This window comes from Meles meles, chromosome 10 (assembly GCF_922984935.1).
Source record: "Meles meles chromosome 10, mMelMel3.1 paternal haplotype, whole genome shotgun sequence".
Classification (NCBI taxonomy): Eukaryota; Metazoa; Chordata; class Mammalia; order Carnivora; family Mustelidae; genus Meles; species Meles meles.
Genome location: NC_060075.1, coordinates 31,044,421 through 31,188,599, shown reverse-complemented (window position 1 = coordinate 31,188,599; position 144,179 = coordinate 31,044,421). Strand labels below are relative to the sequence as shown.

General features: G+C 35.0%; 1 pseudogene; it reads right to left on the bottom strand.

Moving 5' to 3' along the window:
* Positions 1-119,668: 119,668 nt before the first annotated feature.
* LOC123952114 lies at positions 119,669-120,246 on the bottom strand (annotated as a pseudogene).
* Between the last annotated feature and the right edge of the window lie 23,933 nt (positions 120,247-144,179).

Genomic DNA, 144,179 nt, shown 5'->3' with positions numbered 1-144,179 from the left:
TTATATTTAATCCTTCTAGTATATTTCATTTTTTTTTCTTGGAATACCAGTTCCTGTAAGAAAGTTATAATTTTACTTAATTCCATAATAAACCATGTTTTCTAAATTAAAGTGGTAATGTCAATATGCTACTCAAATCTTAAGTATCGCTTTTTCTAGTACAGAAATAGCTGTGTTTAGTTAAAAAAAAATCTTCACAAAATGAAATAATGGGGGAACCCATTCTTGGAGACTACATTCTTGGAGACTCACCAAGGTTTAAGTGTCTGAGAAATATGGGAAAACACACACATGTCTATGAATTTGTCTTTTCTAGGTAATTTTGTGACCCTAGCTTGTATTTTTTGCACTGATTAGGGCATTGGATTTTTAGACATAATGCAACCATAAAGAAAAATGTATAGGCAGTGTGCAAATATGGAGCCAAGTGGGACAGAGTATTAAATCTATCTGTTAAATGAAGGAAAGATATTTTAGTAAAACCTATTCTGTTCTGAGAACATGGAAAATGAGGAGATGGCAAAAGTTTGGTTCTTAAAAGTCTAGTGTATGGAACCCCAAGTAAGCTGTCTCTCATTGCTATGTCCAGTCTAGTCAAGACAAGGTGATAGAGTCCATTATCAAGACAGAATACAGAGAAAATTTGATGAAACTGAAATTGTTTATCAGCTCTCAAACATAAAGGAAAGAGGAAGCTGATTCAGATGAGAAATTGCTCCAAATGAAAGCCATCACATGCAGAGTGCCTAAATCCTACCACAAAGCACCTTGAGGGATAGGTCAATGTGCTCTGACACTTTCACCTGTGCAAAACAGAAACTCTTTGAAGTTGAGAGTAGACAGACTTTTATATATTAATTAGGGAAAGTGCTGGATATTCCATATCACCTCTCTACCTTTCTTCACTCTGAGTATCAGGAGTTTGACTTCCTTGGTTTGTTTCAACTAAGCTATTTTTCCCTCTCCCTCCCACTTTAGTAAAGTCTATGCTAGCAAAAAATCATAATGAGAAGGAGAAGAAGTGAGGGTATTTAGGTATTTATTTTCATACTGTCCTCTCTGGGACCTCAGGTAGGTAGTGGTTCCATGCCTTTACCTCAGGCCATATCTCCTGTCCAAGAGTCTAATTCTGTATCTACAATTCTTATAACCATGCCCTCTCTTTGTTTTTGCAAAGAACTTTTAAAACTTTAATCTGAACACTAAGTAACTGTCATAAAATATACTTACATGGATGCTGAGGGAAATAAAGAGATAATTGAAAATTTATCTCTTTATCAGTCATACAAACTGGTAAGAATAATTCAGCTAAAATAATTAATACATTGCTCAGAACTGAACATGGAATAACCTGAGAGTATAGGAATCCTGGACCATAAGAAACAATCTATGCCCAACTATAAGATCTTAACATTGATCACAGAGTAAAAGCCAATGAAGTCCTCCCACACAATGCAGACTGAGTAGTGTCAAGGAACAGTTGCTGCTGATGACCTAAAATTCCACCTAGATTCTTCTTCCCTATAGTTCCTATAAAACAAATGCCTTAAACCCCTAGGACCAGCATGGTAAACACTGCCATACTCAGGGCATAGTGAAACACATCATAATAGGAGGAAAATAACAGAAAAGAAGAACTTCTCCGTTGGGATATAGATCCCCTGCCACTGGCAGAGGTGAGATTCCTGAGTCATCCTCATCCCCGACACTGAAGGATGTATCACATGACCAAGACTAAATCTGAACCAGCAAAATAAAATGTCAAATAACAAGAAACAAACAAACAAATAAACTGCACTTGTCTACTGGGGAAGGGAGAGGAGCATGAAGAGAGAACATCTCTGAGGTGCAAGATTACAGAGAACACTTAAAACTGCTGTGGAAAGAAACATTGAGAAAATGGGTCATAGCAACCCAGCCTTCATCCAAACACAAGGTAACATTAGAAGAACTTGAAGGCTATGGTGGCACAACAATATTGAAAACAAGCTCATCCCTTCCCACTGAGGGCCAATCAAAAGAAGGAAGTCAATCACAGAATACATTAAGACCACCTAGACATAATGTGTTAAAGGCTCATGGATAATATACATGAACACAGGGAGGGAGTTTGCACTGCATCCCAAAACCAGTGGATTGGATTGAATGGAACAAAAGATCTATATGAATGCTATCCAATAAAACTTGTGATGGAGCCTCTGGGTGGCTTATTCGGTTAAGCATCTGCCTTCGGCTCAGGTCATGATCCAGGTCCTGGGATCAAGCCCTATATAAGGCTCCCTGCTCAGAGGGGAGCCTGTTTCTTCCTCTCTCTCTGCCCTTCTTTTATTTATTTATTTTTTAAGATTTTATTTATTTATTTGACAGATAGAGAAACAGCAAGAAAAGGAACAGGGGGAGTGAGAGAGGAAGAAGCAGGCCATCTGCTGAGCAGGGAGCTGGATGTGGGGCTTGATCCCAGGACCCTGGGATCATGACCTGAGCCGAAGGCAGACACTTAACAACTGAGCCACCAGGCGCCCCTCCCTCTACCCTTCTATCTATTCATGCTCTCTGCCTTTCTCTCTCTCAAATAAAAAAGAAATAAAATCTTTCAAAAAAAAACTTCTTGTGTTAATAAAAATAATCTATAAACCTTCCATGTCCCATATAGTGGCCACTAGACATAAAGGACTATTGAAAACTTTGAATATGTAGCAATGTCCACAATCACCAAATGTGGAAAGAGCCAAGAGCCCTTCAACAGACCAATGGATAAAAAAGATATGGTCCATATATATAATGGAATATTACTCAGCCATCAGAAATGATGAATACCTAACTTTTGTATCAACATGGATGGGACTGGAGGAGATTATGCTGAGTAAATAAGTGAAGCAGAGAAAGTCAATTCTCATATGGTTTCACTTACTTGTGGAGCATAAGGAATAACATGGAGGACATTAGGAGAAGGAAAAGAAAAGTGAATTGGGGGAAATTGGAAGGGGAGATGAACCATGTGATACTGTGGACTCTCAGAAACAAACTGAGGGATTTAGAAAGGGGAGGGGGAGTGGGCAGATGGGTGAGCCTGGTGGTGAGTATTACGGGGACACATATTACATGGAGCACTGGGTGTGGTACATAAACAACAAATCATGGAACACTGAAAAAAAATTAATTAAAAAAAAAACTTCGAATATGGCTAATGTTATTGAGTAACCGAAATTCTAATTTTAGTTAACTCAGAGAGTCGCATATGTTCTAGTAGCTACTATATTGGACAAGTCAAGATGCCCTTTCCTTATGAAAAATCACTCCCCTCATTAAACATCCCTAAAGGATCTAGGAACCAGTTGTTTCCAATTAGATTGTTCTTGGAAGTTAAAAAAAAAACAACCTAAAAATTGACCTTTATTACCGTAGGTTGTAAGATGTATGTATTCTTTGTACTTTGTATTGGCAATCATTCTCCTATTACACATGAATTCAAATAGGAGTTTGCAGAATAGATTGTAGAACATTTGGAATATTCGCTAGTTCTTTAAAATCAGTAGAAACTCAATTAGCTAAAAAAATGACATTTTTATCTCTCCCCACCCCCATGAAATAAACATAATCCTAGATCACTGACACAGCAATATATCTGCTTTTTATTCTGAAGGCTTCTTGTCATAGTTTTATTCTTCTGCTTCATCCCCACTTTCTTTCTTTATTTAATTTATTTCATTAGTTTCTTTGTTTATCTTAGATAGCTAAGTGCTGTTATATTAAAAACAATACAAAACTTGTGTTTTCCTTCACTTTTTGAATAAAATTTACATAATTAGTATTCAGAACAAATGCAAAAAGAAACAAACTCTTCTTGGAGGAAAGGATTAATTTTTTTGTAAGAAATCATGTCTATTTCATCTAGAAAACATTATTTTATTTTTAATTATATATGTTTTTTGAGTAGAAAAGTAAAAGAATGGTTTTACTAAAGAATTATATTAGCATATATAAAGACATTAGGGAAAATCTTGATTTTCCTAAGAGCAAGGAACATTATTTTTTCCTTTTTAATTATTCAGTGCTGTTTTACCTTTCACTACCAATACATTTTACGTATTTTATCAGAGCTGTGTGTATGTATACATGTGTGTGTATGTGGGGGGGGTGGTATGGAAAGGTCAAGGAGTATGTGCATAGATATATCTGGAGCTACATTCTTAAACAAGTGATACTTCTATGCCCGTAATGAATATTGGATGTGTGTACATTCCTGATACTGCCTTCTTGATGATATTTATAATTTAATTATGGTTGAAGTTGTATTTTCAAATGTATAAAACACTTCTTTTTCTTTGACCTTAAAGTTTTTTGATGATATGAAATAACTTGCAATGTCTCATTCATGTTTCTCTTTCCTCTTATGTAGAGTGCTATCTCAGCCTTAAATTTAATGCCTGTAGAACAGCCAATGTTGAGAGAGTAGTTTGCAAAATTTTGTCTTGAAAAAGGCTTTGGAGACAATCTTGTTCATATGTCTGTCATCAGCATAAACTACTTCTTTTTTTGGTAGATGATTTGTACTTTTTTTTGGTAGATGATTTGAGCTTATATATATGCCTAATCAAAAAAATCAGTATCCCGTATTTACCTCAACTTGTCCCTTTTCACCCCTATTTTCCATATATAAGTCATACATGGGTAACTTTTCACTTCCTATGAATAAATCAAATAAATATGGAAGAGTGATGTTCAAAATATTTAACAACAATAAAGGTACAGGCACAATCTTATCGAAGGTTCTAAATAACCGTAGTGCCGGGCATAAATATACTGCATATACTATTATATCGCTGTATTCCAGCTAGATATCAGCCCTGAAAACATAAGTTAATCAGAAAAAATGGGAAGTAGATGTCTAAAATGTGTCCAGTGTTTTGCAAAATTGTATTTGTTTTTCAAAAAAGTATTTGATTTTCACAATATACTATAAAGTAAATTTTACTCTTTCTGTTATCTGTATTAGGACACTTAGGGTTGGCGAAATCCATTTACTTTCAAGAGAGTAACGTTAGGAGATAGAATTATAAGTAAATTCTGAATTCAAACTCGGTCTGTCACATCCAGCACATGAACTGGACAAGAACTAAAAGAATTAAACTAATCTCATAATAGTTAAAAGACACACATCATACTTCTTTTCCTTTTTCTTCTTCCCATTGTGATTTTAGTTCAAGAACGTTTGGAACTGATGATGAATTAAGAAAATTTGTCATAAACATATGTGTACACTTTTTCGTTTCTTGGAGCAGAGTGTCTAGTGGTAAAGGAACATCATTCATGCAAATGAATGATCAATGATTGCATATGAAAGTGCAGATGAAGCCAATGCAAATGTTGGTGGGTAAGAGAACAGTTCTGCAGATCTGGAAATGTCACAAGGCACCTGGCCGGTCTCTGCATTCACACTTCTCTTTGTTCTTCTTAGCCAAGATTCTTGGTAATCCCCGCCCTAGTAAGGTGTCTGCTTTCAGCCTAGACAACTCTTATCTAATTGCACTTCCAGAGTCCTCATGGTGCCTCTCACCAAAATGTTCACAGTTACCTAGCTTGTTATTCCCAATCCCTTCTTTTTTTCTTTTTAAAGATTTTATTTATTTATTTTGACAGACAGAGATCACAAGTAGGCAGAGAGGCAGGCAGAGAGAAAGGGGAAGCAGGCTCCCTGCTGAGCAGAGAGCCCAATGTGGGGCTTGATCCCAGGACCATGGGACCATGACCTGAGCCGAAGGCAGAGGCTTTAATCCACTGAGCCACCCAGGCGCCCCCCCCCAATCCCTTCTTAACATATATTTTATATCTTACCAAAGTTACTCAGTGTTTCCACCAACTGTCTGCGTTCTTCATACTTTTTAACTTTTTAGAATTTTGATCAAAATATATTGCTATGTTTATGTATGTATAATTGTACTTTAGACATTAAAATCCAATCACCTTTCTAAAATAAACACTAATAGCCTTAAGACATTTGCATTAATGTTAAAACATAAAAAAAATTAAGAATTTATAAGATTAGCAGTATTTAGGGGCGCCTGGGTGGATTAGTGGGTTAAAGCCTCTGTCTTCGGCTCAGGTCATGATCCCAGGGTCCTGAGATCGAGCCCCACATCAGGCTCTCTGTTCGGCAGGGAGCCTGCTTCCCCCTGTCTCTCTCTACCTGCCTCTCTGTCTACTTGTGATCTCTGTCTGTCAAATAAATAAATAAAATTAAAAAAAAAAGATTAGCAGTATTTAAATAAGCTTTTAAAATAAGCCTAAACTTATTAAAAGTGCAATTTTTATAATAAAATTATGATGTACACAGGTTTCCAAGTTATTGATTTGATTCATCTGTAGAAACCATATTTACTTTATATAAACAACTTCAGAACTCACTGAAACTTTGGTTCATTTGAACTCTCTAGATATTGTTAAGGAGCTGTGTAGGTCATTTGTTGTATATATTTTGGAAGACCCAGATTGGAAAAAATATCACAAATAATTTCAAAACTTGCCTTCATATTAATCTTACATGCAGTAGCTAACAAGATATCTTCTATAAATAGTCTAAAAATCTGAATGAGTGGCAAAAAAAAAAAGGTAGAAATTTGTTGATAAATGTTACAGGAGAACACGTTTATAAATAAAACTACAAAGTAGAAAATTTGGGTAAGTAGTTACAATTCAAGTACAATACAATTATATGGAAAGGAACTTAATTTGAAATAATTAAATCATTGGTGATTTGACACCAGAAATGGGGCTGGCTGAAGCTACTTGGAGGTACTGGCTAAGCTCTAAGATTACAGCTATATGACCACAGACTCACTCACTCAAACTCACTCACTCTCTCAAACTGGAGCAAGTCATTTCAGCACCATTAAATTCAACAGAGCAACCTAAATGAATCAATCAGTGTTCAGAAACATGAGCCAACTCAATGGCTTTCACAAGGCAGAAGGACTAGGCTAGGAAATAACATTTTGTATCAGAATCAGTCGAAGGAAAAACAACCCATCAGGTGGGAGATATCCCAACTCTATTACAAAGTCTCCACCTGGCCAACTCAATAATCATTTTAAAAACAATAAAAAATATTGACATTACCCCTTGTTGGTTAATGATTCTGTAATAGCTGGGAGGCTGAAATTTCTTTATTGAATGTTATAACATCAAAGTCATATATTTGCATGCAAATTGTGACTTGCACTAAATGAATATTATAGCTGTCAACTGTCTTTTTTTCCCTATAGTTGGCAGTGAGTTTTTTCTGAGTTGGCATAGACTTTATTTTGTTTTTAGCATTATAACCTAGTGCTATTTATAGCAAATTGATATATTTGCTTTATGTTGCCTAATAGAAAGAAGTTTTTGAAAATACAAATAAATGTCATATCTCTGAAACAAAACACCATGCAAAAAACAAATACAAATGGTCATTATCATTAAAGGAAAAATAAAAAAGATAAATCATTTTATCAAAATTTTAAAATTTTATCAATATCCCACTATAATTAAGCTGCTAGATAAAGCCATTCTAAATTATATTCATCCTTCTTAATATCCCTTTGTCCCTCTAAATTTATTTTTTCTAGAGCAGAACTTGAACATATGACCTAATATTGAATAACAAAAGGACAAAACATCAATTTCTGGGACACCTGCTACTTATACCTTTAAAAAAAATGAGAGCAGATACAGTGTCTATTCTGATTCGTTAAAGTTTGGATGGAAAATATTCCAAATCATATATCCAGCCTACCTTGAGAAAATTAACTTTGTAATAGGCTTTCATGTTCTCTTTGGTAAAGGACTTCATTTTATTTTCACACATTTTGACACAATCTTAGTCAATTAATTATTACACGGGAAGTCCTTCCCTGACATATACAAGTAGAAAGAAGAAATGAGTACCGAGCTTATTGCATCATACTTTATGAATCTCATGAATTTGATTTGTCAAGTTTATGTAAAGTGTGTTTTTGTATGAGGTGACCATTCAGATAGTTGTTTTCTAATCCCCCCTGTCAAATGCTTATCAGGGTGACTGCTTCCTCTCTTTCTACTCTGTCTTGCTTAAGATGTTAGCAGAAGAAAAATAAGTGAGAAGAGTTCATGGATATAGAGATCTGTCTCAGGTTTAGGCAACAATGAAATAGTGAATATCAAACTTCCAGTTTTCCAAAGACTGTTAATAAAGAAATGAACAAACAAGCAAAGAGTAAAAACAGTGCAGGGTGAGATGGGATATTTAGGGACATTAAGAAGAGGAATTATATCACCTTTGCCACTCTACCAGTGTCGGAGGGGCTGAGGTGGGAGAATGAGACACTCACTCTGCAAAACTGTGATGAAGTTTCATGGTTCCATCACCTTATTTTCCTGGAATATAAAGGATGGATTTGATTCACTAACATTAGCCCTTTTACATTCAATAGCCCCACACACAGAAAAATGGACTCTGAATAACAACTCCTAGCTGATTTTAAGGATTATAAATTGATACCCAAGACTGTTTATAATTCTAAAACATTTAAGATTAATGTTCTAAAACATTAAAGAAAACAATGTTTTCTTTAAAAGTTATGTAAGCTATGTGTTAATATTTAAACCAGCATCTTTTGGCAGGATAATTTAATAATGAAATATGTAAGGTTGTCAGCATACTTTTAGTATTTAAAAAGGATTGCCTGATTTTAGAATACTTTGAGGCAAAAGTCTCAATATCACTTAGAATGGTTTCACATGCCTAAATGTGAATAAAAATGAAATGAGTAGGGACGATTGTCAACTTTTTTTTTTTTTTTACTATGCAACCCACTATGCCAAATGTGACATCAAAATTTCACAAATCAAAAAGCACATTAGATCTTCCTGACAAGATGATGCACTTCCAAACTCCTAGGCAACGATCCTTTTAGAAATCATCACGACAGCCTCTTCATGAAGGCTTACATCATTCTGGTGACATGTCCTGTAGTCTAAACACTCTCCTTGCAGAGCAGTTCTGAATATAGCCTGAAGTACCGCAGTGAGGAAGGACGTTTGCAAGGCCTCTGCTGTGTTCAGGGAGAATGAGGTTAATATTTTCCCTCAGCAGTGAGGGTCTGCGGGCCAGTGTCATTGATACAGAAATTGCTAGGGAGAGGGAAGCAGAGCTGGGAATTACTTTCTCCGTTTTCCCTCTGTGGTTGATATGAAGAATATGTCTAAAAGGGTAAGATGATTTAGCTTGGAAACAGGGTGTAAGATTAAATTTCTTACTCTCTTTCTTCTCTTTGCAGATTAAAACTCATCTAGTACCTGTAAGGCAGCAACTTGTCTTGGAGATTCAATTCTCTATTTTCCCTGGGGAAATACAAACACAAACTTGATCTTTATTTAGCAGTAATCTCTAAAATGTGCCAGATGTACACAATTACAGTGACTTTGTAGCTGCTTTCAGAGTTTCCGCAGCCCCTACAGAGAATAACATACGGGTTGATATTGAACTAGTCAGGTTATGATCATACCCACTGATCTGTTCACGTAGTAGCCTAGTCAGTAGTTCAGTCAGGCTTTACGATTTTCTTTCAGCAAGAATCAACTCTCTGTCACACATGTCAATATCTGTGAAAAACGCATAGATAATATATGGTCCATATCTTCGAGGAAAGGTAAACATGTGAGCAAGTAATCATAATATGACTCACAAATATAATGTTTGGAGTGTTAAGAAATAGAGCCCGAAGCACAGATTTCTACATCCTTAAATTCTAGCCGTCGTAGACCACTTATTCTATAAATGTTTATGTATATAATTTTGTGTATCTTATCACATATATATATAAATGACAAGATCAAGAAAGAGTTTCTACTTGAATTTTTTGACTAACATTCTTTTAAATATTTAATTAATTTATTTATTTGAGAGAGAGAGGGAGGGAGCATGAGCAGGGGTGGGGGCAGAAGGAGAATCAGACTCCCTGCTGAGTGGAGTCTGAGTTGGGGCTCATCCTGGACCCTCCCTGAGATCATTGTCTGAGCCAAAGGCAGATGTTTAACTGCTTAACTGACAGAGCCACCATGCGCCCCTAACATCTTTTTTGATTACAATCTTAAGATAGACTTTGATTGACACTGGACATATGGAGAATGTCTCTCTCTGTGGATAATGGCCACACTGGGGCCAAGAAACAAGCCGGCCAGATAGTCTCTTTTTTCTTACTTTTGTAAACATACAATTGGACTTTAGTCCTTCATATGCTAGCATAATAATAGTGAGAAAAGCAAATCTGCCATGGAAGAATACACCTATGCAGAAGGAAAATGCAAACACACAAGAGAGCCTGGAGGCTTTACCTCTTGCCTTGCACAGTGCTGATCTCGGGTTGCTGCCCTGCATCATGAGGGCAGGAGCCCAGCCCCAGCCATTTGCACTTCTGGTTTCTCATGGAAGAGGGGAGGGTGTCCTACAAGTTAGAGAGACACAAGAGCAAGGGAAAGGGGCTGGTAATAAGTGAGAGAGGGAAGGAGAGAAACTGAGACTTTTTAGCTGAGAACAGCCGAAAACCTTCTCATTTCACTGGTGTTCTAGGCAGGTTTGAAGACCAAGAGGAAGGGGGAATCATTCCAGAGACCATTTGAAAGACTAACTGTGGTACTTGTATAATTCAGAGTTTTATTTCTACTTACTTTGGAGTGGAATGAGGTAAGAATGGGGGAAAGGAGAGAGATGATCCCACAAAAGCCTACAAGTTGTAACAGAGGTATTGGCAAAGTGCTGTTGTAGTTTGGAATAGAAAGGGATTATAAATTAACGTTGTGTAGGGGGATCAGAAAAGGCTCCAGCAATAGGTTATCATTCACAATAGGCATCCCTAATCCTTTCAAAGATATCCTGGAATAGCTCTAATCATCTCGGAAATCAGAGTCTGCTAACTAGAAACCTTTCTCTGAATCTGTTTAGTAGTTTACTTGTACTGTAGTGTATTATAACTTTTCCATTACTTTAAGATACGCCAATGCTGAAAAGAAGGTTACTAAATAATAAAAGCCACAGCAATTTGATCTAGAAAGCAGTGAATGGTGTTACACAACTGTAATGTGCTGTCTTTTCCTTTCATCTTTTTTTATTTGCATTTTAATGAAAATTTCCCCACTGTTGCTTGAGAGTAGTTGTATGTACTGCTATATAGACTCCTAGCAGCTAACACAGAAAGACTTTGGCAGTATACACACACACACACACACACACACACACACACACACACGCTATGATGGAACCACTAGATGCCCTTTCCTTTGTTCTGTGTTCTGATCCTGCCACTTGGACACTTCTGTACGTGATGACGAAATATGGTAGACAGGAGCTACACTTGGAATTAGAAAATCTCAGTTTCGGCCTCAATTTTTCTAGGTTTGGAAATTGGGTAAGTCATGTAATTTCACAAAGTTGTTGTGGTCATTAAATCAAAGAAAACAAGATATGACTTTTTATGCTCATAGACTAGTATTATTGTTAATAGGAAAAATCGGAGTATTCACACTTTCTGAACTATAAGAAATTATGGAGTTTTAAGAAACTCTGTGGAAGGATGGTATTAAGCAAAGGTATTTGTAAATAGATGCAATTATAAATACACTGTTTTCAATCCTGTCAATATATTTGTTCAACTTCTATTTCCATTATTCACATTTCTTTTATTAAGTTACTATAGTCTTATATTCTAGTTGTAAATAATTAAAAGGAAGAAAAGCATAGAGAAATATCCATATTATTGCAATTTTTTAAAATAAATTCTAACGAGGGGCGCCTGGGTGGCTCAGTGGTTTAAGCTGCTGCCTTCGGCTCAGGTCATGATCTCAGGGTCCTGGGATCGAGTCCCACATCGGGCTCTCTGCTCAGCGGGGAGACTGCTTCCCTCTCACTCTTTCTGTCTGCCTCTCTGCCTACTTATGATCTCTCTCTGTCAAATAAATAAATAAAAAAATCTTTAAAAAAAAAATTCTAACGATACACACAATTCCACATACTGTCATGTTGATTTTCGTTGTATTTTAATTGGCAATTTTTATTATATTTGATCACATGTTTTTAATCTAATCATTATTTTTAAAGAGGAGAAATATGTTTAAATAACTAGGGATATTATATAAAAATGGGCAAAAGGTAATGAATTAAAAACAATTATAAGATCATAATTCTGCCTTAATGAATTTATGATTTTCAGCCAAAATTTTTAAAAATTTTTAATAAATCATTTATAATTAATTTTTATGAAGCTGACATGTATTCTAAAATTGGAGTTATGGGCACCTGCCTGGTTCAGTCAGTAGAACATGCCACTCTTGATCTCTGGGTTGTAGGTTCATGATGGTGTAGAGATTACTTACAAAAAATCAGAGGTTACTTAAAAAAATCAGATATTAAAAAGTGAGATGTGGCTATGTCATCCATAATTTTAAGAGGAACACAGGCTTCTCATTTCATAAGAAGATTAGAAATATTTAAAATCCAAATAAATGGACTTCTGGCTTCTGATTCCACATATAAGGAATTGAAAGTTGCCACTAAATCCTAACAGCAAGTAAACAAAACAAAACAAACAGGATGAAAAATTAACAATTCTTGGATTTATAAGAAAGGGGAGGGAGTGCCTGGCTGGCTTAGTCAGTAAGCATGCAACTCAGCCAGAGGGTCATGAGTTTTAGTCCCATGCTGGAATGCAGAGCTTACTTAAAAAAAAGAAAAGAAAAGAACTGAAAGAAAAGGAGAGAAAAGAAAAAAGAAAAGGCAAAAATAACAACAAAATAAAAATAATAAAAAGGGGCGGCCACAGGGCAAACCACTGTGGTTAGAGAGAATTGGGTGAATAGAGCGGATGCCTGCTTACTGGGGATGAATATAAATTTCTGCAGGAATCAGTGGCTTGGTAGGAAAACCTGTACTCTAATTGACAAATTGCTGAAAGCTTGGCGTGGATGCCAATGAGAGTTAAAAACTCCAGGGGAACCCAGGCATCGATGGGCTCCCACAGTTTTGTGAGATTTAATTCCAAGAGCTTGACCAGGTTCTTAACAATAAATATGAAAGAAAAATCCCCTGATGCCAGAGCATTTTGTCCTTATCAAGGCCTGCTTTCAGAAGAGACTAGTTAACCAAAGCCTCAACTGGTGCTGGGGTGTTTATTATCACAGCCTAGCTGACCTAGTGCAAGGAAAATACCAATTCAAGTCTATTTTAGCCTTCCGTGAGTGAGAAAGGAAGTACCCATCTTCAATCCACTTTAGCCATCCTGTCCCAATTAAGGGAGAGAGGGAAAAAAAACTGAGAAACACTTGTGAAGTTCACAGTCCAAAAGCATATAGGCTCACTGAAATAGGGAGACCTGATAAAAACTATAGACCCCTGTCCCCCGCACCCATCTCACCACCACATTGCTAAAGGCCTACTGAAACAGTTGACACATTATATCCTTCTATCAAGAAAAATTAGAACGTGTACTAAGAATTAAAATTAAAACAACAACTGTAATTTGAAGAGAGAGAGCAAACTTATTAGGTGACGATTCCAATTAGCACTCACAGAAGATTGATGTGCATCTCACACCAGTGCATGTATGTGGTCAAGTTAATCGTACCCCGATTATTTTTCAGTTACTGTCTGTTAAACTAAGGTACTTAGAGCCCAACTCAGCTGAAGTCTCCATTAACCATTTATAATACATATAAAACAACATAGGTATGTGGTCATTGTATTAATTTGCTCTGGCTGCTGTAACAATGTATCACAAACTAGTTGGCTTAAACAATAGACATTTATTGACTCAAAGTTCTGAAGACTGGAAGTCTGAGATGAGGATGTTGGTAGGGTTCCTTCTTTTTGAGGGCTGTAAGGCAAAATCTGTTCCATCCCTCTCTCTTAGCTTCTGGAAGTTTGCTGGCAACCTGTGTTATTTTGAACTTGTAAATGGTGTTCTCACCAGATCTTCACATTATCTTCTTTCTGTATGTCAATCTCTCTCTTTTTCATATGACATTCTTTCTATAAGGACACCAGTCATAGTGATTTAGGGACCCACCCTATTCCAGTATGACCTTATCTCAACTGATTACATTTACAGAAACTCTATTTCAAAATAAGGTCATATTCTAAGAAGCTAAGGTCTTGAACTTTCATATATGAAATTTAAGGAATGCAGTTCAACTCAACAATCATCTTCACCATTGACTTGTCAATGGACATATCTTAAAAGTGAACAAAATATGCCTCAATTTACTTACATGTTCCAAGTCTAAATTAATATTTAAAAGATTACTTTTGCCTTACTCTCACGGATGAGTGTATACACACACACACACACACACACACACACACACAGTGTATATTATATGCAAGTATAATAGAATATAGAATTGAATCTGTTTCTCTTCTGACTTTGATAAAACTTTTAGTGTGCCCTTTCAGCATTGTTTTATTTACTAGAGGAAACAGATACCATCATGTAAATAAACAAAAAAAAACAAATAAATAAAAATTTGAAAATTGAAATATCTACCTCATGCAATGCCCTATTTAGTCACTACTAATGGACATTCATGTAATTCTAAAATTTTAATATGATGTATATAGTTTTTACATTAATATCTAAGATTGATTTGCTGTGTAACTAATAAAATCTATTATCTCACATATAGAAGAGCTCAATAATTAGCATGTGACTTACTGTCTTTCCAGATCTAATCACCCTGGAGCTTTTAAATACCTTAGTTATGAGAATTAGAACATAGTAAGCTAATAATTTATTCCTGGGCTCATAAAGTCATTTGATGCCTTGACCTTCAGAACATATTTATTAGTAATGAAGAATATACCAAATACCAACTGCTTGTTATCTATAATACCAGAGTAAATTATTCATAGATAAGACAAATGTTTAATCTACTAGTGACACAGTTACATTGTGGTGGATATTTCATTCACAGTTACAGAGATGTAAATACAAATGAGGGGAGAATGTGCATTTCTAAACTTTGAAATTGGGTGTTGTTTTTTTTTTAATGTTAAAAGAGCTTAAATGTCCTACAGAATTCACTTCAAGGTTCATCTGTTTACTCAGTCTATTGCCTGAGGGAGTGTAGAAGGAGAAAATTTATTTGAGGAGAAAATTAGATAATCACTGGGGGGAGTTGATTGAATGCTGACAAAGTGTCAGCAAGTTGCTTCTTTAATTTATGGTTTTAATCATAGAAAGTTGGCTAGAGCTGGGAAATGTGCACATACTTTAAACCAATATGCCAACTTTCACAGGGCTTAACATTAAACTTTGCTCAACTAGAATTTTAATACTATATTCAAAGTTCTGTTCATTCATTTGTCCATTAAATAATTACTGAATATTTGCTATGTACAGTGGTTTGGAGATCTGATTGCCCCACAGGTTAATAAGGCAGTAGGAATGTATGGCATCAGCTTTCATTCTGAAGTGCTTTAAGGAAGGAGGCTTCCCAGAGAAAATTACGTTTATGCTAAATCTAAAGGATGATTAGGATTAGCCAGGTAAAATCAGCTGGGATAGGGGAGAAAATGTTGGATGAGATAGAGAAATGGATATTTCAGGCAGAGAAAATAACATACATAAAGATCTGAAGCAAGAATATGGCACATTGTGGGGCGCCTGGGTAACTCAGTGGGTTAAGCCTATGTCATCGGTTCAGGTCATGATCTCAGGGTCCTGGGATTGAGCCCCCCATGGGGCTCTCTGCTCAGCAGGGAGCCTGCTTCCCCTTCTCTTTCTGCCTGCCTCTCTGCCTACCTGTGATCTCTCTCTCTGTCAAATAAATAAATAAAATCTTAAAAAAAAGAATATGGCACATTGTGGTTTCTGCTTGTTAGCATATAGGTTATGAGGTGGAACTTTATGCAAGTAGGCATATATAGCATTTCAGCCATAATGAAAGAAAATTAGACTGTATTGTGATTGAAATGGGAAATCACAGAGGAGCTTTTACTTGTGAAGTGCGTAAGTAGATTAGCACGTTACAAAGATTACTCCAGCTATAGACTGGAGAATGTATTGAATGGGCAAAGAACTAGAGGCCAGAAGGCTATGAAGTTGTTGTAAAATACTAATGTGTGCCTGGCAAGGAGGCTATGAATAACAAAGGCAAAGGGAGTAATAGTTGTAGAAATGCATATTGGGTATTGAATTTTTGTGCTTTGCTATGAATGAGGAAAGAGAGTTGAAGTCAAGAAAGATGAGATTCCAGCTTGTGATTTTTAAAGGAAGTGATAATTCCATCCAAAATAAGAATGACAATTTAATTCTGCTTAATAGGTCATTGCAACCTGTAGACTCAGCTAAGGATTTTTGCTTATCTGCTCCTGTGTCTCAGTCTAGTTCGGTCTGCTATTATAAAGTACCCCTAAGACTAAGTGGCTTATAAACAATAGAAATTTATTTTTCAAGAGTAAATGTTTCTCATATTATTTGTGAGTGTTGGGTTGATGTCCAGAGTGCTGACATGGTGGTGGTGGTGATGTTTGTTTGGGGGGCTTGGTAAATATTGTCCATCTGTATGATTGTTTTTGTAAAAAGGATTTGCTGACCTCCTCACTCAGACATAGTGTAAAAATCCCTCGCCAGTACTTTCAGATCATAACTTATAAGATCTTCAGTAATTCAGAGTGACTGAGGTAAATGTTTGTATTATGCTAAGAGTTAAAGGAGATACAGCTTTTCCAAAGGCAGAATATACAAGACAGTTCAATGAGATAGAGTTGCCTTTTTTGTTTACAGCAGCTTGGAAAGGAAACATCAAATCTACCTTTGGATGAATCAGGTTTTGAAAATACTCCAGATTTAGTCGCCTACATTTCTACAACTCTCTCAGTCATGGTACGAGTATTATGTCATTATGAATGACTAGAAATGCTAAAGAGACATTTAACTTTGTCATGTATTTGGTTGTTAGTTTTTGACACTTTCTTATTTAGTGAATGGCTAATATGATCGGGATGGTAGCTGAAAAAAGCACCACTTCCTTTCTCCAAATCCACACGTAGACTTAAGTGATCATTGGTTTGTTCTCTGCCAGAAAGTAACAAAACCAGTTGAGGAGGAGAAATGAAGTTCAAACCTGAGTAGATAATCCATTGATTTATGCAGCTTATCTTTATACAGGTTTAAAAAATATATATATATGATACATCCATCTACAGATAAAGGATAAATGTATGGACAAGGACATCTTGTTCAGTTTAGTTCTGAAAGTGAAGATGAATATTTTCTGGGAAGATATATTTAATTCATCTATTTATGTTAATAATTATTTACTGGTCCCTCTAATTTATCAGGCATTATGAAAGTGTTAAATGTCTTAAAAAGAACAGGAAATGATCCCCCTCCTCATAGACTTTACAGAAGAAAAAAGGACCACATATATTTGTTATTATAATGTGTGTGTGCGTGTGTGTGTGTGTGTGTATTTATAGCTATAATAGAGATCTTCCAGAGTCTTACTAAGTAATGAAAGGAGAATGACCATGTATACCTGGGGCAGGTAAAGATGATCAGCAAGGACTCACAAAGTCATGTACTGTTAGAAGATTCCTTGTGCTCATGTGGATCAAGGGAGTAAGATTTTCTTCACATAGTCAAATCACAGACAATGTGGCCATTGCTGACATCATTCATAAAGTGTACACCCATGTATATTGTATATGGAATATGGTTAGTATTTTATATAAATTTATTTATCACTCAATTACTTAAAATTTCCTGAATGGTGACACACCATCTTTCCATTGATTAAAAGTTCCAGTGGGAAAGTAATTTAGGTACCAGAAAGGCTATATTTAACTATTAATTTTTAAGGAAATATTATACTTTATTCCTTTAGCAGCACCCTTTGATTGAAAATACATAAGCTATTTTTGCACTCATTTTCTTTCATCTTTCAATTCTGCCTATCCATATTTTATTTCTTCAATTAAAAGAACTTTTTTCCCCAATTTGATTCTTTAGTTCAGCTTCAATGTGTTCTTCCCATAAATCTTGTCACTTACATTGATTAGCTTAATATTCAATCAAGGATTCAGGAATGAGATTCCACTTATAAGCCAAATATCAATAAATTTCAAAGATGTTTCACAACAATCAAACTCATGTGAAAATTATCAAAAATACTTTTATTATTCTGATATATTATATCTGATGTTGAACATCCTCTTCCTAAAAGGCAATACTATTTCAACCTGTGAAGTCTATATTCCATTCAACTCAGCATTGTTCTCAATACATTTTCATTAAGTTGTTTAAAATCATCTGTCACACCTTCTGAAGATATGAGTCATCAGTTACCAAAGATGATGAAAATTATTCTACTTTAAACATTATAGTAGATGATACAAACCATTTAAAAACTTTTTAGCGAATTTTGTCTTAAAAGTTTGTGTACATTTTGGATTTCAAGCAACCATGTACTGCTCTATTTGATTCCAAGTAATCATTATCAGTAAAGCTGACTAAACCCAGTAAAATTAGAAATGTGTTAATATTTCAAAGAAAGGCAGACATAGTAAGATTAAAATATTTACACTTCAAATATAAATTACAGTTGGGGCGCCTGGGTGGCTCAGTGGGTTAAGCCACTGCCTTCGGCCCAGGTCATGATCTCAGGGTCCTGGGATCGAGCCCCACATCGGGCTCTCTGCTCAGCAGGGAGCCTGCTTCCCCCCTCTCTCTCTCTGCCTGCCTCTCTGCCTACTTGTGATCTCTCTCTGTCAAAAAAAAAAAAAAAAAAAAAAAAAAATTAAAAAAAATATATAAATTACAGTTAACACTGTGGTACAAACTATGCTTCAAGTGGCGATACAGACCATTCAAGTGCAAACAATCACTGCAAAAAACAAGGTGACATTTAGCAGGTGAACATGACTCAATGAGCTGTGAAAATCAATTAACCAAAAATAGCTTGTTCCAAAGAAACTAAAGAGATCAAATGAATCCTACTTTAACCTTTAACCCGTGTTTGTCCTGAATTGTACCCGCTGAACAATACTCAATTTTTTTTGTATCTTTTCCCCAAAGGCCATTTCTTGAGAGCTGTGTGTAAACACCATTCCCATACACACACACACACACACACACACGCACGCACGCACGCACATTCGCTCACACACACAGTACTCACATTCAACTACATGCACCTGTGTTTGAATATTCTTTGCCCAGCGATGCAAAAATATCTTCAACTATGAGATTTTTATTTACATTTGGTAAGATTCTTGCTCTAAGACTTTATTTAACAAAATGGGCAATTGACCATTTTTGTACTTTTAAAGTTACTGCAAATAGTGTTTCTGAATAAGATATTCTCTATCTAGCTCCATGCTCATTTTACAGAAAATATAAAACAGACAAAAACATGCGCCAAGGGGCACCTGGGTGGCTCAGTGGGTTAAGCCTCTGCCTTTGGCTCAGATCATGGTCTCAGGGTCCTAGGATCAAGCCCTGCATCAGGCTCTCTGCTCTGCAGGGAGCCTGCTTCCCCCCTCTCCCTCTGCCTGCCTCTCTGTTTACTTGTGATCTCTCTCTGTCAAATAAATAATGATCTTAAAAAAAAAAATGCCCCAAGTCACCGTACTTTCTCCCTCACCTCCTCTTTTCATCCTTCCTCCCTCATATTCTACATTTTTTTTCTTCTTTCTTGCTTTTCTCTTCCTGTCTCCTTCATTCTTATAATACAGTGATTATAAGGATACATAAATTCTCAATGGGGAGGTACTTTAAATGGAGATTTCATTGCTAGTTATTATATGGGTAATATTCTATAAACAAAAATATTGTGGCCAGAACTGAATAAATGATTGAAATTATCCTGGTGAAAAGAGTTTACATTTTGCTATTAGCAACTGATAAATGAAAATAGTAACAATGAGTTTTAAATTATATGGATAGCTATTTTTAGGATTGCTTTATATCAATTGTAAATTTTCAAAAAGTCTTTAATTTCAAGCCCAAAGAATAGTTTAAGAAACAGTCATTATCATATAGAAGTTAAGATTAAATTGTAGGAAAGTCCTCAATCATGTATAAACCTATAATTCAGGGACTATATAAGGACTCAGTGTTACAGTTACTAATGACCTGCTAGAACATCTTGCTAGAAAATGTATGTCCAGACTCTTCCATTTAGAAAAGTTATTTCCCTTGAGGTATTTTACTGTTATTTATAATCTCTTTATAATGAGCATTAGTTTCAACTAGACTGCCTTAACTGCAAGGCAGAGAATATACATGTAAAGGGCGTTTACTATCCAGGCTAGTTTCTCCCATCACACTAGAAGTTGCAGGGTTGGTCGATCACTTCAGGTTGTCAGTGATGTCATATAAGGCCCAAGCTCTTCCTGGGTTTTTGCCGTTGTTGGTATATCAACTTTCTTGCTCTGGCTGGCTCACATGATTATAAAATGTCTACTGCAGCTCCAAACATGATTCACCTAAAAATACATCTAAAAACAGACAAACAGAGAGAGAGAAAGAGACTGAGAAGTTTTTCTCCTTATTTTTCCTCTTCTTTCTTGTTTTTTTTTCTTCGCATTCTTATTAATTTTCGTGTTTAATTAGGGATATAAAACTTTCCAAGAAGTTTCACAGCACATAAGACCTGTTTATTTTTATTTATTTTTCTTTGTCAGTGTCCGGCGCACTGTTTATTCAGATGATAAAACTTAAATTCTACTAAAACATAAGGAGGGAAAAGATAAAGTTTGGTAAATAGTGCCTGCCATTTTATATTCAAACACACTTGCTTTTAAAACATTTTTGTAGCAATAAAGAACATGGTGGGTGTATTCTGGTTCTTAATAGGTATTCCACTGGTAAGCTGAAAGATGATTTTCTCATCTATAAATGGGGATAGGAAGATGGTATGCATGAAATTGGAAAGAAAGTGGATATGGGTGAAGACTATTAGAAGAAATGTAGAGGGAGATTAAAGGGATTATTTTCTAATGCAGCATTTGGGAATTTTGAACAGATAGGGAAAAATATGTGTGTGTGTATATATATATATATATATATATATATATATATATATCAAGATATATGTATATATCTTGAATGAGCTGCCATGGACTAGAGACTCTTGAGTGAGTACTCTACAGTGAATTGCTGAGAAACATGCTCTGCAATCCCTAGGACTTTTCAGGACAGGATGGTGAAAGTTTTACATTCAGCTCTAGGAGTTACTGTTGCTTTGTATAAAAATGCCTTTCAGCAAGAACCAGGGCTGGTGTAAATAGCAAATCCAAACTAACTTAGCAACCACTATCACCAGCAGGAGGGACAAGGGGCCACTGGGTTGTTACCAAGAGTAGCAGCAGGGATTGCTTGATGGAAATAGTAGTGGCAGTCCCAGGGTGGGGCTAAGTTAAGCCTCACTACTCTTTTAAAAAAAAATACTCTGAACATGTTACCTTGAGAATTAATCAGCTTGAATCACATTTTGGGGGTGGAGGGGATTGGAAAGAAAAGATGGCTGATATTTCATTGTTAACCTCAGTGAGAATTTAAAATTACAAATGCTTAGCAGGAATACTAGTGGGATAAGAAATCCGGAAACATCTATTGAGGGTTTAAATTATCAATATAACCATAAAATCTGTTTCAGATTGCTGGATGGAAGCATGTGTCCTGGGAAAGGGACTGATGTACATCTGAATAAATAGCTTAGTATTATCATAATTAGTTTTCACAATTAGGCTTATGGTAATATTGAAATATTTTAATGATTTAGTCCATATTTACATGGACGCTATATGGTTTTCTTGTCTTATAAAAAGTATTCTCGGGGCGCCTGGGTGGCTCAGTGGATTAAGCCGCTGCCTTCGGCTCAGGTCATGATCTCGGGGTCCTGGGATCGAGCCCCGCATCCGGCTCTCTGCTCCGCAGGGAGCCTGCTTCCTCCTCTCTCTCTGCCTGCCTCTCTGCCTACTTGTGATCTCTCTCTGTCAAATAAATAAAAATCTTTAAAAAAAAAAATAAAAAATAAAAAGTATTCTCACCAGGAGGCAAACTTTTAATTTTTTTTTGAATTTAATTAATTTATTTTTTTCAGCGTTACAGTATTCATTGTTTTTGCACAACACCCAGTGCTCCATGCAAAACGTGCCCTCCCTATTACCCACCACCTGTTCCCCCAACCTCCCACCCCTGACCCTTCAAAACCCTCAGGTTGTTTTTCAGAGTCCATAGTCTCTTATGGTTTGCCTCCCCTTCCAATTTTTTTTTTTTATAAACATATAATGTATTTTTATCCCCAGGGGTACAGGTCTGTGAATCGCCAGGTTTACACACTTCACAGCACTCACGATAGCACTTACCTTCCCCAATGTCCATAACCCCCTCCCCCTCTCCCAACCCCATCTCCCCCCAGCAACCCCCAGTTTGTTTTGTGAGATTAAGAGTCATTTATGGGGGGCACCTGGGTGGCTCAGTGGGTTAAAGCCTCTGCCATTGGCTCGGGTCATGATCCCAGAGTCCTGGGATAGAGCCCCGCGTCGGGCTCTCTGCTCGGCGGGGAGCCTGCTTCCCTTCCTCTCTCTGCCTCTCTGTCTACTTGTAATCTCTGTCTGTCAAATAAATAAATAAAATCTTAAAAAAAAAAAAAGAGTCATTTATGGTTTGTCTCCCTCCTAATCCCATCTTGTTTCATTTATTCTTCTCCTATTCCCCAAACCCCCATGTTGCTTCTCCATGTCCTCATATCAGGGAGATTTTTGATTAAAAAATTGAATAAATTAGATCATGTTCAAAATGCTATTTTGATGAAGTGCAAGAGTAGAGGCACAACTATTAATAATATATGTAAGATACATAACAGAATTAAAAACATACTTGGGGGGTGCCTGGTTGGCTCAGTGGGTTAAAGCCTCTGCCTTTGGCTCAGGTCATGATCCCAGGGTCCTGGGATCGAGCCCCGCATCGGGCTCTCTGCTCTGCAGGGAGCCTGCTTACTCCTCTCTCTCTGCCTGCCTCTCTGCCTAGTTGTGATTTCTCTCTGTCAAATAAATAAAATATTAAAAAAAAACCCATACTTGGCGATTTAACAAAATTTACCCTTTTGACAGCAAACACTAACAATGTGAAAATACTTACTTTATAAAGAGCTGTTATTTTTTTATTTTGGAAAAAAATTATGATCATAAATATATGTCATATTGAAAGTACACAGTTCGATTTCAAGCAATACAGACTTGATAAGATTCTAATCATTGTTCAATGCTAACATTTCCATTTTTTAGAGTTTAAGTAAACAGGCATAGCTAGAAGCTGCCCTACCTTTCTAATGTCTTGCTGCCCTGAAGACTTCTCATTAGAACTCAGAAATAAGATATAACATCATGAGTAAGCAATATATGCTCACGCTGTGTAACTGTCAAGAGAACATTCACTTTGTTTGAAATGTCTTTCCTTTTCTAGTACACAGATTAGAACTGAAGAACTTTCATATACCTTCATCAGGTGAATTTTAGATGCAGATCTTGTAAATGTAATAATGCGGTGTACTTATGAGGAGATGCATAATTTACATTCTAGTAATTCAAGTACTAAAATACCTGAGGGTAAAAAGAAAAAAAAAGACATGCAATTTGTCTCTTTGAATGTGTAATTGTTGATAGTAATGAAAAGTCAAGTCTACTCAGCTTTGTCTAATACAAGATTCCTCTCTTTTTTAAGCTGTTCCATATACATTATATCATTGCTGTCATTGTCAACAGCATCAATATTGACCGATATCAATGAAAGCAAAATGTCCACCATTGGAATTTGATCAGAAAGAAGCATAACAATATTATATAAGTGTGCTTATATACATATATTTTATACACACAAGGAGTTATAGACTGTTAGGAACATGCTCATTTGTTCGTAATTTAGATTAGTGGTTTTTTATTTGTGACTGGCTGAATGTGATCTAGTAAACCCCTATCATAGTCTTTAATGACTTACCAGTTTTCCTAATGACCAGTAATCTATAGCATTCAGGCATTAAGTCCATTATTTTGTTTTTGAACAGAGTAGTTTTATATGACAAGAAATCTTATTATCCCAATATTCTTCCACTATTGATGCTACTGCTCCTCTTCCATCTCTGTTCCCTCTCTTTTATCATTCTTTCTAAATTCAATTGAGTTGTTTGAGTTTTCAGGGCACAATCATGTGAGCTGAGGAGACTTGGGGTAACTTTAAAACCTATTAAAGTTAAAGACACTCCCCTTCCATCTATCTACCTACCTATCTAGATACATAAGCTGTTAAAAAGATGTAAATTCATCAACATTTAATACATGTAATTGTGTTTAATACATGTAATGGTATTTAAACCTGTTAAAGACACTCCCCTTCTATATATATATATATATATATATATATATATATATATATATATATATAAAATCTCCATCTCCTAGGTAATTTCCACAGGCTGTAATATTTTCCAGATTTGTCCCTGTTTTTTGGTTGTTTTGTTTTGCCATGAGCCTAGATCCAAACACTTAATCCCAGCACTTCCTCACCCTGATCTTCAGTGTTCTCTAGCTGGTCAGCCACTAATAATGATTGTCTTTGATTCTATTGCAATTTCTCTCAGTTATTTATTTGTCCTGATCTGTTTTTAATCTCCAGCCTGTTAACTTAGCAGTGATTCCCAGTAGCTCCACAAGGGCAATTTACTTTCACTTTCTTGACTATAATTGCTTATTTATATAAGCACTAATCAACTGAGAACCATTCCCTTATATTATTCAAACAAACTGTAATAAACTCAAATCTATCAAGTCTATTGATATTACCATAGTCCGTCATTTAAAACTGCCTGCTTATGATTTAAACTGGAACAGGGAAGATTTCATGTGGACTTTAGGGACCCTCATGATTTCTGGAAAAATACAATTCAAAGTTTTTAAAACTAAAAATATATTTAGTGGCTGGCATTTAACTTTTTCAGTTTTGCCAGATAACTATGCAACTTACTTATAGGGTGATAGAATGATACAGCAGATTTGGGAAGGAACTGGCATTTATTCATCTTCTAGAGCTTTGTTGGAATGAGAAGAGAGCAGCAGGGCAATATGATAGTCAAAGTGTAGTTGACTGAGTAAGGCAAGTGTCTGCTCTCAGGATAAAGGAAATCACAAAAACTAGGTAGTGTAATGATCTTAGATGCCTAATAAAATAGGTCACTTACTAGATCCCACAAAGGACACCAGTATTTAAGTCAAAGTTATGGTTTTACATACTGAGGCAAATGATGAAAATCTGTTCAGGCAACACCTTATAAGAACAAGGATATTAGTCTTTGATACAGGGAATAATGTAGGAGTTCAGTGATTAAAACCAAAGAATTGTATCCTTGGATAGAATTAGAGGAAGAATAAATAATTGGCTTCTGAATTGAAGTTTTAAAAAACTCCTGCCTTACATGCAAATGAGCCAGTCTGACAACTGTAATTTAGCTGAGGCCATGGCTGTGTTTAATAGCTATGCAGAAACTAGGAAAGGCAGATTCTTGGGTAGTGATATGACAGGCTGCTAATAGGTCATTTTGAATTTACGTCTCTTTACCAGTAGGGTTAGAACTTTTCTACAGCTCCAGAACAGTAGAGATAGACACATACTTCAAAGAGTTTTCTAACTATACTTTCTTGTGATGCCTGATGCCACTAATCCTTTCCTCTTCATTTGGCAGTATCTACATTATTAGGTCACCTGTGATAATCAAATCTAGATACCTGTGGACCTGTGGCCATGGATATTTTATGTGCTTCTTTTTAAATCTTGATTTCCAAATGTGTTCAGCAGAGATCTTTAGAGCTCCCATGAATAGGAATTGTGTTAAATATAAATGAGAAGGTACTTAATGCTTGACACACAGTTAGCCCTATATAAATATTAACTATAACTAATAGTTTGAATATATGCCACATATATTAAAAATAAGTTATATTAACATAATGTTAAGTTGGCAGGACAGAAAATTAGGATATCTTAAGATATGCTTTTCTATGTCCTCTGTGTAGAACTAAATGTACTATTTTAACAAGAAGAACATGATATTAAAACATCACAGATCTCACATAAAGATATTTATCTACTGGGGGGCACCTGGGTGGCTCAGTGGGTTAAAGCCTCTGCTTTCGGCTCAGGTCATGATCCCAGGGTCCTTGGATCGAGCCCCGCATCTGGCTCTCTGCTCAGCGGGGAGCCTGCTTCCCTTCCTCTCTCTCTGGCTGCCTCTCTGCCTACCTGTGATCTCTGTCTGTCAAATAAATAAATAAAATCTTTAAAAAAAAGGTATTTATCTACTGGAAGCTTTAAGAGAATTTTATTAAATGATGGTTTTGACTTTTTCTTAGGATGATATAACATCACATAGGAGCTTTTAAAAATGAGCTTTCATGTATACTGAAAAAGTAAAAGAAAAACTAATTACATTTTTGGTAGTTTAAAAAAGAGACTACTAGAGGGTGGCTCAATCAGTTAAGCATCTGCCTCCAGTTCAGGTCATGATCCCAGGACGCTGGGATCAAGCCCCGCATCAGGCTCCCTGCTCAGCAGGAAGCTTGCATCTCCCTCTCCCACTCCCCTTGCTTGTGTTCCCTCTCTCGCTGTGTCTCTCTGTCAAATAAATAAAAATCTTTAAAAATAAAAATAAAAAAGAGACTACTAGAAAAATACTTTTATAAAATAAAATTTAATCTCTTTGAAAATCAGAAACTCTTCTAAGTTTTATACATTCTTACTCTTACAATTATACAGGAGTTGTTATCTTAATTATTTGGAATCCATTATATATCTGTGCTTGCAATGACACAAAAAACCACATTTTATATTTCATGTTATAAATAATGTTATGATGAATTATTTAAATATGAAATTCATTTTGGTTAGAGGAAAGAGTCTTAAACAAACAAAAAGTTGTTATCCAAAGAAACTAAGAGGTCTTAAAATGCCAGATATTAATAAATGTTTCAGCCTGGTTGGCTAAGGCACTAGAGCACACAACTCTTGATTTTGGGATTCTAAGTTCAAGCCCCACAGTGGGCGTAGAGATTACTTTAAAAAAAAAATTTCAATAATTAAGGTAACTGCTTTTAAATGTCTATAAAAATACATAAAATAAAACTTTCATTACAGTAATATCTAAATGTTCTCTAGGATTTACTTACCTGAGAAGAAATTAAATTATTTCATGGTAAAGAATGATTAAGTAAACAATGTGAGGACAAAGTTTCTTTCCACTTTAAGTTCTACTGCAGATCTAAGCCCATAACTGACAGTGTTAACTCACAATTTTCACTCTGAATATAGACAAGTGAATAAGTATTCAACTGAGGATTTTTTGCAGGATTTCTTCTGCCTTTTCTTGAACAGAACTAATTATAGTATTTGTTTTATACTCTTAAGTAGGAAAGAATTAATGAAAATAAGTTCTTCAGTTACCATATTAATATTTATTTTAAAGCAAATATATCAGCTCTCAATGATTTTTATTTTGTTACTAAGAGTCTGAGTTTGATTCAGTTGTTCCGACAATATCTGCATGTTAGTATCCATGTATTAAATAATTTTACTCAAACCACTCCAAAAATAGTTGCATAAATAATGTGTTTCATCTTTACTAAACTGTTCTATCTTTAATTAAAGAACATATGGTTGACAAATGGAATATTAACCTATATTAGCATATTAAAAACTTGACTCCACATTATAAATTTTCCCTTATAAAATCCCCATAAAACCAACAAAAAAGCCATCCAATATCTAGCTGAAGTGAATAAGTTTATCACTAACATTTTAGAAATATGCCAGCTGTTGCATATATTAGCTAAAATCCAACCAGATGACATACTTTAAAATTTTTCTTCTCTAGATATTTTTTATTAACTTCATGAGTGCCATGTAATTTGAACTAAGCTGTAATTAACATAAAATTGATAAATGTATGTTGAGCATTTACAGTAATTTATGTCATCCTATACAGGATTGAGTTGCCTGGTGAATGTCAAGACAATCTTTAGGGATGAAGTATTGAAGAAGCCCAAGTAGCTTTCTGATATTGTTTTTGATATTACTGATATTGATATTTCATGATAGTTGCTAATACAAAAAAGAGCAAAAATAGGAAAACAAATTCAAGTTATAGTGTGTGAACATGTGTTGAAATAGAGGGAATACAAGAATAACATATTTTAGGTAAGGGTGTTAGAGATGAGCTATCAGTGTTGTTATCATGAAACTGAGACTTGTGTCATACAGAGGGAAAAACAGCATTGTAGATAGAAGAAAACTATGTACAGAAATTGACATAGGAAAGAAGATTACTGTTTGGGAAACTGAAAGTTAGATATTGTGATGAAGATGTAATTATCAAGTCAGGAAGTGTGAAAGCATCTGAGATTTTAGCTTATTTGCAAGCTAACAAGTTAGTCTGCCAGAGTTGTATAAGTACTGATAAAAGACAAAAGACTCTTGGGTCAGAGACAAAAGTCACTTTTATTACTCACAGCAATAGTGGGAGCCAGAATAACATAGTATCAGTTCCACAGAGCAGTGTGATGAGGGTCAGATGTTCCACGTAACTGAGTGGGGTGTGCTGCAGAAAAGGAATATTGATATTAGAAACTTCAACATCATATAAGGGACTGCTGGCGAAAACATCCATCCCCACCCTCTGCAGGGAACATTATTTGTATTACTCTAGAATATCATGCAGATTTACTCCAGGGAAGGAAGCACCTCCATGTTTGCTATCCAAAGCCGTCTGCTATGCAAACATTCTTGAAAAGAAAGTACACGGTAAATTAGCTATTAATATCTTGAGATTTACAGTAATGAAGTGGCACAAAATAGAAGGAAAATGCTTGGATGGGGACAAATTATTCAGTAATTAGTAGGTCATGAAAATGACTTGGAATTTTTTTTTTCTGATTGCATTAAGAAGCCACTGAAGGGATTTACATTAAAAAGGGTCAGATATGGGCGCCTGGGTGGCTCAGTGGGTTAAGCCGCTGCCTTCAGCTCAGGTCATGATCTCAGGGTCCTAGGATCGAGTCCCACATCAGGCTCTCCGCTCAGTGGAGAGCCTGCTTCCCTTCCTCTCTCTCTGCCTGCCTCTCTTGTGATTTCTCTCTGTCAAATAAATAAATAAAATCTTTAAAAAAAAAAAGGGTCAGATATATTCCAATTTATATTGATAGTAACTTCTGCCATTGTGAAGATGCAATTAATTTATCCACAGGAGAAATGATTGTAACAGAACTAAAATGATAGATATATAACAAAAAGGGTATATTTTAGAAATCAAATTTGGGTGAGAGAGGGGACATAACATTTCTAATGGATTGGACACAGTGAGTGGGGAAAGGATAGAGAAAGTGAGGGAAAAAAGAGGGGGAAGTCTTATATGAAACACATGAAAAGCTGGATAGGTGGATAATTCTTCTATTTGATGACATGGTTCAGAATGGAAATTTAAAACTATATTTGGGAGGAAAGAAGTTCTTTAGTCGTGTAAATGCTGACATTTTCATTAGACATCAAAGTGGAGACATCCAAGTACAATTGCATATTTAAATGCAGAGATCATAATTTGTTATTAGCTTAAAAGTCATCAACCATAAGAATATATAAGTCTGCAAGTAAATGACCTAATATGGAGGGAAAGAAGGAAGGAGTGAGAGAGTGGGAGGGGGAGAGAAAGAAAGAGCAAGAATGAGCAGAGAAAAAATAAGATGGAGTTCTGCACAGTTAAAACAATTAAGTATTGTGCAGATAAAAATAATGAGCCAGACAGTGAAGGGAAAAAAAGAAAATAAAAAGAAAAACTATTTCCGGTAAAGACAAGAAATAATAGTGCCAAAAGAATCAGTATTTCTCTTACTATAGTAGTTGCCCCTGAAGGATTAAATAAAGGGATGACAAAGAAGAGAGACCTCTGATTGGTTACTTTAACAAGAGCTGTTGCTGTGAAATGGTGGTTCAAGGAGTTCCCTCTAGAAGTTCACAGCTAAGAGAGAAAAGAGAAGCCAAGGTAATTTTATAGTACAACAAAGTGTAATGGTCATATGAGGGAAAGAGAAATATATTCCAACTGAAAAGGTCTTTGTAGGCTTCAGATAAATAACAGATTTTTTAATTTTATTGAATATCCTTTCCTGTCATTGTGTGTATACATACATATGTCCATAATATACAGATGCATGTATACATACATATATAATGGAATGGGTTAAAAATAATACTTCTAATTACAGATTTCTCAGATACACTTTGTATTTTGCTGTTCCTACTGATGATCCCTAAAATTATCCCCTGAAACAATACCTGTGTAATTCAGAATGAAGTATATACAATATCTATAAGCTTGCTACTTTTAGAAAAATCTGTGTAATATTTCAGGGGATTACTGAAGTTCATGAAAAGCTGTTTGATTCCTAATTAGACTCAGGACATAGTCCATTAAACAAAAAATTTTAATATGATAAAAATTGTTATATTTCAGTTTTATATTTTCATAGATACCCTCTTAATGAACTGTAAGATCTTACAGAGCAAGAGTATGACTTTCCAAATGGAATACACAGTGTCAGTCACAGGATAACCATTTGGGCAGTAGAGAAAAAATAGATGGATGGATGAGTGGCCAGCAGAGACAGTTGCATTTTATATGGAGACTGAAAAAAGGGAACAAGTATAAATGGAAGCTATAGAGGTAAAGAAAAAGGAGAGTTTTCCACTTAGAAGAAACACTTTGAGGAAAAGTTCACTAGTAGAAGACTTCAGACCATGTTACCAAAAATGGCAGCATCTGGTAGTAAAAGTACATGATAAAAAGAAAGTGTGGTTGTAGTTAAGCTAAGACAAACTGGAGAAGCCAAATGAACATTTTTAGGCAGTGGAATGGAGTACACAAATTTAGTTTGTAGGCAGACTTAAGCAGTAGTGGTAAAACTCTATAGTCAGGCTATAGTCAATGGCGGGTACAGTGACTGGATTAACACTAGGACCCTGATGAATACAGTATATCTGGGGGTGGGGAGAGTAGCATGTTTTAGATAATTTAAGTTTGAAGTTCAACTGGGGCATTCATGTAATGGCCATTAGCAATTCCAAGATATGAATATGGACCTTGGAAAAGATATTGTGAGGCCAATTTAATTAAAATGGTCATATATTATTTCCTCTAGTTCTGCTGAGTATTCTAGAAATTGGTGTACATTATAAACTTAAATATTAATGTATTCATTGGAAAATCACTTAAACAAACTACTAGATGTCAGTCACTCTCATAGACACTGAAGATGCAAATATGAGTATGATTAGGAACCTTTTAATAAAAAACTTGAAAACAACCTTCAAGCTTAAAGACCCACATATGCACATGTTATATGCACACATGCACACAGACTACAATACTATACCTATTCCAAATCTTACATGTAGGAGTGAGAATTTAATAGGGTATTTCTATTTGGAGCAGTAATTAAAATTACAAAAATGAAACATACAAAGGAAGAATAAGTGGAGAAAAACTATGAAAAGAGAGAGAAAATGTAAGAATTTCACAAGTGAGATGTCTACTGACTACGGAATTAGAATTTGCTCCCCAGGGTTGTATTTTTTTTTTTTTAATTTTCCTTCTTATCCTGGGAGACTGGGCTAGCCTACATTGTCATTATGTATGTCACACAATTTCTAATGGCTTCAGTATGCTTTCTAGGGTAAATTGTGCCTGAGAGAGCTTCCAGACCTGAATTTTTTTTTTATTGGCTTTTGCACCTGGAACAGATCAGCAGATTGCTGCTGTCATTGGCTAAGGGTTGCTCCTCAATCATATCAAATGATTGGAAGCATGTCTGAATCTCATTGCAACATAACATCTCATGTGCATAACATGGTTCTTTAAGCGGTCCAAGAACACTTAATCTTTAAAATAAATTAATCTTTTAAATCTTCATTTCTAATAGATCTAAAATCATTATAATTAATGTAACCACATTAGTTGAGTTGAACTATAAAGAAAAGAACCTTTGGCTTATGTCTAATGTTTTGAGACTAGCATTGCATATTTGTTTTCTGAATTGATGATAGGGCAATTCAATTAACCTTTTGTACATGGTATTTGTTGGTATAAGTGATTTATTTTTGCCATCTGTTTCACTTTACAGGATCAAATTCAATGATGATATTACCATCAAATGGAATGGATTTGAATGTTAGCTGCTTAGTTTACTTATTTTTTTCTAGTATTTGAAATATTTTTCATGTTAAGTGTATATACTCTTTGGTAGGTACATCATTTAATGAAAGCATAATTTCAGCATATGTATTGGAATACACATTTTAAATATCACAAGACCAATATCCTCTTAAAATCTACTAAATTACTACTCTAGAGATTCTGTTGAAACTGATTTGCACATTTTAATGTTTTTTATGAAGACAGTCTCTAGTTGAAGAATAAAAGATGGTATCAATGTGATGGGTATGTAGGCGTGTGTGGGGGGAGGAGTCATAGGCGAAAGAAGCCCACTGAAATCTAAAAGTATCTTCATTATATGAAAAGTTAAGCCATTTTTGTTAGTATGCTTGTTTTACCATAATTAACCTTATTACATTAAGTTTTAGATAAATTTTAGTTTTTGTATTGGCAGATATGATATTAGAATTCCCATGAGTTTGTCCAGAGAAAACAAAAAAATAAAAGGCCATTTTTGGCACAGTGCTTATGAGACATATGGTATTCATTGTGTCACTCTCTCCCATTTTAGGAAAAACCTGACCTCCCTAGCATTTTACCATTCCAACTTCTGACTCCCCTGTTCCAGCACAGGTTCCATCCCCTCTTCCCCACCTTACCCCCCAATTACTAAAAGTTTTTAGGAATTACAAGTGCAGCTTTCTCATAGACACCCAGAGTTCAGCCTCAGACTTTATTTAGTAATATGTTATTTATTTTAACAGCAGGTATCTCAAGTGTTGCAGTAGATATTTGAGGAAATGCAGATATCTCAATAACCCTCAAATCATTCTGGTCTCATTCCCTCTATGGCTATATTTAGTGTTTCTAATTTCACTATCCATCCTTCTAAGTATGTTTATTTGATGTCATAACTATCTTAAATGTTCTTTCTCCATGTACATGATAATTTTAAGCAGAAAAACTTTCAAATAATAACTAACTAAATCTCTAAATTAATTACATTAAGATTTACCAGGTGGTATTAAAAAACATTGTATCTGGGAATTTATGTAGAAAAACACTATTAAAATATCTTTAGTCTCTTGAAAATGTAGGTATTTGAGGTCTCATTTGATCACCTAATTATGGTAAGAGTAGTCTAAATACATTCCAACAAATGTTTCATTTATTCTTTTTTTCCTGACCTGATATCATTTTCCTTTCACTTGTCTCCTCATTAGTTTATCTTCTTTCTTTGGCTGATGTGGATCAATTTAGCAGTCTGCCAGAATGCATAAGGAAGATTTCATAGAACTATTGATAATGATTCCACTATTAAATGCTCTCATTTTTTAAAAATTGTGAACTGCAGACATCTTTTTAGTATTTTATCTCTAGCCTATTTTTATTCAGTGAACATTGTTATATGAGTAAATATTTATTACTCTATGCTAATGTAGAAATATACCCTTATATAGAAGAAATGGACTGTTCTGAATTTTTCACAAACATTCAAACAGACTGCTGCTTTTATCTTGTTACCTACATGCAGCCAGGGTAAATTTATTTTCAAATATTTCTCTTTGCTCCAAAATCCTTACGCCTACAGATTAGGAGCCCAAAATAAGGTAGTGTACTTTTTCATTCTCCAGGGATAAATAACAATTTAGCATTCTTTAATTATTCCATTATAGATATGTTTGCAAGCTGTGTCTCTTTGAAATGATTTCTTAAAGGATTAAATTAAATTCAGATAATTTTATATGAAATTTATTTTTAATTCTAAGTTTACAAAATATAAATAACTTAGAAATCCATGCAGAAAGAAATCATTGATCATCTTTAGTGTTCTGAAATCTTAATCATTAAAAAGTCTTAAATGACTAGCCAGTATTAGGTCATTTTAGAAAAATTTAAAAATCACACAAAAAGTACTGACCAGAACTAAGTAAAATCAATTTAAGATATAACTGTGAGGCTAAAGGTAACAAGCTCACCCATGCTGTAGCTTCCTTGTAGTTGTTCATTCCTTTTGCAAGTTCGTGATTTTAACTCTTTGAAATAGTAAAAATAATTATTTCATAGGATATTTAAGAGAATTACATGAGAAATAAAATAGAAAACTAACTGTAAGTATTTTCAGAATTTCTTGGGTTTGTTGTCTGGTGTCTGTCATTGATTTTGCAAAAATTTCAGCTGTTATTACATCAAATATTTATATTCCTTTCTCTCTTCTCTTCCTGGTATTATCATTACAAATATATTATACATTTTGGAATTCCTCCCCTGTTCTTAGGTATTCTGTTTCATCTTGTACATTCTTTTTTCTCTTTCTGTTTCAGTTTTGGACATTTCTATTGATATATCTTCTAACTCACAGATTCCTTCCTTGGTCCTATCCAGTCTACTAGCCAGCTCATCAAATTATTTTTCATTTCTGTTACAGCATTTTGACTTCCGGCATTTCTGATTCCTTCATATATGTCATATGTCTACTTATTTCTAAGTAGAAATATTTCTACTTATATTATGTCATATTTCTACTTATATTATGCATGTTGTCAACTTCTGCATTAGACTCTTAGCATATGAATTGTAACTTTTAAATGCTTTGATAATTCCAAGTTTTCTGCCATGTCTGATTCTGGATCTGATGTTTGCTTTGTCTTTTTAAAAATATATTTATTTATTTATTTATTTGAGAGAGAGAGAGAGATAGCAAGAGGGAGTGTGAGCAAAGGCAGAGAGGAGGGAGAGGGAGAAGCAGGCTTCCCACTGAGCAGGCAGCCAGATGTGGGACTCAATCCCAGGACCCTGGGATCATGACCTGAGCTGAAGGCAAACCCTCAACCAACTGAGCCACTCAGGCATGCCTTGCTTTGTCTTTTTTAGATTCTGTTCTTTGTCTTTTAGCATTCCTTATAATTCAGCTTCCCTTGAAAGCTAGAAATGATGTATCCCATAAAAGGAACTGAGGAACTGAGATATATTAGTCTTTGATATAACATTATATCTTTATATGGCCAGGAGTTAAACTTTTTTTGTTTTTACCATTTTTTGTATCTATGGTATTAGAAGCTGGAAACATTTCTCTATTGCACGTGCTTATGTCACACCTATTGTCATTGAACTCATTAAATAGGGTCTGAGTCTTGTAATTTTTTAGCTGTAATCCCTTGTTAACATAGAGCACTCCATTGATGTGGTGATAAGGTGTGTGTGGGGGGGAGTGGGGGTTCTATAGTCCTATGATAACATTTCAAGCTAATCTACACTAAGCCTCCAGTCATTTGTCAATTATAAAGTCTTCTTGCCAATATTGAGGCATCTGGGTGGCTTAGTTGGTGAAGCATCCAACTCTTGATTTTGACTCAGGTCATGATCTCAGGGTCATGAGATGGAGCCCCACATCAGGCTCCATGCTGGTAATGATGCCTGCTTGGGATTCTGTCTCTCCCTTTACTTCTGCCCCTCTCCACCTCTCTGCTCTCTCTATCTAAAACAAACTTAAAAATTAAATTAAATTAAAAAATAAAAATAAAAAAGTCTTCTTGCCAGTATTATTTCCAGCTGTGGGCTTCTGCTCCTGGGATTCTACTCTTGGTAAGTTGTGGACAAATATTTGTCCTTCTCTCTTCTGTTTTGAGGGCAGAAGTTTGCCCTGTGACCTCAATTCTAAAAGTCAACAACCCTTTTAGTTTGTTCAGTTCTTATTGTTGCTGTCATAAGGATGAAAGTGATGATTTCCATGCTCATTATATATCACAAAAGGAAACACTAGATTTTTTCTTTTAATATTCTAAATTTTAAAACAAATTGTAAAATCCATATAATGATTTACTGAAGTAGAAATTTTATACATTTATATTATCTGTTTCAACATTTTAAAACTTAAAAGGCTGGAACGTTAAATCTATTAAGACATTATTATAGGCATTTTTCTTTATTTTAAGCAAATAATTTCTCAATTATAATCCATCATCTATAGAAGCCAGAATTCACAAGAGTGTTTCATGCTTATTATCAAAGGAATTTCATATTAATCTAGATTCAAATTTTGACATTAACATTTAACTTTAACATTAATATAAATTTTGGAATGATTTAACCAGATGGTTGGAGGATTTTAGTTTGCTTTAGAGAACAAAAGAATGTCTTATCGACTCTAGAAACTTATTTTACAATAAAATTAAAATGTTTAAGTCCTAGACTTCAGGAGATTTTTAAGAGCTTAAAATAAATAGGCAAATACGTTTTAAATGCTATCATGACACAGCTGATCTATTTCTTGCACCTACAACTTGCATTTTTTCAAATGGTCCACAGGTCTGGTGCCTGTGGCAGTAAATGATTTAACCATTAGATCGTAAATGACTTTGGAAATTAGTTGGAGGTTAATTCTCTGCTTCATTGGCCCCCCAAAATGGACAAACAGTAATTGATTTTGATGGCATTCACAAAGTACCTTCCCCTATTGAATAATGGAATGGCACTCATAGAGACATCCCCAGGATACAGGAACAATTAAGTGAGCATCAATGAGATGTCATTAAGAGTTCATGCTTGTGCACTTAATCAATTTTTGCTTACCTTTAGCAGTTGTATTGCTTTAGGGAACTACAAATTCAGAAAAATGTAAAAATGGTATATATGTTATACCAAATATTCTACACTTAAATAAAATATCCTGAATAGATACTAGTAACTACTTAATATACACCAAAATAGGTGTCATGATTATTGTATTGAAGTAATGAACTTAATATGTCTCATCACTGGGGCTCCTGGGTGACTCAGTCTGTTAAGTGTCGGCCTTTGGTTCAGATCATAACGCAAGGGTCCTGGGATCCAGTGCTTTGGGGGGCTCCCTGCTCAGCAGAAAGCCTGCTTCTTCCTCTCCTCCCCACTCTTACTCTCTCTTGCTATCTCTTCTTCTCTCAAATGAAGTTTTAAAAATCTTTAAAAATATATGTCTCATCAGTACAGATGTATATGTACCATACTGAGTTTAATGGAAGGGATAAAATCAATATTGAATGCACCAAGGCACTATGGTATAATCACCTCCTTGCCCCAAAGATACTCACTTTTAAATCCCCCAAACATTTGACTTTGTTACTTTCCTGGCAACAGGGTCTTTGTAGGTGTCATTAAGAATCCTGAAATAGAAAGATAATCTTGGGTTATCAAAATGAATCCAATATAGTCACTTGACTATGTTATGAGTGAGTGATTGAGGGAAGCAGGAGGGTAAGAATCTGAGAGACAAAGTTGAAGATGCTAAGTTTTTGACTTTGATGATGGAGGAAAGGACCATGAGTCAAAGCATGTGGAGGCCTCTAGAAGCTAGAAAAAAGAAGAGAACAGATTCTCTCTATTCACCTCTATTCACAATTTGATTTAAGCTCAGTGAAACCTGCTTCATACTTCTGACCTCTAAGGCCATGTAATAATAAATTTATATTGTCTTAAGCTACTTAATTTATGATAATTTGTCATAACAGTAATGGGAAATATTAGGCACATTGAGTTGAAAATTTCTAGGGTACTCTTGATGACTGAGGGCAACATAATATGAACCTAATTTATTACTATGTGCTGAGAAGTATATCATATAAATTATATGTATAAATTTACAATCACATTATCTATATGTAAATATGGTTATCATCCCCATTTTGTAGATGCCAAAACATCTACACTGAGAGTGCATATAATTTGCCTAGACAGATTTAGTATGGCTAGAACTACAATGTTAACAAAGGTATGGAAGACAGTTTTCTGGGTCCCTGAAATATACTCTTTCTACTTCTCTATAAAATGTTTAAATAGAAAGGAGAGCACTGAGCTAATATATTCATTCTGATGGCTCCCCCAAAGGTACTTGTCAGAATCAAGCCTAACTCCTTTCTTTGGGACTACAAAATCAGTACAGAACAATAATTTAAAGAAATCAACTAGGGTCTTCTTCCAATGATACTAGAATGGGGATTATGAAGCTTACACATTTAAAACAAATTAATATTCCTGTCTGCAGGATTTTTACACTCTATTTAAAAATAGTATAATTTAGAATATTCACATGAACTTTCACATCTTTAATTACTTTAAAATACTAGCCTTTAGCCAACTATTTCTATATTTTAATTAAATAATTGGCAAATGGATGATACCATGTTTTCAAAGTAGCCAAACAATGAGGGAAAATATTGAAACTAAAGTCCACCATCAGCCCTCAAGTATCCCCTATTTAGGAGTCTTATTGTCATGTGTTCTCATTTATTTCAATTCCATTTAAATGTCCATCTTCTGAATCTTTCATATGATGAAAGATTGTGTTTATGAAGTGGGGGTAACTGTTGAAGCCAAATGTGTCTATGAATATTTCAAGCTATAGAGCATTTCAGAGCATCAGTTTACTCACTGGTAAAAATGGAGGTAAAAATGCTTACTTTTACTTACTTTTTAGTATGTGCTTTCAATGAAGTAATAGTCATAATGCACCTAGGACAGGGCCAGAAACTAAATAAATAGAGTTACTATTATTCTGTATTGCATATTTTTAGAAGTAGCCATTAATATAAGCTTCAATTTCATCTCAGTTTATAGGGTTTGTTAGATATGATTAGGTCCTATATTTGAAAGTCTAACCAACCAAGTCTGGGTGATGAGACCCGATGTCCTTCTGCCACTTTGAAAGTATCTGTGGGAATGCAGAGGGAGGGTCTTCCTTCCTTTGTGCTCCTGATTCATTGAACTATATTTGACCTAGGAGCTGAGGGTTTTAGAGTCCAGGGAGACCTGTCGCTGGTTTAGCTGGCATAGTGGCTGGACTGTAACTGTTCCTCAATTCTGTCACTCTGCTAGGAGACTATCGTTGTTCTCTTAGAACTATCCCAGAGCTGGGTGTTTAAACAATGGTATTGTCTCAAAACTCTCCTTTACTGATAACTTTCTCCTTTATAATTGGAGATACTCCTTCCACGAACTCAGTTTATTTTCTTCTTTTAGGTGGTTGGAGTTCTTTCAGAGATGTTGCAAAGTATTGAGCAGGGTGTTCTTCCTTCCTTGACTATCTCGTAATAGGAGTAGTTGGTTTTCAGAGATGAAATATTACAGGAAATGGGTTTTGATTTAATAAAATTTATAATACTATATACCCTTTTACACTTCATCCTTGAGAATTTTGGAAGGGAATTTTCCTTTTATATGTCTTTTTGCTTTATAATTTTAGCCAAAATTCTAACTGCTGTATTTTATTTCAACTTTGCTACCTTGTGGTATTTTTTCTTGTGATTCACAGACTAAACTTAATGATAATTTAATAAATATTTTAATCGCTAAATGAGTGAATCAAATCATAGTTAAAACATCTAGAACAGGCTTAAAAATGTTTCCAGAATCTGATACATCTTGTACTTCATCTGAAGAACAAAATAAAATTCTATGTTCTATTTTCCCAATTGCAGTAACAATGTATCTTTTTTATTTGACTCAGCTGTATTGACTGTGATACCTTCTCTATAGGTCTGGCTCTCAAATAATGGAAAGGATCACCCCTATTAACTGTTTTTATATTTCTAGGGTGGTGTAATGGTAAGGGCAGATACCATCTGCCCTTTATTATCACAATGGTATTTGTTGGTACTCTATACAAAATGTTATTGTGTATTTAACTTTAATTTATTAGATTTAATAGAATAATTAATTAATTAATAATTAATTTAGATTTAATAGAATATACCACAAGTCAATGCTCTCTTAGTGTAAGAAAGGATGTTTTTGATCATGTATGGTTGTCAAGCAATTCATAATTATTAAGGAGTGAGCTAATGAATGAATGATGTAAATTTACATCAAATTGTGAAAGAAATATTATAAAAGTAGTCTATAAGAGTTAAATTGATAGATTCACAAAATAATCTTTCTCCAGTGTGCTTAGAAGCAATATTGCCATATTTTACATAGTTTTTAATCATATTAATGGCATAAATTGGAGTCAATATGATCATATTTACTTTATAGTTGTGCAAAAAGAGTAAAGACACAATAGGTATCTTTAGGTGGCAAAAATGTTAGGTGGCCAAAATGAGGTATTTCCCATTACTGTGAGTGCATTTAGTATCTTACCTGGACTAAGCATGACTAAGGAAGAAGGCACTTTGATTATTTAAATATTTTCTAATAAGTATAATTTTAATTTCTTATATGATCTCTTGTTTTCTATGTATAGGTATAAATTAGATCACATTAAGAATAACCAGACAAATTTCACTAAACCATTTCCCTATCTTCATAAGGTAAAACATCAGATTCCTTTCATGTCCTCATTTCACAGAATTTTTTTGGTGTCTCAAGGGTATGTAAGACACATGATCTTGTGTCTTTCTGCTCCAGTTTTCCTCATTGACTTCTCCTGTCTCAGAAGCCACTTGCTACTTCTGCCATAATTCCTCCATTTCAACAAAGAATTCTGATAGAGTCCTTCTGTTTCCTGATATGTCAAAGTTGCCAAGCCATGTCCTGTTTCACATAGAAGTGGGAGGTACTCTTTTTTCTCTACCTCTCTCTCATGCTGTTACCTGGGCAAGGAAAGAAAGGAAAGAAAGAAATAGAGAGAGGGGGAGGGAGAGAGAGAGAAAGAAAGAGAGAGAAAGAAAGTAAGTTTACAGAGTCCATCATGAAACATTTGCTTTACTTTCTTTATACACACTATTTTTATAGGTTTTCTCCAGAGGATATAGCCATGAGGCTGTGGTGACTAATGAAGTTTTACTACTTGAGACAAACCACGCAATGACCTCCAGGGCTTCATAGAAGTCCCCCTACAACACCTCTGCTTCAACAATAAATTCTGCATCACATACCTTTAGGGTGGCTCCATTTTCCACATCATCACATTGGACCCATATTTCAGAATCAGAGAGGACAGGCAAATTAGGCTGTATTTACACTGAAACATCATAAATGATTTGTAAAGTTGTCCTGTTTAGAATATGTGCAAAGGCTAATGCCAGAATTAACAAAAGAAGAAATTCTTACACAGAATTTTTTGTATCTTGTGCTTGGAATTTAGTATTTTTCTGAATTTAAGCTTTCAACTAAAAAAGAAACCTGTGGGCTTTAGGGCCATTTCTGTAATAGGCTGACTTTCTTTATCTAGTCTTTTACTCAGTTCTTTCAATAAGAAGATAATTTTGTTTACCCTGACAGCAATAAACTCTCTAAGTTCAAGATCAAAATTATGTTTGTCTTTTTATTTACTCTATTTTTTATGTAAGTTGAATTTATAGCAAATATTTCCCAAAAAAGCAAAATTATTCTCAATTTTGCTTTGATATTTTTCTCTAATAGTTTAAGATATGCCCATGAATTTAATGAAAATGTGAAAAACGTTAGTCTTATTATTTTTAAAATTTTTGTATCATTTATCTCTAAAGCATTTCAGCATTCATATTAATTGACTGTTGAAAGATGTGAGTAATTTATATATAGATGCATAATAACTGGATGATATCTTTATTGCTTTTAACACATGACACAAAATATTAGTGCATCTTTTTCTTCAATTTTGAGATGCTAAAAGGATCTTCCTAAGAGGCAACTGTAAATACAGTTCATAGTTGATACATGTATATATGGATTCTCTTTATCTGTCTGTATTTTTTCCTATCTCTCTATCTACCAATGTCTATCAATGGAAATCATAAAATAGTGGATATGTGTAGAGTAAGAGGAGGATGGGTACTCATTTCTGAGTAAAACCATCATAGAAACAAAATCACTGAAATCATTGAAAAAAGAAGCCATGTATGTTACTAAATAGTAATAGTCAAAAAGGTAAGAGAAATTAAAAAGTGTGAGCAATGTTCCACATTGCAGTATACAACATTCATTCCCTCAAAACATTTATGTGTACTGTTGTTACCAGGTCCCCTGGTTCCTGTCCCAGATACACCAAAGAATTGAACCCCCAAGACCAGAATGGGGAGGTAAGAGCTTATAGAATAGATAAGTATAGTTACCTTTCAAGAGAGGAAGCGGGCCATGGGCCACTGGTGGAACAAGAGTGTCAATGACTCCAAGAAGCTCTAACTGCATCCTTTTAAGCCTGCTTTCTGCAGGCAGAAGATGCAAATTAGGCTTTGATTGGCATTTCTGACTGACAGCGGTTGTTATATAACATTTTGGCTTCTGTGCATGTGCCTACCCATGATGCATTCTGTTATAATTGTATTTATTTGTCAATTTTAAATTATTATGATTCAGATACATTCAATCATTACATAATACAAGGAATCTATATGAGTAAGTAAAACAACGGGAAAAAAATATTTCAATTTCACCTTTTTCTTTTAATGGAGTCCAATCTGGTGATCATGGGAATACAGAATTTCCTGATTTGGGATGTTAAATATATGGACTTAAAAATATAAACATTCCTCTTCTCTCAAATAGTGGCTGACACTGTCTTGAGAGCTAGTGGAACTAGTACAGTGAGGGGCACCTTTTTTTTTTTTTAAGATTTTATTTATTTATCTGACAGAAAGAGACAGAGAGAGAGGGAACACAAGCAGGAGAGCAAGAGAGAGAGGGAGAAGCAAACTCCCCGCTCCCCTCCCCCTCCAGTACGGAGCCCTACATAGGGAGCCAGATGCTGGGAGTCAGATGTGGGGCTCCATCCCAGAATCCTGGGATCATGACCTGAGCGGAAGGCAAACGCTTAACGACCAAGCCACCCAGGCGCCCATTTTTTTGTTTTTTTTTGTTTTTTAATTTCTAATGAGCTTTTGCTGTGATGTTAGGGCACATTGCACCTTTTGTGCGTCTCCTCAGATCTTGGAAGTCCCCTTATAGCAATTGAGACAGCTTTGTGCCTGGCCTTTTCTGTTCTGTTAGTCTGTGGAGGTGGCTCTGAGGGTGTGGCTGTTATCCTTGGGGCTGGTTCCTGGGGTGTGGCCAGCATCTACTTTGTCTCTCCCCAGCCCGCGCTGCCCCCTCATGCATAATTAACTGCCTAACATTACCTATTGGACATAATACAGGTTTTACTTACTTTTTCATTCGAAACCATTACTACAGTTCCCACTCAAACTGTACTATTTTCCTGCAAATATGTAAACATTCTTATTAAAGAAAAACAGCCAAATCATGTTTGTCTCTGCTTATTTTTTAATGTAAACAATATAGTATTAATGTGACCCTTTTTATGAGTAATATAATGTTTGATGTGTTTACATTTAATTTAATTGGATGAGACACAATGATTCCAATAGAACAATTTGCTGGAGTTTCACTTGCATTATTTTCAGAAGTGTAAGCAAAGACTTATCAGCCTGTCTTGTTTCAGGAAAATATAAGGTTTTCATATATGTTGACATCGAGTACTTTGCAGGAATTGCTCTTGGAAAGGAATCTTAACTAAGAAAGCTACATTGTATGCCATTTATTAGTCTTTGTTATAATAAATTCATTCTCATTGAAATTGCATTTTTTATAGAAAAGAAGGAATTTGATGAATACTGGCTAGACATCTGCATCTTCTATGTGACATTTTGACATGTGTGGTCTTTTTTTTTTTTTAAGACTTTTTATTTATTTATTTGACAGACAGAGATCACAAGCAGGCATAGAGGCAGGCAGAGAGAGAGGAAGGGAAGCAGGCTCCCTGCTGAGCAGAGAGCCCTATGGGGGGCTTGATCCCAGGACCCTGAGATCATGACCTGAGCCGAAGGCAGAGGCTTTAACCCACTGAGCCACCCAGGCACCCCGACATGTGTGGTCTTAAGATCATTCAGACTACTATGTCATCCATTGTGAAACTTTATATTTTGCTTTTTATTTAGGTGTGAAGTAAAGTTTTTAGGAAAAAAAAGTTTTTCTTTAAATATATAAACCAATAATATGTTTGTCCATGGCACTTTATATGTTGCCAAGCATGATTCAAGATTTATTAAGAAAAATAATAACAGTACAGATGTTTTATGCAGACATTAGTTCTAAAAAGATGTTGCAGAAATCCCAAATCTTTTTGAATAAGTGTAATTGTCTCTGCTTTCTTTCTTCCCATTAATCAACAGTGACTAAGTAATAGCTATTCATTTTCTTTAGGTCAATCTTGAAAACTCCTTGAGCTCAAAATGACCAGTTAGTGGCAAAACATTGAAATCACTTCAGGTATCTCCCTTCTGAATCTGAGCTAAATTTTCACTTGTGACTCTTAACAGCCTGAAATATACATTTTTTAGACTGAATTCTGTCAAAAATACTGGAGTTTTATAAACAGACTTTCTATTTTTCTAACATTTAAAATTAATTTTCTTGTGTTTTTGTCCCTATTTCTACAGTATGTAGTTTTTTGTAAAAAAGGAAGTTTCTGCTGTGAAAATATGTTTAAAGTGACTAAAATATACTTCTGCTTTGTCAAACTTTCTTTTTATTATTATGTTCAATAGCCAACATATCATTAGTTTTTGATGTAGTGTTTCAAACTTTTAGATATCGTTTATAAACTTAATATATATATCAATACTAATCAATGAAATCATAAATAAAGGTAAATTGTGTATCTAGTTACCTATCTCTTTATTTATTATGTTTTATTAAGAGAGTAATCAATATCCATCAATCAGAGATAATCAATAATCCATCATCAACCTCTACCCCTACTCAGCAATTATCTTACTTAATGAGGCAGTGAAAGGGCTATTCCTTCCAGAGGGCTAGACTTCATCCCCTGGTATCAGTAGATTCCAGTAGGAACTAAGTCTACATGAGAGCATCAACAGAACAGAGCAGATGGTCAGAAGTGGGGTTTTTTTGGCATTCCACTTGTCTCCCTCATCTTCTCTGGTTTTAGCAGTGCCCAATGGGTTGCTGAGTTTACACCTGTATGAAAAGATAAAGAAGAACTATAGCGTGGCACCCTACTATCATGAGGCCAACATAAACCTATTACTGAAATCTGAGATAGGTGTTTTTGAAGAAAAAAAAATTCTATTTCATTATCAATAATTCAAAATCTTAAAAGAGCAAATTGAAATCAGAGATATGTAAAAATTGTAATATATTACAACTTGGTTTTAGTTCAGGGATAGAGTGGTAGTTTAATATTTGGAAATCATTCAAAGATACAGGAAGAAAAACATTCATTTACTAAGTAAATTTATTAAATATCCCAGATTGGCCCAAAAATGTCAGTCTTCACAAATTAAGATAAATTCAGTGTAATTCCAATCAAAGTTTCTTAAAGTTATTCTTATGGGAGTTGAAGAGGTATTTCTAAAATTCATAAAAAATATGACTTCAAAGGCAGTGCTGAAGAAAAACTAAGTTGAATCATTCCAGACTAATACTCATTTCAAAGTTATAATGAATAAGACCGTGTAATACTGATCCAAGAGTAAATAAAAGGACAAAAATAACAGAACAGCAAACTTACTTTTACTGAGTATACTGTTAAGAGAATTAAAGACAATGCAAAAAATCAAAGTTATTCTTAGTTCATATAGTCATTATCTCCATTATATAAGAAAATATACAATGAAAATCAGTAAGAAGTAAACATGCAACCTAGTAAATAATGGTAAAACTTTGAACAAGCACTGCAGAAGAAATTTTTGAAATGGTTGATAAATGTGAAAATTTAATCCCATTATGTTTTATATTACTGTTTCTTTTGCTAAAGTGGCAAAAATGCTTTGGAATTTAAGCCAATTCAACAGATTATCCTATTAATTCCAGATTATGTTTTGGACATCAGCAATAGGGAGTTGATACCAGAACATATTGACTACATACAATCCTATGTTGACAGGATTTTTTTTAGCACTTTAAAATGATCATTTTATTACTTTTTACTTGCATACTTTTGATAAATTCTATTGGTTATTCTTGTGTTTATATGTAATGTTATCATTTATTTTCCCAGCTACATTTGAGATTTTTTTCTATCCTTGATTTTTGATCATTTTATTTCATTGCGTTTTGTGTGTACTTCCTGGGTTTATCTTGCTATTGGTCACTAAACTTATTTGACCTATGGGTTGATTTTCTTCATTAAGTCAGAAAAGTGTTTTGAAAATTATTTATTCAAATGTTCTTTCTGCCCCTCCTCTTCCACTTGCAAGATTCATATTACAGGTGTATTAGGTTCTGTTTTTCCATGGGTAACTGAATGCCTCTTTAGTCGTTTTGTTGTTTCAGCCTTCCCCACCTCCACTGATACTTAAATTTGGAGAGTTTTATTACCATTTTGTTCAAGTCAAAGAGAAGATATTTGCAAATGACATATCAGATAAAGGGCTAGTATCCAAAATCTATAAGGAACTTAGCAAACTCAACACCCAAAGAACAAACAATCCAATCAAGAAATGGGCAGAGGACATGAACAGACATTTCTGCAAAGAAGACATCCAGATGGCCAACAGACACATGAAAAAGTGCTCCACGTCACTCGGCATCAGGGAAATACAAATCAAAACCACAATGAGATATCACCTCACACCAGTCAGAATGGCTAAAATTAACAAGTCAGGAAATGACAGATGCTGGAGAGGATGTGGAGAAAGGGGAACCCTCCTCCACTGTTGGTGGGAATGCAAGCTGGTGCAACCACTCTGGAAAACAGCATGGAGGTTCCTCAAAATGTTGAAAATAGAACTACCCTATGACCCAGCAATTGCACTACTGGGTATTTACCCTAAAGATACAAACATAGTGATCCAAAGGGGCACGTGTACCCGAATGTTTATAGCAGCAATGTCTACAATAGCCAGACTATGGAAAGAACCTAGATGTCCATCAACAGATGAATGGATAAAGAAGAGGTGGTATATATACACAATGGAATACTATGCAGCCATCAAAAGAAATGAAATCTTGCCATTTGCGACGACGTGGATGGAGCTAGAGCGTATCATGCTTAGTGAAATAAGTCAATCGGAGAAAGACAACTATCATATGATCTCCCTGATATGAGGACATGGAGAAGCAACATGGGGGGTTAGGGGGATAGGAGAAGAATAAATGAAACAAGATGGGATTGGGAGGGAGACAAACCATAAATGACTCTTAATCTCACAAAACAAACTGGGGGTTGCTGGGGGGAGGTGGGATTGGGAGAGGGGGAGCGGGCTATGGACATTGGGGAGGCGAGGCGAACCATAAGAGACTATGGACTCTGAAAAACAACCTGAGGGTTTTGAAGGGTCAGGGGTGGGAGGTTGGGGCAACCTGAGGGTTTTGAAGGGTCAGGGGTGGGAGGTTGGGGGAACAGGTGGTGGGTAATGGGGAGGGCACGTTTTGCATGGAGCACTGGGTGTTGTGCAAAAAGAATGAATACTGTTACGCTGAAAAAATAAATAAAATGGAAAAAAAAAGATCTTTTGTGTTTTCCAATTTTATATTAAACCCGTTGAAGATATTTTTTCAACTGTTGTTTTTTGAGGTCCATATATGCCATGTTTCATTGTGTTATTGCTGTTTTTATATCTAGCATTTCTGTAACTCATAATGTCCTTTATCCTTTAAATTCTTGAACACATTCATAATACACGTTTTAAATTCCGTGACTGGTAATTCTGTTATTTTTTTAGTTTTGGTTCTGTTTCTAATGTGTTTTTGTTTTTTCACAGTTGTGTGTTATGCTCTCTGTTTCTTTGAATATCTATTAATTTGTTTTGCATCCTGGATGTTTTGGCATGTGTGCTTGTGTATGTGTACATGTGAGTGCATATGTGTGTTTTTATGTAGTCCTCTTTCAAAAGGTATTTTGCAGGGGCATCTGGCTGGCTCAGTTGGAGGAGCATGTGACTATTGATCCTGGAGTTCTGAGTTCAAGCTCCACATTAGGTTTAGAGATTACTTAAAGAAATAAACTTAAAAAAATTAAAAGGTATTTTGCAGGCAGTTGATTTACTATGCACATCAACTTGAATCATTTAAGTCTTCTTTTTCAAACTTTTTAGAAAGCAGTGAGGATAGTTATTACTCTAGGACTACTTTAGCTGTACTCGGGTTTTCAACAATGTCTCTTTACTCTGGCTAACTGAGATTCCAACTAACACCTCCTAGAGCTATAAAACTGGTTATACTCAAACTAATTGCTTCTTGATAGTTGTTCTTTGCCTGTCATTGTCTAACCTCACTCTAATTGTATACAGTGTCCTATTTAGCCAAGACTCAAAGGTACCCCTAAAGATATAGATATCTCTCTCTCTCATATATATATATGATATATATATATATCATATCTCTCATATATATATATTTTGCTCACTGATTAAGTGGCTCCCGTTTCTGCCTCTGTGCAACTCTTCACTGAAAACACGAGCTGACTTCACTAACAACCCTCCATCCTCCCACCCTCAAAAAACAAAAAACAAAGAACTGTTTTTATACCTACACCCTTCTTTGCTTTGTGGTCTAGAGATTGCTGTCAGGTGGATCAACTGGAGTGTCATTGGGCTGGCTTCATACTTTTTTTTTTTACTCTTAGGAATAATAGTCTCATTTTACCTGTTTTCCAATTTCTAAAAATAGTTTTTTTCTGGATATTTTATCCAATTTTCTTGTACCAATTATTTCATCATGGCCAGAAAACACAAATTGCTACTGAGCTTGTTTTTATAGATCAGAAATGATATATCTAAGTAAATTGATTAAATACCCCATTTTTTTTTAAAGATTTTTTATTTATTTATTTGACAGAGAGAGACCACAAGTAGATAGAGAGGCAGGCAGAGAGAGAGAGGGAAGCAGGCTCCCCGCCGAGCAGAGAGCCCGATGCGGGACCCGATCCCAGCACCCCGGGATCATGACCTGAGCCGAAGGCAGCGACTTAACCCACTGAGCCACCCAGGCGCCCAATACCCCATTTTTTATTAAGTTTTAAATTAATCCACTATACATTTTGAAGCTGAATGTTTAGATCCAACAGAAATTTCTTTCTTCAATGGAGTTAACCTTAGCTTGTATATTAATTATTCTAAATAAAAAATAACCCTAGAGCATTAAATATTTAAAAACCATGGCAAAAAAGTAAAACTAAAAACCTTACAATTCAAGTCCTCACATGAATTCTAACTTAACTGAGTGTCATCTAATACAGTCTCTTACCTGAATGGACAATGATATGGTCTGACAGACTTGTCTACATTGTCCTTTTTGTTAATAATAAGTATTTTTTAAATTATATAAGTATATATGGCTTTCAAGTTATTGTGAATTCATAAGCTCATCAGTAAACAGGAGAATAAAAATTATGAAACAATCTCCAATAGCAATTCACATTGGGTGAAAAGCACCATACTTTTATTATGCCCCACACACTATCTACAGAAAGGTTTTAGAAATATGTTTCCAAGTTATCAAATTTAATGGGCTAAAAAATTTTTTTAAAAATCACTTCCTTTAAGATATGTACATATCTTAAGATCGGTAGATAGATTGAGATAGATACAACCAAGTTATCCAACACAGTGTAATATTTTTAATAGAATATTTTATGCTGAAGAACACATTTAAATTTAGTGTCATATGATTTTTCTCATGTGGCCATAAAAAAGAGAGAAACATGAAATGATGTACATGATAAAACTAAGTGACTTGAAAATTCTATTTTATTTACATATTTTTCAAATTTGGTTTCATTGAAAACCCAATAGAGCATGAAAAACATGGGACTATTCAGTGAAGGGAAGATAATGTTAATGAGAGAAATTGGATTTCCTATTTATATATTGCCTTTATATTCAGTATATCTCCAACTATGTATGAAATATTGAATTATGCACTGGCAGCACAGTACAATGACTTTATGGAGGAAAATCTTAATTAACCATTATTAAGTCAATAGGTTATTCACCAATTTTTCCATTACTTGAGTTCTAAATAAAGAAAACTAATAACTAAGTGTAGATTGAGGCTTTGATAATTTAAGAGTACATGTTTAAAAAGTCCGTTTTTAGTGTTTTCAGTCTTCATAATGCATTGCTATTAAGAATGTATTTTAATAAGAACGATGCATTGCTATTATTAATAATATTTTTCTAATCTGACACCTCTAGATTTTGTGAAGAATATTCATATTAAAATGTGTACTTCATTATTGAAGTAAGTGGTATCCAGAAATATTAAATGACTTGCCTAAGCTAATATATGTAACTTAGTAGCATAAGCAGGAAATTAAGCTTCTCTTCTAATTCTGTGGTGTCTAATAGAATGGTCACTATCCAGATGTATCTATTTAAATTTAAATTAATATAAATTTAAATTTAAATTAATATAAATTGAATAAAATTATAAACTCGATTCCTCAGTTTTATTAGCTATATTTAAAGTCCTCAAGAACCATATGTGTAGTTAGTGCTATCAGAAAATAAAATAGAAGGAAGTAAGACAGTCTTGTGAAACATTCATATAAGCGGGCATACCAATGGGTCTGTGTGTTCAGAAGGACTGTCATAAGATAAAGTTGGAGTGTTAATCAGAAACCAAATTATGAATGATTTCACATTACAAACGGAATATTTTGGGGGTTTTTGCCTGAAGGCTATTTTTGAATAATGCAATTAGGAGAGTTAGAAGATTCATTGTATGTCTTTGAATGCTTACTCTGACACCTATATGATAATGCATTATTGGCAGGCAACACTGGAAATGACCCAGTCAGTAGGTTGCTGATGTAATCTGGACAAGAGAGACCTTAGCTAGGGGTATAGGTCTGTGAATCGCCAGGTTTACAAACTTCACAGACCTGTACCCCTGGGGATAAAAATACGTTATATGTTTATAAAAAAAAAAAAATTGGAAGGGGAGGTGAACCATAAGAGACTATGGACTCTGAAAAACAACCTGAGGGTTTTGAAGGGTCAGGGGTGGGAGGTTGGGGGAACAGGTGGTGGGTAATAGGGAGGGCACGTTTTGCATGGAGCACTGGGTGTTGTGCAACAAACAATGAATACTGTTATGCTGAAAAAAAAAAAAAAGAGACCTTAGCTAAAGCAGAAACAGTGGAGATGAATAAAAGGAGACAGTCTCCAAAACTACACATGAAATATATCAATTATTAGATAAGACAGAGTACATTTCCTTAATCTTCATCATGAAAATGTATACATATTTTTTAACGAGGTCTCAAAATGTACATTGATACATGACATTACATTGCATGTGTACTGCAAAATATGTCATGGGCAGGATTTATGCAAGTTCAGCATGTTTCTATTGCGCACCATATTTAACTTCCTATTTTTCAGAGCCAATTCTTGATTATACTGAAAAAGCCATGATATGTATTACATAAGGTTTGATGCAAAATTATTATATGACATTGGTACAAATTAAAAATATGGTAAAAAAGATACCTGGAGGGCTAGATGTCACACTTAATAACCAAGTTTCTGGAGTATCAAAACTGAATATCCACATAAATTTAACCAAAAGGATTTCAGAAATTGAACTCACTAGAATTAAAATATAAGCTTCCTCAATTTAGAACTGAAATTGAATGGTTGCATTAACGATTTAACAACTATTTATTGAGACTTTCCTATGTGTATTCTTCACCCAGAAACTTGAAGGAAGGGATGCAGATGTATTATGGACTGTGATTCCATGTTTCTGGAATATCAAAATATAAAATCCCCAATCAATGTTAATAAATGGATTTCAGAATTTAACTCAGAGAAATTAATATAAACGCTTTCTAAATTTAAAATTGAATTTGGGTCATTGCATTATTCATTTATTCCTTGTATGAATATTTATGGAGCCCCTGCTATGTGTACTATGCAACCAAGAGCCAGTATTAAGAATGAAGATATATTCCCTACCTTCACTGAGTTTGCAGGCTGAGATGTGCTTCTTTAAAACCCACCTGGCTGGCAAGGAGGTCTCTGAAGAATGCTTCATACTTAGTAGGGAGATTCAAATATATTATCTTATCTTACAACTTTGCATAAGGTTGATATGATTTATGTATGCAAAAACTGAAGTTTGAAAAAAGGCAATTCCTTTCAATGTCATGGGTTTTAAGTGGCAGAGCTTATATTCAAATCTAGGGGTAATTTTAATATTTTCCTATACCATATATATTTTTTAAATCACAATTTCCTTTCTGTTAAGTCAGGCATACTTTTACTTAAGTCATTGATTCACCTTCAGCTACTCTAAATGAAAAGGAATTATGAAATTGATGGAAGGGAATGCAGAAGCAAGAGCATTATTACACAGGAATTCTGATAAGGATTTGGTAATCTTATCTCTGAAAGTTTGCTAGCAATACTCCCTTTCTACCAGAAAAATTAATTTTCTGACAAAAAGGGAAAACTGACATCTGATTAGCCAGATGGCCCTGTGGTGGTAGCATTTTCAGGTCCAGGGCATATCTGTTACTCCCCATAAAATTAACTCAAGTAGATAAAGAAAATATGGGTTACTAATTTACTGAATATGATGGACCTTCCACTAAACACATTTTTTATTTATCTGAAACTAGACATGAAAATGCCAGCCCATCTTTTTATAGACAGCCTTTAAAATAAGTACATGATCAAAGTTAAATGAAAACAGAATATTCTTTGCCCTACATTCTTAATTTACAAGGCAACTCTCCTGAGCAGAAACAGTTGGCCTAAAGGAATCTCCTGAGTAGCACAAAATACCAACAGACTAAAATTACTTTCCAGTACATCACCTTGAAGCTGGTGCCTAGTTCTGTCTCCTTACCTTATGCTTGCTTCTCATGACCATATTGTGCCTGTTGCCTTCAGTTGTATCACTAGTAGGGACATTTTTCACTCTTCCATATTCTTCCCAAAATAATTCCTAAAAGATCAATTTTCATTGAAGGGGGGGTCTATGTTTTTCTTTATTTTTATATTATTAACAGTTAAGAATTATATACCAAATATCCTAAATGTTAATGACTGGTAATATTCTCACCTAGAGAAACATACTCTCTTAATTTCTAGATTTCAAAATTTTGACCCATATTAAGGTGTATTTCAAATGCCACATCTTCCTCAGTCATTCCTTGATTCTGCCCTTTAAACATCATATATATCTTTGTTTCATTTTTTCAATGTCAGTTATGTATCATTGTGTCCCAATGAGCTCTTATTTAAGGACAAAACTTATATTGTGTTTATACACACTGATTCCAAACATGCCAGGACAATATTTTAGTAATAGCAAATCCTCAATAATTGTACTGAACAGAGAAACTTAAAATAACTCATTAGCCATTTGTATTAAATCGCTTCTATTAAAATGAATGTTAAACTTACAGATACTCCAGAATACATTAACATATTTTCCATAATAACATAACTCATAGAGAATTTATTCCATATTTGATGTTGCCTCAGAAACAAGCATCATAAGAAGGATGACTTTACTTAAAGCAATAAAGTTATAAATCATTTTAGAAATTATGTTTAGATTGATAATGAATAAAAATAATGATAGTTTCTTCGTTGTTCTACTTTAAAATATAACCATGTAAGTCATTAAATGTATTTCTACATGAATAGAACTTTCCACATGTTCTAAAGCTCTATTAATTATTCATTGGATTTGCTTACTTTAATATCTTGGGTGAACTTAAATATGCCAACTATTTTGAGAGATTCATAGTATTTGAATCCAAACTCTTAATATTATTCTGTGTTTATTTATAAATTTACTCTGTGTAATAAATAGCAGGGGGATGATCAAGTCTTCTAAATCCTCTCACATTTTCTCCCTTCTGAGGAACATTTATAAGTGTGAAGAAAGTGACCTATTCTGCCACTTGCCTGTCCTATATGGCTGATGATTGTGAATACTGTTGCAAAAATTGTTTTAATTGAGCAAGTTTAAGATTCATACATTTATAAAATTAAAATTTCCCTACATCCTGACATTTTATATGTAGAATAGTCTCAGTGTTAGTGAAAATTACATTTCAATTTAGAAATCATTAGAAATGAAAACATCCAAGTGAAAGAGGGGAAAAGTCAGGTCATTTCCTTATCTAAAGGCTGCCAACCATTCAAATGTTTCCAAACTGGTCAATAAGGAATGTGGAAGCGTCTCCAAGAAGTCTTATTTCATGACTCCCAGAGCATGTGATGGTGGTAGATCACCTTTAAGTGCACCACTGGGAACTTTGAAAAATTAGTAGACAATCAGGCAAAGAGAAAAAAATACTGTGCAAGGTATTGTTCCTCAGAATGAAATTACTGGATTTTAACATGACTCCAGAGAATCAAAAAATCTCGGATTGAGATGATGACTATCACAACCACCATGTAAAAACCATTCAAAATCCTAGCCAAACGAACCATCAGGGAATTAATGACTTGTGCTCACTAGATATAAAGGTGCTTATGCCAGTGAACATTCAAGTTCATCAATACCACATGAAGTTCTCATGGGGTGGGAAGATCAGAGAGAGCAAGTTAAATAGTTTAATTGCTAAAAAATATGAAGGGTAATATGTCATTTTTATATAAAAACAAATGCATATTAATTATATAAAGGAAAGCAAAATTAACATACTTTTTCTGACATGAAAATATGTTATAAAATAAATTTCAAGGCATAGGAAAAATGAATCAAATTTCACATTGTATTATCAGCGTTCTAGGATAAAATATATTCACTTGCCTCTGCATATATTTTACCCCACAAATGCTTGTAAGTCATTGCTCTTAAATGTTCTAATATCAGGGTACCTGGGTAGCTCAGTCGGTTAAGCCACTGCCTTTGTCTCAGGTCATGATTCCAGAGTCCTGGGGTCGAGCCCCACATCAGGTTCCTTGCTGAGTGGGGAGCCTGCTTCTCCTCTGCCTGCCATTCCCCCTGCTTGTGCTTGCTTTCTCCCTCTCCCCGCCACCTCTGTCAAGTAAATAAATAAAAATCTTTTTTAAAAATTCTAATATCAAGGGATAGTGAATTTTCTCCATAAATATTGAGGCTGAATATATGAAGTTAATGTCAAGAACGGTACGCAGTCTGAAATTTTAGCTTACTCAAAAGTAACAAGTTAGCCTGATACAGGTTCGTCAATGCTGGTAGAAACATGAGACTGCTGGGTCTGAATCAGGGAATTTTATTACTCATGACACAGCAGGTTACATAGTCTTCATGTTCATGCCGGTTCCCCTTGTCCCTCAACTCCCACAGGGGTGATGCAGAGTGACCCAAGGAAGTGCTGCATGAACTTAGGCAGCATCTTTTGTAATGGGCCACAAGCAAACTTGCCTGACCTTTTCCCCAGAAAGAGACATTATCTTTCTTACACTGAATTCTACATAACCTTGCCATCAGCTCTGTAAGTAGGCAGAATCCCTGTCTTCTAAAAATTTTTTGATATATTATTGGAAAAAAAAGTGCAGAACAAAAGTCATCAGTGTCTCTATATAAAGATATGCAAAAAGATTAGATATCCATGGAGAATTATTTTCAACAATATATATCTCTCCTTTCTACAATATCTTAATTTCTGGTAAAATTGTCCAATGAATATGCTGTTTTATTAGCTATTCTGATTAATCAGAATGCCAGAGTTTGGGACAATAACATTTCAATTGCCCCCCCTTTTTTTTTAAGATTTTATTTATTTATTTGACAGAGAGAGATCACAAGTAGGCAGAGAGGCAGGGAGAGGGCGGGGGGAGCAGGCTCCCTACTGAGTAGAGAGCCCGATGCAGGGCTCAATCCCAGGACCCTGGGATCAGGATCTGAACAGAAGGCAGAGGCTTTAACCCACTGAGCCATCCAGGTGTCCCTCAATTGTCTTATTCGAATAGGATTTAATTTCAGCTGCTATTAGTAGGATTCTAGGGATAAAAAAGCCCAACCTGCCATACTGACCTGAACCATGTTCCCTCAGGTCCTGTACACAACCAGATGGAAAAAAAAAAAATCACAAACTCTACCTTATCCTTCAAGGGGGAAGTGTAGAGCAATTCTACCATGCAAAACAAACTTGACCAATGGGTAGAGGCTGACCTGAATGTTTTCCAAGGGTTGTGTTTTTGTAAACACTTAAAGGTCTCTTACAAGCACTCATAATATGCAAGCCATTATGTTTTTTTGGGAGGAAGACAAATTAATGCCTGGTTTTCACATAAGAAGCTTAGTTCTGAGGGTACACATAGCAACCTTGGAAATAATGTATTGGTTACAATTATTGCAAATGGTCTTGCAGCTTGATAGGCTTTCAGGTTCCTAGTTCATTTGAAATAGTTGAGTTTACTGGTTCCTGTTAGAGAAATAGCCTAATCACACGCAGTCAGATGTGAAATATTTGTCCACACTCACATTTGTGCAGCATCCATTTGCTCAGTAGGGACATGATCTGGAGGAGTAGAATGGTGTTTTTTGTGAGAGGTGCCAGAGTTGGAGTCATATCTTGCTCTTTCTGATAGGTTTCTGAGTAGTGTTAAGAAAAATGGCTATCAAATCAATTCAGAACCATTCTGCTGGAATAGCAGACTCAAGAGTTGTACTTGGGCACTTGCAACAATTTGGAAGATGCTACTGCAGTGTTTTCCTCCTAATGAAGGCACCAGGAATGACCTTGAATGACAAAGATCATTAATGTTTTTCCCTCTCATATTTTCAGGGAGCTATGTTATCCCTTTCCTGGGTGAATGGATTCCTCTTCTCTGTTCACTTTTGAAAAATCAGTGTATCCCATTAAGTAGCTATAACTTCACCTTTTCCTTAATTATTTCTTACTCTTGCCCACACTTTTTGTGTAAAAGGATTAACAAAAGCAAAAAGCAAAAGGGTTGGGACATTTTTATAAAACTTACAAAGACATTATGTGCTTCACTCTGGACCATGTGGACCACTCTAGTGGAACTTTGTGAGCAGGGTTCTTAACTATGTACTCATTATCCTGTTCACCTACGATTGTGTCATTCCAACAAAAGAATATAGGTAGCTAAGCCAGAATTAAGTTTGAAACCCCTGAGCTTGCATTGGATAAGCTACCACCCATTAGTTATAAAAACCAGGCTGGCCTGGGGTCACCATTAAGGGAAATAAAGAAGCATTGTAGCTGGGAAAGGTCGGGTGGAATTCTGATTTTTTTAAAAGGGGCAATATAATACCAATCCCTTTTCCTAATTGTTACTCGAGAAGTGGCTGTGAGGGGCGCCTGGGTGGCTCAGTGGGTTAAAGCCTCTGCCTTCGGCTAAGGTCATGGTCTCAGGGTCCTGGGATCGAGTCCCATATCGAGCTCTCTGCTCGGCGGAGAACCTGCTTCCTCCTCTCTCTCTGTCTGCCTCTCTGACTACTTGTAATCTCTGTCTATCGAATAAATAAATAAATAAACTCTTAAAAAAAAAAAAAGAAGTGGCTGTGAGATGATCGTTTATAGCACATTCAGTGGCCAAACTGCCTTAGGTGCAGAGCAAGAGGAGGTGAGGAAAATTGGTTCAGAAATCATTTTGAATTTTTTTTTTTCAATGTCTTAATTTTTTTAATTTATTTTTTTATTTATTTTTTCAGTGTAACAGTATTCATTGTTTTTGCACAACACCCAGTGCTCCATGCAAAACGTGCCCTCCCTATTACCCACCACCTGTTCCCCCAACCTCCCACCCCCGACCCTTCAAAACCCTCAGGTTGTTTTTCAGAGTCCATAGTCTCTTATGGTTCGCCTCCCCTTCCAATTTTTTTTTTAATAAACATATAATGTATTTTTATCCCCAGGGGTACAGGTCTGTGAATCGCCAGGTTTACACACTCCACAGCACTCACGATAGCACATACCCTCCCCAATGTCCATAGCCCCCTCCCCCTCTCCCAACCCCACCTCCCCCCAGCAACCCCAAGTTTGTTTTGTGAGATTAAGAGTCATTTATGGTTTGTCTCCCTCCCAATCCCATCTTGTTTCATTTATTCTTCTACTATCCCCCTAACCCCCCATGTTGCTTCTCCATGTCCTCATATCAGGGAGATCATATGATAGTTGTCTTTCTCCGATTGACTTATTTCACTAAGCATGATACCCTCTAGTTCCATCCACGTTGTCACAAATGGCAAGATTTCATTTCTTTTGATGGCTGCATAGTATTCCATTGTGTATATATACCACATCTTCTTTATCCATTCATCTGTTGATGGACATCTAGGTTCTTTCCATAGTTTGGCTATTGTAGACATTGCTGCTATAAACATTCGGGTACACGTGCCCCTTCAGATCACTATGTTTGTATCTTTAGGGTAAATACCCAGTAGTGCAATTGCTGGGTCATAGGGTAGTTCTATTTTCAACATTTTGAGGAACCTCCATGCTGTTTTCCAGAGTGGTTGCACCAGCTTGCATTCCCACCAACAGTGGAGGAGGGTTCCCCTTTGTCTGCATCCTCGCCAGCATCTGTCATTTCCTGACTTGTTAATTTTAGCCATTCTGACTGGTGTGAGGTGATATCTCATTGTGGTTTTGATTTGTATTTCCCTGATGATGAGTGACGTGGAGCACTTTTTCATATGTCTGTTGGCCATTTGGATGTCTTCTTTGCAGAAATGTCTGTTCATGTCCTCTGCCCATTTCTTGATTGGATTGTTTGTTCTTTGGGTGTTGAGTTTGCTAAGTTCCTTATAGATTTTGGATACTAGCCCTTTATCTGATATGTCGTTTGCAAATATCTTCTCCCATTCTCTCAGTTGTCTTTTGGTTTTGTTAACTGTTGCCTTTGCTGTGCAGAAGCTTTTGATCTTGATGAAATCCCAATAGTTCATTTTTGCCCTTGCTTCCCTTGCCTTTGCCGTTGTTCCTAGGAAGATGTTGCTGCGGCTGAGGTCGAAGAGGTTGCTGCCTGTGTTCTCCTAAAGGATTTTGATGGATTCCTTTCTCACATTGAGGTCCTTCATCCATTTGGAGTCTATTTTCGTGTGTGGTGTAAGGAAGTGGTCCAATTTCATTTTTCTGCATGTGGCTATCCAATTTTCCCAGCACCATTTATTGAAGAGGCTGTCTTTTTTCCATTGGACATTCTTTCCTGCTTTGTCGAAGATTAGTTGACCATAGAGTTGAGGGTCTATTTCTGGGCTCTCTATTCTGTTCCATTGATCTATGTGTCTGTTTTTGTGCCAGTACCATGCTGTCTTGATGATGACAGCTTTGTAATAGAGCTTGAAGTCCGGAATTGTGATGCCACCAACTTTGGCTTTCTTTTTCAATATTCCTTTGGCTATTTGAGGCCTTTTCTGGATCCATATAAATTTTAGGATTATTTGTTCCATTTCTTTGAAAAAAAATGGATGGGGTTTTGATAGGGATTGCATTAATTGTGTAGATTGCTTTAGGTAGCATAGACATTTTCACAATATTTATTCTTCCAATCCAGGAGCATGGAACATTTTTCCATTTCTTTGTGTCTTCCTCAATTTCTTTTATGAGTACTTTATAATTTTCTGCGTATAGATACCTAGGAATAAACCTAACCAAGGAGGCTAAGAATCTATACATTGAATTAATTTTTTAAGAAGCCCTTCTAACATTCAAGACCAGGAGATGCTATGCATGGTAGAGAGTTTGGAATTCCCATCAATATTTTTTTCTATTAGCCCATTTTCGAGTTGCTTTTGTGATAAAAGACACAGCATTACCAAACTGAAAATTGATGATAAATCTGAAAAATATAACATTGATGAGTATCAGTGTTCAAAACAATGTGCCCAGGGTTAGTTGCTGTGATTGGAATAGAAATCTATAACCTCAGAAAATAGACAATATTTCCAGTGAGAATCTATGAAGGACAGAATGAAAACATTTGCAGGGAATTTCAAGGTTGACAATGTGGCCACAAGAATAGATGACTAAAATTGTATGTGAACAGTGATCATTGAAGATGAAAATGTAAAGTAACTGCAAGGTGATAGTGTCCAGTTGGACATCCATGTGGACTTTTAATATGTCCATGATAATGAACTGAATATGGTTTAATTGCCAAATCATCGAGGATTTTGAGAGGGTAACTCAGTTCTCCGAGTTGACAGCAATGAGAAAGAATAGTTTACTCAGACAAATTGAGTTTAAATAGATTAAAGGAAAATAAGCAAGGTATTTGAACAAGTTGAACAGGAGAACAAATGTTTAAAAGCAGCACTGAGATGAGAAATATGTGACAAGGAAAATCAGAGTATAAATTGAGTATGATATGTCAATGGAAATATAAGGTGTTAGAACTGGAAAGGCATTCTGATATTATTCTACTTTAAGTCTAGTGAACAATTAGTGAGTGTGTGTATCTATCTATTTATAATTTATTTTATTTTTTTGCCTGCATGTACTTGATAGGCAAAGTGTTACTGGCTGATAATAACATCATGGTGTTTGTTTTCTCTGATAAAAATATACAGGGCAGCTTCAGAATGATGAAACATATGTTAGAACAGCTGCTTCTAAGTTTAAACAAAATATAGTGTAGCATTTTTTGCCTTTGAATACAGACAAATATGAAAAATTATGGTGATTAAGATGGATTATGCCTATTTTCTTTGAAAAGCAAAATGTCCTAACACAAAGTTGGAGTTGAATAGTGAAAGGGACTTAAATTTTTACTCATCCAAGAACATTCACCTCCAAAAATGTAGCATGTTCAAATTATTTTGAATACTCTTTAAATAAAGTGTTTAATAGAACAGAAAGTTCATATATGCTCATGTGTAACTTTTATCATATTTATTCTTCACCTTTTTCACTTTAAACACATGCAAATTTAAAAATAGAACCTACTGTTATTTATTAATTAAAATATTACTCGGAAAATAACAAAACATAATATTATTATGTAATACATCATTACATGAATTATAATATGTAATTACATCTGTTACTTAAAATTTTGCTTGAATCAAAGCTTAAAGACTCAGACTTTAAAAGTGACTTCCCAAGGCTAAGGATATATTATTAACTAGGTTTACAGGTAATGAAAGTATCAAAAGCCACTTGCATATATATTTCCTGTTGTTTCCATGGGAGAAAAACATAAGAACACAGTGTGGATTGCCAAAGAAGGAATTTGTTGACTTAGAAACATGATGCAACAAGGTATTATTACTTCAAATTAAGTCCATATTACTAAGATTAGCAGATAAAGTCACATGATTTTTTCAGTATTCATATATACATCTTAATTTAGATTTTTAAAGAAATTGAGCAGTGGTTCCATAAATTTTGTGTAGATTTATTTAAGGAAATGTAATGATTTGGGGTCATCATGGTCAAAATTACTGATTTAGAAGTAATTTTATAATAGGATCAATAATTTCCAACTCCCAGAAAAAATGTCAGTAGATCCAATAAATGTTTATGGGTGATGGTGGACTACTAATTGAGCATATTTTCTTAAAAATTAAAAAAAATATAAAAATTAAAATATAAACATAGAAAAGAATATACAAAAAATGCATAAGAAAGAAAATGGGAGAGAGAGAGCAAAAGGAGAAAAAGAGGAAGAAGAAAATTTAAAGGATCTTTTTTTGGCAATTTAGTCACTAAAAATCTAGAAAGCACTCTGTGACAATATAGAAATTATGACACATGACAGTGTTGGAAGCAGAGAAGATTGATGATTATCATCACTTACCAAAATCCATTCCTTCATCCATCATGAACTACAGTGACGCATTTGTAACAAATGTAGTAAACTTCATATGTTTTGGATATTAGTCCTATTTTCAAATCAGGTCACATACTCAGGTACTAGGGATTAGGACTTCAACACATGAATTTTGGTGGAGCATAATTCAATCAAATAACAGCATTTCAGCTGTTGAATTTATTGGCATAAAATCATTCATATGTTATCTTATTATTCTATTAATATCTACAGGAACTGTAGAGATCCTCTCTTTTTTAGTTCTGAAACTTGTCATTTGTGTAATTCCTGGTTTTTTCCCCTATTTCTCACTCAGTTTAACTAGATTTTGGAATTTGGGTTTTGTTTATCCATAGCCTCTGTTTAAAAAGAAAATCACAAATTTTTGCTTCTCAAAAACCTATCTTAAGGAGAAAAACTATTTTTTTAAAGAAGGATCAAAAAAGAGGAACGATTACACATGATTAAATTTCTTTATTACTCATCTAGCATGAAAGTGTTGTGCTAAGGAGGTAGTCCTATAATTGCTGACGATAGCAATGTAGAGGATCGCATCAAGTATTCTCCCCCCAATTCTTTTCTCTTTTAATCTAAAGAAATTAACTTTGCTCTTAAAAAAAAAAAACACACAACAAAGTAAGCTCTATCACAAATATAATTCCCATTTCTAAATGTGCACTTAAATAGAGCATTTTAAAAACAAATTGTTAATGAAGATTTTTAAAGTAGTCCACTATGTAGTAGTCTGATTTTCAAAGGACTTTTTACTCAATGTCATACTGGGTGAGTTCACATCAGATGCCCTGAAATGGTTTCATTTGGGCACGAATTAGATTGTACCATTTTCTTCCTGTTGATATTTATACACTTCCTTGTATAGAAGTGCAAGTGATTTTTTTAATGTTCAATCAAATTATGATTATAAAATCTCACTTAGGTTTACAGTTTCTTTTGATACTCTTTAAGTTTAAATGCATTGAAATGAAAGCTGACAAAAACTTCATCAAGGCTTGTCAAAATAGTTTTACTTGATTTCAATCAATTTTAATGTTTCTATTTATAAATGAATTGTAATGAATATCACACACTGGATTAGATTCAATTTAGAGTCCTGCTACTGACTTTAGATAAAAATAGTTAAATTGAATATCTTAAAATACTATATTTAGCTAGTCATTAACCATAATGTGTTGTCCTTAGTTTTAGACTTTTGTATATACTTCATTGCATACTTTTAAAAAATAATAAAATATTTAAATATTTAATAAAATTAATTAAAATATATTAATATTTTATGAGTTTTTTCTCATGATTAGACTGGTCTTATAGAGTTTGGGGGAAAGATCACATAGGTAAACTGGTATTTTTTTCACATTATAATGAGTATACATACTATCTACATGATTTAAGACAATTGACCAAGATCATGTGGCTGAGATTTTTTTGTCTATTTTCTCCATAGTGATATTACACATATTTTTCCTCCTCTTTCCAAACTGTGTTCTGTCACCATGCATAGTCCACAGTCAAGGAGTCGTGGGTTATGCTTCTTTTGTTTTAGGATAAAGTATATATATAATTTATTGGGTGTCTTCTTATGGGATATTTGTCTCTTTCTCATTTTAATTTATTCAATGATTTATATTACTATATTACTATTACTATGGACTCAGGCTTTATTTCAAATTTTGGATTATAATTCTGTAACCCCATATAATTTATCATGTCAACTTCAAATACAGACAGTTTCATGTGTTCCTTACCATTCTGTACTCCTTTTATTTTCTTATTTCACTATGTAGGATATCCAGTATAATGTTCAATAGTGGATTAGAAGACTTTTTTTTTTTGGAAAGAGAAATTCTTCTCTGTCTCCAGTCTTCAAAGGAAATCAATCAGTTTCTCACTATTAAGTTTAATGTCTGTAGGAAATTTGGTAGATATCCTTAAGTTGAGAAAGTTTCCCTCTATTCCTAGTTTGCTGAGGTTTTGTCATCAGAGGTAATTGGATTTGTTAAATGTTTTTTCTGCATCAATTAAGATGATCACATGATTTTTCTTTTTTAACTTGTTAATGAGATGGACTAATTGATTTACTTTTCTCTTAAAGTGACTTTGGTGAGGTATGATTGTCATAGCAGGAGCTATACATACTTGATGTTAACAATTTCATGAGTTTAAAGATAAACATGTATCTGTGAAACCATCAACGCAATCTATGCCATAAACATATCCATCACTTCCAAAAGTTTCCTCTGCCCTCTTTATTCATTATTAGTGTGTGTGCGTGTGTGTGTGTGTGTGTGTGTGTGTGTGTATGAGTAACAATAACACTTAATGTAAGATCAACCCTCTTAAGCAATTTGTAAGAATATGGTATTAACTAGGCACTATCTTATACTTTAGATCTCTAAGACTTACTCAGCTTGTGTAACTGAAACTTTGTACTGTATGATTAATACTTCCACATTTCTGCCTTTCCCTAACTCTCGGTAACCCCCATTCTATTCTGCTTCTAGGAGTTTGACTATTTCAGATTCATCATATAAATAATAAAATAATAAATAATGTGGTAATTGCTTTTCTGTGTATGGCTTATTTCAATTAGCATAAGATTCTTCAGGTTGACCCATTTTGCTGCAAATGGCAGGATTTCCGTCTTTTTTAAGAGATGGCAGGATTTCCGTCTTTTTTAAGCCTGAATAATATTTCTTTGCATGTATATACCATTCTTTATCCATCCCCTGTCAATGGACATTTAGATTACTTCCATATCTTGGATGTTCTGAAAATTCCACAGTGAACATAGGTAATGCAGACATTTCTTTGAAATCCCAATTCAGTTCTTTTGGATATATACCTAGATGCAGGAATGCGGGATTTTATGGTAGTTCTATTTTAATTTTTTGAGGGAACTACACACTGTTTTCCATAGCAGTTGCACCATTTTACATTTCTACCAACAGTACACAAGAGTTCTTACTTTTGCCAAAGCACTTGTCCTTTTTCGTTTGTTTCTTTTCTTTTCTTTTCTTTTTTTTTCATAATAGCCATTCTAACGGGTGTGATGTGACATCTCCTCATGTTTTTGATTTGCATTTCCTTGATAATTAGTGATGATGAGCACATTTTCATTTGTATATCTTCTTTGCAGAAATATATTTTGCTGTTTGGTGTATAGAAGTGCAAGTGATTTTTTTAATGTTCATTTTGCATCCTGCAACTTTATTAAATTGGATTATTCTAGCAGATGTTTTGTTTTGTTTTATTTGTGGAGTCTTCAGGGTTTTTTACATATAAGAACATGCCATCCCTAAATAGAGATAATTTTCCTTTCTCCTTTCCAATTTGGATGTCTTAGATTTCTTTTTCTTACCTAATTGCTCTGGCTAGGACTTCCAGTGTTTAGTTTTTGGATACTGACCCAGTCTTTTGAATGTCAAACACCAAAGTGGGATTTATGTATGTATGTAATTGGTATGTAATCCTCTTAATATATTCAAATATATTAAATTTGCTAAAATTTTATTGAAGATTTTCACATCTATTTTTATGAGAGATATTAATCTGTAGTTTTCCTTTCTTCAAATTCTTTATCTGGTATTTATATAGGAGTAATGGGAGCTTAATAGAATGAGTTAGGAAGTAGGCTTTCTCTTTCTATTTTCCAAAAAATATTGCTGTAAATTCTTCATTAAATGTGAAGTAGAGTTAGTCACAGAAGCCATCTAAGCATGTTGCTTTCTTCTTTGTAATGTTATTAATAATTGATCCATTTTATTAAATATACATGGGCCTATTCAGAATATCCATTTCTACTCACTTGAGTTTTGACAATGTTTCTCAAGAAATCAATTCATTTATTCTAAATTATCAAAATGTGAACATAGAATTGTTAAAAATATTCATTTGGGGGCTGTCTGGCTGGCTCAATTGGTAGAGCATATGACATTTGATCTCAGAGTCATGAGTTCAAGCCCTGCACTGCACATGGAGTTTTGTTTAAAAATACTTTAGTCACTTCATATCATTTTCTTATCTATAGGATCAGTAATGATGGCCCTCTTTCATTTCTGATATTAGTCATTTGTATTTTCTTTACATTTTATTTTACTTTATGTTTGTTTTGGTTTGGTTTTGGTTAAGTAATACTATTGCTTTTCTCAAAGAACCAGAATTTGGTTTTGTTGATTTTCTCTATCATTTTAATATTTTCAATTACGTGCTGTAAATTTTATTATTTAGTTTCTCTTTCTGCTTAATTTTATATTGCTCTTAGGTTTTTAGTTTTAAAGTAAAAGTTTCTTGATTTTAGCTTTTTCTTCATTTCTTTTTTTTAATTTTTTTTCCATTTTATTTATTTTTTCAGCGTAACAGTATTCATTCTTTTTGCACAACACCCAGTGCTCCATGCAAAACGTGCCCTCCCCATTACCCACCACCTGTTCCCCCAACCTCCCACCCCTGACCCTTCAAAACCCTTATGGTTCACCTCCCCTCCCCAATGTCCATAGCCCGCTCCCCCTCTCCCAATCCCACCTCCCCCCAGCAACCCCCAGTTTGTTTTGTGAGATTAAGAGTCATTTATGGTTTGTCTCCCTCCCAATCCCATCTTGTTTCATTTATTGTTCTCCTATCCCCCTAACCCCCCATGTTGCTTCTCCATGTCCTCATATCAGGGAGATCATATGATAGTTGTCTTTCTCCGATTGACTTATTTCACTAAGCATGATACGCTCTAGTTCCATCCACGTCGTCGCAAATGGCAAGATTTCATTTCTTTTGATGGCTGCATAGTATTCCATTGTGTATATATACCACCTCGTCTTTATCCATTCATCTGTTGATGGACATCTAGGTTCTTTCCATAGTCTGGCTATTGTAGACATTGCTGCTATAAACATTCGGGTACACGTGCCCCTTCAGATCACTATGTTTGTATCTTTAGGGTAAATACCCAGTAGTGCAATTGCTGGGTCATAGGGTAGTTCTATTTTCAATATTTTGAGGAACCTCCATGCTGTTTTCCAGAGTGGTTGCACCAGCTTGCATTCCCACCAACAGTGGAGGAGGGTTCCCTTTTGTCTGCATCCTCGCCAGCATCTTCATTTCCTGACTTGTTAATTTTAGCCATTCTGACTGGTGTGAGGTGATATCTCATTGTGGTTTTGATTTGTATTTTCCTGATGCCGAGTGACGTGGAGCACTTTTTCATGTGTCTGTTGGCCATCTGGATGTCTTCTTTGCAGAAATGTCTGTTCATGTCCTCTGCCCATTTCTTGATTGGATTGTTTGTTCTTTGGGTGTTGAGTTTGCTAAGTTCCTTATAGATTTTGGATACTAGCCCTTTATCTGATATGTCGTTTGCAAATATCTTCTCCCATTCTGTCAGCTGTCTTTTGGTTTTGTTAACTGTTTCCTTTGCTGTGCAAAAGCTTTGATCTTGATGAAATCCCAATAGTTCATTTTTGCCCTTGCTTCCCTTGCCTTTGCCGTTGTTCCTAGGAAGATGTTGCTGCGGCTGAGGTCGAAGAGGTTGCTGCCTGCATTCTCCTCAAGGATTTTGATGGATTCCTTTCTCACATTGAGGTCCTTCATCCATTTGGAGTCTATTTTCGTGTGTGGTGTAAGGAAGTGGTCCAATTTCATTTTTCTGCATGTGGCTGTCCAATTTTCCCACCACCATTTATTGAAGAGGCTGTCTTTTTTCCATTGGACATTCTTTCCTGCTTTGTCGAAGATTAGTTGACCATAGAGTTGAGGGTCTATTTCTGGGCTCTCTATTCTGTTCCATTGATCTATGTGTCTGTTTTTGTGCCAGTACCATGCTGTCTTGATGATGACAGCTTTGTAATAGAGCTTGAAGTCCGGAATTGTAATGCCACCAACTTTGGCTTTCTTTTTCAATATTCCTTTGGCTATTCGAGGTCTTTTCTGGATCCATATAAATTTTAGGATTATTTGTTCCATTTCTTTGAAAAAAATGGATGGTATTTTGATAGGGATTGCATTAAATGTGTAGATTGCTTTAGGTAGCATAGACATTTTCACAATATTTATTCTTCCAATCCAGGAGCATGGAACATTTTTCCATTTCTTTGTGTCTTCCTCAATTTCTTTCATGAGTACTTTATAATTTTCTGTGTATAGATTCTTAGTCTCTTTGGTTAGGTTTATTCCTAGGTATCTTATAGTTTTGGGTACAATTGTAAATGGGATTGACTCCTTAATTTCTCTTTCTTCAGTCTTGTTGTTGGTGTACAGAAATGCAACTGATTTCTGTGCATTGATTTTATATCCTGACACTTTACTGAATTCCTGTACAAGTTCTAGCAGTTTTGGACTGGAGTCTTTTGGGTTTTCCACATATAGTATCATATCATCTGCGAAGAGTGATAGTTTGACTTCTTCCTTACCAATTTGGATGCCTTTAATTTCTTTTTGTTGTCTGATTGCTGAGGCTAGGACTTCTAATACTATGTTGAATAGCAGTGGTGATAATGGACATCCCTGCTGTGTTCCTGACCTTAACGGAAAAGCTTTCAGTTTTTCTCCATTGAGAATGATATTTGCAGTGGGTTTTTCATAGATGGCTTTGATAATATTGAGGTATGTGCCCTCTATCCCTACACTTTGAAGAGTTTTGATCAGGAAGGGATGCTGTACTTTGTCAAATGCTTTTTCAGCATCTATTGAGAGTATCATATGGTTCTTGTTCTTTCTCTTATTAATGTGTTCTATCACATTGATTGATTTGCAGATGTTGAACCAACCCTGCAGCCCTGGTATAAATCCCACTTGATCGTGGTGAATAATCCTTTTAATGTACTGTTGAATCCTATTGGCTAGTATTTTGGTGAGAATTTTTGCGTCTGTGTTCATCAAGGATATTGGTCTGTAGTTCTCTTTTTTGGTGGGATCCTTGTCTGGTTTTGGGATCAAGGTGATGCTGGCCTCATAAAATGAGTTTGGAAGTTTTCCTTCCATTTCTATTTTTTGGAACAGTTTCAGGAGAATAGGAATGAGTTCTTCTTTAAATGTTTGGTAGAATTCCCCTGGGAAGCCGTCTGGCCCTGGGCTTTTGTTTGTTTGGAGATTTTTGATGACTGTTTCAATCTCCTTACTGGTTATGGGCCTGTTCATGTTTTCTATTTCTTCCTGGTTCAGTTGTGGTAGTTTATATGTCTCTAGGAATGCATCCATTTCTTCCAGATTGTCAAATTTGTTGGCGTAGAGTTGCTCATAGTATGTTCTTATAATTGTCTGTATTTCTTTGGTGTTAGTTGTGATCTCTCCTCTTTCATTCATGATTTTATTTATTTGGGTCCTTTCTCTTTTCTTTTTGATGAGTCTGGCCAGGGGTTTATCAATCTTATTGATTCTTTCAAAGAACCAGCTCCTAGTTTCATTGATTTTTTTCTATTGTTTTTTTGGTTTCTATTTCATTGATTTCTGCTCTGATCTTTATGATTTCTCTTCTCCTGCTGGGTTTAGGGTTTCTTTCTTGTTCTTTCTCCAGCTCCTTTATGCGTAGGGTTAGGTTGTGTACTTGAGACCTTTCTGGTTTCTTGAGAAAGGCTTGTACCGCTATATATTTTCCTCTCAGGACTGCCTTTGCTGTGTCCCACAGATTTTGAACTGTTGTGCTTTCATTATCATTTGTTTCCATGAATTTTTTCAATTCTTCTTTAATTTCCTGGTTAACCCATTCATTCTTTAGAAGGATGCTGTTTAGTCTCCATGTATTTGGGTTCTTTCCAGCTTTCCTCTTGTGATTGAGTTCTAGCTTCAGAGCATTGTGGTCTGAAAATATGCAGGGAATGATCCTAATCTTTTGATACCGGTTGAGACCTGATTTGTGACCCAGGATGTGATCTATTCTGGAGAAGGTTCCATGTGCACTAGAGAAGAATGTGTATTCTGTTGCTTTGGGATGAAATGTTCTGAATATATCTGTGATGTCCATCTGGTCCAGTGTGTCATTTAAGGCCTTTATTTCCTTGTTGATCTTTTGCTTGGATGACCTGTCCATTTCAGTGAGGGGAGTGTTCAAGTCCCCTACTATTATTGTATTATTATTGATGTGTTTCTTTGATTTTGTTATTAATTGGTTGATATAGTTGGCTGCTCCCACATTAGGGGCATAGATATTTGAAATTGTTAGATCTTCTTGTTGGACAGACCCTTTGAGCAGGATATAGTGTCCTTCCTCATCTCTTATTATAGTCTTTGGCTTAAAATCTAATTGATCTGATATAAGGATTGCCACCCCAGCTTTCTTCTGATGCCCATTAGCATGGTAAATTGTTTTCCACCCCCTCACTTTAAATCTGGAGGTGTCTTCGCGTCTAAAATGAGTTTCTTGTAGGCAACATACTGATGGGTTTTGTTTTTTTATCCATTCTGATACCCTGTGTCTTTTGATTGGGTATTTAGCCCATTAACATTCAGAGTAACTATTGAGAGATATGAATTTAGTGCCATTATTAGCCTGTAAGGTGACTGTTACTGTATATTGTCTCTGTACCTTTCTGATCTACTACTTTTAGCCTATCTCTTTGCTTAGGGGACCCCTTTCAATATTTCCTGTAGAGCTGGTTTGGTGTTTGCAAATTCTTTCAGTTTTTGTTTGTCCTGGAAGCTTTTGATCTCTCCTTCTATTTTCAATGATAGCCTAGCTGGATAGAGTATTCTTGGCTGCATGTTTTTCTCGTTGAGTGCTCTGAATATATCATGCCAGCTCTTTCTGGCCTGCCAGGTCTCTGTGGATAAGTCTGCCGCCAATCTAATATTTTTACCATTGTATGTTACAGACTTCTTTTCTCGGGCTGCTTTCAGGATTTTCTCTTTGTCACTAAGACTTGTAAATTTTACTATTAGGTGACGGGGTGTGAACCTATTCTTGTTGACTTTGAGGGGGGTTCTCTGCATCTCCTGGATTTTAATGCTTGTTCCCTTTGCCATATTAGGGAAATTCTCTCCAATGATTCTCTCCAATAGACCTTCTGCTCCCCTCTCTGTTTCTTCTTCTTCTGGAATCCCAATTATTCTAATGTTGTTTCGTCTTATGGTGTCACTTATCTCTCGAATTCTCCCCTCATGGTCCAGTAGCTCTTTGTCCCTCTTTTGCTCGGCTTCCTTATTCTCTGTCATTTGGTCTTCTATATCACTAATTCTTTCTTCTGCCTCATTGATCCTAGCAGTGAGAGCCTCCATTTTTAATTGCACCTCATTAATAGCTTTTTTGATTTCAACTTGGTTAGATTTTAGTTCTTTAATTTCTCCAGAAAGGGCTTTAATATCTCCAGAGAGGGTTTCTCTAATATTTTCCATGCCTTTTTCGAGCCCGGCTAGAATGTTCAGAATCGTCATTCTGAACTCTTGATCTGACATATTACCAATGTCTGTGTTGATTAGGTCCCTAGCCTTCGGTACTGTCTCTTGTTCTTTTGTTTGTGGTGATTTTTTTCGCCTTGTCATTTTGTCCAGATAAGAGGATATGAAGGAGCAAATAAACTACTAAAAGGGTGGCAAAGACCCCAGAAAAATGCGCTGTAACCAAATCAGAAGAGACCCCAAATTGTGGGAGGGAGAAAGGGGATAAAAACAGGTTCTGAAAAAAAAAAGAAAAAAAAAAAGAAAAGAAAAAAATTTAAAAAATAAAACAAATAAAAAAGTATAAAAAAGAAAGAAAAAATATATATATTTAGATGAACTAGTCAAAAAACGTTAAAAAAGAAAAGGGTAAAAGTTTTAAAAAATTTAGCAGAAGAAGAAAAAAGAAAAAAAAATTGAAAAAAGAAAAAAAAAGAATTGAAAAAAGAAAAAAAAATTGAAGTAGCCGCAAGACTAAAGAATCATGGGGAGAAAGCCATGAGTTCCGTGCTTTGCTTTCTCCTCCTCTGGAATTGCTCTGCTGTCTTAGGAATTGAACCTGCTTTCTCCTTGATAGATGAACTTCGTCCTGGCTGGATATTTTGTTGATCTTCTGGGGGAGGGGCCTGTTGTAGTGACTCTCAAGTGTCTTTGCCCGAGGCGGGATTGCACCACCCTTACCGGGGGGCGGGACTAAGTAATCGGCTCGGGTTCGCTTTTGGGAGCTTCTGTTCCCTGAACGCTTTCCGTAGAGTTCCAGAGGACAGGAATGAAAATGGCGGCCTCCTAGTCTCCGGCCTGGAGGAGCCGAGAGCCTGGGGCCCCACTCCTCAGCGCGCCCCCAGAGGACAGCACCCAATCACTCCCGTATCCCCAGCCTCTAGCCGCGCTCCGAGCTCACCCAGCCTGCGACCAGTTCAAGGTAACCCCGAGCTGAGAGTTCAGTCTTCGGCTCCGTCTCTGTTGCCGGCTTCTCTGTTCTAATACCTGCAAGCTCTCCGACACTCTGACACCCCCGATCCTTCTGTGACCCTGCGGGGCCTGGGGCCACGCTGACCCCACGTGGGCTTCACCCTGGTTTAGCCTCTGGAGCAATGTCCCTCAGTGGAACAGACTTTTAAAAGTCCTGATTTTGTGCTCCGTTGCTCCGCCGCTTGCCGGGAGCCGGCCCCTCCCCCCGCGGTCTATCTTCCCGTTGTTTTAGATTCACTTCTCCGCCAGTCCTACCTTTCAGAAAGTGGTTGATTTTCTGTTTCTAGAGTTGCTGTTCTTCTCTTCGCTCTCCCGTTGGATTTGTGGGTGTTTGCAATGTTTAGATAAGCTATCGAGCTGATCTCCTGCTACCTGATGTAGTCTCAGGCTGCTACTTCTCCGCCATCTTGACTCCAGAACCAGCTTTTTCTTCATTTCTGAAGTGATTCCTAATATTATACTAAAAGTGACTATAATTATAATGGTTTTGTACATGTTTCTTTTTTTCCTTTTATGTCATTCTCACATTCCTCATTATCTGTTTAAGTTGAAGGTTTTATATGATTCCATTTTCTCTTTTCTCTCAGTATGTCAGTTATACTTCTTTTTAATTTTTTAGTGCTTACCTTAAAATTTAATGTTCAGATTTATACATACATATAATGTATAAAAATTTAATGTATATATGTATAATGCTTTAAGGCTACCTTAAAATTTAATGTATATATTTATACATATATAATATATAAAAATTTAATATATATAACTGTATATATTTATAACTAATACACTAATACTATGTAATATAATACATTAATAATTTATTTATACTGTTAAATACAGCTGTACAAATTGAGGAGTATAGTATATGTGCCTTCTAACAGTATTCCCAATTTCTGCTTATCATCCCTTATAATATTGTTGTTATTCCATAAGCTATAATCATGGGACATATGTCTGCTATTATTTTGGACAGTTATATGTTAGATAAACTAAAAATAAGGAAGATGAAAGGTTTAAATCTACCTTCATTTATTCCTTCTCTAGTGCTCTTCCCTTGTTTCTGTAGATTTTAGTCTCTGACCTATATAATTTTCCTGCTCCCTGTAAAAACTCTTTTAACATTTCTTTCAAGTCAGAAATACTGACAGTTAGCCTTCTGTTCTTATTTTCTGGAAAAGTCTATATTAGTTTGCAGAAGTTCTGATAACAAAATGTCATAGACTACATAGACTAGGTGGCTTGAACAATAGAAATTCATTTCTTGCAGTTATGGAGGTAGGTAGACCAAGATCAAGGTAACAGTAGGATTCGCATCTTGTGAGAATTTCTCTTTGGGTTGCAGATTTCTGTTTTCTGCCTGTGTCCTTAGGTTGTCCTTCCTGGGTGCCTGTAAGTGAAGAGAGAGAAAGACAGGAAGAAAGCACTCTAGTGTTCCTTCTAAGGGCTAATCCCATCATGAAATTCCTTTCCACAGGACCTCATCTAACCAAACTGCATCCCAAAGGCCACATCTTCAAATCCCATCCCATTAGAGACCCAGGTTTTAACACATTAAATTTGAGGGAACACAATTCTTTACTTTGAAGGATTATTTCACTGAGTTTAGAATTCTCAACTGTTGGATTTTTCTTTCAACACTTTAAATATTTAATTCTACTCTCCTTTCACTTACAAAGTTTCTGATGAAATTCTTACTTGTTTCTTTATAGGTTGTGTTCTTGTATGTTGTTCTCTCTTGCTTTGTTCTTTTACTCTCTGGCTTCTTTCAGGATTTTCTTTTTGACTTTGGTTTTCTACAAATTGAATATGATATGTCTATATGTAGCTCTTCTTTCTTTTCAATTACTGTGTTTCAGTTATCTGTGCTTATCTGTGGTTCTATGATTTATGTTTTAGTATCTGTCATTAATTTTGGAAAACTCTCAGTGATTATTACTTTAAATATTTCTACTGCTTTTTTTCTCCTCTCCTTTAGTACTTCTCTCTCTCTTTCTTCTCCTTCCCCTCCCCCCCCTCCTCCTCCTCCTCCTTCTTCTTGCAATTTAGTTTAGGAATTTTCTATCAACATATCTTTAAGCCCACTGATTCTTTTCTCAGACGTGCATATTCCATTGATGACCACATCAAAGACATTCTTCATTTCCTTTACACTGTTATGTTTTTTGGTTTTTTTTTAACATTTCCTCTTGGTCCTTTCTTAGAGTTTCAATCTGCCAGTTTATATTGCCTGTATGTTCTTGGATGTTGTCCACATTTTCTGTTAAATACTTTAGCATATTTTACATTGTTATTTTAAATCACTGCTGTAGTCATTCCAAAATCTATGTTGTATCCAAATCTAGTTTTGTGACTTGCTTTATCTCTTCAGAGATTGGGGGGGGGGGGCTTTCAACATGCTTTGTTGTTGTCTGTCATTGTCTTCATTGCTGTTGTTATTTTGAAAGCCAGACATTATGTATTTAGTAATAGGAACTAAGGTAAATAGATCATTAGCATGACAGTTTATAGAAATTTGCCTAGGAGGTATATTGTGTTTACCATTTTCTGTAGCTGTGTCTGTTTGAGGCTTCCAGTTCCTCTGGTGTTATTTTGTTGTTGATGTTGCTATTACCATTACTGTTGCTGTTGCCGTTGTTGCTCCTTATGTCTTTGGTTTTTACTAGAAATTCCTTCTTAAGTATAATCTGAGACTTGCAGTTCTTTCAACTTCAGTCTTCTATTTTATAGGATTCCTGTTGGCGTTGTGATGAGAGGTGAAGAAAGGGAAGTGTTCTATATTCAAACTTTTAGTTTGTAATTAGGCCCCAAACTTTTAGTGGGCCTGTGTGCCTGGGCTGTGACCTTCATAAGTACTTCTCAGTCTCAATCTCCAACATAGGTAACACAGGCAGTCTGAGGGAAGGGGAAGTCTTAGGTATTTCCTTTCCTCCATATTAGTTAGGTTTTGGTAAAGTAGTTTCCTTTGAAGGCAGTCTGAAAACAGAAAGCTTTGTGTTTACTTCAAAATGGTTTCTGGGGCTCATGGTTTTCTCAGTCAGCAGAGTTTGTCACTCTTTTTTTTTTAATTTTTAAAAATTTTTTATAAACATATAATGTATTTTTAGCCCCAGGGGTACAGGTCTGTGAATCGCCAGGTTTACACACTTCACAGCACTCACCATAGCACATACCCTCCCCAATGTCCATAACCCCATTACCCTCTCCCGACCCCCCCTCTCCCCAGCAACCCTAAGTTTGTTTTGTGAGATTGAGAGTCTCTTATGGTTTGTCTCCCTCCTGATCCCATCTTGTTTCATTTATTCTTTTCCTAGCCCCCAAACCCCCACTTTGCATCTCCACTTCCTCATATCAGGGAGATCATATGATAGTTGTCTTTCTCCAATTGACTTATTTCGTTAAGCATAATACCCTCTAGTTCCATCCATGTCGTTGCAAGATTTCATTTCTTTTGATGGCTGCATAGTATTGCATTGTATATATATACCACATCTTCTTTATCTATTTGTCTGTTGATGTACCTCTAGGTTCTTTCTATAGTTTGGCTATTGTGGACATTGCTGCTCTAAACATTCAGGTGCATGTGCCCCTTCAGATCACTATGTTTGTATCTTTAGGGTAAATACCCAATAGTGCAATTGCTGGGTCGTCTCTGGAAAACAGCATGGAGGTTCATCAAAAAGTTGAAAATAGAGCTACCCTACGAATTTGTCACTCTTGATCTTGGAGTTATGAGTTCAAACTCCGCATTGGGTGTAGAGATTACTTAAAAATGAAATCTTCTAAAAAACGGTTATCTTTTACCTGGGAATATACCTAACCAAAGAGGTAAAGGATCTATCTGTACTTGAGGAACTACAGAACACTCATGAAAGAAATTAAAGAAGACACAAAAAGATGGAAGACCATTCCATGCTTTTGGACTGGATGAATAAACATTGTTAAAATGTCCATACTGCCTAGAGCAGTCTATACTTTTAATGTCATTCTGATCAAAGTTCCATGGTTATTTTTCAAAGAGCTGGAACAAATAATCCCAAAATTTGTATGGAATCAGAAGAGACCCTGAATTGCTAAGGAAATGTTGAAAAACAAAAACAAAACTGGCGGCATCACGTTACCTGATGTCAAGCTTTACTACAAAGCTGTGATCACCAATACAGCATGGTACTGGCATAAAAACAGACACATAGACCAGTGGAACAGAGTAGAGAGCCCAGATATGGACCCTCAACTCTATAGTCAAATAATCTTTGAAAAAGCAGGAAAAAATATACAGTGGAAAAAAGGCAGTCTCTTCAATAAATGGTGCTGGGAAAATTGGGTAGCTATATATAGAAGAATGAAACTCGACCATTCTCTTACACCGTACACAAAGATAAACTCAAAATGGATGAAAGACCTCAATGTGAGACAGGAATCCATCAGAATCCTAGAGGAGAACATGGGCCGTAACCTCTTCGATATTAGCCACAGCAACTTCTTCCAAGATATGTCTCCAAAAGCAAAGGAAACAAAAGTGAAAATAAATTTTTGGGACTTCATCAAGATCAAAAGCTTCTGCACAGCAAAAGAAATAGTCAGCAAAACAAAGAGGCAATCCAAGGAATGGGAGAAGGTATTTGCAAATGACAGTACAGACAAAAGGTTGATATGCAGGATCTATAAAGAACTTCTCAATCTCAGCACACACAAAACAGATAATCATGTCAAAAAATGGGCAGAAGATATGAACAGGCACTTCCAATGAAGACATACTAACGGCTATCAGACACATTAAAAAATGTTCATCATCACTAGCCATCAGGGAGATTCAAATCAAAACCACATTGAGATACCACCTTACACCAGTTAGAATGGCCAAAATTAGCAAGACAGGAAACAACGTGTGTTGGAGAGAATGTGGAGAAAGGGGAACCCTCTTACACTGTTGGTGGGAATGCAAGTTGGTTCAGCCACTTTGGAGAACAGTGTGGAGATTCCTCAAGAAATTAAAAATAGAGCTTCCCTATGACCCTGCAATTGCACTACTGGGTATTTAAGATACAGATGTAGTGAAAAGAAGGGCCATCTGTACCCCAATGTTCATAGCAGCAATGGCCACGGTAGCCAAACTGTGGAAAGAACCAAGATGCCCTTCAATGGACAAATGGATAAGGAAGATATGGTCCATATACACTATGGAGTATTATGCCTCCATCAGAAAGGATGAATACCCAACTTTTGGATCAACATGGACGGGACTGGAAGAGATTATGCTGAATGAAATAAGTCAAGCAGAGAGAGTCAATTAAGTGAAATATGGTTTCACTTATTTGTGGAGCATAAGAAATAACATGGAGGACATAGGGAGATGGAGAGGAGAAGGGAGTTGAGGGAAACTGGAAGGGAAGATGAACCATGAGAGACTATGGACTCTGAAAAACAACCTAAGGGTTTTGAAGGGGCGGCGGGTGGGAGTTTGGGGGAGCCAGGTGGTGGGTATTATGATGGCACGTATTGCATGGAGCGCTGGGTGTGGTGCATAAACAATGAATTCTGTTACGCTGAAAAGAAATTTAAAAAAAGACGTTAAAAATGAAAATAGACACACATATGCACACATTTTAAAAAAAACAAAAACAAAAAACGGTGATCTTTTCCTACTCCCTATGGCAAGCATGAGGGGATTTTTTTCCAGTCTTTCTTATGAGAACCTGATGGGGCTCTTAGAAGTAGTATTCATGAAAGTATGGACTTCCCCCTAAGATAGCCCCCCTTAGAGTTTTTGATTCTCACTGAGCACCCAACAATTTGTCACTTACAGGTTAAGTGCCACCCAACAATTTGTCACTTACAGGTTAAGTGCCCCTGCTAGTACTAGTTACAAGAGTGGATTTTTGCTCCAGAGTTTCTACTCTCAGTAAGCTGTGTTTCTTTGTATCTGCCTTTCTCTCAGTTTTTAGAATAATTTGCTGTATGACCTCAATTCTCTAATGGATCTAAAAAGAGTTGTTACTTTCAGTGTGCATAGATGTTTTTGTTTGTTTGTCTGTTATGAGGATGGGAGTGAGAACTTCCAAAATTTTTATATGTTGAAGCAGAAACTAGAAGTTTTTAATATTCGAATTTAAGGTGTTATGAAATTTTTATGCTGTCCTAGTTTGTCAATAAAATTATAATTTCATTCAAATTTTTTGCAATTAAAATTGTTACTGTAAAAGATACCCATTATACTTTAAGGAAACCACCAGAATTTTTTTTTTTAATATTTAATTTATCAGATCCCTCTTATACACCTTCTCAGATACTCTGGGCCACCTTTGTCTTCTATAACAGCAATGTCTCTGAGCCATCATAGCGGCCAAGTCTGTGTTTGCTATGCCAACCTAACATATGTGACCCGTTATCCCCTCATGCCATGTCCCTAACCCTTCCTACTGACCTCCCTACAGTAGTCTCAGTACATACTCACACTTGCACAATACACGAATACAGAGGATTTATCCCTATAAAGAAAAGCTTTGAACAATTGAAGAAATAAACAGGTGAATAAATTCTTCCTTCTTTTTGTAAGATTGTCTTGATAAGAAATATCTGTAGCTTCTTAAAGCACAGTACCTCCAGATCAAGCCATCAGATAAATTTAGGTGTAGTCATATCAATAATAAATCTATGTAATGCTCTGTTCCTTCCATACTTGATTTTACTTGTCCTTCATTGATGTCTACTTAGTAAGTTAAAAGTACAAAAACACTACCAAATAATCTTTTTTCAGGGAATATCAGGACAAACAGAAGGAAAACAAAGAAAAAGATTTCTGTATAGAATGCCTTTATTCCTAAATGAAATCTAGTGATATTTCCTCCTTATGTGATGTTTGCATTTCAAAATGTATGGTGATAACTGTACTCCCTGAAATTAGATTTCTGCAATTAGCACCTTAATTTGCTTTGCTTTGAAATGTGGAACTGGGAATTATCATTTTCCAGATGCAGAATTTCTGGATTTTATTAAAGAACAAAGATATAAACATATGGGAAAATGTTAATGTGAGACAATTATACAGGAAGAAAATTTTATTGTAGTTTTTTTCTCCTTTAAAATTTTTGTTCCTAATGCTTTGTATTAAGAAAATGCAACTCACTAACATAAAGTGTGGATTTAACAATGTTTTAATGGTGAAAATAAATAACAGCTACAAATACATGTGAAAAACATGTTGAAACCCATTCAAAAATATTTTAGATGCAATGAAAAGTAATATGATTTTATTTTATGAGACTAAATTCTCTATTTTTTATTTCTTCAATATTTTCAGTCTTTTCAGCTCTACATGTACTAGGTATTAATCAAGATTTATATTATAAATGTAAAGTATATATTTTTATTAAAGCCCTTAATTTGTTAAAATTACTATTTATTCATCTTTCTCTCTACCTCTATATCTTTTCTATTTCTTTATCTACTTATAATTTTGTTAGTATATAAGTTCAAAAATACTCTGAGGAATCATCCAAATTATTATATATTAAAATGTGTTTAAGAAATTATACACCAGAAGTGATCCTTGTGGCTGTAGATAGAATTGAATTATTTTCTTTCCATTATTATTGCAGTTATCTTTAATGTAGTCTTACACTGATGACTTATGTTACTATGGACTATAGTTTATATGAAATAAATGTAGAATTTCCATCACACCAAGCTTTTTTTTAATTGCCTTAGCATTATTTTAATAAAAATATGTTTTTTAGTTTTACTATATACTTAATGAACTATTTTCTTTTTAAAGTTATATATATCATGAATTAATTTATTAGCATTTCATAGTTAATAATTTAGCATTTATCCATTTATTTCTGTCTTAAATCCAATTTTAAGTTCTGTTGCTTATTTCACTTATAAAAGGTCAATTCCTAAACTGAATTTTAGATGATATCTCCCCAAGTCCCATATCTTTTCTAAAAGCATCCTTCTAGCCCTCTGGATCCTCATATTTTTTCCAAGTGTGTCAACTTCTTTTATGACTGATGATATCAAAAGCAAAAGGAAGCAAAGTGGATAGTGACAATACATTTTAATGCTAAAAATTCATATAGAATTTTAATGTTCAAAAGATACCTTGTTCTACCTCATTTTACAGATCTAAAACATTAGATATCAAAGATATTAAGTCAATCTAGATTTTAAGAGGCGGTTTGGTGACAGAGGACCAAAGGACAAAGGCAGACAACAAAACCAATGAATGTCAAAACATTATTTTAAGGAAAATAAAAAATCCAGACACAAGAATGTATAAGCTATAGGATTCCATTCATATGGAATCCATATATTCTACTGTCAAAACTATGTTATGGCAGTGGAAATACATGGCATGCAGTGGGAGTAAGGGGAGAGGCCAGTAGGGGAAATACACTCTAAAAGGTGAAGAAGATGAGTTCCTGGGCATATGAAATGTTCTGAGGTGGCTTATTATTCTGCTTGGCTGCCATAGCAAAACAGCACATGCTAAATGGCTTAAACACCACAATTAATTTTCTCCCAGTTCTGCAGGCTAGAAGTCTGAGATCAAGGTGCCAACTGTTTCACTTTCTCCTGAGGCCTCTCTCCTTGGATTGCAGATGGCCACATTCTTGCTGAGTCCTCACATGTCCTTATTCTCTGTGTACCTCTGGTGTCTCTTTTTTCTTTTTATAAAGGCCCCAGTCCTATTGGATTAGAATCCTACCCTTCTGACCTCATTTAACCTGAATTACTCTGCTTTAACGCCCTTTTTCCAAATACAGTCATATTGTGAACTAGGACTTGACACTATGATTTGGGGAAAAAGGCCTAATTCGTAACAGAACAGAAGGGTAGAAAAGTGCATTCAATTTTCAAGCCTCATAAAATAGATAATTTTATTTTCTGTTTATTAGACCTTAATTAAAAGGAAAAAAAGAAGGAAAAAGTGCAGAATATGATGGTGAGGACATTTTAAAACTTATTTTAGCCAGTTAGTGTATACTATCCATTTGAATGTATCTCTGTATTTGTATTTGTTTTCAGGATACACAGAAGCCTGGACATATGTAAAAAATAAAAAAAAATAAGAACAATAATAATATTGGATACATATGTAAATTTTGCTGCTTTAGGATACTCTTTTCCTTTAAAGTTGTTGGGCTACTCTTTGATAGTCGGATTACAGAGGAGACGGTAAGTCTCAGAGAGTCTGTATGTTCACTCTCTGAGTCACCCAAAATAATCTGGAACAGTAAAATTCTAAAATGTGATTTAAATGCTCCTACCTGGCTTGCGATTCTTGATCTTGGGGTCGTGAGTTCAAACCCCACCTTGAGGGTAGAGATTACTAGCATAAGGAATAACACGGAGGACGTTAGAAGGAAAGGAAAAGTGAATTGGGGTAAATCATAGGGGGGAAAGAAACCAGAGGGGGAGAGGAGACTATGGACTCTGAGAAACAAACTGAGGGTTTTGGAGGGGAGAAGGATGGGGGGATGGATGAACCTGGTGGTGGGTATCAAGGAGGGCACATATTGCATGGAGCACTGGGTGTGGTGCATAAATAATGAATCTTGGATCACTGAAAAAATAAAATTAAATTTAAAAAATAGAGTAAAATAAAAACAAAATAAAAGGTGATTTTAAAATATTAACTGACCAAAGTCAGCACAGAATCCAGATTAAAATGCCTTATATGATCTATGAAATTATAGACTGTATTACATGGGCATGAAATCTATTGCCCACAGAAGGAAAAGGATGTATGAAATAATAATGTATAAATTTGTGAATCTTACTTCTTCATCCCCATTGGCACCCATGCATAGGGTGTTTAAGAATAGTATACTTTGCTGTAATATTGCCAATTTTAATGAAATGTTATCAAAGCTTTCTTTTCACAGTTACAGGAAACCGTAACAATTCAGTGAATCCAGTTGCTGGATATTTATCCATTATAGAAAATTGCTCAGTAGAAATTATGGAGGTCATCCCTACATTGCAGTGAAAACCTCTGGCCCCATTATTAGGTTTTACTATATAAGTTAGGAGAAATTTCATTTCATAACAAAGAAGATTTTACATCAATGCTTGAAGAAAAATTGTTATTCATTAAAATGACAATTTGTATCAATTTTCAAAATATTTACATATTTCTAAATGTTGATTATGCTAGTTTCTTCATCACAGATCTGAGGATGATATATCTCCAGGAACCTGTGAACTTCCATAGGAATTATGCATGTAATAATAAAAGTATCGGTGGAATGTTCTTTGCTAATCTATAGGCTAGTGTTTTGAGGAAGTATTTCAACCAAATGTATATAACTGGTACTTCTAAACCTGCTCTTTTTTTTTTTTTAAGATTTTATTTATTTATTTGACAGAGAGAGCTCACAAGTAGACAGAGAGGCAGGCAGAGAGAGAGAGGAGGGAAGCAGGCTCCCCGCAGAGCAGAAAGTCCGATGCGGGGCTCGATTCCAGGACCCTGGGATCATGACCTGAGCCGAAAGCAGAGGCTTTAACTCACTGAGACACCCAGGCACCACCTAAACCTGCTCTTAATGGAAAAACATTGAGGTCTTTGTCAGCTTGAATCTAGTATACTTAGAATATTGGGTTATGATTATAATGGTACTGTGTTTATAGGAACAGGCATTTGTAAGTCTGCATTTTCCGTATTAAGAAGATCATTAAGAAGTATGATGGTTTTTGTGTTTGGGACAATAAATGCAGATATGAGAATGAAAATCTAAAGAGATGACATATTTTATTTGTGGAGCAAGTGCTTACCCCTCAGTACAAAAGACCTAACTTACATTACTTGGGATACACAACTTCAAACATTCACAATCTATCAAACATGCTGAAAGGAATGGTGGGAAAGCTTCATGACATAGCTAAAATCAAATTCCTAACATATGGGATATTCAATCTAACATTTCCTTTTTAGATATTTAGCAAATATTTTAGAATAAATTCACCAAAATACAGCTGTTTTTCATTTACAGATGAAAAATTCACCCCATGCCCTTGAAAATTGAGGAACATTTAATTTTATTTTTAGTAATAAAACAGACATGGTTGTCTTTGTTGGTGAAAAATGCAACATTTGAAATACATTACATACAGGCATAAACGGATCTTATTTTGGCCAGCCACATTAGAAAGAAATTTGACAAATTCCACGGGGCTATGAGTTGTAAACTTTTGTGGACCGGTAGTACATTGTGAAGAATAAAAATTAAAAATTTATATTTACGTGGAATAATGGTTTCCTTCTATAAGGCAGTAATGTTGAAATTACATTCTTTTAGCTGTGTGTAAAACACTTTATTTCACAAACTAAACTGACATTATGCAGAGTAGTATTTAGAGTTTCATAGCTAATCAGAAGAGAAGATAAAGAAACTCATGAAAATTCAAGCTTGAAGGCATTGTGATATTAAAGCACATACCCAGACTGTCCCTCTATTCCCCCTCTCCATCCCCTCCCCCCACACACAGGGGGGAGCATAGAGAGTCAGGAAGTGTACTCTCCTGCCTGAGAAGAAAAATGCCATTTTTACCAGAGATTAAAAGGGAATTATGGGCAAACAAGTTTACAAAAATAGCAGATTGCTTTCCCATGGGAGTAACATACCTATTTGATTCAAATGCTGCTCGATAAAAGTTTCTATAAAATGCATTTCTTTACTCTACGGAAGCTGAGTTTATAATCTGCTGAAACTTTGTTAGCCACCTAGTCACAAGAAAGTGAAGATTAATTGCATTCTCTGCTCTTTATTTTATTTTTTTATATTTTCTGTAGTTTTTTTCTTCATTTACTCTAAAAAAGATGACTATTCTGTTTTCAAATTGTTATTCAATTAAACCTATTTCTACAAATAGGGGAAGTAACCTTTACCCTAAAGGCTTGTATACATTAAAAACAAAAACAAACAAACAAAAACTACTAAACTCATTGAGAGATTGAATAGATTTATAAAATATTTTATTTCTTTTATCACTATGAGTTTTTTCCAGCAATTTACATACCATCAAATCAGTATTCTCAGATACAATAGCCATCATATTAATTTAAATGATCTGAAATATGATTTTTCTTTATGCTTTTTGCTTTTGTTTTATTTAGTTTTCCCTGAGAGAGATCCATATTTTGATACCAATGATACAGAATATTTTTCCAACTTTTAACATGAAAAATATATTAATATCAATTTAGAGACAAAAAGCATAGCCTCATGAAGAAGATAGCCACATTTCTTCTGTTGTAAGAGTACAATTACTCTAAGTTTCTTACTTATTACGGACACAGAAAGTCTATCTAGTAGGGCTCTGCTTTGGTCTGAAGGCCTTACGGGGTTCTCTAATGAAAGCCCACTCTGTGGGGTGCCTGGGTGGTTCAGTGGTTTAAGTCTCTGCCTTCGGCTCAGGTCTTGATCTCAGGGTCCTGGGATCGAGCCCCACGTCGGGCTCTCTGCTCAGTGGAGAGTCTGTTTCTCCCTCTCTCTCTGCCTGCCTCTCTGCCTACTTGTGACCTCTCTCTCTGTCAAATAAATAAATAAAATATTAAAAAAAAAAAAAAGAAAGAAAGCCCACTCTGTTCCAACAGTGAGAGCAGGAGCGATGTAGAGAGAGAATTAGAAAGAAGGGAGAGGAGTTCAGAGAATTATCAGGTTATAATGACACTTGTAATTTTAGCCAAAAACAATATAATTGGAGACCTTAGACCTTATAGCTTATCCTGAAAAAAATCAATAAATTCTTCTTTCTGTTTCTCTGTGTATGACTTCCTCACCACCCACCCCCAGTCTTGCTATGAGAAATAAATTAATCATTTGTGCAAGATTTTTTATATTGCCTAAATAATTGCATTTTGAATTGTAGGACTGTTTATAGAACCAAGGAATAGACAGAACACTGCCCTGGTGATCTTCCTGTTATATACAAAGAATTTATATATCAAAAAATTTGAAATGCCCCCTAATAGTGTTTAGTCTTTAAGATCACAAGCCGTATTCTACTGCTGGAGCAATGATGGTGTTCTTGGGGAAGGAATTCTGTGAAAAAGGTATGAAATTGAAAATGTTAACATCTAGTGAACATTGGAAAATGTGCTAGTTCCTGTCTTTTCTAACTCTCTATTAAAAGGCTATTTTGAAAGATGTGGAGCTATTGAGTGTAATATGATTTCATATATCACTAGATGGGCTCTGTCCTTTGAATCAGACTAAAAGTTGCCCTCTACCTCTCCAAAATGGATCAATGAACTAAACAGTAATTGAAGATACTAACTAGTTGGGGGGGGGGGGGGATTCCAGTAAAAAGTATAAACCTAGCTGAGTGGGAAGAAGAGCCATTCACGCTCCCAGTACATTTTTTGCTCAGCTTTAACACAAATGTTACGTTCACTATTCATTCATGATGATTCATGGTGATTAAAAAAACTTCCTGTGCAGGGACTCATGCAAATAGAGTGAAAGGATAAACCAATCCCAGCAGCCCTATACCTGCTTTTGTTTGTTTGTTTGTTTGTTTTTTCCCTCCTGCTTTCTTATAACCTTGTGGACCACCCACCCATGATCTAGGGGAAAGCAAAGGTGATCTGGCATGCCCAAAGGTGCCACTTCCCCACCTTTTAGCTGCATGACCTCCATTTTTGGGGCTTTGACAGTAAACTGGGATCAAGAACAGCCATCACAGGATTGATTTAGATTGCAAGACCTACAGTAAAGTGATAACAAGATATAAAAGGAAAATATTTTAATGTTTTCTGAGATGTAGACTAAAAACAAACTAATGTCAAGGTATTGGGAGACATGAGAGTATAATGAGATGGAATGGAAATCAGTAGGCACAGAGATGTGGATTGGAGATTAGACACTGCTGCTATTTTTGGTGATTGCATCAAATCAACAATTTAGCTAAAGGCTTTTCTTTTTTTTTTTTCTTTTTTTTTTCCCCATATGCTTAAAGGGGGAATATAGGTAAGGGATCTACATGATATCAGTGCACCTCAAAGTAGCAACATTCTAGGAGTTTACACTGCTCTGATGATAGATTTGACATCATTTAGCTCTTCTTGAGTCATACCCCTTCACGTTAAAGATGTAGCAATGAGTCAGGGATTATTTAAATCAGTGTTGGCATAACAGCCTCTGGTTAGTTATATATTCAAAACCGAGATTTCTAAGTGAATTCTGGTTACTGATACATGTAACCAGATCTGTAAAAACACTTTTTAAAAACTGTTTAACCTATTGCCGATATTACATACTTCTTCCCTGAAGACAGCGTTACCAAAACCAAAATTGTAGTATTCCTCAGTTGCTAAATTATCCATCCCTTAAGATGAAATATAATCACTTAGCAAATATGAAGACAAACCAAAATGTAAGCATCCTATCTCTAAACAAGATATAAATACAAGGGTGGTGGAGGTACCCTTTCTTAAATTTCTTTAAAATTTAAATTATGTTCACATTGTTTTCTGTTATAAAAAACTTGGCCCTTTTAGTATCTTAACAGACATGGTCTATTAATCTACTCAGGAAGAAAAAAAATGCATGGATCATTGTAATCTTCCTGCAAAATTAATTTACTTTCACAACTTTAGAACTTGAAAAAAGTTAATTTTTAAAAAATCTTTGGGCTTATTTCTGTGAGAAATATGTAAGCAGATATGTGTTTAAAAGTTATTTAATTTAAAATGTAATAATGACTAAAATAATTGTCATAAACAGTAGACTCATTTCTCTGTGCTAAAAATGGGGCCTCAAAGAGGAAGATATCGGTGAAGGAAATAGACCATTTGAGTCATAAAGGGGTATCTTACTTCCCCCCTCCTCTGTGGCTTTCTTTCTTCTTGTCTATCCGGAAGCTTGTATTAAAGTTTTCAGGAATAGTATATAGACTCACAAAGAAGTGGTGGGCACAGGGATTGAGCAAATGGATTATGCTAGTTTCTTCAGCACAGATCTGAGGATGAATTCTCTAGGATCCTGTGAATTTCCACAAGAATTTTGTATGTAGTGGTAAAAATACTGGTGAAATGTTCTTTGCTAGTCTAGAGATTAGTTTCACTGTTTTGGGAAAGTATCTTTATGAGGACTATACCAACACTGGCCAATATTACTGATAATGAAAATACAGGGTTATACAATGTGCTTTATGACACTTTGTAATAACCAACAATAGCATTAACTAATATCTCTAATAAATAATGTTAAAATTTTTCTAAATACAAAAAAAATCATAGATGTCTACTCAAACCCTGTGTAATATTCAGTATTCTAGTAATATTTACTATTTTACTGTATTTAGTTTTTAAAATTCTGATGTTAATACTGAAGCATGATGATCCATTCATCCATTTAGCAAATATTATTGAGCTTTTATTGTACATGAAGCATTGATAAAGAAATATTCAAGAGTTAGATAAAAACATAATGATCAATCAATTTGCAATGATCAAGTAAATAACACATTTTTCTAAAACATATATTTATTGCCCAATTCATGAAAAATGCACCTAAATTTTTAAAAACTATTACATAAAAAACTGTTACATAAACTGTAACATAAAAACTATTACATAAAGTAAAACGTATACAATTCATTTAAAAAAATGCCACATAATCAATTTTTGGAGAGAAAGAGAATACTTCTTAGGTACTTGGATTAGTGTGCTGAGGCTGCCATAACAAAATTGGATGACTTTAACAATAGAAATTTATTTCTCAAGATTCTCGAGAGTGGAAGTCCAATAATAGGTGACAGGACGGTTTGGGTTTTTTTGAGGCCTCTCTTCTTGGCTGTCTTCTCACATTGCCTTCCACATGGTCTTTCCTCTGTGCATGCACATTCCTGGGATCTCACTGCATGTCCAAATTTCTTCTTCTTACAAAGACACCAGTCAGATTGGATTAAAGAAGTGATCTTTTTTAAACTTGATTACTTCTTTAACAGCCCCGTCTCCAAATATAGTCACAGTCTGAGGTAGTGGGAGTTGCAACATCAACATAAGCATTTTGAGGGGACACAATTCACCCATAATGGTATGTGAAAAGAATATAAAGGCTGAGGTTTGGAAAAGAATTAAAATTTAGTAAACCTACATGTGTGAAGACATATTAAGTCCTAAAATATATTATTATTACATTTTTTAAAATTTTATTTATTTATTTGACAGAGAGAGATCACAAATAGACAAAGAGGCAGGCAGAGAAGGGGAAGCAGGCTCCCTGCTGAGCAGAGAGCCCCATGTGGGGCTTGATCCCAAGACCCTGGGATCATGACCTGAGCCGAAGACAGAGGCTTTAACCCACTAAGCCACCCAGGCACCTCTTATTGCATTTTTAAGTCAGTAATTATTCATCTTCACCCATGTTTTTTTCCCCTTTCTTTCTTCAGTTCCCTTCCTCTGTCTGGAATAATTTTCTTTGGTTTGAATAACACTTTTATAAATATTTTACTTCAGAAGAAAGTATTGATGAATTATATCATGCCAATATGTAGAATACTTTTATTTATCTTAAGTTTAAAGGATAATTTTGAAGGTATATAATGGAAGAGTAGTAGTTGTTATATTTCAACATTTTAAGATGTCCTGACATTTTTCTGTGATCTCTCTTTCTTTTTAAGTCAACTTTCAGTATTATTGTTGTTACTTCTAAGGTAATATGATTTTTATTCTCAGTCTGCTTTTAATTTTTTTTGCCTTAGATTTTAAGCAGCTTTACTGTGATGTACCTAGATGTATGTATTTACTCAGCTTCATTTGATAGCCAGCTATATTGCTGAATCTACCGGTTTGATCTTGTGTATCAAACACTGAAAAATTCTGGGATACTCTGTCTTTAACTATAGTTAATGTTCTCTTTTCTCTCTAACCCACTTACAAGAATCCAACCATCAAACCTCATAATCATCTTACATTCTTTTTATGCTTCCCTTCTATGTTCATAGACCCTTATTTTATTCAGTGTATCAATGTATACTATAGCAAGAGATAAATCATTTATTTCATTTAGTCATTTAGTCATGACATTCCCATTACTGTTCCCAGATTTTCTCTCTGAGTGATTTTATAGTATCAGTGCCCAGGGTTCTAAATTATGGCCAATGGAAAAGAAATGCTGTGGGGATATTTGACTGTATTTTGCTTCATGCCTCTTGTGGCAAAAAAAGCTTTTTGCCCCTATTTCTTTCTTCCACTAGGAACATTGATGAGAGGATGTGCTGCCTGGATTTAATGCAGCCAATTTATGAATTCGAGGCTAAAGTGTGAGAATGAAAGCCAACTTGTTGTATATGGTGTGGTAGTAAAATTGAAAGAGTCTCAGCCCCTGCTGACATTGTTCAGCTATAATGCTGGACCTATAAAGATCTTCCTTTAGCCTCCTTGCTATTAGAAATAGCAAATGGGTTTATTGTTAAGCCATCATTAGTTTGTTCTTATGCCTTAAGACCAGTAGATGCAAGTAAGGAGGAAATGTCCAGGTAGCCCTGGAAGAGCTAAGAGTACTTGAGTGTTCTGAGCAGAATTGTTTGTTTATCCCAAATTACAAAGGCCTAAGAAAATGTTATATTAAGGAACACCCATATATAATCCAGTATTGATGCTTATGGTAATGCTGACCAGCATATGGGTATTTCATAACTAGATTTTCATTATAAAAGATTATTCTGACAAAAGTATGTTGCAGGGAGGGGAAATGAATCTGGACATTCAGAGACTAATAACAGTATTACAGCATTAAAGTAAGTATTGAACACATGTGAGCATAATGGAATGGAGAGAAAATATTGAGATCTTTGTTCTGTATATGAACAGGATTTGATTATTTATAAGATATTAACTGGATTGGTGATAGAGGTGATATAGAAAAGGGAGTAATGAAATGTGCCTCACAGATTTGTGGTTTAGGAAATTATGTGTGTAACAGTAAAATTGATTAAAAACGTATGGGGTGCCTGGGTGGCTGAGTGGGTTAAGCCTCTGCCTTTGGCTCGGGTCATGATCCCAGGGTTCTGGGATCGAGCTCCGCATCGGACTCTCTGCTCAGCAGGGAGCCATCTTCCTCCACCCTTCTCTCTCTCTCTGCCTGCTTCTCTGCCTACTTGTGATCTCTATCAAATAAATGAACAAAATCTTCAAAAAAAAAAAAAAGGTATACAAGAAGATGAATAGGCTTACTTTTTTTTTTTTTTTAACTAATACCAGTATAAAGTAGTAGAAAGACTTCTACAAAACTGAGTAATCATTTTGGTTCTAATTTTAGTTGTTGTCAATAGAGTGCCTGTACATGGATAAGTTATATAACCTCTTTGGGCCTCAATTTATTCATTTGTAAAATCCTGTTGAATAGCATGCACTAAACAATAGAATTATATAAAGAAACAAATTTTAACACAATAATATGAATAAAATGCATAATAAATCAATGACAGTAATAAAACTCTAAATTCAAGTATAGAAAAATTAAGGAAACAGATAATAAAATAAATATGCCACCAGCCAGTGTTAGCTTCTCCAAGTTAATAAAAAGTTAAAACTAAATCTAATTTGTCATGTTCCAAATTAATCTCTTGCTGACTTCTTCCCCTAGGCATACACATATATATAGAACTCTAATCACACAAAACTAATTTTTGTTATTAAAACTGTTGTACATATATATATGTGTATATATATCACATTATATACATTTATACATATATATAATGCCTATGGATATTTATGTAAGATATATACATAGAGTGTATTATAATACTATATAATAAGTTATAAGTATATGCATATATGTAAGAGTATGTTTTATTTTGGTTGGCACTACTAAATTACATTCATTTTTGCTTTATTCTTCTTCTTCTTCTTCTTCCTCTTCTTCCTCCTCTCCCTCTTCTCCTTCTCCTTCTCCTTCCTTCTTCTTCTTCTTCTTTCTTCTTTCTTCTTCTTTCTTCTTCTTCTTCTTCTTCTTCTTCTTCTTTCTTCTTTCTTCCTCTTCTTCTTCTTCTTCTTCTTCTTCTTCTTCTTCTTCTTCTTCTTCTTCTTTCTTCTTTCTTCCTCTTCTTCTTCTTTCTTCTTTCTTCCTCTTCTTCTTCTTCTTCTTTCTTCCTCTTCTTCCTCTTCTTCTTTCTTCTTTCTTCTTCTTCTTCTCCTTCTTCTTCTTCTTCTTCTTCTTCTTCTTCTTCTTCTTCTTCTTCTTCTTCTTCTTCTCCTTCTCCTTCTCCTTCCTTCTTCTTCTTCTTTCTTCTTTCTTCTTCTTTCTTCTTCTTCTTCTTCTTCTTCTTCTTCTTCTTCTTCTTCTTCTTCTTCTTCTTCTTCTTCTTCTCCTTCTTCTTCTTCTTCTTTCTTCTTTCTTCTTTCTTCTTCTCTTTTTGTAAACATCTCCTGGCAACTTTCTTCTTCTAAGTTCCATACTTACTCAAAGAGGCTTTGCTCATTAGCCTATGTGAAGACTTCTTTTTTTTTTTTTTTTTTTTTTAAGATTATTTATTTATTTGGCAGAGAGAGATCACAAGTCGGCAGAGAGGTAGGTAGAGAGAGAGGGAAACAGGCTCCCTGCTGAGCAGAGAGCCCGATGCGGGACTCGATCCCAGGACCCTGAGATCATGACCTGAGCCGAAGGCAGCGGCTTAACCCACTGAGCCACCCAGGCGCCCGAAGACTTCTTTTTTTTTTTTAAGATTTTATTTTTTTGACAGACAGAGATCACAAGTAGGCAGAGAAGCAGGCAGAGAGAGAGGAGGAAGCAGGCTCCCTGCTGAGCAGAGAGCCCGATGTAGGGCTCAATCCCAGGACCCTGGGATCATGACCTTGGCGGAAGTCAGAGGCTTTAACCCACTGAGCCACCCAGGTGCCCCCTATGTGGAAACTTCTATGAGGAATTCAAGATTCAAGATCTGGATTGAGCATCTTTCCTTGGAAGCCCTTCACCAATCACTCTCCCCCTTGTAAGGCTGACCACTCCTTCACATGTATTTCATTTAACTTTATGTACTCCTCTATCACAGTCTGCTTCTTCCCATATTGCAAGCTGTTCTGCAGTGTTTCATCCTTATTTGTATCTGAGAGACTTAATGAGGAAACTTCTTTCATTTCGAGAAATGAAAGGAGGTAAAAAAATGAGACATGCAAAAAAGTTTTTCTTAGCAGGATTGGCAGTGGATTGGGCAATTCTTTTAGCCAGTCATAAACCTCCAATTATATCTTAGACACTAGAGTCATTTCAGCATAAATAAATAACTGTTTCATTTTCCCAGTGTCAAAGTATTCAATGTCCTCCCTCTTGTATCAGTAATAAATTTAACAGCAACTATACTAAATAGGGGCAATTTATTTATTTTGACATTCTGTAGACATTCAGAACAGAATGTTAATTGTTGCATTATAACATAAAGATGGAATATATTAATGAACTGCTTTTGTAATTACTTGTTTTTACAACTAAGATGTTACAGCAATGTAAATGTTAAAGCGAAGTATAGTGTCAACACTGCATGCTTGCATCTGCCTGTTCTGGCAGTGTCAGGGAGATTAATTTGGTTTTGGCTTTAACAGTACTAGAAATATTAAATATGAATATTAAATATATCTTATTCTTTGAATTAAAATGATTTAATTTTCAATAATTAACCCCACAAGTATTTTTAATAATGACAAAGAAATATGAAAATTATTCTGATATTCAACATACCACTGTAACTATTGTTTTTATTTTCATACATTGCAACATCATTATTTTTTATTATTTTTTTTTTTCAGCGTAACACTATTCATTGTTTTTGCACAACACCCAGTGCTCCTTGCAATACGTGCCCTCCCTATTACCCACCACCTGGTCCCCCAACCTCCCACCCCCGCCCCTTCAAAACCCTAGGGTTGTTTTTCAGAGTCCATAGTCCCTTATGGTTCGCCTCCCCTTCCAATTTTTTTTTTTTTATATAAACATATAATGTATTTTTATCCTCAGGGGTACAGGTCTGTTTATCACCAGGTTTACACACTTCACTGCACTCACGATAGCACATACCCTCCCCAATGTCCATAACCCTCTCCCCCTCTCCCAACCCCACTCCCCCCCAGCAACCCCCAGTTTGTTTTGTGAGATTAAGAGTCATTTATGGTTTGTCTCCCTCCCAATCCCATCTAGTTTCATTTATTCTTTTCCTATCCCCCTAACCCCCCATGTTGCATCTCCATGTCCTCATATCAGGGAGATCATATGACAGTTGTCTTTCTCCGATTGACTTATTTCACTAAGCATGATACCCTCTAGTTCCATCTACGTCATCGCAAATGGCAAGATTTCATTTCTTTTGATGGCTGCATAGTATTCCATTGTGTATATATACCACAAAAGTGCTCCACATCACTCGGCATCAGGGAAATACAAATCAAAACCACAATGAGATATCACCTCACACCAGTCAGAATGGCTAAAATTAACAAGTCAGGAAATGACAGATGCTGGCGAGGATGTGGAAAAAGGGGAACCCTCCTACACTGTTGGTGGGAATGCAAGCTGGTGCAACTACTCTGGAAAACAGCATAGAGGTTCCTCAAAATGTTTAAAATAGAACTACCCTATGACCCAGCAATTGCACTACTGGGTATTTACCCTAAAGATACAAATGTAGTGATCCAAAGGGGCACGTGTACCCGAATGTTTATAGCAGCAATGTCTACAATAGCCAAACTATGGAAAGAACCTAGATGTCCATCAACATCATTATTTTATATACAGGGAAAATGAGACTGAGTAGTTCACCCATTGTCTATAGCCCCATATGTCTGGATTAGACCCAAGGATATAATTTTTATAAAGCTGTCTTATTCTGATTCACATGCCCTTCATTAGTAGACATCAGGATTGGCAAACTGGTTCCCACTTTCTTCTTTTCTGACAAACATAATTTGAAAACCAATAATACTCATCAATGACTTTATATTGACATTAACCTCCATTTGATTTAAGAGAATTCTGAAGATAATATTGTTCTTTCACACTTGCTAAATGTGGTCCATTTGAGCCAAAAGATATAATACAGATGGCCCCTACTTACTTTGAGTTTATGTGGGAGTAAAACTCAGGGGCCATTTTGCCAAGGAGATGCAGTTAAATATGTTTAAAGTAGTCTGGGAAGCACTCAACAACCTATTTTGAAATAAATTACACACACACACACACACACACACACACACACACTCCATAATACTTAAATATATTTTTACTCAAGCCATTCTGTGTGGTTTATTCAACTCATCTCCCACCTTCTACATAAACCTCAAATACCTGTACTTCCTGTTAGAACAATTCTGTTACAACATTCTTCAGTGAAACTACTGGAGTTAATTGTCAAAACCTGGCTATTATCCAAAATAGTCAATCAAACTGGCAAGTTTTAATTATGACTGAGTTTTATCCTTGTGATCTTATGTGTATATTTTCATCTTTATCAAAAGTATTATGCATGAAATATTTGCCAAGGAGTATAAAGCAATTATATTTATTTAAATTAAAATTTTTGAAATGAAATGATTTGAATTTCAGTAGTAACAGACATTCTTTGAAATTCTCATTGCTCTGAGTACTTTTAATAGGAAGCTGTCTTAGAATGAAAACCAAAATTAAATGAACCATTACAAGTTGTATGCAAAATTATGAGCTCTTTTTATCTTGACTGCTAAACAGTGAAGAAGAGTTTCAAGTGTAACAGATTGTATTACTCTTGTAGAGAAAAAATATACCTATTAACATGGAGAAGGGATTTGCTATCTCAGATTTACCCGTGTGCATTTCTTCTTAGCATAAATTGATAGGCTAAATCACAGGTCAATGTTTACCACGTCAGGAAAAAGAGGGTAAAGGAGACAGTGAGTTCTCTTTTCAAAGGTAGCACTTTAAGAATGGACTTCTCCCTTGATTAGAATCATTAATAATTCTTGAGATGTCATGGGGAATATTGGAATCATTTGTATTGATCACTAAAACTTGTCCTGTGTATTTTTTAGTGAGAATGTAAGTGAGTATTGGGTAAGAAAGAAGTAGAGCTGTAAAGCAAAACAATTGATTTTTATCCAAGTATGCTTCTATTTTTATTTTTGATCCCTGGACTAGGTCTCCCTGTGGATGATTTATAATTAATTGGAACACAAGTCTCCTCTTCTGCTGTTAACTTCCTTCTAAGTCCCTCACAGCCTAAATAGCTTATTCTCCCTTGTCCCACATTGAAAGTAAAATTTATGCTGATGTCTATTATAGAACCATAATAGCTACTCCAGTTTTATGGCATTTCTGAAACCTTGTCTATGTGTATGACTTTAAATGTAACATGAATTTTCATTAAAAATGAGTCTTCTTTGTGCTCCTTTGTAATTTGGGACAAGTTTAAACTATCTTCTTGCATTCAAATGTACAGTTTTAGACCATCTATCTTTTGAATTGAATTCTTCTCTAAACTTCTTGGGCATATGCTGTACTGAAAAACCCAAAGCAGATTTCAATATGATAGTTGAAATAGTTAATGCAGTAGGCAGAATAATGGACACCCAAAGATGTCTGTGCCCTCAACCCAAAACCTGTGAAGATGTTTCCTTCAATGGGAAAAGGGACTGTGTGAATGATTAGGGTAAGGATCATTCTCAGTTATCTGGGTGAGCAAAACGTAATCCTGTATTCATTAGTAGCTCAGACCTAAAAGATCATTTTCAGGTTTGGTTAGTAGCTATTAAGTTATCTCTACATGAAATGGGTAAATTCTGCTAAAAACTGACTAAAAAAAAACGCTCCAAAAACCTCCAAAGCTCTTACTATTTGTTTAATAACTCAAAATCAGGCTTTGCTTTTATATCTGTAAATCAAAATTCTATAAAAATTAAGTTACTTACGAAAAAGAAAACTAATAACCAATCTTCAGTGTTATAAAGTGCTCTAATAAAGTACATTTATTAGCATAGTGGTGGTTCATATGATTCTGTCTCTGTCTCTGTCTCTCTCCCTTTCATTCTCCCCCTCTCTTTTACTTGTGGATGTGAAAGCTGATGGTCTGGACTCAAATCATGGCTACAATGCTGCCTATGAAACGGTCAGAGCTTGAATATAATAGTTTAATGTAATTTTGTTTAAACAATCTGTATGCCTCCAACAGAATGAGAGAATATATTTTACTGATACAGTTAACTTTAAACCAAATGAAAAAAAAAATCAGAGAATTAATTTTGTCATTGTATGAGTTTTCTAGGGCTGCCATAACAGATTACTCATAAACTAAGAATATTGAAACAGCAGTTTATTCTCCACAGTATTAGTGGTCAGAAGTCCCACAGCAAGGTGTCCTCAGAGCTCTACTTCCTTTGAGGTTCTAGAAGATAATTCATTCCTTGTCTCTTCCAGATTCCTGTGAACTTTCGCATTCCTAGGCTTTGGCTGTATCACTCTGATCTCTGCCTCTATCTTATCATGGCCTTTCCTTTGCATATCTCTTAAAAGAATACTTATTACTGAGTTAGGATTCACCCAGATAACTTAGGATGATTTCATATCAATATCCTTGACTTAGCTACTGCAGCGTCCCCTTTTCCAAATAAGGTCACATTCACAGAATCTAGGATTTGGATATTGGAATGTCTTTCTTTTTTGGAGGAAGGAGTGCACCACTCATACCATTCTTGTCAGTTTATCAGTGGCCACTTACTTCTAAGCTTCAAACTGAAACTCTTCAGAAAATTCAAATTCAGTATGACTAACAAAATGATCCTTGCAAAATAGGCAAATACATTTGATTTTTTGGCCAAGATGGCCTTAGCATTCCTCTCAGCTTGATTAAACTTTAGACAGGTTTCTTCCTAGCTCTAATCCTCTGACCTCTCTTTTCTTATAGCATTTATTTTTAGAAAGTTTACAATTGCAAATATTTTCTCCGCCCCTTTGAGATATAAATCTTCTCTCAAGAATATAGAAGCCCACTCTTTTGAAATATCACCAAGAACTGCCTCTATTTTTCCGATCTTTGCAGAATAGGAACCAAAGTACACTAAGTGCCAATTAGCAAACACAGATGGCCTAATCATCTTGACCAACTCCCCCTTCCAATGTCCTTCCTTTCCACTAAGTCATACAGCTCTTCAAAATTCTCTCACCTTTTATTACTGTGGAATTGATTTTAATCCCTCTCCCTAACTGCAGTATTTTAAATAAAGTTGTCCTTGTCTGTTTAATCTGGTGCAATTTTTCTTTGACACTTCCTACCTTACTTGCAAGCACCCAAACTATATACTGTGCGAGATTCATCTATTCCTCCCTCTTCTTTATCTCCAACAACCAGTTAACACTTGTCCAGTCAATTTAGCATCTTGCAAAACTCAAAATGTGTTCTCTCCTACCTATGACTATTGTCATTGTCCTTAATTCAGTACTGTACCACTCCTTGTCTAGAGGGCTGAAAAAACTTTGCAAAATTTTCCCCACTTCCAGCTTATCTCTCTTATAATCAATTCTATTTCTCTTACTAGAATTGTTTTTCTGAAAACAAAATCTATTTTCTTGCCACAACCCTTTCTCAATATCTCTGATAACTCTCTACTGCATATTGAGTAAAAGCAACTGTCCTGAGAATAATTTGGTGGTTTGTGCTCTGTCTCTTGCTCCTAATTCCCCAGAATACCCCTTCATTATAAGGTTCTCTGTTAAATTTGGCCAAAAGTTCATTTTGAGCAAAAATTGGAAGGCAGAGGAAAATAGCAGCCAGGAAGTGAAGAAGCAGACAAAACTCTCTGAAGGTATCATCGCTGGATAGGCTGACATGCAAACACAGAAGTACTGTCCTTCTTCTGTCCTTACTCTACCCCATTTCAAGACCACCTCTCTTTTTTGATTGCCACTCCTGATGAATAATAGCAGTCAGTAACTATCCAGATGTGAAAACCTTCTATGTCCCTTTCCATCAGCTTTATTCATGGTCCTACTCTGGCAGCTGGACATGGATCTCTTCCCAGATTGGCCTGTAAGCTCTGACATGTCCACACATGCCAGTGTTTCTGGAGGGCTGGTTAGTGACTTCACAGTGATTCTTCAAATCCTCCTTGACTCTCACTTCATCAGTTTTTTTCCCCCCTGCAGTTGAGAAAGGTCTATTACTATAATACCCATACTATGTCTGTATCTCTAATTGAACCTTACCTGATAAAGATGAATTTAGGAACAACCTTATCTGTACTTCTTCCAAATTCAGACATATTACAATTATCTTTATGTATCTAGTCACACTTACCTCTACCTATAATTCTGATTATGTTCTTCTTACTGTTGGTAATGATGTGTGGGTGTTGGTGAGCACCCACACATCATTCAAGGTACTGACTCATATGCTACTTCCACGAAAACTTCTAACCATCCCAACCACTAATAGTATCATTTGTTCTACTGTCTAAATTCCATTTATAGTTTGAATTTGTAAATTGCTTCTGCTTTAATTATATCTATTTGCAAGTAAGATATTACAATTTGATTCAGTATGTGACTCAAGACTGGTATCTTCTTTATAAAAAATTTGATTCCTAGTTATGATTGTTCCACCAATATTAAGCACACTTTTGGGCACATAACATCTAATTTTGCATCTCTTTAAAGTATATTTCTGAAATTATTCATAACTGCTAAAGTTGGTGGTAATTTTTCCTTTTTTAATATAATAATTTATATGTACATACTTTGTAGAATCACTGTTTTATACCCTTTGATATGGTTATTCTACCTGTATCTTATCCCCTAGTAAATTAATAGGATTTGAATGAAATACATCATATATATGCAAAGAATTTTTGAATCACTGAAATGTTCACAATACATAGTGATGTATATGTCTTATATAGTTTAGTTCAGTCATCACGTTTAAATTAGACAATTAACTTTCAAAAGAAGACTATAAACACAGAAAACCTTCAGCTGATTAAAACTTTTAAAATGTTTTATTCTGTTTTTCCCTAAGGTATCAACTACTCAGAAATTAAAATTATCCAGCTGTCAGGTTCTGAGCTCATTTATGGCTAGCACATATTCATCTAAGTAGAAAAGCTTTTTTATGGATGATTTTGCTTTCACACATTACTGGTAAACATTTATGATACTTTAATTTCTATGCCTTTTTTAGGTAACAGATGTTGTCAATTGACCTTTGTTAACTACCTCACTAGGTGTGATTTTGTGAGTGGGTTGCTCAGATTTTGTTTGGCTCAGTGGCTTTATACGTTTTTATTAAGCCAGTTTTGACAAAAATCGTGCCCTTGATTTTAGATATACTGCCAAAACAGATTTATTGATAATTAAGTAGAAGTAGAAAAAGAAGTTTCAGGGAATGATGAAAGGTACAGATCAAAAGGATCAAAAAAAAAATCCATTATATCAGTGTTTCTCAATCTGTGGGCTTCTGATATCTAGAGAGCCATGAACTCACTGCAAACAATATGTAAGTCCAAGCATTTATCAAGCATCTTCTGTAAATTGTTTGGAAAAAATTTACATGCATATATTCTTAGATCACAATGCTTTGAAACTGAAGCTCAACCATAAGGAAAAGTTTGGAAGGAATTCAAACACCTAGAAGCTAAAGACCACCTTGCTTAAGAATGCATGGATCAACCCGGAGATCAAAGAAGAACTTAAACAATTCATGGAAACCAATGAGAATGAAGACACTTCAGTCCAAAATTTATGGGATACAGCAAAGGTGGTCCTAAGGGGGAAATACATAGCCATCCAAGCCTCCCTCAAAAAACCTGAAAAATCCAGAATACACCAGCTCTCACTATACCTTAAAGAACTGGAGAATCAACAACAAATTAAGCCAACTCCACACACAAGAAGGGAAAGAATCAAGATTAGAGCAGAGATCAATGAGATAGAAACTAGAGATACAGTAGGACACATCAATGAAACTAGAAGCTGGTTTTTTGAAAGAATCAATAAGATTGATAAACCATTGGCCACACTAATCCAAAAGAAAAGAGAGAAGGCCCAAATTAATAAAATTATGAATGAAAAGGGAGAGACAGCTAACACCAAGGAAATAGAAACAATCATCAGAAATTATTATCAACAATTATGAGCCAATAAGTTAAGCAATCTAGATAAAATGGATGCATTCCTAGAAAACTATAAACTTCCAAAATTGAACCAGGAAGAAATTGACAACCTGAATAGGCTGATATCTAGTAACAAGATTGAAGCAGTGATCAAAAACCTCCCAAAAAATAAGAGCCAAGGACCTGATGGATTCCCTGGGGAATTCTACCAAACATTCAAAGAAGAAATAACACCTATTCTCCTGAAGCTGTTTCAAAAAATTGAAGCAGAAGGAAAACTTCCAGACTCTTTTTTATGAAGCCAACATTACCCTGATCCCCAAACCAGGCAAAGACCCCACGAAAAAGGAGAATTTCAGACCAATATCCCTGATGAAAATGGATGCTAAGATTCTCAACAAGATCCTACCTAATACAATTCAACAGCATATTAAAAAGATTATCCACCATAACCAGGTGGGATTCATCCCTGAGTTTCAAGGATGCTTCAACATTCGTAAATCAATCAATGTGATAGAAGAAATCAATAAGAGAAGAGAAAAGAACCACATGGTCCTCTCAATTGATGCAGAAAAAGCATTTGACAAAATCCAGCATCCGTTCCTGATTAAAACACTTCAAAGTGTAGGGATAGAGGGAACATTCCTCAACTTCATAAAGTCTATCTATGAAAAACTCACAGCAAATACAATGGGAAAAAGCTCACAGCCTTACCATTGAGATCAGGAACACGACAAGGATGCCCACTCTTGCCACTCTTGTTCAGCATAGTACTAGAACACCTAGCAACAACAATCAGACAACAAAAAGAAATAAAAGGTATTCAAATTGGCAATGAAGAAGTCAAACTCTCTCTCTTCTCAGATGACATGATACTTTATATGGAAAACCCCAAAGACTCCACCCCCAAACTACTAGAACTCATACAGCAATTCAGTAAAGTCAATGTACAGAAATCAGTTGCTTTCTTATACACTAACAATGAAAATATAGACAGGGAAATTAGAGAATTGACTCCATTTACTATAGCACCAAGAACCATAAGATCCTTGGGAATAAATCTAAGCAAAGAGGTAAAGGATCTGTACTCGAGGAAATACAGAACACTCATGATAGAAATCAAAGAAGACACAAAAAGATGGAAGACCATTCCATGCTCATGGATTGGAAAAATAAACATTGTTAAAATGTCTATACTGCCTAGAGCAATCTATACTTTCAATGATATTCTGATCAAAAGTCCATCGACATTTTTCAAAGAGCTGGAGCAAACAATACTAAAATTTATATGGAACCAGAAGAGACCCCGAATTGCTAAGGAAATGTTGAAAAACAAAAACAAAAACAAAGCTGGGGGCATCACATTGCCTGATTTCAAACTTTACTACAAAGCTGTGATCACATGGTAGGGGCATAAAAACAGACACATAGACCAGTGGAACAGAGTAGAGAGCCCATATATGGATCCTCAACTCTATGGTCAAATAATCTTTGACAAAGCAGGAAATATATGCAGTGGAAAAAAAAAAGTCTCTTCAATAAATGGTGCTAGGAAAATTGGACAACTATGTGTAAAAGAATGAAACTCGACCATTCTCTTACACCATACACAAAGGTAAATTTGAAATGGATAAAAGACCTCAACATGAGACAGGAATCCATCAGAATCCTAGAGGAGAACATAGGCAGTAACCTCTTCGATATCAGCCACAGCAACTTCTTTCAATATATGTCTCCAAAGGCAAAGGAAACAAAAGCGAAAATGAATTTTTGGGACTTCATCAAGACCAAAAGCTTCTGCACAGCAAAGGAAATAGTCAACAAAACAAAGAGGCAACCCACGGAATGGGAGAAGGTATTTGCAAATAACAGTACACACAAAAAGGTTGATATCCAGGATCTATAAAGAACGTCTCAATCTCAGCACACACAAAACAGATAATCATGTCAAAAAATGGGCAGAAGATATGAACAGACACTTCTCCAACGAAGACATACTAATGGCTATCAGACACATTAAAAAATGTTCATCCTCACTAGCCATCAGGGAGATTCAAATCAAAACCACATTGAGATACCACCTTACACCAGTTAGAATGGCCAAAATTAACAAGACAGGAAACAACGTGTGTTGGAGAGGATGTGGAGAAAGGGGAGCCCTCTTCCACTGTTGATGGGAATGCAAGTTGGTGCAACCACTTTGGAAAACAGTGTGGAGATTCCTTAAGAATTAAAAATAGAGCTTCCCTATGATCCTGCAATTGCACTACTGAGTATTTACCCCAAAGATACAGATGTAGTGAAAAGAAGGGCCATCTGTACCCCGATGTTCATAGCAGCAGTGGCCATGGTTGCCAAACTGTGGAAAGAACCAAGATGCCCTTCAATGGACAAATAGATAAGGAAGATATTGTTCATATACACTATGGAGTATTATGCCTCCATCAGAAAGGATGAATACCCAAATTTTGGATCAACATGAATGGGACTGGAAGAGATTATGCTGAGTGAAATAAGTCAAGCAGAGAGAGTCAAATAAGTGAAATATGGTTTCACGTATTTGTGGAGCATAACAAGTAACATAGAGGACATGGAGAAATGGAGAGGAGAAGGGAGTTGGGGGAAATTGGAGGGGTAGACGAACAGTGAGAGACTATGGACTCTGAAAAACAATCTGAATGATTTGAAGGGGCGGAGGGTACGAGGTTGGGTGATCCTGATGGTGGGTATTATGAAGGGCACGTATTGCAGGGAGCACTGGGTGTGGTGCATAAACAATGAATTCTGGTACACTGCAAAGAAATCTTAAAAATTAAAAAAAATTTACATGCCCATATGAGTTTCTCAAAGTATATAAAGGCAATGTTGATAATATTCAATTAATTCAATATTACTTTGTTACAACTATATTTTTCATAATGCATTTTTAATATACAATTGCTAGAAGCAAAATTATTTCTTATGCAAGTCAATAAAAAGTTTACCCAAAACACGTTCTTATACTTAAATAGACTAGACACTACTGCTTTATGCAACTGCAGTACATATAATATATTTTCCATGGTCTATGCAACTAATTAGTATCTGCAAAAGGAGAACTATAAGTAACAAATTGTAGGTGTTTGTAGACTCCTACTTATAACATCATGTAACAGTGCCCTTAAAATAATTTAAAAGAATAATGCATCTGGGTGACTCATTTGGTCCATGTTGGATTCTTGATTTTGGCTCAGGTCATGATCTCAGGGTTGTGAAATGGTATATCCTACTCTACATGGATTTCCATGCTAAGTGTTGAGCCTGCTTGGGATTCTCTCTCTCCCTCCCATTCACTCCCCAACCCCACCACCTGTATTCTTTCTCTCTATAGAAGAAGAAGGAGGATGAGGATAAGGGGGAGGAGAAGGAGAATGCAAAATAATACTTCCAAAAAAAAATATTTCCAGATAATAATGCCAAATACCTTTACCATCTCCAGTTTACTACTATTTTTTCCATTAATATCAAAATTCAGTCATTTTGCAATATTTGTACTTAGAGAAGATGTCAATGAATAATTATATCCAAGACTAAATAGAAGTTTTAGGTATGGAAACCAAATGTAAAATGAAAATCAGGGAGGTATTTAACAATATATTTTTAAAACTTAGTTTTAACCTCTTTGTTTTTTTTAAATCTTTAGTTCTGAATATCAATGTGAAGATCAAGTTTTATCTATTGTAGTAGGAAAGGCCAAGTAGATGTCTCTAAACTTCCCTTTTCAGTATTTTAGCAGTGGTGCTGTGGTGCAGTATTTCAGTGGTTTCACATACCATGGATACATTGGTCCTACTGCATATCATCTAGAAGCTAGCAGTTCATAGCGATCAGTGGGCCTCTTAAAGGTGCACACTTGATGTTAGCTTAGGGGTGACACTCTTCAGGGATGCAGCACAATTCTTCACGTTGGGAATAGCATTTGTACTAATTCCAATTAATGTGATGCCATCTATGTCCCTAGTAGGTAGGTATCACATATGGGTCTCAGGGATTACCTATGGGTAGATGTGGGTATGATACCAGTCATCTCATCCAATTAGACTCATTCTGGAAATTTACATTTTTTATCCCCCACCTTTAGGGTAAAAAGTAGTTTCCTTAGTAAAGTGTTTAGTATTTCAATTTCATATCTGTCATAATCTATCTGGTTTTTGTGTCAGACTGGTAAAGTACATGTGACTATGAAAAGGACCTCTACATATTTTAATTATTTGAAGACTGTATCACAGAAGAGACATGAAACCTGGAATATGATCCTATAATTTCCTTATTCTGATCAGGTATTGGTTTTCTTATGTAGAATATCTAAGATATTATTAGCAATGGTTTTAAAATTCTCATTTTAATGGAAGTTTTATTCCTTTAGTTGAACTAAGGTATTAAGACACTTGATTTGAATGATTTTTGTTTGTTTTGTTTTATTTGCAAAAAATAAAGCTAATAAAATGCACTCTATTTTTTCTCTTATAATATGTTTGTCTTTAGAACTTAGCCCTGAGTTCTTCTATTTTAGATTGTTAGATATAACAGTATCTGACTGGCAAAAATTATATCCATAACTACTACATAGATGTACTACATCAGTAATTCACAGTGTTCTCTAAGGGGCATTGTGACCTCCAGGAACTTCACCTCAGGATCAATACTGAGGACAAACTAAAACTTGTAATCACCAAAGTTTTTTCCAATGTGCAATTTTAATAAGTGTGATGCCATTTGTTTCCATTTTTCACATTTTTTTCTATCACCTGCTAATACTATTAGTCCCCTTAAAATAATGGCTAAAGCCTCCTGTATATTTATTTGTGAGAATAATAATGTGAAATATCTATTTGAATAATTCACTTATTGACTTATAATCCTAAGTCTCAGAAATTTTCCAAACAATGGGATATTGTTTAATATAGAAATATGGGGAAAATTTCCTCTCTCATATCCAAACAAGGTAATTTTTAAGGTATCTGTATTCAGATTGAACTTTTCAAGAAGGCTTTTTTAGATTTACTGAGAAAGTGATTACAATAGATTGCTTTTCTTATTATGTGTTACATATATATATATAATATGTTATATGTATATGTATAATTTTAACATTTACTTAGCTTTAAAACAGCTGAATATATTTTCCTTAATCTTTGAAGAAAATTACCTCAGAATTGAATAGAAGCATAAAAAGCTTATACAGAGAGGCGAACCATAAGAGACTATGGACTCTGAAAAACAACCTGAGGGTTTTGAAGGGTCAGGGGTGGGAGGTTGGGGGAACAGGTGGTGGGTAATAGGGAGGGCACGTTTTGCATGGAGCACTGGGTGTTGTGCAAAAACAATGAATACTGTTACGCTGAAAAAATAAATAAATTTTTAAAAAAAAGCTTATACAGAGAAAGAAATTTTAAGAAGTTTATGACCCAGATAAGGTAGAGAATAATAAAAATAACTACTCTCTAATATCATTTTCTCTCTCAAATACACATCTAAATATAGATAGATTTGAAGTATCTGCCTATGTTCTCAGGTAACATGCACGAACCACATACATTGAATCCCCAAATCTACATAAGCCCAAAACTCTCCACAACTGTTTCCACCAGACACTATCAGCACATGTCTTTGCTGCAGCCCAACAGAAGTCCTTCCTGGTGACAGGCAGGGAAACATTTGAGCACTTTCTAATATGTCCCTAGTAAGGCTGGTCTAGCATTCGCTTCTAGTCTCCACATAATTGACTTCAATAGCCCCAAATCACAGCTAGGATAAGCACCATGCCCTAGATCAAATAATAAATAGAGCACAGTACATTTCTCAAATAACCCCATCATTACACACACATTTTCTCAGTCTCCTTCTGAAAAAGTCATTTCTCCCTCTTACAGATCTCAGAGAAGGTGAAAGTACATCCTTATAATAATATTAAGGAGGACATGAAATCAATCTGTATGCACACATACACATTCAGATTTAAGTAACCCTAGTATTTTCTACAAAAACAATGAATAGGAAAGACCTTATAATTGTACAGAATGAGAGCTTATTTACTGTGAGTTTCCCTCAATCATTGGAATGCTGGAAATTATCTCCTAACACAGGATCTGGAACATATAAATGAATGGCTGAATAATCAAATCCCAGAAGCCTTCTGAACAGCAATTCTTTGTGTGTGTGTGTGTGTAATTTGTGTTTTTATATATAACTTTATATAGAACACATATATTATTCACATATAGTACATAATATCTCTCATACAAATATCAAAATAGTTTTAATTACAGTTGTGATGTGTGGTTAAAAGGAGAAATACAGGAGTGCCTGGGTGGCTCAGTGGGTTAAAGCTTCTGTCTTCGGCTCAGGTCATGATCCCACAGTCCTGGGATCGAGCCCCATATCGGACTCTCTGCCCGGCAGGGAGCCTGCTTCTTCCTCTTTCTCTGCCTAGTTGTGATTTCTCTCTGTCAAATAAATAAAATATTTTTTAAAAAGGAGAAATACAGGGATATAATAGGGAGATCTGAAGATCTAGTTTTGTTTTTTGAGGGAATAACATTTAAAGTGAAAAGCAAAAGAAGACATGAATAGTAGTTAACTAACCAAAATAGCATTATATTAAGGAAACTTCAATTTGAAACAGTTGCATAAATATTAATTTGGTTCTATATATATATATGTATACACACATTGATATGTGTGTGTCTGTCTGTCTGTCTGTGTCTGTGTGCATGTCTGTGTATCTCCATACAATGCTGGATGATATTGAATTTTTCTTCTCTTAATTTAGCAAATATTTTCAAGTCCCTCATATATTTCCTTCCATCATGCAATAAACTACATGAGAGGAATAAAATGAAGACAGATAAGAAGATCCTTAGTCTAAGGAAATTTATAATCTTAGGAGAGAGATGTTAATTTAAATATAAAATAATTTTGACCAGTGCATTGAGGAAAATACTCAGGAATCTGGGAGTGTCTATAAGAGGACACCTTCATCTAGGGGTTTGAAAGGCTTCACAGAGGAAGTGGTATTTGTGTTGAGATCTGAAGAGTAAGTAGGAGTTAACTAGAAAAAGACATAGGAAGTTTTCAGTACTTCGGGAATATCAAGGGAAAGAGCCAAGGGGTATAAGGAATATGGCTCTTTTGAAAGCCAGTGTATTTAAAATGCAAATACAAGGAAGAAACAGATGTGAAGTGAAGCTGGAGGGGCAGAAAGAAGCCAAGTCATGCTCAATGCAAGACCTTACATACGAGCTCTTAAACCTGTCCTCTGTCTCTGGATCATGTTCTCACTCCCCTATGATCTAAACCATAGTCAGACATCCCACTGTGCTTAAGGCTTATCCTTTTGTTTGTATGCATGCTTGTAAAATACATATCATTTTCTGACTTACGTAGACCTATCATGACAGATTTCTTTCTGTTTCTCACTTTTTGTTTTTCACTCTGCACTTTTTTAAAATTTATTTATTTTTTCAGCGTAACAGTATTCATTGTTTTTGCACAACACCCAGTGCTCCATGCAAAACATGCCCTCCCTATTACCCACCACCTGTTCCCCCAACCTCCCACCCCCGCCCCTTCAAAACCCTCAGGTTGTTTTTCAGAGTCCATAGTCTCTTATGGTTTGCCTCCCCTTCCAATTTTTTTTTTTATAAACATATAATGTATTTTTATCCCCAGGGGTACAGGTCTGTGAATCGCCAGGTTTACACACTCCACAGCACTCATGATAGCACATACCCTCCCCAATGTTCATAACCCCCTCCCCCTCTCCCAATCCCACCTCCCCCCAGCAACCCACAGTTTGTTTTGTGAGATTAAGAGTCATTTATGGTTTGTCTCCCTCCCAATCCCATCTTGTTTCATTTATTCTTCTCCTATCCCCCTAACCCTCCATGTTGCTTCTCCATATCTTCATATCAGGGAGATCATATGATAGTTGTCTTTCTCCGATTGACTTATAAAGAAGATGTGGTATATATACACAATGGAATACTATGCAGCCATCAAAAGAAATGAAATCTTGTCATTTGCGACGACGTGGATGGAACTAGAGGGTATCATGCTTAGTGAAATAAGTCACTCTGCACTTTTTAAAACTGATCAACATTGTCACATGTACATCCCGTCCACTGCTTTAGCTACTGCAGGTACTCAACACATATGGCATGTGTTTCCAGTATTTATCTGTGTACTCCATTAAAGGTGGATACTCCAAAGTCCTTTAACTTTCTGTTACTATAATTAGGATTCATTACATATACACATAAAAGCTCCATCTTGGATATCTGTGAGATAGTTCTTTAAAATACACAGGGATAAAATATATTCCTGGATGTTAGAATGTGGTGAATTGCAAAAATGGCCACAAATGCTTCCCTTTATTTTACTCATGCTTTGTAAATAACTGGTATCATTTAGCCCCTGTGTTTGTACTAGCCTTATGACTTGCTTTGGTCAGTGGGACAGAAACAAATGGGATGCAAGCTAAGACTTTTAAAGCATCAGCACATCAAAGCTCATTCTATTGATGTTTTGAACACTTTTCCATATAGGCAAACCTAAACTAGCCTTATGGATTATGAGCGATAGAAAGTGTAGTTACCATAATCACCCCAGATGGCAGGCAGCAAGCCAACTCACAGAAGCAGAATGAGGATAAATGACCTGCAAGTCATTGCAGATACATGAGTGAACCAGTTGAGCTCCAATCCAAAAGAGATGCCCGATCCAATCAAGCTCAATTATGAACTAAAGATGCTGTTTTGAGCCATTATTTGGGGTGTTTAAAAAATTTTTTTTTAATGCAATGATAGATAACTGATACAGAAATGAGTACCTGGAAATAGAGTGCTGCTGTAAGAAAAGCCTTAAATATGGGCAGAAGCAAACAGACAAAAAATATGTCCTAAGGAAACTGCTATGGTAGACTGAAAATAAGGCAATCCATGATACATAGTAGCAGAGCAATTACATTTAACACCCGCAACAACTTGAAAATTAGAAAATGTACCTAATGAACTTATGCAACTTTGCAAGGTGATCTCTTCACAGAATGTGAAAATGGCAGTCGGATTCTTTCTGCTATTTATGTTAAGGAACAAGAAGAGAAAGATGAGTCAAAATCAGGGCTTCTTAACCTCAACACTATTGACATTTTGGGGTGATAAGTCTGTGTTGTGGGGGATTGTCTTGTTCCTATTTAGCAGGATCACTGGTGTCTACCCACTAGATGCCAGTCACACCCCGCCCCCAGTTATGACACCAACAGTGCCTCCAGACATTGCCAAGTATCCCCTAAGGGGGAAATCACTCCTGATTGAGAACCACTGAGCTAAGTAAAGAACTTTTCAGTTTGTAAGCAGATTTGAGAGAGAATATTGAAGGTCCTACAATTCCTGGGTTGAAAAATAAGTGTTTCTTATCTTCAGTCTTACCAACTAGAAAGCGATTCTCAAGATGAAACAAGTTTGGCACCAAAGATCATATTAAGCATGTATCTAGAAGACCCAAGGATGAGAGCTTTGAAAAATTTAAAGTGGTACCTTGCACACACTCAAAGCTATGCAAGAGGATTTCCGAGAGTCTTAAGTGTCTTCTACAGATATTCAGCATGGGGAGATTAATCTTGAAAAGAATTGTGAGTGTTTTAGTGAATGAAGTACGCTATATTGTTATATACAGAACTTTTCTTTAATATTAATGTTTATTTTTTATTTCCATACAAAAACCCAACTCATTTTTTTCAGCTTGACTCTTAATAAATTAATTTGGAGAGAATAGTTATCTAATATTAAAACATTTCATCCCAGAGCATTTAATATCCACATATTTATCATCGTGTTTTCTGTATTATTTACTTGAGTTTGAGATTTCTCACTTTAGAGGCTCCTGGGTGGCTCAGTCAGTTAAGCATCCGCCTTCGGCTCAGGTCATGATCCCAGGGTCCTGTGATCAAGCCCCACAGTGGGTTCCCCACTCTGCAGAAAGTCTGCTTCTCCCTCGGGCACTCGTGTTCCCTCGCTTGCTTTCTCTGTCTCTGTCAAATAAATAAATAAAAACTTTTTAAAAATTAAAAAATAAATAAATACATTTCTCACTTTAAGGGGCATCTGGGTGGCTCAGTCAGTTGAGCATCCAAATCTTGGTTTCTGCTCAGGTCATGATCTCAGGGTCATTAGATCAAGCCCCATGTCCAGTTCCATGTTCAGTGAGGAGACTGCTTGGGATTTCTCTCTCTCCCTCTTCCTCAGCCCCACCCCCTTGCTGGCACTTGCTCTCTCCCTCTCTCTCTCTCTCTCAAATAAATATATCTTTAAGAAAAAATTTCTCACATTAAACCTGTGCTTTATTACTATATTAATAACTAGATATTTTGAAATTTTTATACTGTAATGAATGGTTTCTTATTTTTATTGTAGACTAGCTATTGCATAGCATTTATGACACTATGAATTACATTTGCTTATTTTTAGAGAAATGCTACTGACTTTTATAACTTGACCTGATATTTCTCAACCTTCCTGAGTTATGTATTTTAACGATTTGCTGATGCTGTTGACTTTTCAAAGTAATGATGATGCTACCTGCCCAAAATGAGAGTTTTTGATCTCTTTTGTTCTGATTCCTATAGTTCTTATGGTTGTTTTGTTTATGCTTGCTTTTGACTTAGTACACTAGCTAAGTCATGCATTCCTCTGTTAGCCAGTGGCAGTAATAGTGAGTATTCTGTTTCTGAAATGTAAAGATATTGTTTAATTTTCTTCTCCGTTAAGAATACCTTTGTCAAAAGTTTCTGGCATATGGGGCACCTGGTTGGCTCAGTGGGTTAGGCCTCTGCCTTCAGCTCAGGTCATGATTTCAGACTCCTGGGATTGAGCCCCACATCGGGCTCCCTGCTCAGCAGGGAGCCTGCTTCCCCCCTCTCTCTGCCTGCCTCTCTGCCTACTTGTGATCTCTCTCTCTGTCAAATAAATAAAATCTTAAAGAAAAAAGCTTCTGGTATATACTTCTAACACCTTTATTCTTACTTTCCTAAAAGTTATTACATAAATAAGTTATGAATCTTCATAAGCTTTTTATTCTTTATTGATTTACCATACTGTACTGTTTTCTATTAATGTGATTTATTTGTGTATATTTTCTAACATTGAACCATTCCTGCATTCCTAGGTGCATTAGTCAGCTCAGCCTGTGTGAGAAAATACAGACTAGGTGACTTAAACAACAGACATTTATTTTCTTACAGTTCTGTGGCCTAAAAGTCTATTACCAAGGTGCCAGCAAATTTGATTTCTGGTGAGAACTCTCTGCCTGGCTTGGATATAGCCATCTTCTCACTGTGTACTCACATGGCCTTTCCTCTGTGTATGCTAAGGGTAGCTCTCTGATGTCTCCTCCTCCTATTATAAGGAAAGCAGTCTTATGGGATTGGGGCCTCACCCTTATGATGTCATTTAATCTTGATTACCTCCCTAAAGGCCCTATTTCCAGATATCATCGCATGGAGGTTCAGGGCTCCAACATATGGATTGTGAAGGAACACAATTCAGTCCATAATAGTAACTAAAACTTATTGGATTGTTCTGTTTTTATTTTTAAGATAATAGGATCTGATTCACTAATATTTCATTCATATTTGATAAGTTTATTTATAATTTATATATGAAATTGGATTACACTATTCTCTTCTTTTATACTGCATACCTAGTTTTAGATTCAAGATTATCCTTGCCTCATAAAATTTCCTGAGTAACTTTCCCTCTTTTTTTTTTCTGGAAAGAAAAATATATGAGGTAGAAATTAACTACTACTTGAAGTTTAATAGAATTGAATAAAAAGAAAGCTATGAGCTAAGTGTTTTTATAGAGAGAAATTCCTGAATTTCACTTCAATTTCTTAACATTTGTCTATTTAAATACTATATTTCTTTTTATATCATTTTGTCAATTTACACATTTTTATTAATTTATCTAGTTCAGGCAAGTTTACATGTTCTTATATTTATTATTTTTAAAATTTTTATTTTAATTCAAAAGTTTCTTTTTATTTTAGTATCTTCTTTTAAGTAATCTTTTAAGTAATACCCAACACAGGGCTGAAGCTCACGACCCTGAGATTAAGAGTCACATGGTCTACCAAGTAAGCCAGACAAGTGCCCCCGTTTTAGTGGTTTTGATATGTATTTTAATTATTTGTGTTCTCTCTTCTGTCTCCCTTTCTCACTCCTTTTCTTTCTCACTATTTATCTTTATAAAATTCAAAAGTTAGAAAATGACAAATCTCACATTATCTGATGAAAGATGCATATATAAAATATATGAAATGCTTATAAGTCAACAATAAGAAAACAAAAACCAAACTGGAAGTGGGCAAAAGTTCTAACCTTGTATGCTTATTCAATGAATGAATTTAATGAATGACTAGATGAGTGGATTTATCTTTACTTCTAGTTCTCATATATTGCTTTCTTTTATCATCACCTAAATTCAGTGTAAATAATTTACAAATGACCTGTGAATTATGATGGCAATTGTCATTTTGTCTTAAATATTGACTCTATAGTAAACCAAAACTCCTATTAGAATATAGTAATTATGACAGAAAAGTTAAGAACTAAGGTCTTACCAAATTGAAGAATATGGAATTATATTAGGGGGCATCTCAGTTGAATCTATTCCAGAGCCATGAAAAGAGAATCCTACTATTTTTGAATAGTGTTTTGTATTTGTTTTGTTTTCAGTTTTAAAATTTCCAAATTTGTGCTCTGTTCGTAAAATTAAGTTTGATGTATAGAATGTCAGGTAAAGAGATATACCCATAAAGGTCATTACCATTGAAATGTAGCAGTAAAAACAAATTTTTAGAATTTTTAATTCTTAAAAATCTTGGGTTTGATGAGACATGGAAGGAAAAAAGTTTTCAGATTCAGTAACGGGAGGATTGGCTTATCCGTAAGGTTCAGGGGAATATTTATATATCAATACAGATTCGTCATTTTTCCCTTAATAGTGTAACTGAAATCATTAATTAGAAGGAAGTGTTTCCATTTGACCTAATAGATATTTAACATCAAAGGTACAGTAACATTTTGGGGAGAGGCATTATAATGCGGCACTTAAAACTATCCAATCTTAAAAGATTCAGATTGTTTGCTATGACTCTGTGATCTGCCACTTTCAAGTTGTGTGACTTTGGGCAATTACCAGTACATTATTTGTCTTAGTTTTATCAACTTGCAGATGGAGAAATATCAGTGCATATCTGTTGTGTTTGTTAAGATGATTAAATGAAATGACATATGCAAAGAATGTAGAATAGAACCTAATACAACATACAATATTGATATTTGATTTTTTTTATTTTGCAAACAAATCTTTGCAAGGTACTATAACCCCAAAAAAATAAGTAAGTTAAATAAAATCAGTCTAAATAGGGAAAAATCATAGATTATGCTGTTTAGGTTACTGGGCACAGATGAAACAAGTGAGGGGAATTGAAATGATTGCTCTTATATTTTGTGCTGAGAATTTTAGAATGTTTCAGAATTAAATAAAAAAACATCCAGTCGCAAGTTCCAATATAATGAATGTGAAAATGTGAAGATATGTGTATTCATTTTGTTTCAGTTATTAAAACATGCATTGCTGAAATAACCATTATTTTAAAACAAAATTGGTTTAGGACTATATGTCAAATCATCCCTGAATCTTCATAAGCAGTATCTTAACTGAAAGACTGTTTTTACATCCTCTAGCAATATCAACTTGTGAATCAACCTCATTTTGTCCTCCAAGTCTATTTTTCTTCAAAGAGCTTTTTAAAGCTTGTCTGCATTAATCAGCAAGGAAAAGCAGCATAGATCAATAGACTATGAGAGACATTCAATAAGTGTTTTAAAGAAACGTTAGTAAAGTCTAAAAAGTCGGTCACTGAAATATCAACATAATTTTGTAGAATATCATTTGTTTTCTACAGACAATTAAAAAAAATTTTACCTAGAACCTTAGAACAAGCCTAACCACAACTTATTGATGATGTAAGTCAAATGCAATAAGAATTTTAGCCCCTACATATTGTTAAATGCTTGGAATCTTATTCACAGGAATTTAATATTGAAAAGTATATTGAAATTAAAGTGTGTAAGAGATGGAAATAAAGAATAGAACTGATAAAGAAAAGGAAAAAAATAATAGTATTAGAGGAAAACAAGTCATGGAACAGGAAGAAAAGAAAAGAAATTTAATTTTAAAAATATTTAATTTAATTTAAAAAAAAGAAACACTTGGGGGTTGTTTCCATGGAAACTATCCTCCTCTCTGAATTTTGCCATTGTAAGACTTTTGATGTAAAGACTTTTGAATCAGAAAATAAAATAAACAGGTAGTTAACCTTCAATTATAAGGGATTCTAAAGTTCCTTGGCTTCACAAAGAATTCTTATTCTTGATACGTAAAACAATTTATCAGGGAGAATGGGCACTATCTCCAGTCCAAACTCCAGTATCCAAACACATTTAAGTGTCCTCAGCAAGGCCAGCAAAAACATAAAAATTCTGTCAAAGGAATACATTGACAGATTTTCTATGAAGTGTTTTCTTTTGTATAGTTAATACATATTTGAACATAATTTATTATTATTCTATGTTATTTTCTAATTTACTTTTATCTAGCTTGGTAAAAATAAAGGATTATCATAAAGGATATAGAACAAAACCTTCACCCATAACATTGCAACTGTAGAAAAGAAGTTTCTATGAGACACCTTGTTTTGTTACATTGGTACAGACATAGATCAAATTTTACATCAGATTCCATGTAGGTGTATTTATGTATGTATACCCATGCACACGTGTGTGCATGTGTATGTGTGTGTATCTCCTAAAGAGGGTGTTTGATCTCAATTCTTACTTTAGCTAATATTTTTTGTGTCCTTATATTGGATTAGTTTATGTACTATATGAGAATAAAATGTCAAAACAAAGTATTTTTCTAATAAAATATTCTAGGGAAATAGAGGAATATTAACTTAGATGGAAAATAACAAGAATTAGAAGTGCAATAAAGAAAATATGCAGAATTTCATAAGAGTCTGTAAGAGAATGTAGGCTAGCATGGGGGAATAACAAATCTACAATGAAGAAATTATATTTTATTAGAGATCTGAAGGATTATGAGTTAACAGGCAAGGAAGTGACATGCAGAGGTGAAAAAAACCCAGTGTAAGAACCATGGCAATTTTGTGGGACTGAAAGAAAATCATTGTGGCTAAAATGCAAGTACACAGCAGAAATGGATATGAAGCTCAATAGGTATGAAGGGATCATACAGTAAGTGGAATTGCCTTCTTTGATAGAATAATTTGTGGGAACCTGACATCTTAAGAATAGTGAGTCTCCTCAGTTTATGATCCTGTACACTCCTCTGTTCATTGAGGTCTTCATCACTTTTGATTTTAGCCCATAAAATTTGAAGACATTTTGTCAGAATTAGCCCTAATGATTTTATATGTTGATGCTATTATCAATGGTCATTTTAATTTTAATTAATTTAATTTAATTTAATTTCCAGTAGCATTGCTACTATATAAAAATTTTTAAAAACCTTATGTTTATATGTAGATATTGTATTCAGCAAGTTTGCTAAATGATTTAATTTGTGAAGAGTGATACCTAATATGGATCTTATTTATTTATTTATTTATTTATTTTTAAAGATTTATTTATTTATTTATTTATTTGACAGACAGAGATCACAAGTAGGCAGAGAGGCAGGCAGAGAGAGAGAGAGCAGGAACAGGCTCTCCGCTGAGCAGAGAGCCCGATATGGGGCTTGATCCCAGGACCCGGGGAGCACCACCTGAGCCGAAGGCAGAACCCACTGAGCTACCTAGGCACCCCCTTATTTTTCTTTTTTAAATTGTATTTTCTTGTGTTTTCTTATGTATTAATCCTAAGGCCTGTGATTTATTATAGAATTAATATAATTTGGAGGATCTATAACACCAGAACATCTCACTTCCTTTGGGCAAACCCCCTAAAAGCCAGTCTCTGCAGTTAATGTGAATCTGTGCTTCCTAGCAGGTGTCCTTGTAAGTCACAGCTGGTCCTAGATTTTAGTTAGTGGCCTTACTTATAATCCCCAAATTTTTTCTCCAAATACAAACTAAACAGAAAACTAAGCATTTATCCAAAAATCTATTAGAATGCAAAGCGCTCTGGAAAAATTTTCACACTCAATTAAAATGGAAAAAAAATAGAATCTTAAACAGATCTCAATGGGAAAAGTTTTGATTGAATTAACTAACAGCTTTATCTTCCTATTCCACTTTGTGGTTTGAAACTTAAAATGTACTGGTGTTTTAAATTGTTGCAGAAATTTGACAATGAAATGTCTGCTTCATAAAGAAAACAACTCAGCTTTTGAGTTTTGATTTTTTTTTTTAAGGAACAACATTAATGACAGTTACAACCCAATAAAATTATGACTTACTAGCTATATATGTAATTATTTATTGTGAAACTTAAAGCTTTCAACACATAGACAAAAATCTAAACGTTTTAATATGTGATTGTTGCAAGATTTCTTACTAACCCAACTCATTGAGAATAATAGAAATGTTCATTATCTAGTTCTGAAAGTTAAGGATTCTTTTAAACTCAAGATGCACATGCAACCTATTATTTTACTTTATCATTGTTATTATTTAAAGCTTAATTATAGCAGATCTTGCAGGCAGCATTCTATTATAGGCACAGTTTTTCAGGAGTTTATGACTCAATGGTTTGAATTCACATAAGAGCAAAACAGCACATAAAGTTGCCAGCCTGTACTTAATTTGTTTTCTAAAAAAAGAATTAAATGGGGTAAGATATTTTTCTAAAACAAATAGTACAGAGAATAAATGAATATATAAATTAATACATATTTTTCAAAGATCCATATTTTACTGTCATAGAAAATGAAACAGGTTAATTTTAAAACATGAATATTTTTCTCACTTCAATCACTTAAATCACTTAGTCTTCAGTTACAATTCTGTGTAACCAAGTTTAAAATTATTATAATCACTATGATTATTAATAGTAATTTTAAAAATTATATTCTGCACAATATTATACCCTTAACATTTATTTAAAAGGACATTAGGTAGACACTGGTAGAATTACTGTTCATCAGAAATATTTGAGAGCTTTACAAAAAGGGACATCAAGTAGCTGAAAGAAACTTATAATTTTATAAATCAAAACAGTTAAATATACTGAGAGTTGTATACAAATTGTTTTTTAAAAATCATGTTTTCTGCTGTATGAAAAAGTCCCATTTATTGATACAATATTTTATTTTTACTGTGACTTAAAAGTGTGATAGAATAATTAAGAAAAATACAGCCTTTCATTATTATGATATAGAATGTGGTATAATACATTACACATTACACAGGATAATAATTATTGATGGCATTAGAGGTATTCACCCAGTCCCACAAAATGTCATTGCTAGGATGGCATTGCAATATAGTCCAGTGAAAATCCCTATAAATAAATAAAGACTATTAACACACACACATACACACAAACACACAGAAAAAAAAAAAAAGCTCTTTGAAAAGATCAACAAAAGTGATAAGGCTTTAGGGTCTGACCAGAAAAAAAGAAAAAAAGGTGGGGCTGGGGAGGAAAAACACAATGACAAATACACTACAGGCAAGGCAGACATCAAAAGGATAAAAAGGGAATAATAGTATCTCTGCATATCTGAATTGAATAATTTAGATGAAATGGACCACTTTCTTGAAAAATGCAAACTAACACAACTCATTCAACATGAAACAGATAATTTTATGGTCCTGTAACTATTAAGATGTTGAAACTGTAATTTTAAAAACTCCCTGTAAAGAAATCTGTCTCTGGTGATTACTTGAGAATTCTACCAAATCTTTTTCTTTTTCTTTTTTCTTTCCTTTACTTTCCTTTTCCTTTTTTCTTTTTTTTTTTCTTTCATTTATTTATTTGTTTGACAGAGAGATAGAGCACAAGCAGGCAGAGTAGCAGGCAGAGGGAAAGGGAGAAGCAGGTTCCCCTCTGAGCAAAGAGATGGATGTGGGGCTTGATCCCAGGATTCTGGGATCATGACCCAAGCTGAAGGCAGTCACCCAACCCACTGAGCCACCCAGGTGCCCCAACTCTTCTCTTCTCTTTTCTTTTTAAGAGAGGGAGAGAGAGAGATGAGGAGGGGCAGAGGGAGAGGGAGAGAGAGAATCTTAAGCAGGTTCCACACCTAGCAAGGAGGCACATTCAAGACTTGGTTTCAGAACACTGAGATTATGACCTGAGCCAAAAATCAAGTCAGATGCTTAAATGACTGAGCCACCCAGGGACTCCGAATTCTACAAAATAATTTAAAAGGAATTAAAAATCAATTCTATATTATTTCTTCTAGAAAACAGAAAAAACAAAAACAAAACCTTTTTCCTTACTAAATTTGTAAATCAAATGTTACCCAATTTCAAAGCTAGGCAAAGTCAGTACAAAATTCTAGAAGATAAAATAGTAGAAAATCTGAGCATCTAGGACTTGGGGAACAGTTTTACATATGGAGTGCCTTGGTGGCTCAGTCGGTTAAGGTCATGCTTTCAAGGCCATGGTTGGAGCCCCATGTAAGGTTTCCTGCTCAGCAAGGAGTCTGCTTCTCCCTCTCACTCTGCTCCATCTTCTCTCTCTTTCTTTCTTTCTCACTCTCAAATAAATAAATAAAATCTTTTAAAAAAAGAGTTTTTACAGATAACACTGAAAGCACAATCAATAAAATAATAATTGATAAATAGGACTTCATCAAAATCAAAACTTAACTGTGTAGAAAACCCAGTGAATGAGGATGAAAAGACTCATATAGACTGGGAGAAATCAGTTGTGAACCACATAGACAACAAAAGGAATCACGTATATGATATATATAATGATCATGTACTATATATAGGACTGATAGATATAGATAGATATACATAGCTATGTATATAGCTATGTATATCTATCTATATCTCATAAAGAACTCTCAAAATTAAGCTATACAAAAATCAAACAAGTCCAAATAAAAAATGGGAAAAGACATGAAAGAATATTTATTTTTTTCTCCTATGAAATTATACCAAATTATACCAAAAAAACCTACACTATTCCTTCTGTTACTCTTCTTAGCACACTACCATTTACTTCTGAATGGTTTACCTGCCAAATAGTTGGAAGGGATTATTGGCTTAAGAAAAAAACCCAAATCAATAGAGTTTTTATTGCATCTTTAAAATATTTACAAAAAGTCTGAAAAATCATCCAGCTACTTGCTATTTCTGTAGCTGAACAATTTAGATCTTATTCATCAGTCTTCTGAACTGTTCCTTTTTCAGAAACATAGATACCATCCAAAACTTTCTGATATCCTTGTTTTTAATTGTTGTGGCTTGCTGAATCAAGACAGCTGAGTTTGATTCAAGTTCAATGTCATTTCCTTGAAGAAGTAACTCATCATCATTCTGGGCTGGAGATACTGAATAAGCAACATCTGGCCTCATCCAAACCCTGCAGATGTACTTTTCACCCAAGAAATTTTGGATTTCAACAAGAGAACCATTCTCCTGAATAACAACATTGATGTCCCGGGAAGTGAGCATACACAGACCTCATCTTGTAACAGAAGCCCCTTACAATGATCGTGTTCTGTACATGACTACAGATAGTGCGAACAGTACTCAGTTCTTTCCTAGTTCACCACCATTTGTGAACTCGGAGCCTCTTCTTTTCTTTCCAAGGACACTGAGCTCTGTATTGATGTGATCGAACTCCCTTTGAAGGATTCCTGTGGGCCCCTTCATGATCACAGTGTATCCTTTCAGAGTGACGTTGACATTTTCTGGAATGTTGATAGTCTGATTGCTAAGAAAGATCTTCATTCTCACAGTGGATGTGGCAAACAGCAACATGAAGGAATATTCCACTGAAAAGTATATATGCATGGCTAATAAACACAAGATAAGCTTTTCAACATCATTAGCCATCGAAGAAATGCAAATTAAGGCAATGTTGAGACATTACTATAAACCTATTAGAACAGCAAACACTTCAAATAAAATGAAACAGGATGATATTAAATGGCACTGAGATCCAGATAAATGAGATCTTGTGTATCGCTGGTGGGATGCATGTAGAATGGTATAGCCACTCTAGAAAACATTTTGATAATTTCTTAAAAGCTAAACATGCACTTGCCATATGACTCAGTAATTGGCCTCCTGCATGTTTATCTCTGAGGAATGAAAACATACGTCACAGATACTTGTACATAATTATTCATAGCAGTTTTATTTGCAATAGCCAAAAAGTGGAAACACCAAAATGTCTCTCAATAGATGAAAAGTTTAAAATAACTGTTGTATATCTAGGAGCACCTGAGGAACTCAGTAAGTTAAGTGACCGACTCTTGACTTTGGCTCAGGTCATGATCTCAGGGTGGTGAGATGGAGCCCCACATTGGGCTCCACACTCAGCATGGAGTCAGCCTGAGAATCTCTCTCTCCCTCTGCCTCTGCCCTTCTCCCTGCTCAAGTGCTTTCTGTGTCTCAAAATAAGGAAATAAAATCTTTTAAAAGTTAATAAATAAATAGACAATAAAATAAAGTAACTATTGTACACCCATACCATGAAATACTATCAACAAATAACAAGGGATTATTTATCAATACATACAAAAACTTGGATGAATCTCAAAGGTATTACGCTGAGTAGAAAAACTTAGTTGTACAGGGGCGCCTGGGTGGCTCAGCGGGTTAAAGCCTCTGCATTCGGCTCAGGTCATGATCCCAGGGTCCTGGGTCCGAGCCCCGCATCGGGCTCTCTGCTGGGAGCCTGCTTCCTCCTCTCTCTCTCTCTCTGCCTGCCTCTCTGCCTACTTGTGATCTCTATCTGTCAAAAAAAAAATAAATCTTTAAAAAAAAAAAAACTTAGTTGTACAAAGATGATTCCGTTTATATAACATTCTTGAAATGACAAAACTATAGAGATGAAAAATACATCAGGTTGTTCCAGCTGTTAGGAATGATCAACCGGTTGCTGGTTTGATTATAAAAAACTATCATGAGGGAGATTATTGTGGCATAGAATAGTCCTGTATCTAGATTTGTGCTGTTGGTTACACAAATATATATATGTGACAAAATGACATGGAATTATACATATACATTGTTTCAATGTGAAATTTCTGTTTTGATATTGTATTATAATTATATAAAATGTAACCAGTGGGGAAACTGGGTAAAAAGTAAGAGTCCTCGTTGTATTATCTTTACAACTTCCTTTGAGTATATAATTATTTCCAAAATAAAAATTAAAAAGCAAACAAAAAAAATTAATACAGAAAGAAAAGCAAATAAACCTGCAAAATCCTACACAGCTGGAAATGTAATTGCCGTGCTTTTTCAAAGATATTTTGGAGGTTTACAGCAGCTGAGTAATTAGAATTATTGGATATGTGAACTTCAAAAAGATTATTTTCCTAGCATTGTTTTGGAATTTTATGTAATTATAAATAATTACAATTATTCTGTCAAATCCTACTATTATTGAAAAAGCATCAGTAGATCTTTAATTATGACTATCACAACTGAAAATGTACCAGTATTCTTTATTACTGATTTTTTTCCTATAAATTTAAGCAGATCATGCATTTTCCTTTAGAAAATCAAATCACACTGGCAACAATTTAATCAAATATTTAAAGATTCAACATTTATGTGAAATCAAATGATCAATAAATCCAAATCAGAGAAACATATCTATAAATATATTGACTCAAGGATTTAAAGTCAAACACACTCAAGACAACACAGATGTCACACTAAAAATGCAACGTGCATCATAAAATGCAGAGGGATTCCTAATATCTGTGAATGTGCATGCAGATAGGACCTTCACAACATCGCTAAGTATTGTGTGACAGCTTGTCTTAGCAGAATTCTGAATAAGATCTTTAACTATCTGCTTTTTAATTCTTTTTAAGGAAATGAATACCATATGTCTATAATGCTAACAATTCTCTTAGTAGATTAATAGTACAAGTGACTCATCCTACTAAAAGTGAAAGTCTATGGGATTTTATGCCATTGCTTACAACAACTGACTCAGTAATTTACATTTCTGTATCTTAGCTCTTCAGAGAGGCATTCTTCTGGCAACTTTCAGGGGCATCCTGTTTTATAATCCTTCATAAGTGGTGGGCTTTCTTATATCTTGGAGGTTTAGATGCTGGTGAGGTCACACAAGTGGAAACTAATCAGAGGGCTTGTTTCACGTGGAAGCAAGGCTCTGCCTTCATTTCAGAACCTCTGGTTCTATTGGTCTTTTAATTGCTGACCCAGGAAAAAGATTGGGTATCAAAGATAATGATAATAATGACAATACAAAGTATAGCTCCTACCACATTCTGTCACTGGACTAAATACTTCATATGTAGGGATCAATTTAATTTCCCAACATCCCTATGATGAAATAATGATTGTTGCAATTTTTTTAATTTTGTAAGTGAGGAAACTAGCAGGACAGAGATACTGACTCTCATCTGCTTTCATAATTACACATTTTAAATAGTATGCACCCATTTTTTTAAATTTTAGATTCTTTATATTTTATTTTATATATTTTATATATTTTTATTTTTTTACATTTTTATATTTTTTATATTTTTTATTTTATTTTATTTAGATTCATTATATTTCTTACTTTTTTTGCCATTTAAAACATCAGTCCTTTGTTATATCACAGAACATTTTAGATGAGTCATGTTTTCAGTATTCAGTCAAGTACTTATTGTGTCCTCTCGAAGTTTGTGTCGGACTGTGACTTTGGGGTGCTTTGTAGTTCTTAAATCTAAACAATTCATGCGTGATGTCTTCATAAACTTATGTGAATGACTGAAACTAGCTTGATATAAGAATGAAGTCCAGTAGATATTACATTTGATCTGGTACAAGTTTGTTTGCATATGTAGTCCGAGCATTTTCCCTACTTGGATGTTGCCCTGTCTCTCTTAGTGTGAGCTTAAACTTACTCTTGAGAACAAAGGTGGGGATGGGCAGTGTCGGAGGGCGGGATTTGTTCTGTTCACTGCTCTCTGAGACCTATGTATTCTTTGTTTTCTAGCACCAGTAGAAACAACTATGTTTTCAAAAAGAATCTATCCCTGTGTCTAATCAGTGCTCACCCTATCAAACTTTTGTTTGACAGTAATTCTAATAACCTGACTTCATGAAAACCTAATAATTTCATGTAATTATAGACTTTATCTTCTGGATATATATGAATAAATATTCTATCTTAAGAGAAGTCATTTTAATTATGTGGTTAATTTAATATATTAGGTACATTTGTGTGAATTACAGATCTCAAATATATTTATATAAATATATACATATTTTAAATACCAGCATGATGAATTATGACATATAAATTTATATATATTGTTGATCAAAAGTGAAAAAATGTACTGGGATGACTGGGTGGCCCAGTTGGTTCAGTGTCCAGCTCTTGATTTCAGCTCAGGTCTTGATTTTAGGGATGAGTTCAAGCCCCGCACTGGGTTCCACATTGGGCCCAGAGCCTACTTGAAAAAAAAAAAAAAAAAGTGAAAAAATGAAGAAAAGTCCTTTAAAATAACTATGACTTAATGTTAAACTTGCTTTCTCCTTCCTACACCGAGAAGAGGGCGAAAAATATTAAGCTTGTAAATTGTTTTCAAATGCTCTGATAGATTATTTGACATCAATTACATTTATTGTTAATAATATTTTCTCAGTTTATATGGACAGTGTTTATAGAAAAAATCACATTTTATATTAACATTTGTAAAAAAATTAAAAGGCCTATTTCAGTAATGATATAACAAATGTACATTTATTGAAATAATGATGATGGCAGTTTTAGAAATAATTTTGTTAATGGAAGAGTGATTCATTGTTAGTGTGATATTTAAACCTATTGACATCATTACAAATGGCTTACTAAATTCCCCAGAGCTTTTTAGTGTACCCTTGGGCAGTTACTTAAAAGGAGAGACATCAATGCTGCCAATTATCTTTGGAGGAAATAGAGAGTACTAATGTGTTCAGGCATATTAGATTTGGTTAAAAGGAAAGAGGACTGGTACAGGTTTTTCATTGTTTTGAAAATTCAACTGACTGAAATCCTACAAGAAAAAAAAATTCTAAACAGGAGTAAATTGGCAGAATTATTTATAGTTTTTAACAAAGTAAGACACTATAAAGAGAATTAATAAATTATTCTTCCCATTGAATACTTCAAAGAACTATAGTAAGTAAAAATGTAGCCTGTTATGTTTTGCTGGAGTGGGGCTGGGTTGTTAGATCATCAAGTGGAAATTTGATGGGCTGTGTGAGTATTTCTGAATTTTCATTTGAAACCTAATAATTAATAAAAACAAAATTTGAGGCACCTTGGTGGCTCAATCAGTTAACTGTCTGCCATTGACTCGGGCCATGATCCCAGGGTTCTGCTGCTCAGCAGGGAGCCTGCTTCTTCCTCTCCCTCTGCCCCTCCTCCCCATTCATGGGTCTTCTCTCTGTATCCCTCTCTGTCTCTCTCAAATAAATAAAATCTTTAAAAAAATTTAAGATTCCCAATAATTATATTAAGCCTGCATTATCATTGATCATTCCAACCCCTTGACCCTTTCCTTACTCTCTTCATCATGCACAAGTAAACAAACAAAACCTTCACCAACTCTCTCTGCTACATGCACACATGCACACACATATTCTCTCTCTCTCTCCCTATATATATATATATATACACACATACATATATATACACACACACATATATATATATAATACTAATATGCATGCTAGATAAATATTTTCTAGTAATATATATTTTAGTAATATATATTTTTTGTTTAGATATATGTATGTGTGTATACATATCTATATATTTACTGTTATTCTTTTAAATTTGGAAAGCATACATAAGATCCACTCAAAAATTAAAATAATTTTTTCCTCAATAAAAAATATGCTTATCTGAATTTCCACCTCTACCCTTATTAAAGTATCATTGATCAGAGGATTCTTTTTTATTTTTTTTAAAGATTTTATTTATTTATTTGACAGAGGGGGATCACAAGTAGGCAAACAGTCAGGCAGAGAGAGAGAGCGGGAAGCAGGCTCCCTGCCTAGCAGAGAGCCCGATGTGGGACTTGATTCCAGGACCCTGAGATCATGACCTGAGCTGAAGGCAGAGGCTTAACCCACTGAGCCACCCAGGAGCCCTGATCAGAGGATTTTTAAACAGCTTAACCACAGGGGAAAAAAATCTTTAACAATATTTAGATATTGTGCAATCAGCAGTGCTGAACTGTTTTCACTCAGGTGAAATAAGTGGTGTGGTTACCTTGATTGTACATGACAAAACAATTAACGAGATGCAGTATCTATTAACGTGCATGTAAGAAAAATACCTTTTTATAATTTTGAGTTTGTTTGTGGTCACTATAAGTTAATTTTTGAAAAGAAAAAAAAGCAGGTGTGAATTTTATTAACAATTTATTTTTACGCAAAAATTCTGTGGGCTTGTAACTGCTTTCCTTGACAGTAGGGAAAATGTTGAGCCTATAACTGAGTGCCTATACTCTTCAGGTTTAAAGTGTTATTACATCAAGTAGGAATATATATTTATTTGCTTCAAAAGTACCAGATATTTGTTGTATTTGTCTTTCCCTTTCCATCTGTACTAAAACCAGATCACTGAATAATAATGATAAAGTCACAAAAACTAACTAACTAAATAAATAAATTAAAAAAACAAAGGGGGTGGTGCCTGGGTGGCTCAGTTGGTTAACCGACTGCCTTCAGCTCAGATCATGGTCCCACGGTCCTGAAATCTAGCACTGCATTGGGCTCCCTACTCAGCAGAGAGCCTGCTTCTCCTTCTCCCTCTGCTATTCCCCCTACTTGCACTTTCTGGGTCTATTTCTCTATCAAATAAATAAATGAAAAATCTTAAAAAAAAATAAGAGGGAATTGGGGATACTATTGCAGAAAAGTTAGTAAAACCAGTCGCCCAATTTGACAGCTACTGAACACAAAAAATGTAACAGTAGGTTATGCAAAGAACAAGGGTTTGTGAAAATAACAAATTTATACAAGTGTGTTCACTGTGACGGGTGAGGCCAGTTCATGTGCCGGAATCTCTGCCCATGCCCCTCTCTCTGGGCATCCTTCTGCCGCCTATAGAAATCTGAGGAAAACCTCCTAATCACTATGAATGATCAGCTGGCTCCCTGTTGAGATCAAAGATGAATTTTCTTTGTCAGTTTTCTTTGGAAGAACAATGTACAAAGTAAATATTGCTACGGCTTTATAAATGCAAATGCCTTAGAAATTTCTTCCAAAGTAAAACAAAGAAAGGACTAGCATTTATATAGTAATTTACTTCTTCTACTTCTTCTTCTTCTTCTTCTTGTTATTATTATTATTTTAATCACGAGTATTACCTAAGGGTTTCTAATATAGGAGAACCGAACATATAACAAAATATTTAGAAAAGGGTAAAGTTTCAGGAAATACCAGTAGGAATTATTTAGTCTTGGAAAAGGGACATTTTCTAAAAGTAATTATCCGAAAGCTCTCAGCACTCTTCTGATTAAAATTTTCTTCAAATTGCTCAAATATTAAAATTATCTCCAAAATCTTCTGAAGCTATTTTCTAGGTCATTATGCATTTACTGAAAGCTTAACTATTTAGATTGTATTATCTATAACCATAAAAAATACAGTCTCTGGAAATGTATATTTCACAAAACACATCGTTAGAGTAAACATTGTTAACGTCATTGCCATTTTATACTAAGAAATAAAACAATCTTATAGTTTTCTTTTTTCCATTATGTTTAGAGTTAATGGTCATTCTCTGAAAGTTTGAAAAATTAGGTTTTATTACAATATGAGAGCAGAAATCATAGGTATTGCTGTGCATTTAAGATTATATATTTTATAAGACAGACACTTACATTTTGAAATTCATTTCAGTACCAGCCATTGAATGGAACGTATATCAGTGTTGGTATGAAAGTAATGCACTGTTCACAGCACATCACAGGAGTCCACAGATGGCCACAAGAAATAGGCTAACCTCCTACTAGTCCTACAATTCTTACTGAAAGTAGCAGGAAATGGATGTATCTGCTCAGTGAACTCATATTTATTCAAAACCATACCAGTTCCCATTATCATTTTCATGACAGAAAGTATATATTTAGTAGCCACCTTCCTCATTTAATATAAATGAGATAAACTGTTCTCCAAAAAAATCAAAAAAAAAAAAAAGAAAGAAAGGAGGGAGGAAAAGGAGGGAGGGAAGGAGAAAAAGGAGAAAGGGAGGGAGGAAAAGAAGGAAGAGATGGAGGGAGGAAGGGAAAGGGAGAGAGGGAGGGAGGGAGGAAGGAAGGAAGGGGAAAAATGATGTTTCTGAAAGGGAAGATGTTTAAGTCCTTACTTTTAAAATATGGGTCATTTCAGGTAAAAAAATAAAATGTTCTTGGGAGGGGCCTTGGAACAAGTATTCTTTTCATAGAAAAAAGTATTTAAATCAATATTAGGGAAGATAGCCTTATGTAACTGAAAACACTCAGACAAATGTTTGTACATTAAAACGTAATGCTTTAAGGTTATGGATCAGTGGTAGAAACACAGAGATCACGCACTCTGTCTGTTATTTGCTCCAGGCACTGGAAGGAGAGACAACTACCTATGGTTTGTCTGCTAGCATGCCTTTCTGTCAACATCTGAGTAGAATTCTGAGTGGTGGTTTGGAGCAAAACTAATGTCAGGAGTTAGATTCTCCAGAGACCAACTTGCTCACTCACTGCCAGGATTTGAGAAGTTCTGAATCATTTGTACTGACAGGCTCTTGATTTGCCCTTTTCAGGTCTAGGGTCTGTTGTCTTCTTTCGAGGGTTGCCAGATTTTTAATGGTCTTTTTTTTTTTTTTTTTTTAATCCTCCAGGTACCCATGTATATAGTTCTTCGGTTTGTAGGGGTCCTTCACGTGATTAAGGGTGATGCTGTAGGGAGCTTATAATATCGAGTTTGTTAAGAATAAACTGTCCAGGGCACCTGACTGGCTCAGTGGGTTAAAGACTCTGCTTTCGGCTCAGGTCATGATCCCAGGGTCCAGGGATGGAGTCCCACATCGGGCTCTCTGCTTAGCAGGAAGCCTGCTTCCTCCTCTCTCTCTCTATGCCTGCCTCTCTGCCTACTTGTGATCTCTGTCATCAAATAAATAAAATCTTAAAAAAAAAAAAAGAATAAACTGTCCAGTACTTTTTTCTATCCTATTCAAAACTTCAATACTTGAAGTCTCTAAGATGATAGAGTACTTGGAGTACACAGTGTTTGTAGCATTTTTTTATTATAGAACTCAGAATCATTTTCATACATTGAGATATAAAGTTAAAATAAATATGAACTTAAAGGTTGGCTCATACATTAGCTAATAGGAAGAAGATCACAGTAATCATAAACTTACAGGACACTGCTGATTTTTCTCTTTTTTTTTTTTTTATTACTTATTTGTTTGTTTGTATATTTGTTTTGGCCCTGGGCAGCTAGCATTTTTTGCAAAGGACCAAATCTTATATACAATTCTGTGACGGTGCATTACTTGAGAGTCATGTTTGGATGGTTGGAGAAAAAATAAATAAAAAATAGGATCACCTGGGTGGGTCAATGGGATTAAGCCTCTCCCTTTGGCTCAGGTAATGACCTCAGGATCCTGGGATGGAGCCCCCCACTGGGCTCTCTGCTCAGCGGGGAGCCTGCTTCCCCCTCTCTCTTCCTGCCTCTCAGCCTACTTGTGATCTCTATCTCTCTCTGTCAAATAAATAAATAATACCTTTAAAAAAAAAACAAATAAATAAATAATAAAAAAATTTGTAAAGGATAACTTTTAATAGTAATTTGTGATACTGAATATGCAATTACTGTCTTTTATCGTTAAGAGATTGGGATCAGAGGTCAGACAGATAAACGTTCAAATCTGGCTCCAAGAATAAACAGACCTTAGGGTTCCTGAGTGTCTCGGTCTGTTAAGCTGCTGCCTTCAGCTCTGGTCATGATGCCATTGGTCCTGGGATCAAGCCCCACATCAGGCTTCCCTGCTCAGCTTCTCTGATCCTCCCCTCTGCCCATGCTCTCACACACTGTATCTCAAATGAATAAATAAAAATCTTTAAACAATAAAAAGAATGAACAGGCCATGTAACAATTGAATATATTATTTGACTGAGTTGACTCATTTATTTATCTATAAATGTAGGCTAATGAAGATAAAAATCTCTTTAGGAGTGTTGCGAGATTTGAATTGCACAGTGCATGTGAAGGTGTAGCATAGTACATGGCATGTTTTTTATCCACTTAAAATTTAGCTGCTGTTACTATTCAACGCCATGCCTTTCTCATCATCATCATCATTATTGATTGACTTGTTCATCTTTTTCTCCACTATATGGAGATATATCTCACTATATGATCACAAATAGTAACTTGCCCAGAAAAGTTTCTCCGTATTTGCTAATCAAGTTGAGTTAAATATAGCCATTGATTTCATTTTGTATTACTTTAAAATCAACTTATCCCTATCCCTATCTAATACTGAGCACATTAGTAAATATCAGTTTTTGAGAGACTACTGTTTAGGGCTGACTGACAAAATGGCTCCGTGTGTTCTGGGCCTATAGCCATTGGATAAGAACTGTCTTTACAAGAAACTTTAGATACTAGTGTTAAGAACCCACAAGACCTGAGTAATATAGGTGAAGAATACACAGGATGCTCACTATTTCCCACAGGATTTAGATTTAACTGGGAAAACTGTGATTATTATTTTTATAAAGAAAGTGGCAAAAGCATATAATCATAGCCCTAAATCTGACGAAACAATTTTTGGAAAAGGAAAACAGATCCACTATACTTAGAGGAAAATCAGGTTTCTCTTTTGGAAGATAAAGTGGTCTAAATGCGACCTAGAGAGTAGAATGCTTAATGCACCCTAATCATTTTATGGCACTGTATGGAAAGTGAAGTAACTAGTTCCATCTTGTGATTTATTACATATGAGATATTGAATAACATTCTTAATCTCTCAGAGCTTTTAGTATTTTTAGCTATAAGATGAGGGTAACTGCATCTGACCTTCCTTAATCACTAGAATCAAATGACAGATTGTCAAAACTGAGATCAGTATGTAAAGGTATATAATGTACTATATATAATAGGCGCTCTAATTATAGCAGATGTGATATGTTCTTAACAGTTTAATAACTCGGAATTTTAATAGTAGTATATATACACTTTGAAGTGTATTTATATATAATATAAATTATATATATCTATATATACACACGTTTTGTGTATATATACACATATCTGTGCACTATGATGAATAATAGATGTATTATATACACATTGCATATATATAATATATACATAGATGGTTATGCACATTATATATGTATACTATATAATAGAGATACATATATTATAGACATATATTTTGTATACATTATACTCACTACATATAATAATATATTTATCCTATTCACGTCCACCTATGCCCCTTAATTTCCATGTTTGTTTGTTTAGTTGAATGCTGTTAGATGCAGCATTTTGCTTCCTTAGGTCACCCCATTTTATTCCATTTGGTGAGTTTAAGGTTTCTCTAAATTTTCTAGTAAGGAAGAAAGCAGAGTCCTGTTAAAAAAAAAACAAAACATGAAATTAAGGGGGCATCTACTAAACTACTGTCCTAATTCACAGCTTTCCTACAAGCAGTCTAAATCTTGATTTTAAACCAGAAAAACCCACTCTCAAATACATGTGACTTTTCCCAAGAATGCAGATGAAACTTTTAAGTTCTCTTTGTTCAAGTAGCAGGTGTTACTTTATCATAGCCAGGCTTTTAAATTTAAAAGCATTGACATTAATTTCAAACCCCCATGTCTCTATAAATCAACACCTTTTCTTTCAAAGTTCTATTCTATATTAAGATTCCAATCATTTGGGGCGCCTGGGTGGCTCAGTGGGTTAAGCCGCTGCCTTCGGCTCAGGTCATGATCTCAGGGTCCTGGGATCGAGTCCCGCATCAGGCTCTCTGCTCAGCGGGGAGCCTGCTTCCTCCTCTCTCTCTCTGCCTGCTTCTCTGCCTACTTGTGATCTCTGTCTGTCAAATAAATAAATAAAATCTTTAAAAAAAAAAAAAGATTCCAAACATTTGACTTTGTATTTTCTGGGTTCTTTAATCTCCTCTTTCCTAAGGTGAATAAATTATGCCTCTGAGGTGATGAATATCGTTGATTCTTTGCAGAAAGGAAGGCTACAACAGCAATATATTAGTTTGCTAGGGCTTCCATAACAAAGTACCACAAATTGGGTGACTTAAACAACATAAATGTGTTGTCTCAGTTTCGGAGGTTAGAAGCCCAAGACCAAGATGTTGGCAGTGTTGGTTTCTCTCCAAGGGCTCAAGGGAGAATCTATTTCATGACTCTCTCCTGGCTACTGGTGGTATGCTGGCCATCTTTGACATTCCCATGTGCATCACCCCAATCTCCATCTTCATGTTCATGTGGCAGTAGCCTTATGTCCGTGGCTATGTCCAAATTTCCCCTTTTTATAAGTACACCAGTCTTGTTGGATTAGGGCCTGCCCTTCTCCAGAATGACCTCATCTTAACTTAGTTAATGACATCTGCAATGACCATACTTCCAAATAAGGAGACATTATGAGGTACTGAGGACTTCAACATATGAATGGGGGGATGTACAATTCAACTCGTAACAGGCCATAAGGACAAAGGACAAAGGACAAAAACTCTCTTAGTACATCTACATTCTGCAGTGAGGCAACATTAATAGTTTATTCACCACAGTCTCCCTTCGCCAATACAGGCCATATAATTCTTTGCAATCTAATCTATAGCAAAAATGCTGGTTTCAACCTGTTGTATCCTCTTATACACCAAAGGAAAGGGTGCTTATATGTGTCTTTTAGTGAGGAAGCTGCATTTAATCACATATATTTCTATTAGGAAGAAAGATCATAATAAAAATATAAGCAATAAAGAATATATGATTTGTTTCCACATAGTAAATAAACACTAGCTTTGATACTTCTGACTATTGAAAATTTCCTTTTTATATTTCTAGCATTGTAACTTCTCGCCCTTTTGGCTAAGATCAAGTGTATATTTCTAGAATTTATTGTGTAATAAACAGCAGCAAATTATGGAAAAATAGCTTATTCCTAGACAAATTATCCTAGTTCTTTATTATGATGTAAATATATTGAAACAAACTCTATGTGGTTTGAAGAGTAAAGAGTTAATTAAGATAATGACCATCTTAACAGGTGTGAGGTAATATCTCCATTGTGGCTCAATTTTCATTTCCCTGATCATTAGTGATTTTAAACACTTTTTTATCTACCCATTGTCTGCTTGTATGTTTTCTTTGGGAAAATGCCTCTTCAGGCCATCTGCCCATCTTTTAATTGGGTTGTTCTGTTTTCTGTTGAGTTATATGAGTTCCTAATATATTTTGGTTATTAACCCCTCATCAGATTCTCCCCTCCTCAGATATTAACCCCTCATCAGATGGTTTGCAAATATTTTCTCCCATTCTGTAGGTTGCCTCTTATTTTGTGATTGTTTCCTTTGTTATGCATATTATTCAACTATTTAAAAAATCTGCTATTTGCAACAATGTGGATGAAACTGGAGCTCTTGATGCTGAGTGAAATAAGCCAAATACTGTATGATCTCACTTATACGTAGACTCATAAATTGTCAAACTCAGGACCAAAGAGTAAATGGTAGTTACCAGGGTCTAGGGGGTGGGAAAATGAGGAGATGTTAGCCAAAGTGTACGGACTTCAACATATAAGATGAATGGGTTCTGGGGATATAATGTACAACATGGTGACTGTAGTTAATAATGCTATGCTGTATACCTGAAATCGGGTAAGTGAATAGATCTTCAGTGTTCTCACCACACCAAAAACAACAACAAAAATGTAGCTATGTGAGGTGATAAATGTGTTAATTAGCTTAATTATGGTAACCATTTCACAGTGTATGTGTATATCAAATATCAAACCATCACATTGCACACCCTAAATATATACAATTTTTATTTGTCAATCATTCCCATTAAAGCTGGAAAAATAATTTTAAAATAATAATAATAGTGATAAAAAGAGTTTGTCAAGAAGTTTAAAGTATTAGTTAACATAGCTTTTCCTTTCAACAAAGTGTATATGTTACTCATTCTTCTTTAACCCATGATGTCATTGCTAACAAATGAAATTCTCATGTCCTTCCTATATATTGTAATACCAAAAACAGTAGATCTCTATTTTCCACTTACCTAAAATAAAAATATTTCTATAATGCTATATATTAAGGTAGATAAATTATACACATAAAATGTAAGGAATATATATTATTTTCACCTATCTCTATTAAAAATGGAGAATAATTTATTTAAAAATATATATAAGCTTAAAAACAAATTTTATATATTCATAAAGAGTACTTAGTATTTCTGAGGAGACAGTGAAGTTGAGGTATATTTTTTAAATATTTCTGATTTTTCTCATCCTTTTAACACAATATGAGACTTTGGATGCATATAGGATTCTAGAGTCATGGCATTTCTCCCAAGAATTATTATGACAGCTCTCAATTATCTTCTTTGTAATTGACATTTTGAATGAATAAATATGTTCCTAGTTTGATTTTTATTTTGTTGAAAGTAACCTATTTTTACTTATACATATAGAAGTTACTCTGCAGAAAAATAAAAAGTCAACTCACCAGGAAAAAAAAAAAAACATATGAATATATTTGTTGCAGCTGTCAGGAAACAATGCTCCATAAATATTTTCATGTTTCCTCATATTCAGGGCTTACTGAGCAAAGATTACTGACAACCCATGTAAAGGATGATTGAAGGAAAAGAACAAGCCTTAGAAGTTTCTGAGAAATTTACAGACAATCTTCCCTTGAACCATTTGTTTACATTCCAAGGGTCGTAAACCTAGAGACCTTCTCCCTCCAGAGGGTATGTATTTATATTCCAGAGCAAACATCAATTTCTTTCCATCTCTGGAGAGACAGATGTGCCAGCCACCTTATATAGCTCCCAGTTTCATAGTTCTGGGGTCACTCTACTGTGACACATACCCTGCAATACATAGAGTTGACATCTGCTTTCATCCCTTCATCCTGCGGTTGTTTGGAGCATGGGAACTGGTACAAGGTATTTTGTGAATCGAAAGTCTGGTTTCTGATACAAGAAACCAATAATTCTCTCTCTCTGTGCAACATAGTAATGTATAGTTATGCAAACAGAGTAAAACCTCAAATCATTCTTTCATAGTTTCAGATTGGCTAACTACAATAGAAATGGACAAATATAAATCCTATAAAGGTATGATCCAGATCTACATGGATTAGTCAACCTTGATAGTTCTCAAATCTAATACAGAGAAGGAAGAAAAAAATTACCAAATAATATAGAGAATGTAATACAATTTAGTTATATGTAATTTGTGTTGTAAGATTATTTGAGAATAATCTTCAAGACTAGAAAAACAGACAGAATGTGCTAAGCAAAGAGAAAATAAGCTGACAGCTTATGAGCTGTAAGCACCATTTTATAAGTTGTGTTAAGATATATAATGACAAAACAAGTTGTGAGATAAATAGAAATCGTAATATATGTTAAATATCGATTAGAAGTGAATAACCTCAAGACATGTTAAAGATAGATGGAATAATTAGAACAAACAGAAGTGCTACTTTTAAATGGAAATCAATGGAAAGATCAAGTCACAAGCTATAATTATATTACCAATAAGCAGACAATTATTGTCTTTAAATTGGCCATCTAGGGGTGCCTGGGTGGTTCAGTGGGTTAAGCCTATGCCTTCGGCTCAGATCATGATCCCAGGGTCCTGGGATGGAGCGCCACATCAGGCTCTCTGCTCAGCAGGGAGCCTGCTTCCTCCTCTCTCTCTCTCTCTCTCTGCCTGCTTCTCTGCCTACTTGTGATCTCTGTCTGTCAAATAAATAAATAAATAAAATATTTTTAAAAATAAATGTTTAAAAAAATAAATAAATTGGCCATCTATTTGTGACTCCCATTATGTTCCAATTGGGTCTCTCAGGGGCTCAGAACAAGAAACAGCTAAAAGAAATAAGTGTTCAATAGATTAGTTATTGATCTATAGCTGTGACCAGGACTTCTCGTTTAGCGTCTCTTTGATGAGGCAAATATATTTATGTTGACACCTTCATTCTGTTAAGCTCCTTACTGAAACCTCAAGTCTGGTCCCCATAAACCACCATGAGTTGGTAAAACTGGCATGGCGGACAGAGGTACAGATACACATGATGTTGTGTAACCTAAGGTTCAGGTAATTTGGTCTTTCATCATATCTTGTATATTCCTTGCCTCCTGCTATTATGTTTTTAACTGATTTTGTAAACTATGACAATCAGAATCTTACTTTGGCCTGACAATTCTTCTATCAGGAATAACCTCTAAAATGGTTTCCTGATAATATGTCTTGAACTTTTATTACACAAAGATAGTTTTTCCACAGAGGAGCCACCTGGATGGCTCAGTCAGTTAAGTGTGTCCAACCCTTGGCTTTGACTCAAGTCATGATCAGGCCACGAGGTTGAGCCCCACATTAGGCGCTGCACTCAGTGCAGAGCCTGCTTGAAGATTGTCTCCCTCTGCCCTTGCCCCTTCAAATAAAGAAATCTTAAAAAAAAAAAAAAAAAGATAATCTCCCACAGATGTATTATCTGTTGGAAATGTTTTATTATCAAAGAAAGTGGTATGGAAGGACATTAAAATACATTAAAATGGCTATCATAAGGCAAAGGGTAGCAGATGGGATAAGATTTCCTATTTATAGAGAAATTAAACTTTATATGTATCTCCCTTTCATAAGAAGGACACTACATTACTTGAGTAATTGAAGATTAATAAAAAGTAGTCATGACCCTATTTTATTTTTTTAGTGTATATTGATCATTTAAATAATCAAATTAAAGTCTTAATTCAGGAATGTGTTTTTCTATTACCTTTGACTGTGATTTTCATTCTGTTAATTCCAGTCTGTTCTCTAGAGATCTGCTCTCATTCTCACACTGGTTTTCTTCTGGATTCCCATATTCACCATGCCCCTACTAACTTCCTGGCTAATGTAGTTTTTCCCTCTGCTTGGAATACTCTACCCTTTGTTTGCCATCTTAATTCTCTTTCAGATACCAGTTCATAGACTTTTGCCTATTCTTTTATTTTCTCATCATCTATTCATAACTTCCCTGTGATGCACTTAGTAACTGTGATTATTTGATAAATATATCTCTTTGCTTCTAGGCTATGAACTTCATTAGGGTAAGGATTATATATGAATTTCATCACCATTATATTCCAATTACCAAATACATTGCCTAACAACTAGAAGATGATTAATAAATAAAGTATCTAGAGCAATCAGGAAAGATGAGAATGGGAAAGTGTGCCCATTAAATTTAATAGCATGTAAATAATTTGTGACTTGAGTAATTAAAATTATGCTGGACAAATGAAGTAGATAGGATCCAAATACTAGTCCATTAAGAAATTACTATTGAGGTGCAGAAAAAGTAACCACAGAAAATGTATTTTAAAAGTTTGGTTTTAAAGTAAAAGATAAATATTGGGGAGTACCTGATGGTAGAGTGAGATTGAAAAAAGTTATTATTGTTAGGTGTGTTATTATTTTTAAATCTGAAAGAACTCATGTAAGTGCTATTCAGAATATTCTAATGGAAAGAGATAAATTGAAGATATGGCAGCAGGAGGGGAGAATTTAAAGTGGCAGTTGTTGATGACATTAAAGACAAGTAAGTGTAAGTCAAAACAGGATTTATTTTCATGAAATTTGGAGAAATGTGCTTACACAATTGTAATAGGGCTGAAAGAAGAAAATATCTTGATATCATGATAGAAAATTAAGAGACATCTCCTTTAAGAAAAGTAAAGAGATACGGAGATCGTAGTAGGTTAAATGTTTGAAAAATATAGCAAAGTTTCACTGGTACTCCTAAATAGTCAGAGAGCTAAGTGGCTTTTTAAAATAGCAGGATAACTATATTTAGAGTCTCATTAAGGTTAATGACCGTTACTTAAATAGGTGGAGAAATATCCCCAATGGGAAATTTTATCTAAAAAGTATTCAAGAACTCAAGACAAGCATCGAGAAAGAGGATTGCAGGCTTTCATTACTTTTATATAATTAAAAAAAAAGAAAAGGAATAGAGTAAAATACCTTTAGGATATTGAAAAGAGAGTATTAAAATGATAGACATTAATTTCAAGCAGGAAGGTGATGGATGGGAAAAGAGTAAAGTGGTAAAATCCATTTGTAAGTTATCACGTTATAATTAATCTTTATATAATTAAGGAAAATCCCTTAATTTTCAAAAAAAAAAAAAAAGTTTTTAGTTGTTGTTGTTTTTGTCCTTGGATCACTATTCTTTGCTTTTTTTTTTTCAGTTTTGTTTTGTTTTTCTAAAGGTTTTATTTAATTCCAGTTAACATACAGTGTAATATTAGTTTCAGGTATAGATGGATCATTATTCTTAATATAAATTAAGGATTGCCTTTGTTCTGTGTTCCACAAATTTTCCTTTCGGAAATTATATATGAAGTACTCTATGTTTTAAAAATTATTTCATGCAGATTTGTTTTCATTGAGCTTTCATATCCATGAATGCAATAATATGCCATTGTATCTATTCAAACTTACCTCTGTTTTCTTGAATAGTGATCTCTAATTTTCTTCATTGTAGAAGTAAGGGGAGTGAGCAGTTGGGTGAGTTCAGTGATGGGTGTTGAGGAGGGCACGTATTGCTGGGGCACGGGGTGTTATACACAATGAATCATGGAACACTACATCAAAACCAATGATGTTTAGTATGGTGACTAACATAACACAAAAAAATAAAATACAAATAAAAAAATAAAAGTTTGACAATTCTTGCTACATTTATTTGTATATACCTTATCATTTTAGTTGTTAGGGTGAATAATAACTTTTCTAAATTGCTTTTCTGAGTTTTGTTGCTGATGTACAGAAATGCAGATGATTTGTACCTTTTGCCCTTGTATGGGACCACCTTGTTAAGCTCTCTTTTCTTTCCCCGCAACTTTCAAATTTTCAGAATTCTATGCGGGCATATCACTCTTGAATAACAACAGCTTGCTTTTTTCCTCTTTAGTTCCTTAGGTTTAACTTTCAATTTTTATTGTGTTGGAGAGGACCCAACTTATAATGTTGAATAGATAGAGTGTTAATAGACACTTTCGTTTTGTTCAAATCTTAGTACTATTTTACTTATAATCCAGGAATGATATGCTGAATATTATTTGTTACTTAGTTCTGAATATTAATTTATTTCTATTATGATTTCTCTATGACTTATTTATTTAGAATTTGGGCGCAAGCACACACATAATCACACATAAACGTATACTGACAGGGAGGTGAAATGCATTTTATTAGTATATTCAAACAGTCTGTCTATAGACTATTTTCTGAATTTTCTGTGAGAATATTAATGTCACCTGTGAATAAAGATAGGTTTATTTCTCCCTTTGCAGTTATTATGTATATTTTAAGAACTCTGTCTTAATTGGGGTGCCTGGGTGGCTCAGTGGGTTAAAGCCTCTGCCTTCCGCTCAGGTCATGATCCCAGAGTCCTGGGATCGAGCCCCGCATCGGGCTCTCTGCTCCATGGGGAGCCTGCTTCCTCCTCTCTCTCTGCCTAGTTGTGATTTCTCTCTGTCAAATAAATAAAACATTAAAAAAAAAAACTCTGTCTTAATTAATTATCACAGTAAACACTGAATAAAAGAGTAGATAGAGAGTGTCCTTGGATCCATCCAGATTTAAGTGGGAAAACTTCTCAGTTGCTCTAAGATTTTTTAATAGATTCTGAGATCTGCCTCACAAGCACAGTTCTTCGGTGGTTGGAAGGCACATAAATCAACATTCTGTTTGCGTATTTAAAATACTGAGTAGTATTCTCTACCTCTGATGCAGGTTACCTAAGACATCTTATATATATTCTTCAAAGTAAAATAACTGTTCTATTACTGGACTTTAGAGGAAAACTTTAGATACCTCCTAGCACTGAGGTATCACAAAATTATAAGAGTTAAAAATAGCTATTGTGTTATGATTAATGTCAGACAGAAATTTTAATTAGGATGGAATAGCTCAGCAGCACACACTGCTGAAAAGAAAATGACATATATAGGAGCATGCTATCCTAAAAACAAAGGATGGGGCCTATGAGCGTGTTCTTCTATTTGTTTTGTTTTCAGACAGTGTTTCTTTCCAGAGTTATCTTTGGTACTAATGACAGAAACCACAGAAAAGCTAAAAGCACTGGATTATGTAATATCTATACTATTTGAGAGATAAATGGATAATGCTTGTTATAAGATCCAAAAAATGTTTTTAACTGTATAAATTGAATACAGATATTTAGAGATATAGGTCAGAAAATTACCAGCTTAATGGAGGAAAAAAGCCTCTATGATAATCTCTTTAGAGACCTCATTTTCTACAGCTGAAGGACAGACTATGCTGAGAATCAGGGAAACAACTTGATTGTAAGTGTTCAGAAAAGCTTGCATTCAGAGCTTCAGTAAGTTTCTAATCAAAATTGGGCCCTCACATAAAAAATTAAAAAGCTGGACTCGGAAATTTGTGGTGGGGGCCTATAGGTAGATAAGCTTGAAAATACTGAACTCCCAATTCCCATCACTAATGCCAAAAGATAGTGGGCTCCTCCTTAATGAGGTCCCTACAGATAGTACTCAAGACTTTCTCCCATTTCTACCTTGGCCACTAGCCAATAAATAACAAAGGGACTGAGTATGGTTCAAAAGGGGGAATGCAGGTTGTGCCAGGGGAAGATATGGATCATTCATGAAAGGAATAGCAGGACCGGCATAAGACATACTAGTAAGGTCGTGTAAAGTGTGACTGGGAATAATCTTGAAAGTCTTGGACCAAGAAAAGTAGAGTATATATCTGAATAAGGGAAAGTTTGTTAATATGGAGACAATGTGTAAATGCCTCTGGAGCCTGTCTTAACACAATGCTGGAATGCAGCTCGAAAAACTGGAAAAAAGTTATGGCCCACAATGTACGAGGTGGAAATGTCAGAACTTGCAGTTTTTACTAGTGGCAGACGTTTGAGGAAGGAATCAAATGCATTTTCAAATAAATCTATTTTAAAAGATCCAAGGACCTATTAGATTCTATTTTCCTTGGAAAATTCCACAAGACAGCCTTTTACTGAAACAATAAGGAATTCATGAGAGAGTGGCACACTTGACACCATTTAGAAGCTCCTCAGTGATCACAGCTGATAAGTGATACTATTAAGGAATGGGGAGTTACCAGTGATGAACAAAATAGATTCGCAAAATAGACTGGGGCAGGAACATGACCTTTATGAAGCTCTGAAAATATAAAATTGTGTCGCCCTTAAAACTTTCCTCAAATACCTCAGAATTTAAATGTGGGATATTAGGAGATGATTGATAATGGAAGGAGAGGCAGAAAAGATACAGAGAAGAGCTAATCCACATTAACATTACAGTTATTTTGGGCAGAATCTTCAGAGGACTCAGGATGACTATCAAATTGATCAGTTATTTTAGGAATTGTCTTTGGGTTCCAGTTCAAATGATTCCTTGCTTTTTTGAGCTTCTCTCCTTTGCAACTGATCTTATTCAATGTTTGAGGTCTAGTTTCATCTATGCTATCATTTTTCTTAACTGTCTTCCATCTGTTACAATTACCCCTTCCCCATTATATAATTGAATTCTCATCTTTTAAAATACCTTATTAAGAAAATACCTTATTCATCACACTGTCTATTCCTGGCTACGAGTGTTTTTTGGTAGACTTTGCAGTGTACCTGCTCTACCTATAGGCCTAGGCTTAACAACGATGGTCAAGCGGTAGGTTATCTTTACTGCTCCTCCCTCACAGACTGACAATGTGGAAATTCTCAATGAAATTTTCCTTGCAGTAACATGTATCATGTATGTATGTATAAATTCATTTTTTCTTAAATGTTTATTCGACAGAGAGAGGTCACAAGTAGGCAGAGAGGCAGGCAGAGAGAGGAAAGCAGGCTGCTCGCTGAGCAGAGAGCCCAATGTGGGGCTCCATCCCAGGACCCTGGAATCGTGACCTGAGCTGAAGACAGAGAATTTAACCCACTGAGCCACCCAGGCACCCCATGTATAAATTCATTCTTTAAAGGTTTTTATTTATTCATTTGACAAAGAGAGAGAATGGGAGAGAGAAGGAAAGAGAGGGACAAAATAAGCACAAGCAGGGGGAACGACAGGCAGGGGAGAAGCAGACTCCCTGCTCAGCAAGGAGCCTGATGCAGAGCTTGATCTCAGGACCTAGGATCATGACCCAAGCCGAAGGCAGCCACTTAATCCACTGAGCTGCCCAGGTGCCCAGGTGCAAGTTACGAATGTTTTTCCTGGAGCAGAGCTAATATTTGCATAATTAGAAATTAAGGATTATGACCAAATATGCTAATTAACTTCCTTCCTGAAACCTCACTTGTGAGAGAGTTGACAGGATTTATTTGATAAAAAAGAGAAACTTTATGAATTTTACTGCAAGCTGGCATGTGCACATGCCACTTTCCAGCTAATTTGACTTGGAATGTTATTACATAATCAAAGTCATCTCTCTCCAATATTGTTAGGCTGAAATATTGTGTTAAATGTCTGCTATCACAAACTGCAAAACTTAGCAAACGTGTGGATTTGAAAGACCATCTTTTCATTTCTATTGTAAAAGGTTTTTTTTTAAATATTTGCCTGCTATTTACCTAATTCAGGTACTAACCCATATCCAGATATCTACCTTATTTATGTCCAATTACTGTACCTCAGAAATCCAGTTTTACTGCAGTCAAAATTAGTTCTTAGGTGCTAACCAAAATATGGGGATTAAGCAGATTATAACATTCAAGACTGCCACTTTCTAATATTCTTAACATGTATATTAGAAGTTTTTAATATCCCTCTTGTACATTTTATATTCTCACATTTATGTTTTATAAAATCCATTAATTTCCCACATGATAAAGTACTTTGGCTAGAGCATAGAGTGTTATGATTATACAGCATCCTTTTCTGTCTCTTGAGGTTATACATGCAATCCTCTGAAACAGAATTCTCATATAGTCACTAATGATTTGTTGATATAATCATTTTATTTGGTTTAAAAATACAAACTAAAAATTCACATCACTGAATTTAATAAAATGTTGGTGACCCACATTTCCATAATTAGCACACATTCATTCATATTATACAGAAAATTGAATTTTTAAGATAGTTTTTTTTTTCCATTTGACAGAAATGGTGATATGTTTGTCCCCACACCTCTCTCACCATGGAAGCTCTCTATCACCAAAATGAATCAGATATTCCATGAAAAACACAGATATACTACTGTGGCTTCATTTGATGTTACAAGAAATAACCAGCGTGTAGAAAGATCTATAAATTTCTAATGTTCAGAGCACTGAGAAATATAACTGGGAAGAAAAATGATCTTATTTAACAGATTTTTATTCAGCACTTTCAGTGGTGCCAGTTTTACTGCTGTGGATAGTGCAGATAATTTTGTCTTTTGTACTTCATATTAAATTGCTTGGAGATCTTTTCCTCTTTCAAAATTTACTTAATGAGAAAGATAGTAATCATAAATTAAAAGGTTGATAAGAAAGAAACAATAACAAAACTCTGCTTATTTAAATACAAAAATATCAGCAAATGAGGAAAAATGATGTCTGAGAATTGTTTTTCAATCCTGCCCAAAAAGTAACTAAAGGCAAATCATTCTCATACAAAGTATACCAAAACCTGACATTGGTAAAGCTCTCGGGAGCCATTCTGGAAAGAGAAATTAAAGTAAAAAGATAACCCCCTTATAGTTAATTATTAGATTTTTAGTTACCTTGGGTCATGGAACAGAGATTTTGAAAATCAGTGTAAAAAAATACAATAGCAATAACAAGTGGAATCATAGATTATCTTAAACCTAATTAGAACAACCAATGGATTTCGGTTCCAATCAAAAGTATCAGCTTTAAAAAAAAAAAAAGGTGTCAGCTTAGGTATATATATTTTTTTCCAAATTCTGTATTCTGGACTTTGCCAAAATGAGTAAACAATCTCAGGTATGTTAGGTGCCGATCATCAGTGACAAGTTGTTTGAGTCACATTTCTTTATCTTCTCTAAGCTTCTTTCCATGTGAATATTTTAAATTGATTACCATTTAATACTTATCTGTGTGTATGAGCTTTAAGAATCACAAGATGGGCACCTGAGTGGCTCAGATGGTTAAGCCACTGCCTTTGGCTCAGGTCATCCCAAAGTCCTGGGATTGAGTCCCATATAGGGCTTCCCCTGCTCTACAGGGAGCCTGCTTCTGCTTCTCCCTCTGCTGTGCTCTCTCTCTGTCAAATCAATCAATCAATCAATCAATCAATCACAAGACGAAAAGAGATAACTTGTGACTATTTTGGTCAAATTTTTGTTGTGTTTTTTTTTTAAGATTTTATTTATTTATTTGACAGAGAGAGATCACAAGTAGGCAGGGAGGCAGGCAGAGAAAGAGGGGGAAGCAGGCTCCCCGCTGAGAG